The 140,211-nt window shown below is 52.7% G+C and overlaps 6 protein-coding genes across 14 annotated transcripts; 3 read left to right on the plus strand and 3 right to left on the minus strand.

Moving 5' to 3' along the window:
* Positions 1-5,916: 5,916 nt before the first annotated feature.
* Positions 5,917-21,125, minus strand: RNF44 (ring finger protein 44). Of its 6 annotated transcripts, none has more exons than XM_082650916.1 (10): positions 21,068-21,125; positions 9,428-9,617; positions 9,082-9,249; positions 8,501-8,674; positions 8,233-8,394; positions 8,026-8,150; positions 7,622-7,709; positions 7,412-7,533; positions 7,176-7,275; positions 5,917-6,972 (listed from the first exon to the last, which is right to left on the minus strand). In XM_082650916.1, exons 2-10 carry the CDS (start codon positions 9,479-9,481, stop codon positions 6,910-6,912), a joined length of 1,056 nt encoding a protein of 351 aa, XP_082507042.1. In that variant the 5' UTR covers positions 9,482-9,617; positions 21,068-21,125; the 3' UTR covers positions 5,917-6,909. The 6 variants fall into 6 exon arrangements, with proteins under 6 accessions (XP_082507042.1, XP_082507041.1, XP_082507043.1 ...); XM_082650915.1 differs by having other exon boundaries at positions 8,501-8,677; XM_082650917.1 differs by lacking the exon at positions 21,068-21,125 and adding an exon at positions 9,826-9,947.
* A 19,075-nt stretch (positions 21,126-40,200) lies between these two features.
* CDHR2 (cadherin related family member 2) lies at positions 40,201-66,182 on the plus strand (the record flags this gene model as incomplete). Its single annotated transcript, XM_082651027.1, has 31 exons — positions 40,201-40,252; positions 40,529-40,600; positions 44,054-44,193; positions 44,305-44,358; positions 46,342-46,431; positions 48,276-48,365; positions 48,991-49,116; positions 49,193-49,339; positions 49,420-49,495; positions 49,595-49,710; positions 49,832-50,065; positions 50,999-51,154; positions 51,238-51,399; positions 51,686-51,747; positions 52,019-52,262; positions 54,653-54,892; positions 56,623-56,692; positions 56,824-57,429; positions 58,252-58,323; positions 58,731-58,780; positions 60,148-60,299; positions 60,449-60,557; positions 60,649-60,737; positions 61,363-61,431; positions 61,543-61,620; positions 61,715-61,775; positions 61,864-61,988; positions 62,525-62,638; positions 62,720-62,800; positions 63,206-63,263; positions 65,931-66,182. The coding sequence occupies 31 exons, from the start codon at positions 40,201-40,203 to the stop codon at positions 66,069-66,071; spliced, it is 3,936 nt and encodes a 1,311-aa protein (XP_082507153.1). The 3' UTR covers positions 66,072-66,182.
* Positions 66,183-67,189: 1,007 nt separating this feature from the next.
* GPRIN1 (G protein regulated inducer of neurite outgrowth 1) lies at positions 67,190-70,113 on the minus strand (the record flags this gene model as incomplete). Its single annotated transcript, XM_082650964.1, is given in 2 exon segments — positions 67,190-69,921; positions 69,924-70,113. Coding segments are annotated over 2 exon segments (2,808 nt in total). The 5' UTR covers positions 70,000-70,113.
* Positions 70,114-87,168: 17,055 nt separating this feature from the next.
* Positions 87,169-94,838, minus strand: SNCB (synuclein beta; the record flags this gene model as incomplete). Of its 3 annotated transcripts, XM_082651396.1 has the most annotated exons (5): positions 87,169-87,201; positions 87,551-87,640; positions 91,519-91,637; positions 91,848-91,889; positions 94,718-94,838. In XM_082651396.1, 5 exons carry the CDS (start codon positions 94,836-94,838, stop codon positions 87,169-87,171), a joined length of 405 nt encoding a protein of 134 aa, XP_082507522.1. The 3 variants fall into 3 exon arrangements, with proteins under 3 accessions (XP_082507522.1, XP_082507523.1, XP_082507524.1); XM_082651397.1 differs by lacking the exon at positions 91,848-91,889; XM_082651398.1 differs by lacking the exon at positions 87,551-87,640.
* Positions 94,839-105,876: 11,038 nt separating this feature from the next.
* Positions 105,877-109,843, plus strand: EIF4E1B (eukaryotic translation initiation factor 4E family member 1B; the record flags this gene model as incomplete). Its single annotated transcript, XM_082650355.1, is given in 8 exon segments — positions 105,877-105,939; positions 106,773-106,942; positions 107,240-107,335; positions 107,950-107,999; positions 108,002-108,012; positions 108,978-109,091; positions 109,226-109,365; positions 109,729-109,843. Coding segments are annotated over 8 exon segments (759 nt in total).
* A 2,173-nt stretch (positions 109,844-112,016) lies between these two features.
* On the plus strand, positions 112,017-121,506 carry TSPAN17 (tetraspanin 17). Of its 2 annotated transcripts, XM_082651014.1 has the most exons (9): positions 112,017-112,218; positions 116,402-116,452; positions 116,543-116,689; positions 117,483-117,653; positions 119,364-119,489; positions 120,061-120,108; positions 120,584-120,700; positions 120,789-120,850; positions 121,332-121,506. In XM_082651014.1, exons 1-9 carry the CDS (start codon positions 112,132-112,134, stop codon positions 121,366-121,368), a joined length of 846 nt encoding a protein of 281 aa, XP_082507140.1. In that variant the 5' UTR covers positions 112,017-112,131; the 3' UTR covers positions 121,369-121,506. The 2 variants fall into 2 exon arrangements, with proteins under 2 accessions (XP_082507140.1, XP_082507139.1); XM_082651013.1 differs by having other exon boundaries at positions 120,584-120,850; positions 121,332-121,473.
* Positions 121,507-140,211: the final 18,705 nt, after the last annotated feature.

The following is a 140,211-nucleotide window of genomic DNA, read 5'->3' on the forward strand; positions in this document are numbered from 1 at the left end:
TGATCCCTGGTCAGGGAACTAAGATCCCACGTGCTGCGGGGCAACTGAGCTGGCGCGCCCAGAACTAGAGAGAAGCCCGTGTGCTGCAAAAAAAGATCCCACGTGCCCCAACTAAGACCCAACCACTCAAAAATAAATACATACATACATACATACATATTTTTTTTAAAAAAATCATTCATTCCTTTTCACTGCTAAGTGGTATTCCACCATCTGGATGGACTACAGTTTATCCATTTACTCATTGAAGGACAATTTGGGTTGTCCCAGTTTGGGGATATTAAGAATAAAAATGGCTATTGAACTTTTGTGTGTATATTTTTTGTGTAGACACATTTTCATTTTTCTGGGATAAAACGCCCAGGAGTGCAGTTGGTGGGTCATATAGTAAGTGCATGTTCAGTTTTATAAGAAAATGCTGGGCCATTACCATGGTGAAGCTGGGCAAAGTGGCAGAGCAGGGGCTGCAGCAGCTCTTCAAGAGCGGCCAAGTTGCCACTTGCTGGGGGTTTTTATGCCTATCTTGGTTTACCCAGGATTTAAGAGGGGTGCAGATGCTGGGAATGGCCGAGCCAACCTATTTTGAGCTTACTTTGGGGATCAATGACTATTTGGTCATCTGGATTTGGAAGCAATCAATGGACAGGAACAACATGGAAGGTGTGCGCTCTGGCTGGGATGAGCTGGAACAGTGCTCACCAACCAATGGCACACGGCTCTTACTTCACAGATGCATCTCTACTGACTTATTTATGATACACTGCATCAAAATTAATATTTTAAACACAGTTTTAAAATATAAAAAGAACCTGCCAAACTATATTCCAGAGTAGCTGTGCTATTTAACATTCCCACCAAAAATGTATGAGAAATCAAATTTCTCTGTATCCTTGTCAGAATTTGACATTGTCACTATTATTTTAGTTGTTTTAATAGGTGTAATAATCTTATTGTGGTTTAACTTGTGTATCCCTAATGGCTAATGGTGTTGAACGCAATAAATATCCTCTTTGCTAAAATGTATGTTGATGTCTTTTGCCCATGTTTTTTAATTGGATTGATTTTCACTGAGTTTTGTGAGTTGTTTATATATCTGACATGAGTCCTTTGTCAGATATGTGACTTGCAAATTAGGTTTTAATTTTTGATGAAGTTCAAGTTTCAGTTTTTTTCTTTTATGGACTTTTTCTTTTTTTAAACATCTTTATTGGAGTATAATTGCTTTACAATGGTGTGTTAGTTTCTGCTTTATAACGAAGTGAATCAGCTATACATATACATATATCCCCATTACCTCCTCCCTCTCGCGTCTCCCTCCCACCCGCCCTATCCCACCCCTCTAGGTGGGCACAAAGCACCGAGCTGATCTCCCTGTGCTATGCAGCTGCTTCCCACTAGCTATTTTACATTTGGTAGTATATATAAGTCCATGCCACTCTCTCACTTCGTCCCAGCTTACCCTTCCCCCTCCCCGTGTCCTCAAGTCCATTCTCTACGTCTGCGTCTTTATTCCTGTCCTGCCCCTAGGTTCTTCAGAACCATTTTGTTGGGGTTTTTTTAGATTCCATATATATGTGTTAGCATATGGTATTTGATTTTATCTTTCTGACTTAACTTCACTCTGTATGACAGACTATAGGTCCATCCACCTCACTACCAATAACTCAATTTCGTTTCTTTTTATGGCTGAGTAATATTCTATTGTATATATGTGCCACATCTTCTTTATCCATTCATCTGTCGATGGACACTTAGGTTCCTTCCATGTCCTGGCTATTGTAAATAGAGCTGCAATGAACATTGTGGTACATGACTCTGTTTTGAATTATGGTTTACTCAGGGTATATGCCCAGTGGTGGGATTGCTGGGTTGTATGGTAGTTCTATTTTTAGTTTTTAAGGAACCTCCATACTGTTCTCCATAGTGGCTGTATCAATTTACATTCCCACCAACAGTGCAAGAGGGTTCCCTTTTCTCCACACCTGCTCCAGCATTTATTGTTTGTAGATTTTTTGATGACGGCCATTCTGACTGGTGTGAGGTAAATACCTCATTGTAGTTTTGATTTGCATTTCTCTAATGATCAGTGATGTTGAGCATTATGGAGTTTTTGGTATCATACTTAAGAATTCTTCACCTAGCCCTAGATCCCAGTGAAGATTTTCATTTGTTTTCTTCTAAACGTCTTCTAGTTTCATGTTTCACCTTTAAATTTATGATTTTTTTCTTTTTGCTTATGGCTTTCCAATTACTCCAGTATTATTTGCTGAAAAAAACTATTCTTCATTGAATGTTCCAAAATCAGTTGGTTGTACTTGTGTGGGTCTATTTCTGGGTTCTTTATTCTGTTCCGTTGATCTATTTGTCTATCCCTCTCCTGATAAACTGTCTTAATGCATCTCTTCAGTGAAATATTGCAATCAGGCAGTGATTCTTCTCACTTTATTCTTGTTTCTAAAAATTGTCTTAGCTACTCTGGTTTCTTTTGCCTTTTCATGTAAATTTTAAAATAAGCATGGCAATATGTCAAAGAAACCCCACAAAACTTTGCTGGATTTTAATAGGAATTGCATTAAACCTAGAGATTACTTTGGGAAGAAATGACAATTTACTATGCTGAGTCTTCCAATCCAAGAACATGACATGTTTCTCTGTGTAGGTCTTTGCCTTGTTTCATCAGTGTTTTGTAGTTTTCAACATACAAGTCTTATGTTTTGTTAGATTTACATGTTTCTTTTGTCTTTCAAGTGATTGTAAATAGTATCAGCAGGTTTTTAATTTCCATTTCCATGTGTTCATTGCTAGTATGTAGAAATAATACAATTAATTTTTGTATATTGATCTTATATCCTATGACCTGACGAACTCATTTAGTTCTAGTTATTTGTAGATTCCTTGGAATTTTCTACATAGATCTTCATCATATCATCTACAATAGAGTTAGTTTGATTTCTTCCATTTTAATCTGCATTCCTAATTTCATTTCCTTTTTCTTGCCCTGTTGTGCTGGCTAGGACTTCCAGTATGATGTTGAATAGAACTGGTGAAAGCAGATATCCTTGCCTGTCCTGATCTCAGGGCTGGTAAGCACCTAGTCTTTCACATCATTAAGGATGATGTTAGCTGTAGGTTTTTGTATAGATGATCTTGTCAAGTTTTATCATGAATGAATGTTGAATTTTGGCCAAAAAATTTTTTTTGCATCCATTGATACGATCTGTGATTTTCCTTTCCTACAGGCTTTTTGAAATACTGAAAAAAAGCTTAGCGACTTCCCCATCTGACAATTCGCTCAGACTGGGAACTCAGCTCCTACCACTCATCTAGTGCACCATGCCTCAGTGTGTTCCAGAGAATGCAACTTGGCCTGGCATGTGGCCAAAGAAGCCCAATGTAGGAAATGCTGCCCAGAGTGTGTATCCACTGCTAGAGATTTACAAAACACATCAGCATAGCCAAGGCTCAGAAAAGCCCTGCGATATAGGCTGTTACTCTCAACATGGAATTTCCCAAACTTATCTTACCAGAGTCCTTTTTTGCACAAACTCCAGTATGTTCCACGAGACTTTATCTGAAACACACTTAGGGAGCCGCTCAACTGAGTCTGACCCTTAATTTGCCGATGATCCAAAGGTTGAAAGAGAAGTCCCCTGACCAAGGTCACAGATAGTGGCATCACAGGCACAACAGGTCTCCTGCCCCTGACCATGCTGCTTTGACATACTACCAAGTCAGCGGGCAGCCCTGCCATACCACACGCCACCATGGAGAAGAGGAACGTACCCACGTCACCAGTCTGGCCCCTTTAGTGGCTCTCGGGCCCTTCGTCCCCACTGAGCTTGAGGATCAGGGGCTCAAATCCTTATAGGTTCAGTGGGGTCCATGGGTGGGTGGGTATGTAATGCAGGCTGGGCCAGTCATGCTGTTCTAGCTCCCTAACGGTAGCACACGTTTCAGGGATGGGCGTGCAACCTGTTGGTCCAACAAGACTCCAGACCAGGAATTATTAGAATTACTGGGGGGGAAAAACAGTTTTTGCATGGAGATGATGCTAAATTAGAAGAAACTGAGCTAGAGGTACCAGGAAGCACCAGGCAGAACAAAGTTGTAAGATGAAGAGAAACCTGGTTCCTTAGGACATGCCTGAGCCCCATCTGGTCAAGGCTGAAGCAGAACCTCCCTCCAGAACTTAAATGACAGACTAGTTAAGTGCCGTTTCCCTCAAACCAGTTAGATGGAATCCTGTCGGTTGCCAACAGAATCCTAATTTGCCCGTGAAGCAGTGTGGCCCGGAGCAAGCTGTCACTGAACTGGCCCCGTAGATCCCTTTCCATCAGGAGGTATCATTTCCCCCAAGATTCCACAGCGAAGAACAATCTTTTCTGCCCCCCTCCTCCCTGTCCCCTACCCACCCTCAGACCGACATCCCCACGCGCGCTTCCCATCAAAAGGACGAGAACACAGGCGGCCAAAGGCAGCTTGGGCAGTACTCGATATACATCATACATTTATTATTAGTGAATATCCCTCTGAAATCAGCAACAATATTAAAAAAAATAATGATTGCACTACTTGGTCAAGCAGAACTAGCAAGTTTCATTTTAAAAAAAGTACAAATCTGTTAAAAATTTCAATCAGTATACACATATATAATACAACATACTAGTTATGTTAAATGCTACAAACCAATGTGAATCCAATGGAATGGAGAAAACCACACATTTAAGCTTTAAGAACCATTTTTTTCTCTATATATTAGCATTTTCTCAAATACATACATGGGAAAAATGAGGTAACTGTAAAATGTGCAAGGAACAGGGCCCCCCAAATTACATATATTTATATATATATGTAATTTTATATATATATATATAAATATAAATATATATATATATATATATATATATATATATATATATATATATATATATATATATATAAAGACCTTTCTAACACAGAATACAGGCACTGGGCCCAGCCAGGGCTGGGGGACAGCACCCACTGTCATGCCTAGGCCAGAAGTTGGTAAATAAAAGAGTAAACAATGACAAGCCCCCACCACAGGAAATCATTGGTAACATGGCATCTATAGCAAGGTCGGCAAATCACAAACATCCTAAATAATTGTTTTATAAATCTTTTTTTTTAAACTTTTTTTTTTTTTAAATGTTGTGTTTCCCCCCCAATAGCTGCTCGTTGGAATCACTGCTGCAGTCAACACACCATCCGTGAGCCTGTTTCCACCTGCCCCAGGAACCGTTAAGGGTTTCGAAAACCTTTTTTTTGGGGGGTGGGGAAGGGAGGGGGTCGGAGAGGGTAGCTCTCTGTGTAAAACAGGTGGGGTTTCAACACTGCTATAAATATAGAAATGTCACCTGGAGTTATATACAGTAAGACTCTGGGTTCTCCATGGGGTGGGGGCCAGGCTGATGGGGCCCCACGGCAGGCTGGGGGGAGGCGGTGGGCCAGGGCCGCTGCGGGAGAACGAGGGTGGTTGGAGCATCCCTGAGGCAGCAGGCGCCAGGGGCTGCCTGCTAGGATGTGCCGGCCCCACACGCGGTTCGTTCGGGGCAGCAACCCCAGCGGGGGGTGAGGAAGAAACGGAATGGGACCCGGGTGGGTGAGGGTAGGGAGCTCGGCCAGACCCTCCGGGGGCTCCTCCAGGTCTTGGAGGGCAGGGCTCAGGCTGGGAGGGGGCCCCTGGAGGCGGGGTCCACACCCTCCTTGGACCCTGTCCCCCTGGGACTTCCCTGGAGGAGACACGCCCAGGCAGGTGGGAGACAGGCCCTGGCTAGAGAGGGAGAAATGCCCTGAAAAGCGTACGGTCCCGGTAGGCTCTGGGGACGTGTGCAGTACAGTGCATGGCAGTTATCAGCTGAGCACAGACCCCCCCCCACCCCCCCAACCCCACCCATGACCGCCAGCCGCCTGGCCCCGCCCCAGCCGCGCACATGCATGCAGACCAGGCGGCACCACCAGACCATTCCCTGCCCCTGGGCACTTGGTCCTGGTTGGTCCCTATACACCCCCCCGCCCATTAAACCAAAAGAAAAGAAATTGTTTAAAAAATCCACACCCTCAAATCCTACACGCGATTTTGGGCCAAATGAATAAACAAAAACTGCTGCTCCTCACGTTCATGCAAAACGACAGAGAGGGGAGATGGGGCATGGGTCTGGGCCCTGTCACCGCCAGGCAGGGGCAGCCACCAGCAACACAGGAAATCACTCTCCCTGGCCTGGTCCAGGCCCCCTCAGGATACATGCCGTCCCGGGTCAGGGCCTGCCTCCCACCTGCTCGGGAGGTTGGCTCTGATGCCCTCCAGCCTGGGCTTGGGGCAGGAATGTTGTACCCGAGGTGAGGGTCCTCTAGGGAGCCAGCCCCACCCCACAACAACCTGGGTGGGGCTGGCTGCCTGAGTCTGTCTGGGGTCAAGGCAGGAGAACCCACTGGCCTCCTGCCACTGTCTGTCCACGCCTGTCAGTGCCACCTGAGCAGAGCGCACACCACTTCAGTGCAAGAGACCAGGCGACCGAGGACAGCACCCCCTTTGCCCATCCCGGGGCCAAGGATCTCCACCAGCCACATGAGGGTAATGAACCCCTGGCTCCCAGGGCCGGCAAGAAAAGGAGACAGACCCGAGGGCAAACAGGAGAGACTGAGTTAGGGACTCTCAGGCCGCTCCCTGGCGGGCGTCTTTTAGACTGGTGGGCAAACGGGGAGGGAGTCTTTGGAGCTTGGCAAATGCAAGGGCTTATTGCAGGGGCTTCTCTCGGGCTGACCCTGGCACCAGCTCTGGAGATGCAGGCAGGAACGGCAGGGCAGGCCTGGGCCACGCCCTCCTCGGCCTTCCGGGGCCCCCGGAGTTTCCAGAGCTTTGGGCAGGGTTCTCCTGGGTGGCTGTGGACCTCACTCAGCCTCCCTGGGCACCTCGGAAGCGTCGGCCCGACAAATGGGACACGTCCGGTTGGCCTGGGGGGAGCAGCCGCACATCAGGCTCCACTCTCACCGGACCCCCAACCCATCCGGGGCTGTTCTGCTGCCCGGTGGGGACCTGGCTCCCTGAGTGGAGCCGGAACTTCTGGATGCTGAAGAGGACACGAAGGGAAGCCCTCCAGTCCACCCTCCTCCCTCACTACACCAGGAACACCTGGGAGCGGGCGTGGCTACGTTACCTTCAACCACTTGTCGACACACTTGGTGTGGAACTCGTGGTTGCAGGGGAGGACCCGGAGCAGCTGCCGTGCCTCGAAGTCGCTGAAGCAGACGACACACCTGGGAGGAGGGCACAGAGCGTCACCCGCACACTGAAGGCGAGGGCAGGTTCGCGGCAGAGCACGAAGCGCTACCCTGGGAAGACCGCAACGCATCTGTGCTCACAGAGAGACAGGAGGGGGCGCAGGGCACTCACAGCGTCTGCTCTGACTGGTGGCTGTCAGGATGAAAGCGGTACGATGGAAGCTGCTCGATGTCCGCTTTGGTGAGGCCGCGAGGCTTGGCGTCTCCCAGCCGCTCTGCCAGGTTCAGGAGGGCCTGGACGTGTGCAGGAGGGGAGGGTCAGTGGCAGCCAGGGCTGGAAGTCCCCCATGCCCCCACCTCCCAGGACAGGGCTCCACGGGACCTCATAGTTCTCCATCTCCACGTCATCCACATCAAGATCCAGGCTGATGGTGGGCCCCATTGCTGTTGGTGACATTGGCAGCATCGAGCTAGGGGGAGATAGGTACGCGGGCCCGGGGTCAAGGTCAGTAGGCGTAAGGGGCGCAGAGCTGCTCCCGACTCCCGCCATGAAACAAAGCCCAGAACTCTGCACTGTTCACACCAGGGACCCCAGTGTCTGTCCCAAGATGTCGCAGTAGGGCAGGGAGCCCAGCTGGTGAGCGTGAGTGTGCATGTATGGTTTGGCGGGGATGCTAGGTGGCTCGAGAGGCCCCGGGACCCCACGGGGCTGTGTTTGGCTCTAACCACTAGAGGCCCCAGAAGAACAGGGCACCACAGCTCTGGGGCACATGTACAGGTACTTACAGGAAGTAGGGCAGGAAGCTGGGGTAATACGGTGGTGGTGGAGGCGGCGGGGGTGGTGGCGGGAGCGGCTGTTGTAGGCGGTATCTCTGGGTGCTCAGTCTCCGGGGCATCATGTGGGAATATGGCTGCAAGAGGGGGGCCAGGTGCACGTCAGCCATGGGCCTGTCTCCCGGTCACCCTAGATCCTGGGTGGGGAGTGGCACTTACCACACCAAAGGACAGCTCCTGGTGCAGGGTATCGTGGGGCAGGTAGTGCAGGGGCACGGATGGGGACAGAGTTGGGCCCGGGGCAGAGGTGGAGTAGGTGAAGCTCCCCAGGGGGTGCTGATCCCCCCGCAGGTCCACATCACTGTCGAGCCGCTGCAGGGGCTGGAAGAAGCAGGGGTGAGTCAGCAGAGTCAGTGACAAGGAAAGCCCCCACCTCCCTGCCCCACTTGCCATCCCCTCTAGCATCAGACCCATCGCTCAGACTCACCATACGTGGATGCTGGGTCTGCAGCGACACAAACTGCCCAAGAGGCGCCATATGAGCGGGCTGGGGGTGTGGGGCTGGCGGTGGAGGGTGCAGGATATAGTGGTCACTGGAGATAAGGTGGGGGTAGGCCTGATAGGGCACAGGGAGCTGCTGCATGGTACATGCCTGGATCAGCTGCTGAGAAAGGGGGCAGAGGCTGGAGAATGTTCTTCTGGGCTCTGGGCTGGGTCTGCTTGTGGCTGGGCCAGGGGCCATTCCACCCAGCGAGCGGTCCCAATCAAAGGCCTCTGGACCACCCATCCCTGGCCTAGGCCTCCCAGGCAGGACGTCTTGCTCTTAAGACCCACAGTTACCACTCCAAACCATAAAGCAGGCACTGGGAGCAGGGAGGTCCCTGAACTCTGAAGTGCCCTCCCACTGGACGTGAACGCACATATGCCGTTCTGGACAGGGCTGTGGCCTGGAGCCGAGCAGACGCTGACAGCCTGGATGGGCGCTGTAAGCTCAGCTCAGTTCCGACACTGGCCTGTGCCTGGGGCCTTCAGCTGGGGGCAGGGCAGGAGGCCCAGGCGCTCACTCACCGGGGGCGGGAGGCAGCAGAGGGGATAGTGCTGCCCGCTGAACATCACGGAGCATGCTGGGAGCTGCTGGGTGCTGCAGCCAGGGATGTGTTGGCCTGTAGGCAAGGGGAAGCCTTGGGTCGTCACTGTGGTGACTGTGTAGGACAGAGGGACAGGTCCCTGGTGCACCTGCAGGAGGAGAGACCCAGGAACTGTAGGGAGGCCACTCTGCTGCCCCCAGGTGAGAAGCAAAGTCCTGCCGGGCCAGCTCTGGTGAAGGTGAAGTCAGGGCTTGCTCCCTCTGCTCCTCAGACCGGCTCGCCAGAGGCCAGGGGCAGCGGGGCGTGGGCATGGGGGTTCCGCTTACCTGCTCGTGGAGATCAACCATGAACGGGCTCTGCTGGGAGGCTGGGTGCAGCATTCGGGGGCTCCCGCCGGCAGGAGCCGAGGCTCGGCGCTCCTCTACGGGGAGGTATGCTGGTCGGGTCGGCGGCTGCTGGGAGGGTAAGCGCTCATCCTGGGTAGGTGGGCTGGCCAGGGGGCCCTCACGGCCAGGGCTGCACCACAGAGAGGAAGCCCCAGTAGCACTGACGGGGGCCGCTCATTCACAGAGCATGGAGAGAAGCCAAGGTCACTACCCACTGGGGAAGGAAGACAGCTCAGGGCCCTGTGCCCTACCACCCCTGGCCCCTGTGCCCCAGCCCAGGCTGAAAGCTCCAGTACCAGGGGCTCCGGGCTCCACAGGACTGGGAGGTTCCCTCCTACCTTCCCCAGAGCTGGCCTGGGCTGCTGCTGGGTCCTGCAGAGAATCGCCGCTGACCCACAGGGGCAGAGGGCGGCCACCTAGTCACTGCCAGAGCCCATGGCTGCATCAGGGGAGGCAGAGGGGTGGAGGGGCTGGGCCAGGGCTCACAACCCTAGGAAGCAAACCGACAAAGGAACTAAGGTACAGAGAAGTCCAGTCCCTTGCTCCATTAGGGGTCGGGGAGACAGAATCAAACCTCTGCAGCCTGGTTCCAGAGGCCACTGATGCCCACCACACCCTGGGCTCCCCAGGCAGCGCTGCGCTCTGGCACTAGGGTTCAGGCTTGGCCTGCAGGGAGTCCAGGCCTTAGTTTCCTGCGCTGTGAAATGAGATCAGGGTCCGCCTCAGGGTAAGTTCAGAGGGCTGGCCGGCATGCTTCCAGGCCAGGGGGCTCTGGTAAGGCCCCCTCAGGGTGGGGTCTCCAGGAAAACCTGTCCTGGCGTGGGGATCTACAACTCTGACCTCTAGGTAACTGGGGCTCCTGAGGGGACTCCAGCTTCCTCCCTTCTGTCTGGTTGGCTCAAGATGGATTGCAAACAGGCCTGGGGCCTAGTTCTTCCACTAGTAACAGGTGAGAGGTTCTGACTTGGTTCTTGCCCTCGGGGTTCCCAGTCCAAGCCAAGTCAGTACAGTCATTCCTCAGTATCCACGAAGGATTGGTTCTAGGACCCCCACGATACCAAAATCCGAGGATGCTTAAGTCCCTTATATAAAATGGTATAATATTTGCATATAATCTACACACATCCTCCCATGGACTTTAAATCATTTCTACATTACTTATGATACCTAATACAATGTAAATGCTATGTAAATATGATGTAAATGCTATGTAAGTGACAAATTCAAGTTTTGTTTTTTGCAACTTTATGGAATTTTTTTCCCTAAGTATTTTAAATCTGCAATTGGTTACATCCATGGATGTGGAACCCATGGATAGAGAGGGCTGACTGTATACTTTCTTTTCATAATCTGTTCCCACAGTGCCTACCCAAATGGGACTTCACCTACTCTTCAAGTAAGGTACTGTTAGCCTCATTTTGCAGAAGAGAAAACTGAGGCTCAGAGACGAAAGGACTTGCCCAAGGCCTCACAATAAGTGTCAAAGCTGGGAGGTGGGTTGACTACCAGCCTCTTGCTGCACACTGATGCTGATGGGAAGGGGTCCAGCCCAAGGGTTCTGGCAGGACGTGATGAAGGAAGTCAACCTCTGGTGAACTGGTGGGTCTGGCGTGCAGCCAGGCCCTTTGTGTGTGGGGGGAGTGCATGCAAACTAGACCCAACACAGCCCCCAAGTGGGAGGTGGGGCTTGCTGAGAAAAGAGGAAGCAAGAACCTAAACCTAAGGGAGGAAGTTGAGTGAGAATGGGGCGGGGCAGGAGCTAGGGTCCAGGTGGGGAAAGTTGGGGGGACCACTCATTAACTCCAGAGGTTGGAATGAGGCCCTGGCAGGGAAAACTCTGGAAACTGTCAGACCCTGCAATGCTGAAGGGCGCATCCAACAGGACCAGCCTTTGGCTGTTCCTGCCACAGGGAACCCTGCCTCCATCTAACAAAACTCCTATGCTTCCTTCATACCCAGCTTTAAGTGTCACCTCCCTGCTAACACAGCTAGGGAACCGGTGTACTGTCCCCTCAACACCTTGTTCCTTTCCTCTGTGCTGGGCTTTACGTGCATGGGCCCTGACTTTCAAAATGAGCCTGAAAGGGAGGCTCTTCACCTGATAAGACAGCACAGGGCCAAGGCCACAGCCACAGTAGAGCTGAAATTCACATTTCTCCCACCCAACCTGGGCTCCAGCACTTGGCAGAGGGGTGGGCAGGGCCCAGTGACCAGCTTGTGTCCAGCACAGGGCAGGCCCGATGTGGTAAATGCTCACTGGAGAGCCAATTACGTAGGTCTAAGGCCATGTCTGGCAGCAGTGAAGTTAGTGCCAATGATTAAAAACTGGGACATAAAAAAATCTGTCCTTTCAGTGTGTTGTGTGTGTGGCGGGGGGAAGGAAGCAGAATATCTGGTCCCACTGGGCCCTCATTTCTGCTTGACCCACCTCACTCTGGGCATGAGTTTTCTCTCCAGGCCACCCCAGGCCCATTCCTTGCCTGCCCACCACAGGTGACTGGGGTCGTGAGCCCCCAGCGTGGGCCAAGTGCATATCCTTACACTCATGTGTACACACACAGCCTCCTTGATTCCTGCTGATAATCCAGCCGAGCAAACAAAGGCCAAGAGAGACTCAGAGGAAACCCCTAAATAACTTAACAACAGACTCCTGACCCACCCCAGATTTTTGGATCAGAATCTTTGGAGGGTTGGGGAACAAGGGCACCTAGATTTCTACTAAATTCCCCAGCAGTTTCTACAGCAGAGGCAGGTGCTTGAGAACCTCTGTTCTAACTGACCTCTGAGATCCTGGGAGCCCACAGTCCTGCCTATGAGGAGTATACAATACTTCCCATGTGCCATCCTGATAAGTCCTCATAGCAACCTTCAGAAGTAGGCATGCTGAGGCTCAGAGAAGTGAGGCCCAAGGCCAGTCAGTTGGAGCTGTGAGTGCACTGGGACATGGCAGTGGCCTCAACTGCTCCTCTTGTGCCAGGCTGTCTTGAAGTCCGGGCAGTGTCAAGGCTCAGGGGTGCAGAATCACAGAGGCCTAGGCCCATGGGAATCTGCTCTGGCCAGCCTCTTCAAGGACACCCACACCTCAGGAAAGGAAGTGGCAAGGAGCCGAGAAACCCAACCACCAGACAGAAGGCCTCTAGCTGTGACTGACGGTGACAAAGATGACAGTGTTGACCCTTGCATTCTTACACACAATACCCTGACTTCTGGCCAGAGTCTTGGCTGAGGATTGGGCACATCGCCTCCCCTCTCTGAGCCTCAGTTTATTCATCTGTAAAATGGGAATAGCCCAATAATCACCTCCCAAGACTGCTTAAAGGCTGCTGCAGTGATTTGTAAAGTTTAGGTGTGACCGATCACTATCAGAAAATACAACAGGCTGACCTTCACTCCCACCCCCCAAGCAGCTTAAAGATGCTATTTTAAGCTCTGCAGGAGGCAGCTGGGAAACATGCCTCCCTCAGGGAATATCCCCTCCCAGCTGGCAAGGGAGGGGACCCTGGTTCTTGACTGGAGACAGAGATGTCCCATGGGGAACTCACCCACTTCACAGTTGAGGAAACTGAGACCAGGAGAAAGAAAGTAACTTGCTGCAGACCACAAAGCCAAAGAAGGACAGAATTAGTCCTGGCTGGCCCGCTAGGCCCAGATTTCCTCAACCCCTGACTCTCATTACCATCAGTAACCTCAAGAATTACCTAATGCCAATTATCTACTGCAGGCCCTAAAGGAGATCAGGGGAGCTTTCTCTTTCAGGCATCCTGACTAGACCTATTGTGGAAAGAAGCAAGTAAGGCCCAGAGCTGGAGCAGCAACTTGCTCAAGGTCAAACAACAAGGCCACCACCTAACTGCTCTGCCTTTCACCACACCTCCTCTGTGCTGGGCTCTCAGTGAGGTCTCCGTAAAAGGGTCTTGAGGGTCCCTAAATCCAATCTCGCCCAGAAGCAGGGACTGCACCTTGCATCCACCCCCTCGCCCAGGAGGCAGCCAACTCCCTAGTTCCTATCCCCATCCTGGTCTAGGGAGATCCTGACATATCATTTGGGCCTGGGGGCTGTTTGCAGGTACAGGGACTGTTTTGCAGATAAGCTAAGTCAGGCCCTGAGAACAGGAGCAGACTCAGGCAGGCTGAGGAGCCCCCCTCCCACCCCTCAAAAAAGAGGCGGGTTGGGCCCAGCACTGACTGGTGGGCAAGCAGAGCTCCCTAACTGTGGTGCCTGGAGGCAGCTGAGAGCAGGACCACCAGGCTGCGAGTTAAGAGCTGTTGGCCAGCCCAGACTCCCTGGGTGACCTTGGTCAAGGAAATCTTCCCTTCTGTGCGCCTCAGTTGCCACAACTGTAAAATGGGAGTGGAAATCTCTCCTTCCCAGAGCTCCCAAATAAAGCCACAAGAGGCAAGACGCAAAAAACCAGGTGGTCACATTACTGGGGGAGGAAACCAGTGTCCCTGAGGAGCAAGCCCCTCCTCAATGTGGGCCAGGAGCAGGTTGCGGGATTCGGGGAGCTTCCTCAGCCATCCCTCCCTGGGACTGGGGACGTGGGTGGGGAGGACGTGGTACAGATACTCGCCCAGAGAGGGGCCTCCCTCATCCCCCTTTCACTCCTTTGTGCCGGGCTCGGGGGGACATCGGGGGCTGGAGGCCATACGGCGGCGTCGGGGCCAGAGCGCTGTGACTTTAAGAGCCGAGGATCCCGGACCATGTGCTCGGCGTGAGACAAAAGCAACAACAAAGGAAGTGGCGGCGGCAGGGGGAGGGGGCGGCTCCTTCCTCTCCAACCGCAGCGCTCTGCCTCTGTAGAAGGGAGACTCGGCCTGGCCTTGGGGGGCGCTGGGGGTGGGGAGGGGTCCCGGATTCTAGAGGCCTCGCCATCTCCCCTCCGGACTGCCCGTAATTAACTCCTGCAGAGCCAGCTAGATCACAGCCCTCAGTCCCAGGGGAAGGGGGGGGGCAGGAATTCCAGGGATGCGGAAATCGGGAGCTGGGGGCTCTGGCCCCGACTCACCTTCGGCCGCCTGGCCACACGTTGACTCCTTTGTTCCCGATCTAGGACGGCCAAGCTGGGCAAGAGGCGGGGGTGGGGGGGTGGGAGTGTGCTGCCTGGACCCTTTAAGAGCCCCCGCCCTGAGGAACAATGTGCTTCCTTCCCCACCCCCCCGGTCCGGGGGCAGTCCGGCTCCTTCCGGGGCCCTCTTTCTTTGTTGTCCGTCCGCCGGGCGTCTGCCTCGCGAGGCCCACGCGCGGTCAGTCTCTCGGCCCAGGCCCTCTGGGAGCGGGAGGCGGCGCAGGACGCGGCCGGGTTTGCGCAGCTGCCGGCGACTGGCCCTTTAAGAACTGTCCGCGGCGGCAGCGGAATGTAACAAACCCCACATTTGATTCACAACATTCGAAGCGGCGGGGTCGCGCGCCGGGCGGGAGGGGGGCTCGCGGGGGCGCGCCGGGAGATTCCGGCAAACAGTAGCCGACTGCTCCCCGCGAGGGCCCCGCCCCTTGCTAAGAGTTCCGCCCCTCGGGGGCGCCAAGAGCCAATCATTCGCCGAGACTCGGCACGTGATTAGTGGGCCGCCATCTTGGAAGGCAGTTTTTTTTTTTTAAAAACCTCCTCTCGCCCCCACCTCCTCACTTAAAGTGCCCGCAGCCATCACAGGAAAGGGGCGGGGCCCCATGGTCTGACCTAAAGAGGGGAGACCGCGCGGTAAGCAAGACAAATTGGCTGTAACTCTAACTTGCTATGCAAACTCACAAATCACTCATGCTTCTGAGGCTCAGTTTCCCCGCCACAGAAGTGGGTCCCGCCGAGAGAGCCGCAGCCCGGACTTACTGTGTCATGGTCCCCTCCTTGGGACGGCGCCTGGGACACAAGTGCAATGGACCTGACCTTCGACGGGGCAGGAGCGGCTCTTAAGCCAGTCCGAGTGGTTAGGAAGGCTCTAACAGCCCTGGGCCGGCAACCTCCCCGGAGATGACGTCAGCCCCGAAAGCTACTGCGCCGCGATGACATCATGGCCTGGCCTCCTCGCATCTCCTTGTTTATACTGCGCGGTGGCTTTAAAAAGTTGGGAGGGGCTGGATTGCCCAACGAACCAATAATGGGCAACCCATGCAAATAAGCTAACGCTTGTCGGGAAGGATTGGCCCGGCTCACGTTGACGTCACAGAGACATTTAAACACCCCGCCCCCAGCGTGGCCCGGGAAAAGGGCGGGGAACAGTTTGAAGCTGGAGCAGCAGTCGTCCCGCGCTCTAATTGCTCTAGGCGAGGCCTCGGAGAGCTCCCTGCTTAGGGGGATTGGGGAACTAAACCCAATGAAGTCTTTAGCTTTCTACTGTACTCCTCCTAGCAATTATGAGACGCATTACTACAACCTGCCCATTTTACAGATGGGTAGAGAGAATCAAGAGGGGTGTCATTCACCCCAGGTTACAAAGCGAGGAAGAGTGGCCGAGCAGATACTTGAACCCAAGCCAAAGCCCAGCGTCGTTCCCCTTTGCCTCGACGCCTCCCCAGGCAGACGTTATACAAAGTGGGGTATTATCTCTACATCGATAGAAAAAAAAAAAAAGCTGGGAGCTGGGAACAGGTCAAATAAATTATGCATATAATCAATAACTGGACTCCTCTGTATGCAGCTGCACTGACATAGGGTTACCTCCAGCACAGCCCTAAACAAGATACCAGCAAAAAATGTTAAAACATTTGTTAAGCCTGTGTGTTGGGGTTGCTGGGTGTGTGTGTGTGTGATTTTCTATGCTTCTTTGGTATATTTCATAATCCCAAATTTAAAAACTGAAAGAAAGATACTGAACAGAGTATAACAGTATCAATGTTTTTAAAAATTGGATATATACAGTATCTGTATATAGAATATTCCTGGAAGGATATACAGGAGACTGATTAATAACTGTCCTCAGGGAGAACTGGAGGAGAGCACTGGGTCAGGATAGACTTTTTATTGTATACGCTTTTGTACATTTGCTCCTTAAAAACAAAACAAAACAAGAAAAACTCTATACAGTATAACCTACTGAAAATTCTAAAGAAAATTACTGTGAAAGAGTATGTTTTAAATATTTTAAGCCATAAAAAACTTGTGTTCCTTTAGAGTCAGAAATCCCCCTTTGGAAAGGGTATCCAGTGGAAACAATCCAGAAGGAAGCTGGGGAACAGACATGCTTATCCAAGTGTTGTTTAGACCAGCAACAATCTGACACCACAATGTGGATGGCAGCCAGCAACACGATGACTGAAAAGGGTACCTACTCGCTGTTTGCATATCTCTAAGGACAGAAGATCAAGTTCATGATGCAGTGCTACAGATGTTACCTGGAATGCCAAACTCTATCCATCATAGTTAAACTACGTGTGCATGAGAATAAATGGGGTTGCGTTTCTCTAACCATCTCCTTATCAGCAACTCTCCTTTCTCCTAAATCCCTTCCAACCTTTTATTTTTCTCACTCTGTAAAAGCAATCAGAAAATCCTTCCCACATTCAAAGTGCCTACATTGTTAAGACCACCCCCCTGCTTGCCTGTGTAGGGATAGAACCTGCAATGGCTCCCTAATGCCTGGCTTTCAGGGCTCTGTTTAACAAGACAAGCTTCCCTTACCAAACTTTTTTTTTTTTTTTTTGCGGTACGCGGGCCTCTCACTGCTGTGGCCTCTCCCATTGCGGAGCACAGGCTCTGGACGCGCAAGCTCAGCAGCCATGGCTCATGGGCCCAGCCGCTCCGCGGCATGTGGGATCTTCCTGGACCGGGGCACGAACCCACGTCCCCTGCATCGGCAGGCAGACTCTCAACCACTGCGCCACCAGGGAAGCCCCCCTTACCAAACTTTTCAGGCTCACCTCTCCCCAGCCTCTCTCCCATGACCATGGCAGTGCTCCCTCTGGCCTTCCCTGCCTGAGATGCTCTCTCTCTTCCTTTCTACGAATCCATTCCTCTTCTCTGTCCCTTGAGGCTCTGCTCCCATCTCACCTCTTATAGGAAGCTGTGAAGTCTCTAGCTTGTACTGAACTCCTCTGTCTCTGAACTCAGGCCTAGACGCACCCTGACCTTCACTTCATGCCATTTAATTTGCACACAACCCTGTCGTGATTGCTTCGTGTCTCACTCAGTAATCTCCTCCTGGGCTTCCCTGGTGGCACGGTGGTTAAGAATCCGCCTGCCAAAGCAGGGGACACGGGTTCAATCTCTGGTCCGGGAAGATCCCACATGCCGTGGAGCAACGAAGCCCGTGCACCACAACTACTGAGCCTGTGCTCTACACCCCATGCACCACAACTACTGAGCCCGCGTGCCGCAACTAGCAAAGCCGGCGCGCCTAGAGCCTGTGCTCTGCGACAAGAGAAGCCACTGCAACAAGAAGCCCGCGCACCACAACTAAAAGTAGCCCCTGCTCGCCACAACTAGAGAAAGCCCGTGCGGAGCAGCGAAGACCCAACACAGCCAAAAATAAATAAATAAATAAAGAATCTCCTCCTGGCGGAAGAGGATACAGCATTTTTAACTGCACTGACATTCAGCCTTCACTGAGAGGCAGACACCACGGGGTAACCAGTCTCATTTTATGGTTGAGGATCTGAGGCTCAAGGAGGTGAAGTGACTTGCCCGAGGCCACAATGTGAAAATCCTTTACCACTCCCCACCCTCAGAAAGCGACTCCAGTAACTACTCCACAATCCAGTTACTCCTTTGAAGCCAGCAAGCCTCTGACTGTGCCATTCTCTCAGTCTAAAATGTCCTCAACACCCCTACTCACCTCTGGCCAAACCCTGCTCAACCTTCGGGGCTCAGCTCAAAGGCTGCCTCCTCGGAGCCTCTCCTGACCATCTGCTGGCTTCTTCAATATACGGCATGACTATTATCACACCACATCAGGATGGCAGAAGGTATCTCCATGGGACTGCTCTCCCTACCCGCAGCAGGGCCTGGCTCACACTTCCTTGGATGCCCAAGGAAGGGACTCTGTATTGCCCTTCCTTGCCCCTGATGCTTCAGGGCCAGGAAATCCTTGCCCTGTGTTCTCTCATGCATGACCCTCTAGTTTACGCCCCTGGGAGGCCCTCAGTAAATTCCCACAGACCTCTGGGTTCCCCCCAGGACCGGAGGCCAATAACACATCTCCCTCTGAAAAACCTTGCTGGGTGCATGCAGAATCACTCTGGAGCAAGAGGGAGGGAGGCTCAATTTTACCAGATTTCTCAGAGAAGCCAGAAGTCTGGACTTTCCTCTCAGGTTCACTGACAAGTCTTATGCTTTGGAACCCCAACGTGGGCCCAACGGCCTGCATACCTACTCTGTGCCCCATTCTTATCACCCCACCCCCACTCCCTTGAAGGCAGGTTCTGTTACTTTCACCTTACACAGATGAGGAAAGTGGCTAAGGAAATGACTCCCCTTGCCACAGATCCCAGAAGTGTAGCCCAGGTGGGGGTGGCTCACTCTTGCCCAGGCATCTGCCTCGAAGCTCTGTGGAGAAATCAGGGTTCTAGAGTCTTCTGCATGATCTGGGCAAGTCCTACCCTGATCATCTCATTGGTCCTTCCAATGACCTAAGAGCTAGGTACCAGTGTTTGCTCCAAGAAGCTTGGGCAAGAGAGGATATGATTCACCCACCGTCACACAGCCATCAAGGGGCAAACCTGGGATCACATTTTAAACGAAGATTAAGTTTGGTGCATGCAATGCAAATGCCAACACAGGGTCCCCAAGTGTTGCTCAATAATCAAAAGCACAGATGTCCTGGGGCAAGAGACTCTCCAGGTCCCAGAGTGGAAGAGTGGCAGAGAGGGATTTGAATCCTGGTCCCTCGAGTGCAAAGTACTGGATGCTACAATCCAGCTTCCACTCCCAGGCCTCCTCTGCAGGAGATGGGAGGGATTCTGTGCAGGCAAGAAGTAGGTGGGGTCATCGGTTCCTGCTGGAGCCCTCCCCTGCTCCATCTGCCTACCTAAGACCTGGACAGCTGGCTGCCTCCTTCCCTCCATCAGGATCAGAAAGTACTCCACTCCTTTTTTCTAAGACCCCTCAAACTCTCCTCCAGATGCAGGGCCTTCCCAAGTGGAGCTGGCAGAACATAGAGATTGAGGGACCATCCAGGGACACACAACACAGCCTGGTAAAGCCAGCTCAGGACACAGACCTCCCAGCTACCCCAGGGCATCAGACTTGAGCCTCACGCTCCAGGCTGGGGATTGACAGGCCCCCTGCCAAGTCCTCTCTGCTCAGGGCAGGCCTGAACACACCTGAGCCCCAAGCTTTGTCTCCCCTAAAAAGCAGAGGCTGTTTGTGCATATGAGGGAGGGCAGAGTGTCTGTAAAGGTGTTCCCAGGTCTGGGTCCAGGGCTGCAGCACTCTGGCTCCAGCTTTGAGACTTGGTCACTTATGTGGTCTCACTCTTCTTCAGTCTCATCTGTAAAACCAGGATGATGACAACACTAATGACAGATGACATTTACTGAGCACTTAGTGTGTGTAGCACTGCTGTTCATCTCCTATAGGCTACTGAGGGGGCAGGCATACACTGATGGTTAAATACAGAGCCTCTGAAACCAGCCCACCGAGGCTTGGACCCTGGCTCTGCCTTTTATCAGCTTGGTGACCTTGAGGAAGTCACCACCTCTATGAGGCTCACAGTTTGTCCAGGTGTAAAATGGGGGCGATTATACCTACCTCAATGAGTAAATAGTGGCTCTCACTTGTGTGTGCATCTTCGGCGGTACCTGCCTGGCTTTCTGGGTCTGGGTCTGCGCTTGAATGTGTGAGCTTTGAGGGTAGGGCGTTGGGAGGGGCTCCCCTTTCTGACTACCTCCCCGCTGTAGCTCTCACCACTGGAACCCACAGGGTCTGCAGAGGAAGGAGCAGGTACCATCACCACATCATCCGGTGATGAAAATCGGGGGCTGTAAGAGTGGGGGTGCCTGGCAGACCCAGGGAGAGATGAGTCCAGCCGAATTCCCCATTTTCCCTCTATCCAAGGCCAGTTTCCTACACCCACATCTCCTTCCCGCCCCGACACCATCTCGACTCGGGCTTAATAGCCCTCAGGCAACAGAAGGTGTGTGACCTTGGACAAGACACAGACCCTCTGGAGTCCCCGCCTTCCTACGCCCTCAAAGCAGTAACCAAGCCGCTGGCGCGCGGCGGTCTGTTCCCCAGACCCGCAGCCGCCCCAGGGCAGGGCTCGGGTCGCTCTGGATCCCCAGCGACTGGGACAAGGAGCGTTGGTAAAGTGGGGCAGTCGTGACGAGGCCAAAGGACTGCAGCTCTGTCCCGGACGCCTGGGGCCCAGCCGAAGCCGACACTCGCCAGGGGTTGCGATCGGGGCATGAGTGGGGCGCAGGGCACGCTGGGACTCGTAGTTCCCAGGGCCTCCCGTACTGGGGCTCTTAGACCTACCGGGCGGAGCAGCTCTGGCTCCGGGTCCCGGGACAGCGAGCTCCGGCCCTGCGGGCGCAGGCAGCGGCCTCGCTGGATGTCCCTGTGCTACACTGCCAGCCCGCGGCCGCCCCCTATCGCTCCGTCTCTCTGGCCCCGCGCCTGGGGCGCAAGGCGCAGGGTCCAGGCCGGGCGTTACCTGGGGCCGCGGCGGGGCTCCACCCCCACCGGGAGGCCGGCGCGTCGCTCCCGCTGCAGCCGGGGGTCCCGGTCCAGCTGCGGCTCGCGCCGCCTGCCGCGGCCCCCCCTCTGGCCCCAGGCAGTGGAACCGTCCACGAACCTCTTCGCCCGGGCGCGCGCACGCGCGCGCGGGGTCCACTCCGGCTACGCAGCTTCACCCTCCCTCCCGCGGGTGTATGGAAGTACCTGGACTGCACCAAGCGCGCGGGAGCGGAGGGTGGGAGGAGGAGGAGCGTGTTTCGGCCACGCCCACTCAGTGTCCAGCGGCAAAGGGCGCGCAAGGGCAAAGAGTCCGGGGCCTGGCCTTCCAGCCGCCGCCTTACTACTGTGTGCCCTTGGCGAGTGACTAAATAGGAAAGATATTACGACTCCGTGGTCGTTCAAGGAACCTTCCCTTAGCGGACAGTTTGTTCCCCTCCCTCAGCCTCGGAATTGTGTGTGTGTGTGTGTGTCAAGGATCAATATACAAAGATTAAGGACTATGGGGTCAGCAGTTCTTGGTTCCTCCCTTTGTGTCGTTCTCTGAGCTTCAGTTTCTTCGTCTGTGAAATGTGAGCGATGATAACCGCCTTTGGGCGGTAGGGAGACTAGTGATAAGAGAATGCGTATGCCCATGGCTAGAGCTAGCCTGGACCGGAGCGTGGCTGATACCTGCTCAGGCCGGGCATCCCCAGTCCCAGAGGGGATCCCCGCCGCCTGTATCCTTGGGTATAATTAGCCGGCAAGGACTACAACTTCCAGCGCGCCCCGCTCCGGCTGGGTCTTTCCGGGAGTTGTAGTCCCCGAAGTCCTCACCTCTCAGAGGCTGCCCTCAGGAGGCCCCCTTTTCTCAGCCCAGGACTTGGCACCTCTGCAGAGGACTGTTTTAGACCCGCTACCTCGAGGCCGATTTATTTTTTAAAGCTTGCATTTGTTGAGCTCTTCCCACGTGCCAAACAATATTCTAAGTGATTAAAATGAATTAACTTAGTTGGTCCATAAAATCCAGCAATCCAGTGAGGGAATATTATTATTGTCCCTGTTTTATAGATTTGAAACCGAGACATAGCCAGCTAAGGGATTTTGCTAGGAAGCAACAGGGCTCAGGATTTCTGCTCAGGCGGGACATTCAGAGCCTGTTTTCTACCCCACTCTGGTTCATCCTTTAAACAAACAAGTTTATTTGTTTTTTGGGTTTTTTTTGTTTGTGTTTGTGTTTTTTTCTTTTTAAATCAGAACTACATTAAAGCCTAAATTAGGGTATACTTTGTAACTCTACAGTAAAATAAACAAATCTTACGTGTATAGCTTAGTGCATTCTTCATAAATGTATACCTCTGTATAACTAAAGTCCAATCAAGATCTAGAAAATTTCCATCACTCCAGAAAGTTTCCTCTCACCCCCTTCGAGTCAATTTACTCTGGTCATAACTATCGATCTGTTTCCTATCACTATAGATTTGTTTTTCATGTTTAGAACTTCATGTCAATGGAATGGCTGACTGTATAAATACTGCCTTCTTTCATTCTGCATCATGTTTTTTGAGATCCAACCTGTGGTGCGTATCAATAGTCTGTCCTTTTTTTACCCCCAGCTTTATTGAGATCTAAGTGACATATAACATTGTGTAAGTTTAAGGTGTACAATATTATTCGATACATGTATATATTGCAAAATGTTTCCCAAGATAAGGTTAGTTAACACATCCTTCACCTACACAGTTGCCATTTTGTTGTTTTGGTGAGAACATTAAAGGTCAACTCTCATAGCAACTTTCAAGTATAAGATAGATCCAGGGTTTCCCCGGTGGCAGAGAGGTTGAGAATCCACCTGACAATGCAGGGGATACGGGTTTGAGCCCTGGTCCATAAAGATCCCACATGCCGTGGAGCAACTAAGCCCACGTGCCACAACTACTGAAGCTCGTGTGCCTAGAGCTGGTGCTCCACAACAAGAGAGACCACCGCAATGAGAAGCCCGCGCACCATGGCGAAGAGTGCCCCCTGCTTGCCACAACTAGAGAAAGCCCGCGCGCAGAAACGAAGACCCAACACAGCCAAAAATAAATAAATAAAAATAAATAAATTTATTTAAGAAAAAAGATAGATACAGTACTGTTAACTATAGTCACCTTGCTGTACATTAGATCCCCAGAACTTACTCATCTTATAACTGAAAGTTTGTATCTTTTGAGCAACACCTCCCAGTTTCCCACAGCCCACAGCTCCTGGCAAACACCATTCTACAACTGTTTCTATGTATTTGACTTTAAAAAAAAAAAAGGTCTACACATAAGTGAGATCATCCAGTGCTTGTCTTTCTTTATCTGGCTTATTTCACTCAGCAAGGTGCCCTCCAGGACCATCCATATGGTCACAAATGGCAAGATTTCTTTATTTTTTATGGCTGAATAATATTCCATTGTATGTGTGTGTGTGTGTATGTGTATGTGTATATATATATATATATATATATATATATATCACAGTTTCTTTATCCATTCATCCATTGCTGGACACTTAGGTTGTTTTCAAGTCTTGGCTATTGTGAATAATACTGCAATGAGCACAGGTAAGTTTTTTGTTTTAGTTGTGTTGTGTTTGTTTTTTAACTTGCTGGCTAGTAATTCATTGTATGAATGTACAGTAGTTTTTGAAACCCAATCCTTTGAACAAATGACCCCTGAGTTCCAGCCACCTTGGTCTTTCAGTTCCCCCGAGGGCCCGGTTCTTTCCACAGTGGGGTTTGGACACACTGTTCCCTCTGTCTGGGCTTCCCTTTCCTTCCTCTTGGCCTGGACTACTCTGCTCTCATACAGAGTGTCCCTCAGTGGGGGCAGGGATGCTGGTCCCCACCCCACCAGTGCCCACCGCCAAGCACAGTTCCTGGCTAAGGTGAGCAGTAAGCCTCTGTCTGTTGAATGGACACAGAAGTGGCAGGGGACCCCAGGAGGGCCGTGTGACACCAGGTTGCATTCCTAGAGGGCTCAGAGGCCTGTTCAATCTCAGAGCTCCACAAACTGGACTGACAGAAAAAAAGCACATGTTATTTCACTTCCCCCTATTTTCCTGATGTGGAAACTAAGGCTCAGAAATGGAGAGTGGTTTGCCCTAGGGCACACAGCCAGGAAGGGACAGAGCTGGAATGGGAACCCAGGTCTGCCTGGCCGCAATGCGGGCTTGGGATGGTGGTGGTGGGGAGTGATGGGAAGAGCCCGAGGGAAGGCCCTGGGAGAGTTGTTCCAGAGCAGAGTGGGGAAGTGGGGCCTGGTGCTCCCGAAAGTCCAGCCCCGTGGAAGTGGCCAGGCAGCTCTCAACTCAATAAAACAAATACAGTTGTGGCCATGGAGTGGAGGTCATGGGATGAGGTGAGCTCCCCATCACTGGAGGTGTGCAAGCCGTGGCAGAACAGCCCCTTGGAAGTGGTCCTTTAGAGGGACTGTGTGCCCTGGGAAGGGGCTCAGTGGTCTGGGGGGAGGTGACGAGTTGGTCTTATGGGTCTCCAGGTTCTTTCTAAGGTGGGAGGTTATGAGTCTCTGACACCAAGGGGCTCCTCTTGGGCTGGCCCCTCAGCTGTAAGACAGAGCGATGAAAGAAACTTTTACTTTGCAAAGCTGTGTGCAACAGGGAGGGATGACTGGAAGGTTGAGGAGGGATCAGACACATGCACAGAAAAGAGCCACACTCAGCGCAGGCTCTCCAGGTCACCTCTGAAGCTGCACGCTGTGGGGGAGGGGTGGCGCCTCCATGTTGCTGATGAAGAAGTGGCAGCTGAGGTGAGTGAATTGTTGGACATCATACAACTGGTCAGAGGGCAAGTGAGGACTTGATTTCAGCTTGATTAATTTCTGAGCACATAGTGAGTGCACACAATAGGTTGCCAGCAAAGACAAGCAATGAGAAGTTTTTCTGATCAAAACTTTTAAAAACCACACCCCTGAGATAGTGGCTATGAAGGATCCCTGATGTGTGTCTGAATTGCTACCTCAGGTGCACACCTCTTTATCACTTGCCCTGTGCTGGTGCTTTACCATGTTACCTGCTTCATCTTTTTTTTTTTTTTTTTTTGCGATACGCAGGCCTCTCACTGTTGTGGCCTCTCCCGTTGCGGAGCACAGGCTCCGGACGCGCAGGCTCAGCGGCCATGGCTCACGGGCCCAGCCGCTCCGCGGCATGTGGGATCCTCCCAGACCGGGGCACGAATCCATGTCCCCTGCATCAGCAGGCAGACTCTCAACTGCTGCGCCACCAGGGAAGCCCCAGCTTCATCTTTATAACAAACCTATGAGTTGGTTTCTGCTGTTGTGCCCATTTTACAGATGAGGATTTTGAGGGTCAGGGAGATGAACTCCCTTGCCCAAGTCCCCAGCTGGTAAGCAGTAAGGAGATGATTAGGACCCAGGTCATCTGAGTCCACATTCTGGCCTCTTAGCCCTACTGTGTGCCTGGCTGTCTGCCAGTACCCAAAACTGACTCTGGGTCTGGATCTGTGACTCAGACCTGGATCATCACAGCCCAGACCCCAGTGAGCTTTTCAGGCCACCTTGTGGCAGGCAGACAGGTGCCCCTTGAGATGGTTATGGCACCATCTGGCCATACCCGGCTCATCCACACACTGGCCAAAGGTCTGGGCAGGCCAGGACATGCCCTGTGGGGGTCGGAGCAGTGATCCAGAGCTGTTGGCCCCAGCGGTCAGAGCAGGGAGGGATAGCAGGGCCTTAGGTTGGGATCTGCCCTACTTGGTCCTGGGCAGAGAGACTAGGCTAGCTCCCTTGGTCTGCGGTGGGCCTGGAGCCTGGAGCTTTGGGCAGTGTTGCCTACCTCTCCGCCTACCAATTAAGCCACCAATGATCCCACCACACCACTACAAAGCTAATATTCCATGAGCCTTCACTCTGTTAGTCACTGTGCTCGGGACTTTAAGTGCATGAATTCATTTCTTCCTTACCACCACCTTCTGAGGTAGGTTTCATACATAACCCATAATTTACAGATGAGGAAATTGAGGCTTAGAGAGATTCTGTAACTTGCCTCACTACAATTGAACCCAGCCCTGACTCTGAACCTGATCTCTTGACAGCTACGTTATAATAGCCGTGTCAAGTGCCATCCAACCTCCTGCAGCATCCTTTCCTTGGAGACACACAAGAGGAAACACATCTTAGGTATTAGGAATTGCACCATAGCTCCCAGATCCTGGTTCATGATTCCTCTCTCTCTCTCCCACCCCCGGTCTCTGTTGCATGGATGCTGAACTTAATGGATCCCAGATCCTGTTTCCCTCTTTGCCTTGCCTGCTGGGAAGCTCAGAACCCAATTCATGGCCTATCTCTTGACATTTATCCAGAACTTCAAGGTAAATATTTAAATATTTCATGGACTCTACTCAGGCCTAAATTTTCCTCATTTTTCTCATTTGTTTTCCTTTCATCCAGGTTTCTTCACTTTTTAAGCTTGTTGTAGCACATAATTTTTCCAATTTTTAAAAATTGTGGTAAAATATATAACATAAAGTTTACCATCTTAACCATTTTCAAATGTACAGTTCAGTGGTATTAAGTACACTCATATTGCTGTGGAAACATCTCTGCCATCTGTCTCCAGAACTTATTTCATCTTGCAAAACTGAAAGCCTGTATCCATTAAACAATTACTCCCCATTCCTCCCTCCCCCAGCCCCTGGTAACTACCATTTTCCTTTCTATCTATAATTTTGACTACTCTAAGTAGCTCCCATAAGTGGAATCAATTTTTGTCTTTTTATGACTGGCTTGTTTCACTTAGCATAACGAGGTTCATTTATAGCATTTGTAGCATGTGTCAAAATTCCCTTCCTTTTTAAGGTTGACTAATATTCCATTGTGCGTATAGACCACATTTTGCTCATCCATCTGTCAGTGGACATTTGGGTTGCTTCCACATTTTAGCTATTGTGAATAACGCTGCTATGAACACGGGTATACATGCAGCATATATATTTTGATAATCTGTTTTAAAGTTGGAGGTTTAGGAAACAAACATTCTTTTAAAGTGCCTGGCATATTGTGACTACCTGATACATATCTATTGAGTGTAAGTCAGATGTGGCACCTGCCATGAGGAGAGGGCCACCCAGGATGATGAAAAGACAGTGGGCATGTGTCCTGAGCAAGCCATGGATTCAATGCCCTGGGAGCTCAAACAATTGGTGGGTGGGGTCCTTGCTATGTGCCAGTCCCCATGCCAGGAACAGTATCTCAGTGATCTGGTTTTATCCTCACAAGAATCCTGTGAAGTAAGGAATATTATTTTCTCTAAGTTATGAATGAAGATGTCCAATATCATGCTACAGGGAGAAATGGGGACTCCAGGAGGCTTAACAGGGAGATGGCCAAGCCAAGTTCAAACTCTGGCCTCTCTTACCCTAACTCTGTGCCCCATCCTTAGCATCTGGGTGGGGCGGTATAGGGATGGGGAACTTCCTGCCTGAGGGGCATTGTAGTCAGGACAGACTAATTCAACCAGACCTAGCAAAAAAAAAGAAAGTATTGTTTCAATAATGGAAGAGTCTGGTGGTGATGGCTTCAGGCATGGCTACATCTAGGGGCTCACACAAAGTCTTCAGAAGTCCACGTGTCTCCATTTCTCAGCTCTGCTTTACTCAGTCTTGGGTTATTTCTCTGTAGATCTTTACCTCATGGTAGTAAGACAGACAGCTGTTGGAAGTCGCTTTCTCACAGCTTGGACATCCCAGCGGGGAGCAACGAGGTTCTCATTCTCAGCAGTTCCAACAAAAGTCCTTTATTTGAGTCCCACTGGTTCTAACTGACCCAGCTTTGGTCACATGCCCAAACTCAAACCAACAGCTCTGGCCAAGGGGTTGCTGTGCCGGACTGGTCAGGCCTCATCACATGCACCCCATGGGGTAAGGAGAAGGAGGGGTGAAGAAGTTTCCCAAAGGAAAACTGGGTGTTGTTACCAGGGAAGCGAGGAGAGCTGCTAGGTGGCCAGAACGGGAGGTGGGCAGGGGTAAGTGTGGAGGAGGCCCCACTGGGTGAGGAGAAATGGGGAGGGCTGAGGTGAGCGAGGAGGACTCTTTCCTCATTGCAGGGCCTTGGTGCTGCGGTCAGAGTTGGTTCCTGGCTTACGGCCACTTCCCCTCTCTGAGCCCCATGACACTTCTCTGTAGCGTAGGCATGGTTAGAATGGAACCTGCCTCTCCTGGGCAATGTCAGACATCAGAGAGACCATGATGTAAAGCACACCGTAGGTGTTCAGTAAATGCTGATTCCAACTCCACTCAGGAGGCACAAGGACATCCTCCCCTAGGACTTCCCTGGAGCTGAGAGTGTATTTGCATCTCACAATCTCTTTTGGTTGTTCGAGGCCTCACTGAGTGCCCATCCTGGGCTGGGTGTCTCCCTGGCCACCCTCACTTGCCCCTGGTGTGGGAGGACCCAGCGCCCCATGGTCCAGACACAGACAGCATGGCTCAGAGAGGGGCGGTGACTTCCCCAGGCCTCCCAGCCCCAAGAACTTGAGATCCCCTTTCTCCTGTGTCAACATGGGGATGGTTGGGCCTGAGACTGGAGGAGGAGTTGGGGGTTCGGCCTCTGCTGGGAGGCCGTGGGTTCTGGGAAGATATTTAAAGCCAGTCTGAGGGTGGATGAGCTCCTGGTGTGGGGGGGTAGATACCCTCTGAGGGCCTCAAAGGAGGGGAACAATCAAGGTTGCCTTCACTCCTCAGTGAAGACCTCGTGTTTGATTATTACGCTATTTTACTAGTTCCCTTCCCTGACCTATTGCCTTTCTCACCTTCCACACAGGTCCTCTGCCACGGAAGACTCTTGTAGCAAGGAGGGGATGGAGGGCTCACCTTCCTCGCCTGCCGCCTGCCCCAGGGCTGGGCCTGGTTCCCACATTACCTGGGCTCAGTTCTGCCAGACCCTGGCTCCTGTGACCTAGGCCCCCAGGCCTGGGAGCACAGGGACTGTCACCTTGATCCTGCCCTCCTACCCTCTCCTCATCTGTGCTCCGGGCCTCCTGAGGAGTCCTTCCCATCCCAGGAGGTGTGGTCTCTCTCAGGGTTAATGATTGCTCAGGAGAGGCGGAGGTGGTGTCAAAGTCTGCTGGCCGCACCACCGCAGGCCCCAGAAGGTGCCCACCTGTGCTGCAGGGCCCATCATCTGCCTCGGGGGCCCCTTCCGGGGCACAGGTAGGGAGGGCACAGCTCCTCTGCAGCAGGGGCGCGGGGTCTCCTGGCCAGGGGTAGGGACCGAGTGGGATAGTTGGGGCCATGGCGTGCTCTGGGGGTCTCCCCCGCAGCTGGGTGGGAGCGCTGGGAGGAGGGAGCAAGCACTGAGCAGACCTGGAGTGGGTCCCAGCCTGGCCGCAAGGCCTCAGTGTCTCTTGCAGCGTGAGGCTAGTAATACCTATTCTCAAGGTTCTGATGGCTCCCTTCCTTCTAAGGCCTTGGGCGATTTGGATCCAATGAGGTTTCTTCTCAGGACAGAGGGAGGCAGGTGCCCTAGAAAAATGAATTCACATGCCCCAGCCCCTTTCACGGGAAGCCTGAAGTGGGGAAGAGAGGGCGGCTGAGCCAGGGGCTCCAGAGCTCAAAGAGAAAGGACTGGGCTCCAACTCCAGGTGCTTGGGTTCAGATCCCAGCTCCATCCTGACTTTGGGTGGGCTCCATAACTCTTCTGGGCCTCAGTTTCCTCATCTGTAGAATGGGGACGGTAATAGTGCAGGAAAGACGCTGGAGAGCCCCAGAGCAATTTGGCCTGTGGTCGGTAATGAAGTCTGGTGCCTCCTCGGCCCAGACTAGGAAGTGTCTAGCTGGGACTCACTACAGGTGGCCCCCAGCTCTGGCACATTCCCAGGCCCCGACACATCTCTTTGCCCTGGGGTACCAGGTGGAGACTTGGCTGAGAGCTGAGCCGGGCCTGGGCCTCTTCCCTGAGGCAGGGACTGCTGGGTTGGGGCATCAGGCACAAAAGCAGGGGCCTGGGGACACTGAGATCCAACTTATGGAAACAGGCTGTGACCAGTGTGTGGACTCTGGTTCTTATCCACACCCTATTCTCAGGCGGGGGGGGGGGGGTGGCGGGGAAACTGAGGCCAGGAGGATAAGACCTTGCCTGGGGTAAGTGAAATGCGGCAATCCAAACTCCGGATCATTTGACTCCGTGTCTGTTTACCAGGGAAGCAGCCTGGGGATGGGACTGGAGGGGCCCCAGGGCCCTGGTGGCATCAAGTGGAGCCCAGATGGAGGCTGGCCCAGGCGCTCCTGGCTTGGGAGCCAGTCTGGGTCTAACACTCTGCCCCTTCCTCTGGGCCATCCCTCTCTGAGCTTCTCTGAGCCTCAGTTTCTTCACCTGGACCCCAGAATAATAATTCCTACAGCTGGGAAACAACTGTGAAAAGTAAACAAGAAGGCGAGAAAGCGGAAGTGAGAGTTTGTAGTCAGTTGGAAGTGGTGGAGTGGCTGGTGGCTGAGCCTGCCTGCAGGGGCCCCATGGGTGAGGAGGGCCACCTCCCTCTCTGACCCTCCTGGAGGCCCTGAGCAGTCCTAGGGTCCACACTCCCAGTGCCTCCGAATTCTAGAAAGTCTTGGAGCCGTGGGCTGTTGAGAGCTGTGGCTGCCGCAGGGGGTGGGCAAGCCCCTCCCAAAGGGACAGGCCCAAGGGCCTGCATGTCTCATGGGGTGCGGGCCAGAGCCACTCTAATTCACCTCTGCATCCTTTTGTTTTGTTTTGTTCTGGTTTTGTTTTGCGGTACGTGGGCCTCTCACTGTTGTGGCCTCTCCCGTTGCGGAGCACGGGCTCTGGACGCGCAGGCTCAGCGGCCATGGCTCACGGGTCCAGCCGCTCCGCGGCATGTGGGATCTTTCTGGACCGGGCCACGAACCCGTGTCCCCTGCATCGGCAGGCGGACTCTCAACCACTGCGCCACCAGGGAAGCCCTCTGCATCCTTTTTGACCCTTTCCCAAGCACTTTTTGAGGGCTGGGAAAGGGGAAGTGTAGAGAGAGCTTTGGGGATGGGGCTTGGGGGAAAAGAAGCTGTAATTTCTAGAATGTAGGTAGTCTCATTTTTCAGGAGACAAACTGAGAGTCAGAGAGGAGCAAAGCAGAGCCCCAGGGCTCAGCTGTGCAGGGACTGGGGCCTGGAGAAAGCCATGCCTCCTTCACTCCCATGCCTCTGCCTAGGGCTGCCTGGCACGAAGGAGCCCTGGGGAAGGGACTGGCCTGGGCCCTGTCAGGTCCCTTCCCCAGTATAATCCATGGGCAACTCCATTCACTTCTCCTCCCCCTCTCCCTCCCCCTCCCCTCCTCTTCTCTTCTCCTTCTCCTTCTGCTTCTCCTTCTCCTTCTTCTTCTTCTTCTTCTATTTAATAGTATTTTCAATGTTGTTAGTTTCAGGTGTACAGCAAAGTGATTCAGTTATACATATATTCTTTTTTCAGATTTTTTTCCCTTATAGGTTATTACAAAATATTGAGTATAGTTCCCTGTGCTATACATTAGGTCCTTGCTGGTTATCTATTTTACTCCATTCACTTCTTGTTCATTGGTGCTCGCTCTGTCCCTTGCCCCTGCTGGCGTGCCACGAGCTTAGGGGCCAGTGGAGGGGCCACCAATGCCTGAATTTGGCTCCACACCTGACCTGGCCTTGGAGGATAGAGAGAATTTGCACATATGCAGAAGACTAGGGAAGGTGTTCTGGGCAGAGGGGAGGACATATGCAAATGTCTGGAGGCAGGAAAACAGGCTGTGTACTGAGAACAGGAGCATTCAATGCCCATGGGCCACAGGAGGAGAAGAACGGCTTGTGTGGGAAGAGACCCAGCAGCTGTGAGGCCCTAGCTTGCCAAGCAGAGGGACAGGAAGTGGCTTCCACAGCCAGTGGGAGCCATGGCGGAGGTTTGAGCTTGGGAGTGGCCGAGCCTGGTGACGTGGGCAGGCTCACTGGTGGGGCAGGTTCAGCCTGAGCCTTCCCCAGCTCACACAGACTCTGTGCATTTTTCTCAGGTGACCGAATCCAGAGGATGCTCTGACTGTAGAACTTTGGCCTCATTATGATCAAATTAGTGTGCATTTATAAAAGTTTTTGTGACAAGGAGGAGGCAAGATTGCGTGAAACCCAGGGCTGGGGCGAGGCAGTGAGAAAGAGCGCTGGACCGGGAGGCAGCAGGTTGGCGTCCAGGCTCTGCCCTGGGCGTGGCGTGTTGAACAGGAGCCTGAGCTTCCCTGGGACTCAGCCCTCTCTTCCTTCCCCGGGGAATGGTGAGGGCTTGACGCAGGTAAAAGACTCCGTGTGCCTCACACAGAACATCAAAGGTCATCATGCTGCTCTGAGTAAGGGTCACAGGCTTCTTGAGGCCCATGAGAATGGGAGGGGGCAGTCAGAAGAAACTTTGATGAGTGATGGGTAGAGCTGGGTGGGGGAAGGGGGCCTGGAGGCGGAGGCCTCAGGGACCCTGCAGAATGAAGCCTGTGGTTAAGGCTGTTCTGCCCCCATCTCGACCCTGGGGGCTCTGCACGGCCTGTGGGAGAGTCTGGCCAAAGGGGAAGAGAAAACCAGAAGCCTGGCAGGAGAGAGCACAGACATCCTGCTCTGAGTTCTGATCCCATTACTCATTGGGTCGCGTCCCTTCCCATCCAGGGCCACAATGTGCTGAGGAATCAGTGGTAATGGGTGCAAAGTTCCAGCCACAGCACTTGGCCATCGAGCCTGCTCCCTTCCCCTGGGGACTGGATCCCTTCCCTACTGCACTTTGACTTGGTGAGGAGCACGGCTGGCATACCTGAAGCCGCACACTTAAGTGTCCAATAGTCCTATGGCTGCTGATTCACCTCTAAAGGAGGGGAAGCGAGGGAGCAAAAGAGGTGAGGGTGTTAGGTCCAAGATCACACCCCAAGGGGGTGCCAGGGCTAGCTGCATCCGGCCAGTGTTAAGTGTCCCGGATTTTGCTCACACAGTGGATGTCAGCAGTCTATCAGCATCACCGGAGCCCAGCTCCATCGGCATCTCCACTATCAGCCCACCACCACCATCATCATCTCCGCCCCACAACCATCAGCACCACCAGCTCCATCTGCATCCCCACCCGCATCATCACGAACATCACTGTTGTGTCCACCCCCACCTCATCCCCACTGCCATCACCACTTCCATGCCCTCTGCCATCCCTACCCCTAACCAAACTGGTCTCTCTGAACCCCAACTCCATTGCGCCAGCACCTCTCATGGCATCGCCATCCCCACAGCACAGTCGTCATCTCACTGAGGACTGTGGCTCAGCACACGTGATTCTGAGGACTGAGGGCTTTTTTTTTTTTTTTTGCGGTACGTGGGCCTTTCACTGATGTGACCTCTCCCGTTGCGGAGCACAGGCTCTGGACGTGCAGGCCTAGTGGCTACGGCTCACAGGCCCAGACGCTCCGCAGCATGCGGGATCTTCCCGGACCGGGGCACAAACCCACGTCCCCTGCATCGGTAGGCGGACTCTCAACCACTGCGCCACCAGGGAAGCCCCTGAGGGCTTATTAATTCCTCCCAGGAAGCGGGTCCATCTGCACTTCCCAACCTGGCTGAGCATAGCCCTGCTGTCCAGCATGTGGGCTGTCCTCAGCTATCATCTTTGGAGACTTTGGCAAGCCAACAGTTTTCACAGCCGCTTCCCCAGGGGCACTGGCTAGAGTCCCACTGCAGGTGATGACCCAGAAATACAGTCCTTGGTGTCATCCACACACAGCCCTGCCCTGTTCTTGACCTCTACACTCAATCTCAGGGCACGGGCAGGATCATGGGCACAGGGGAGAGACGGCAGCCGTTTCTGTGGTGACCGCACTGGGAGTAGCAGTCATAAAATGAAGATGGCCCCACAAGATGCACAAGGAAGGGATTTGCATTTGCTGAGCACCTACTGTGTGCCAGGCACCGAGCTGGCACATTCTATTCTCATTCGCCGCCTCCCCCCCCTCGGCCCCCAACTTATCACTTATTGGAGGTATCATTCCCATTCTACAGATGAGGAAATAGGCTCAGGGAAGGGCAGTGAATTGCCCGGCGCAGCTCTGCAGCTTCTCATCTCTGTAAACTCAAGCAAGGCTCTTCACCTCTCTGAGCTTTAGTTTCCCCATGTGTAAAGTGGGTATAATGGCTTTTACCCTTAAGTGCTCTTGTGAGTGTTACATAGCACCCGGGCCAGGGTCTGGTACATCGTAGCTGTTCCTTACGTGGCAGCTCTTACTGTTCATCACCACAGTGTTGAATGGCTGCCACACGTTCTGTCAAGGGCTCGGCCACATTTTTCTTAAGCATTTGCTTGTGTTTCATGTTTAGGTTACTTCCATTTTCCAAGGTCAGAAATAATCGCTTGTGATGAACAACCTTCTGCAAAAAGTTTCTTTATTTTAGGTTAGTTAGATTACTGGGTCAAAGAGGGCGCATGTTTTAAAGATTTTGAGTCCACAGCTGAACTGGGTTTTTCCTCTCCTGCTGGAGTCCTGGCGGAAGGTGAGGCTGCACCCTTCCCTCTGTGCATGGGAGAGACCAGGGCCTTGAGCTTGGAGAACTGTGTTTGAATCCCACTCATTTCTAGCTGTGAGATCCTTAGCGGATCAGTTTGAGCCCCAGTTTCCCTGTCTGCAAAAGGAGATTAAATTATGTGAATTCCAAATATCCGGTCTCCAAAATATATCTCTACTCTCGCCTCTTCTCTCCAGCCCTGCTGCCACCATTTCAGCCCACTGGCACACAGCAGCTGGAAAGATCTTTAAGAAAAGTAAATGAATCCCTGTCACTCCCCTGCTTAAAACCCTGAAAGGACATTCTGTTTTTCTTAGAATAAAACTAACCATCCTCACCATGTCTTACAGGGCCCAGCATGATCTGGCCCCAGCCTACTTCTCCAGGCTCATCTCCCACCCCTCTCCCCTCTGTCCCTGTGCTCCAGCCACACAGCCCCTCTTTCAATTCCTGGTTCTTACCTGACCCGGGGCCATCTCTTGTATTGTCCATACAACCTGGAAGGACCCTATAACAGTGCTCGCTCACAGGGCCTGCCCAGATGTCTTAATTGTAAAACCTGTGGGATTTTTATTTATTTATTTTTATTGAGGTATGGTTGCTGTACAATATTATATAAGTTTCAGGTGTACAACATAGTGATTCACAATCTTTAAAGGTTACAATCCGCTTCTAGTTATTATAAAATGTTGGCTATATTCCCTGTGTTGTACAATGTATCTTTTTAGCTTATTTATTTTATACCCAGTAGTTTGTACTTCATCCCCTACCCCTGTCTTGCCCCTTTCTTCCCTGTTCCCACTGGTAACCACTAGTTTGTTCTCTATATCTGTGTCTGTTTCTTTTTTGTGATATTCACTAGTTAGTTTTATTTTTTAGATTCTACATATAAATGATATGATACAGTATGACTTATTTCACTTAGTATAATACCCTCTAGGTCCACCCATGTTGTTGCAAGTGGCAAATTTTTATTCTTTTTTTATGGCTAAGTAGTATTCTACTGTATGTATGTGTGTGTGTGGTGGACACTTAGGTTGCTTCCATATCTAGGCAATTGTAAATGATGCTGCTATGAACATTGGGGTGCATTTATGTTTTTGAATTAGTGTTCATTTTTTTCCAGATACATACATGGGAGTGAAATTGCTGGGTCATATGGTAGTTCTATTTTTAATTTTTTGAGAAACCTCCATGTTGTTTTCATAGTGGCTGTACCAATTTACATTCCCACCAACAGTGTACAAGGGTTCCCTTTTCTCCACATCCTCATCAGTATTTGTTATTTCTGTTCTTTTTGATGATAGCCGTTCTGACAGGTGTGAGGTGATATCTCATTGTGGCTTTGATTTGCATTTCTCTGATGATGCTCAACATCGAGCATCTTTTCATGTGCCTGTTGGCCATCTGTATGTCTTCTTTGGAAAAATATCTATTCACATCTTCTGCCCATTTTTTAATCAGGTTGTTTGTTTTTATTGATGTTGAGTTATATGAACTGTTTATGTATTTTGGATATTGAGCCCTTGTCAGTTTCATCATTTGCAAATATTTTCTCCTACTTGGTAGGTTGTCTTTTCATTTTGTTGATGTTTTCCTTTGCTGTACAAAAGCTTTTAAGTTTAATTAGGTCCCTTTTTTTAGTTTTTGCTTTTATTTCCTTTGATTTAGGAGGCAGATCAAAAAAATATTGCTACAATTTTTGTCAAAAAGTGTTCTGCCTATGTTTTCTACTAGGAGGTTTATGGTTTACCTGTCTTACATTTAGGTCTTTAATCCATTTTGAGTTTATTTTTGTATATGGTATGAGAAAATTTCCTAATTTAATATTTACATATAGCTGTCCAATTTTCCCAGCACCAGTTATTGAAGAGACCATCTTTTCTCCATTGTACATTTTTGTGGGTTTTTTTTTTTTGGCCACATTGCACAGCTTGTGGGATCTTAGTTCCTCAATGAGGGATTGAATCCAGGGCCTTGGCAGTGAAAATGCGGAGTCCTAACCACTGGACTGCCAGGGAATTCCCCAGGATTTTAAATTTATGCAGATGACGTAGTGATGACCTGGAGAGGCTAAAGCCATTGAAGGAAGATTTTATTACTCACAGTTCCCTAGAGGAGGGGGCATGCCACTCCATGCAGGGCCACATGGGGAAGCACCAGGTTTGGTCAGGAGGCAGAAGGAGCGAGGGGAAAGCAGGGCCCAGAGTCTTTACTGCATTTTCCATGGGAAGGAAGGTGGGAAGGAAGCTGCAGGTTAAGCAGCTGAGCAGGCTTAGGATTGGATAGTTTGACTAATTTTGGCAGGTTATAGGAGTCATGCTTAGTCATCCAGTACCTGGTGCTGGGGAGATTTGAGGCAGCAGGAATATTGGTTTGGTGTGTGAGAGTTGATAAAGGTGGCAGCTGGGAATACAGGCTTTGATTTGGTTGGTTTATACATGAGAGGAGTGTTTGCAGACAAATCACTTGTTATCTCTAAGAATTAGCTAGCCCTGATAGGGACAGCCTTTCCCAGACCAGCAAAGCCCCCAAAATGTCAAATCATCATAAAATACAGAAAATAAAAACATGATGAATGCACCAGATTGAAGGGGAGCAATTCTCACATCTTGCTGAGAGGAGTTTTAAAAAGTCTGCAGCCCACTTTATCTGCCAGACTGCCTAAAGTAGTGTCCCTTTACTGTACTCTCGCAATGCCCACATTCTCTTCCTTCATAGCACTTAATGCAGTAAACAATTAGACAGTACTTTCCTTGCTTGTTTAGGGTCTGTCTTATTCACTGAGCATAAATTTGGTGAAGGCAGCACCTTGACTGTTATACCTACTGTTGTATCTCCCCAGTGCTGGGAACAAGGTCTGGCACATAGTGGATCAAGGACACCCAATAAGTATGTGTTAGGGGAATGAATGGATAAATAAGGGTACTCAGCACAGAGTAGGTGCTCAGGAAATGTCAGCAGATATTTAAAATGACCAACCCTCTTGATACCCCAGTAGATCTGGGCAAAGTTGGGCAAAGACAACTCTGAGTTAGAGGGGGAAGACTAAAGCTGGAACTTCAGGACAGGTGGAGGAAAGCCAAGCCCAGAGGATGGTGGCCAGATTGGTGCCAGTGTCCCTCTGGCTATCTAGGGGACATTGACCGAGAGGGGCCTGTGAGGTGACCAAGGCTGGACAGAGCAGAATATGGGGCTCCCAATGATGAGGGGGGCAGAAGACAGACTTTTATCTCCTCCATAATAATAGTTGCTGACATTTTTTTGCTAACATACTTTGAGCCAGGCACTGTGTAAGCCTCACACAGACCCTGTAGTGTAGGTGCTGTTATTATTCCCAATTTACAGATGGTGGAACTGAGGCCTAGAGAGGTTAAGTTACTTGCCCAAGATTACATTGGATTGACACTCAGGCTCTCTAGCCCGCATGTTTACCCCTTGCACCCTGCCCCACCTCTCAGGCTTTCCACGTCAGGCCTCTGGGGTTACAGTGATTCACTGGCACACTCATTTATTCATTTCTGAAATGCCCCCTGAGCTTGCCCTGGGCTCAGCCCTGGGCTCTGTCCTGGGGTCACAGAGATGAATCAGACCTGGACCTTGCCTTCACATCTCTCCTGGTCTGGAGGGAGAGGCTGATCTGCAAAGAGATAATGGGTCCTGAGAGCTACAGAGGTTAGTCTAGGATCTGAGCAGCATCTGGTGAGGTCTCTAGGCCAGCGCAGGAGTCAACTCCTCCTGTGGGAACACTGAAGGAGTGTCTGGACAGAAGATGACCTTGGGGCTGCTCATCAGTTAGCAAGGCAGGGAAAGGCATTCCAGAAAGAGGGAACTGCATATGCAAAATGAGGGAAAACAGAGTGGGTCTGTGGATGTGGGAGGTGTGAGGGAGGGAAGCAGGGCCGGATGGTCTGTTCGAAGCCTTTGTATGCAGTTTGGCAATGGGGAGTCACTGAAAAGTTTGGAGCAGGGGAGAAAGGTGATTAGAGGGAGTGAGGAAGGATAATTTTGGTTGAGAGGACTTGATTAGAGACGGAAGGGAAGGAGACCGTGAGGAGGGCTGAGCCGGGGAGAGAGGAAGCCTGTTGCAGGATGGAGAGAAGTGTAAGAGGTTCAGGGACGGGATTGGATGTGGGACATTCGGGAGAGGGGGAGTCAAGGGTGATGGGAGAAATGGGCGATCCCTGAGGCAGGAACACAGGAGGAGGGGTAGGTGGTGGGAGGGAGAGGAGTTGTGGTTTCTGATGTGTTTCACGGTCAAGGTTCAGCTCTGGAAGCCATTCCGCATCCCCCTCGGAGGGCCTGTCATATGGAGTCTACCGTGGGTGAGGGTCCCTCCTTCTTGGTTCTCTCGTAGCTTTGGAGCCGGGCTCCTCTGGAAAACAGTGCTTGTCTCAGCCGCACTGGGGCAGGAGTGGGAGCTGCCCAGGACCTAGTGAGGGTGCTTAGCAGCAGCTGTGTTCCTTTGTGTGCTTTATAGCTTTAATTTATCTTTGGAAAAGTTAATATATTCACTTAGCACGAAATCCAAAAGGTACAAAAGAGTACGCAATAAAAATCCTGTCTTATGGAATGATTATGTACATGCAAGCATGCAACACATTTTCTTGACAGAGAACAAGAAGCATTTGCGAAATGTATCCTGCTCTCCCTCTTGCTTTGGTAACAATTGTCTTTTGGGATGAAAGAGCCTTGGGGGTTCAGGTATCTCTCGATGACAGTGAATCAAAGTCCCTCTTTTCCCAGATGAAGGATCGCTTGCAATGTAAGATGACCAAGAAGACTGGGCAGGGCAAGGTTTTCCAAGCGTTCCTGCCCAGCTGTCAATCAGCAAGAGGAGCACAAAGCCCTTCCCAAACTGACTTGACCAGGGAACCCTTCTGTTATGGGACATCTTACAGGGCTGTGGTTCCATGGAGTACACTTTGAGAAAGGATGCAAAGGCAGCTATTAATTGTGTCAGCAAGTGGGACAAAGGACCGAGCCCCCCCACAGAGGCTCTGGATGGTCCTGGACAAGTCATAGTCCCTCTCCAGGCCCCTGATTTTGAAGGATGCTATTAGCTTGGACTCTAAACAGGCAGGTTAGTGCAGTGGTTGAGGGAATGAATTCTGGAGTTCAAAAGACCTGTTTTCAGAGCATGGGCTTGCCATTGACTCTCTGAGTGGCCTCAGGCAAGCCCCTTAGCAGCCACCTAGTTGTAAGAATAAAGAGATTATGCACGTAATATACTTGGATCCGTGCCTGCTACACAGTGGGCACTGAACCCTGGGGTCAAGTTCAGGGTCAGTCTCAGGCTGGGGCTCTAGATCAGGCTCAGCTACCCTGCCCCTCCCTGCCATGCCTCCCAACTCTCTATCCCCTGGAACATCTGGCAAATGGGCAGAATTTTTTTTGTGTGATGGAGGTGAGTTGGCCGGGTTCAGACCCGACTGATCAGGGTCCACCAGAGGAGGACCCTTCCATATATACATGGAAGCACACCGACCCCCTCTCTGCCCTTCTAGTCACTCCCTGTCCTTTCTCTCCTGCAGAGGAGGGAGGCCTGGGTTCATGTGCCCCTCCCCTGATGCCTCTTCCCCCAGGTCCCTCCAGACGTGATGGTGTGGCCGTGGCTGTCCTGCTTCTTGCTTCCTGCCCTCATGGTGTCTGGTGGGTACCTCCCCTCCCCCACCAGGGCATCACTAACCTGGGGATCCTCAGCAGAACCCTCCAGAAGGGTGGGATGCTGCTTCATCAGCAAGCACCCAACTCCTATGGCCCAGCCCTGGGCTTGGCTGCTCTGGGGAGGCCTGGAGAGGAATCCAGTCCTGGGCCGGTGAGCTGGACTGAAAGTTGGCCAGTGGGACTGGTGTGGGCTCCCACAGGGGCAGATGGGGGTGTCTTTATGGAGGTGTCCAGATGTTCCAACACTCTGTGTCCCTACAGCGTCAGCCAACATGGCCCCAACATTCCTGTCCAACATGTCATTAGTGACCCTGCCCGAGGACCTACCAGTGGGTGAGTAACTGTCCCTGTGCCCAGACTGCACCAAACGCTCACCCACAAGAGGGCCCCAGGGGCTCCCCTGTGGGCTTGCTTGCCATCCCTGCAGCTCCACGGCTTGTCATGGGGCAAAGGTGGCCTGAAGGAAGTTTTTTCCAGAAGTTTGTTTTCTCCTTTGCAGCTTTTGGGTCGAGGGCCCTCACACAGCACCAAATAATCAAGACTCACCCCAAGAGAACATTCCTCGCATTTCCCATCTCTTTCAGTCTTTCTGATTTCCCAAGAGAGAAAGTATCCATTTGGTACATTATTTCTCTTCTACCTCTCTCACTTGTTCATCTCTCTTCCTCCTCTGCTATTTTTTTTTTTCAGACAGAAAGAGAGCAGGCTTTAGGCTCAGAGCCTTTCATGCACACATCTCACCAGAAATTGATACTTTTGCTGTCTTCGTTTGTAGAGTTACCTTCCCTCTATGGCGAGTGAGATGAGTTTTCTACGTCCAGTAGCCATCTAGTTTGCTTTTAAAATAAATGTATTTACATGAAACAGTAAGTCAGTTAAAAGGAGGGTCATAAAGAATGAGACGTGGATGTGGTAATGATCTTGGCAGTGTACAGGAGTGAATGATGTTCATGAAACATTGTTTTGGATGAAGCCACAGGGACTGGATGCCAAATTCCCAGAAGGCAGGATGGCGGTTGAAGAAGCTGAAATGATAGATGACTGTATTCATTGGGATACAGGGTCAGCTGCACATAACAGACCCCAAATAACAGAGCTGTCAACAAGGTCAAAGTTTCCTATTCTCTTACATAGTCATCTAGAGCAGTGAGCCCAGGGCTGTCAGAGGCTCTGTTCCATCAGGCTGTTCTGTGCCCTATGCTTCTGGCATCAGGCACCCTCCTTCCATTTCCAGGTTCTGCCTCCCCTAGGGCCTGGCCCTCATCCACATGGTCCTAGATGGCTCATGTCACGCCCTATTCCAGTGAGAGCTGGGGGCAAGGAAGGGCCAAGAGGGCCCATTTCTTTCTCCTAGGGACAGGGCTCCAGGTTTTACACATGTTACTTCTGCTCACATCTCATTAGCCAGAACGTAGCCACATGCCCTAGCTGCAAAGGAACTGGAGAAATGAGGTCTTTATTTTATTTAGCCATGTGCACAGCTCAAAATCTGGGGTTCTATTAGTCTGAGAGAAAGGGGGCTGTGAATACTGGGGGACAATTTACAGTCTTTGTTGCAGTGTCAGAATTGGGTCCCCAAATATCTAAATCTACTAGATGAAGCAAGAGACTGCATCAAAGGTGAAATCCAAAGTCTGCCTTGGAATCCAGAAACCCAGGTCTAGGTACGCGAAGAAAGGGTGGGCGATGGGCTTCAGAGCCACGAAAGCCACATCCATTTGCATGTGGTTGCCAGGACAGCAAAATCTACTAAGGGTTATATTAATAAAGGTTTAGATCCCAGGATGAGGGAGGTGATAGTCTCATTACATTCTGAGTTGGCACAATCCTCCCTGGAGGACTGGGCTGAGGTCAAACTATTTGATATCTGTGAATACAACAGACAGGTAGTATATACACGTTAATGATATTTTATGTATATTTTCATAGCTGTTTGGTCGTGGATAAACACACACACACCTTCAAACAAATGTCACAAACATATGTAACCCAAATGTCCTCAAGATCTCCATTCTCTTGGGTGACCCTTTAATGTCAAGTCTGATCTCAGGCAGACCAAATGAGAGTCTTTTCTTCGATAACCACAGGGCCCCTCTCTGGGCTTTCTTAATCCGAAGAGCAATTTCTTCCTTTCTGAGATGAATTGTATGGCTCTCTTTGGATGAGAAAGCATTTTCAGTCAGGTTTTTAAAAAATGTTGTTTAGACCTTTTATTTTGAGGTATAATATATATACATGGAAGCACACCGACCCCCTCTCTGCCCTTCTAGTCACTCCCTGTCCTTTCTCTCCTGCAGAAGACCTGTTTACTTGACACTCACACTGTATAATAGTTTAGTTTTGTCAGGCAGACGTTTTAAAATACGTCAAATTTGAGTTTAAAGACAGACACCTAATATATGTCTTTTATTTCTGTAGCTCTTATTGATTTATTTGTTACAGTTAATTCTTTTTCAGACAGACTTTTAAAAAAGCTTTTTCTCCCTGATCCTTCTTTCTGTGTCCATGAACACATGTTTACAGAGAAGGATTTACACATCCCCACTCACTTCCCATGGGTATGGGTATAAGGGCCATATCAGTTTACATTTTGACATTTTTGAATCAGGATGTGTCTTATATTTGAGATAGTCAGTTAACACAGAGTGACTCCCCACCCCAGCAGTCATTAAATTGACAGTGTGTCTCACAACAGAGGAAACATACTGTAGATACTAACAGCTTTCTAGCCTGATGGTCTTCCTGGAGGAGGGGGCCTGGGTGGGAAGGGACCAAGCTTTCTAAGGAGTTTCTGGAGGAGCCAGAACTATTTGGTCAAAGAAGAGCAGACTCCAGATGTGCTGCCCAGACTGTCCCTGCAAGGCTGTCGTGGGCAAGGGTGGGGGCACGCTGGTTCTCTGAGACTCTCAGGCTGGGTGCTGGGCCCCACCACCATGTCACTGTTCTGGCACTTTTGTTTTTGTAGGCCTCTCCCTCCAGAAAAATACATTCAAAATATACTTTAATATACTGCATTGGCATAAAGACAAATATCCTGAGGGCTAGATTATAATCATTTATTCCTTTTGATTTTTTTTTTTACCGTTTGAAAAAATGAGGTATAATTGACATACAATATTATATTAGTTTCAGGTGTACAACATAATGATATATTTGTATATATTTCAAAATGATCACCACAATAAGTCTAGTTAACATATGTTACCACACATAGTTACAGATGGTTTTTTTTTTCCCTTGGGATGAGAGCTTTTAAGACCTCATCTCTTAATAATTTTCAAATACCCAATACAGTATTGTTAACTCTAGTCACCATGCTGTACATTACATCCCCAGGACTTATTTATTTTATAACTGGATATGTGTACCTTTTGACCCTCTTCACCCATTTCTCAGTCCTCCGCACCCCACCTCTGGCAACCACCAATCTTCTCTGTATCTATGATCTTGGTTTTTTGTTTTTAGATCCCACATGTAAGTGAGATCATACAGTATTTGTTTTCCTTTGACTTATTTCTCTTAGCAGAATTCCCTCTATGTCCATCCATGTTGTCACAAATGGAAAGATTTCATTCTTTTCTCAAGGCTGAAAATATTCCATTGTACATGTATACCACATCTTCTTTACCCATTCATCCATTGATGGACATTTAGGTTGTTTCCATGTCTTGGCCCTTCTAATTTTAAAAGAAGTTTGACATTCTTGTGGGCCTCGTGGGCAGCTTGGCCAGGCCAGCATTGAACTAGGTGGCCGTGGGCCCTGTGCATTCCCTGTCCCGTCTGCAGGTACTGAGGTCTTCTGGCTGATAGCTCAGGACCGGGAAAATGACCCTCTGACCTATAGGATTAGTGGCTCCTATGCCTACTTCTTTAATGTCACCCCGAATACTGGGGAAGTGAAGCTGGCCAACCTTCTGGACTATGAGGTAAAGGGAAGCAATCTGAGAAGGCCTCGTGCGGGATTGGGGAGGTAGGGAGGGCTCTGGTGGGCACCCGAACAGGGCTTACCTTGTTTCCCTTCTCTCTGCCCACTGCAGACACTCTACTGGTTTTCCATCGACATCTCTGTGAGCGACGGTCACAATAATCCAGTGAGTCAGAAGTGGGCCCGGAAGGGAGGTCCAGGGATTAGAGAGCAGGGGACTGAGGGCCCACCGCTAACTGCCCACCGCAAATAAGCAGAGAGAGCCCCAGCTAACAAAAAATGAATTGAATGTTTATTTTTATTGAAATTATACTTCTCCATTTTTCGTCATACAATATTAACCAAGATTTTAGTATTTATTATAATTTATACAAATATATGGTTTATCTTTTGTGTATTTTGTATATCTATTGTATATCATTAATTACATTATTATTTTTTAAAAGATTTATGTACTATTTTTTATTTACTTTTGACTGCGTTGGGTGTTAGTTGCAGCACGCAGGATCTTCACTGAGGCACACGAGCTATTCGTTGTGGCGTGTGGGCTTCTCTCTAGTTGTGGCGCATGGGTTACAGAGCACATGTGCGCTGTAGTTTGCAGCAGGTGGGCTCTAGTTGAGGCGCGAGCTCAGTAGTTGTGGCGCATGGGCTTAGTAGCCCCGTGGCATGCGGGATCTTAGTTCCCTGACCAGGGATTGAACCCACGTCCCCTGCATTGTAAGGTGGATTCTTTACCACTGGACCACCAGGGAAGTCCCAATTACATTATTAACTTGTATTAATATACTTATTAATAAAAAAACAAGTGCCAAATACCTCCCTACCCTCTCTCCACTGAGGTCATCACTTTCAACCCCTTTGGCTGATGGATTGGTCTCAGTGTTCATGTTTCTCAATAACACACTTATGCAGCTGTGTCTTGTGTCTGTGAAAGTTGGGGGTTTTGTCTTTATAACCTATTCCCCAAACCCTATCCGTTAAAAAAATCATTTTAATGACTTGGATATTCATAAATATTTTCTCTTTGTAAACAGTTTTAAAAGTGCAGATAGAGCTCAAGTCCCCTTGGGCAACCCTTCCCAGCCCACTCCCACCTGAAGTGTCTGCCATCACCGTGTTCTTTTCTATCCATCGCTAAACACTGACATGGATATATGCAACCACGGAAGAGAGATGGTAGTTTTGGGTGCGTTTTCTGAAATCCAAGTGGGATCCTACTGCATATATGGTCTTGAACTGCCTTGATGACTTGACAATCAGCTTTGGAAGACTTCCCTGGTGGTCCAGTGGTTAAGACTCTGTGCTTCCGCTACAGGGAGCCCGGGTTCGATCCCTGGTCAGGGATGTTCCGCATGCCACAGGGTGCGGCCAGAAAACAACAATCGGCTTTGGGGTCCCTTCTGTGTCTGCACATGAGTCTCCTGTTTCCTGTATGTCTATAGCCCAGTGTGGGGACTATAAGCTCCATGGTGCTCAGCTGGTCTCCTCAACACTTAGGTTGTTCACAGCTTTACGCTATGGCTAACAAAGCTAAAAGGAACATTCTTGTAATAGGACATTTTAGATTTTTTTTTAATGACCTAATGATTTCCACAACATACTCTCCAAATGGTTCAGTAAATCTGTGGAGAGAAAAACTAAATAAGGGGTAAATCTGGATGAAGAGTATCAGGAATTCTTTGTACCGTACTTGCAACTTTTCTGGCCTTTGAAATGGTATCAGATAAACACAGACGGGAGAGGGGGAAGCTGGGGCAAAGTGAGAGTAGCATCAACATATATACATTACCAAATGTGACATAGATAACTAGTGGGAAGCTGCTGCATAGCACAGGGAGATCAGCTCGGTGCGTTGCGACGACCTAGAAGGGTGGGATAGGGAGGGTGGGAGGGAGGCTCAAGAGAGAGGGGATATGGGGGTATATGTATGCATATGGCTGATTCACTTTGTTGTACAACAGAAACTAACACAGCATTGTGAAGCAATTTTACTTCAATAAAGATGTATTAAAAAAAGTCACCCCAGACACCACCTGATTGTTCTCCTGAGAAGCTATACCAACTTGCACTCCCGTCCTGATACTCCTGAATTTGTTTTCTCAAGCTCCCACGTTTTCTGGGCTCACCTGAGCTTTCTCACTTGCAGGTGCGGAAGGAAATGGTGGTGATCGTGGAGGACAGAAATGACAACGCACCCGTTTTCCAGAACACAGACTACTCCACCAGAATCAATGAGGTAACATCTGCCTTAACGGTGTGTGTGTGTAGGATGCAGACATCCCACAGATCTGCTCAGAGTGGGAAGGACCAGAGATAGACAGCAGGGCATCCAAGATTGGGAAGTGCACCTCCTAGAAAGGGCAGCTTGATGAAGCAAATTCAGGGGGTTGCATGTAACCCCACATACCATAGTTACAGCAACATTTTGCAATCTATCAGACTGGATTGGAATTCTTTAAGTTATGATAGTCAGGGGTGGTGGGGGGAAAGGAATTGATTTTCTCATGTTTCTGAAAAATTTAACAGTATATCTGACTTCAGGCATGGCTGGATCCAGGTACTCAAGCCATGTCATCAAGAAGAGATTTCTCTCTACCTAGAAGCTCTGCTTCTCGTGTTGCCATCATCCTGGGGTGGGGCGAGCAGTTCTCCCTTATGGTGATAAAAGTGTCCCCCAGCAGCTCCAGGCTCACATCCCACCGGCTTTGCAATTGCAACACAGACTGTCTCTTTCTCAATGGTCCCAGCCAAACCCCCAGGACTGACTCTCATTGGCCCATTTTGGGTCAGGTGCCCATCAGTTGAAGAGTATGGAATGCTCCAATTGTCTAGGTCTGCATCATGTGCTTTCCCCTCTAGCAAGAGGAGCAGCCCCACTTGAACTGCATAGGCAGGGAGGAGGTTTCCCAGTGGTTCCAGGGCAGCAAACACAACACCACTCCTGAATCTTCATTACTACGTGGCTTCAAAGTCCTGACAGGTGTGGGTCCCCCTCCCCCAGGCCAGACCTGAGGCTGGTGAGGTTCAGACAGCCCTTCAACAGGCTCTGATTGAGCGCCTACTGTGTGTCTGGCACTGTCCTTGGTGCTGAGGATATCCAGTGAAGACAGACTTGATCGCCACCCTCGCTAGCTCACATTGTAATGAAGAGCACAGACAACAAAACATTTAATCAACAAAACATTAAATAAACAGGATTATTTCAGATGGTGATGAGCTCTATGAAGAGCATAAAACATGACTGGGGAGGGGCCTGCTTTAAGTTGAGCCAGTCAGGAAAATCTTCTCTGGGTAGGTGACATCTGAGCAGAACTAAATGTTGAGGAGCCAGCATGGGCTGCTCCAGGAAAAGGATATTCCAGGCAGGGAACAGCAGCTGCAAAGGCTCTGAGGTGGGAATCAGCCTGGAGTGCTGTAGGCATAGCCAGGAAGCTCATGTGTGTGGGGGGAGGAGGCTGAGGAGAAGGTAAGGTCAGAGAAGTGGGCAGTGGCCTGAACCTGGAGGGCCATGGAGGCAGTCTGGACCGTATTCTGGGCAGAATGCGGGAACCACTTGTTGGTTTTGAGCACGAGACTGATGTGGCCTGGTTCAGGATTTTCAAAGATCTTTCTGGCCACCGTGAAGAAACAGTGAGGGTGTGGACAGGTCCTAGAGGAAAAGCCTCCCAAAAGAACCTTCCAGCTCTGCAAGGTGCTGTGTGGAACCTACCGCTGGACGCTACAGAGAACACACAGGGCTGTTTAAGCAGGGGAGTGGCACAACCTGAGTTCTGGAATGGTCACTCATGGTGGTCCTGAGGGGCGCTGCAAATCAGAAGCCAGCTCAGGTTTCAGGGAGGCTGTGTGGGGAGAGGAGAAGGGGGAACTCTGCTCCCTGCCTCTATCCAGATGCCCCGAGAAGCCCAGCCCAGGTGGGAAGGAAAGGGGGACATCTGTGGAATGCTGCGTTTCAGGTTCTGGAAGGTCCATCGCTATCCCCGTGGTACAGCTGGGGGCACTGAAACTCCAGGAGGGGGCATGATGTGCTTGGGCATGGAGGAGATGTGTTGGAGCTCAGAGGTGACAAAACCCTTGTTACAGGCCCTGCCGGTTGGCTCCCTGGTGTTCTCTGTGCTGGCCAAGGACAAAGACACGGGGGCCGGAGGCGCCGTGGTGTACTCCATAGAGAAGGTAAGTGTGTGCGGGTCCATGTGGGAGTGTGGGCGCCACCTCTCCTCATGGCCGCCAGGGGGCAGCATCTCCCACACAACCTGCAGGGACCTTGCGGAGCAGGGGCTCTGCGACGGCCCAGCCCTGGTCCCCACGCCTTCCTCTGGCCCCCCTCTGGACCTCATTTGGCCCAGCCGCCTAAGGAGGGTGCCTGCTGCAGACCGGACTCTCCTTCCCACCCTCTCGCCTGGGGCACTGTCTGTGTCTTTGCGCGGTTAGCGTCACACCACCTGGTGGCTGCGGCAATCCTGGCTTCAAAGAAGAGGAAATCAAGGCTCAGAGAGGTCCAGGGTCTTGTCCAAGGTCACACAGACAGTGGCGGGTGTGACCCCAGTTTCACGAAGACACATTGGCTAGCCATGGCCCCCATCACTGAGCGCCCACTACATGCCTGGAACCTACCTTAGCTCACTTGACCCTGTTTTCGTCCCACTGAGGCGATATCTAGCCCATTTCCCAGGCTCAGAGAGGTTAAGTGACCTGGTGAGGTCGAGAGCAGAGCCAGGATTCGACCCCAGGTCTCTCAGAGCAGGTCCTGGGGGCAGGGCTGTCCGGGGGAGCCTGGCCTGACTGTGCTCTGCCTCAGGTCATCCCTAGCACGGACAGCAGTGAGTACCTCTTTGGGATCCTGCCCAACGGCTCCATCATCCTCAACGGCAGCCTCAGCTACAACAACAAGAGTGCCTTCTATCAGCTGGAGCTGAAGGCCTGTGTGAGTGCAGGCGCAGGCGGGGTCAGGGGCATCGGGACCCGAAGCCCCGGCTTCATGGAGACCCATCTCCCGGCAGGACTCGGGCGGCGAGTACAACAACAGCATCGTCGTCCAGTGCTCCTCGCCTGTCTTCGTGTCCATCTCTGTAATCGATCAACCAGACCTGGACCCCCAGTTTGTCAGGGAGTTTTACTCGGCCTCTGTGCCTGAGGATGCACCCCAGGTGTGCCAGGGAACTGGAGGGGTCTGGGTGGAGACAAGAGGTGGGGAAAGGGTCTGGCCACTGACCATGCCTTCTTGCAGGGAACCTCGGTGCTGAAGGTGGAGGCCATGGATGGCGACAGAGGCATCAATGACCCTGTGATCTACAGCATCTCCAGTGAGAATGGGGTGTCCCCAGGCTGGGGCTGAGGCAAGGGAAGGGGTGGGGGCTCCGTCAGAGCCACTGGAAGTAGCTGCTCCTGCTGCCTTTTCCCAGACTCCACAAGGCCTGGCTGGTTCGACATTGGGCCAGACGGGGTGATCAGGGTCAACGGTTCCCTGGACAGAGAGCAGCTGCTGGAGGAGGATGAGGAGGTGCAGGTGCAGGTCATGGTGAGTGAGAGGGCCACTGCCCACTTTGTACCCTGACTTTCTAAACTCTGACCTTTGATCTCAGCTCTCTCTGAATTCTGGTTTTCTGATCTCTGGCTCTCGGCCTCTGCTCTGCTCTCAGGCCACCGAGATGCACCCCAACGTCTATGGACAGGAGGCCAAGGTGAGCATATGGGTCAAGCTGAGAGTGACAGACGTCAATGACCACAAACCTGAGTTTTACAACTGCAGCCTCCCAACCTGCACCTTCACCCCCCAAGAGGCTCAAGTCAACTTCACTGGCTACGTGGACGAGCACGCCTCCACCCGCATCCCCATCGATGACCTAACCATGGTGGTCTACGACCCAGACAAGGCAGGGACACCCAGACCATGCGCGGCATGGGTGGAAGTGATGGTTGGGAGATCGTTGGGGGAGGGAAGTGGCGAGTGACCAGCAGAGTGCAGCACCACAGTGCTCGGTGGGGCAGTGGGCAGTGGGCAACAGTGGTGCTGACCATGAGCGGTGGTCGGAGTTGTTGGGTGACACTTGGAACTGCTGAGTGATGTTGAGCTGGCTGGTAGTCTTGTGTTCAGGGTGGTGCTACGTGGCGGGGAACAGAAAGGCAGCACTGAGAGGAGGTTGGTCCTGGATGCTGGGTAATGTTGAGTGGAATGTAAGTTTTGGCGGTGTTGAGTAGAGGGGGTAGTGATGTGTGGATGGTGAAGTTGCGGGGTGCTGGGATAGTACTGGGTATTGGGGGATGTGGACAGTTTTGAGCACAGTGTGGTCTGGGTGGCTGTCAAGTTGGACAGTATTCCTAGGTGGAGGTTGATACTGAGTGGTGGGTGATTTGGGTAGTATTGAATGCTGAATAACCATGGATGGTGTTTGGTAGTATTTGCTGATAATGAGTTGGTACAAAATGTCGACTGGAGGGTGATATTGGGTAGTGGTGGATGGGTGGGTGTGTTGAGATGGTGGTTGGCCTTGACTGGAGAGGGGTGTGGAGTAGAGGGGGTGTGGATAATGGACCGATGTTGGACATTGATGATATTTGGTGTTGGTATGGGTGGTGGAGGGTGGTGCATGGTGGCTGGTACGGAAGACTCAAAGGGAGTGAGGGGTGTGTGTCCAGGCTCTGAAGCCCAGGCTGGGGCCTCGGGGAGGTCTTCTTCTGATGAGCCCACATTGACAGGGACTAGTGACTAGCCTATCCTCCTGGGACCTGTGGCCAGGGATTGGGAGAAAGATGCAGGTGGGTACATTGCAGGAGTGGGGTCCCTAATATACAGCCCACGTCTACAGGGCAGCAACGGCACCTTCCTGCTATCCCTCCGGGGCCCTAATGTTGAAGCCTTCAGCGTCTCCCCGGAGCGGGCGGCGGGCTCAGTGGATGTGCAGGTGCTGGTGAGAGCACCGTCGCTGGTGGACTACGAGACACAAACGGTGATGCTGGTGCAGGTGAGGGGTATTCTGGGGCACCACGGAGAGCGGGCCATGGGGTGCTCCAGTCCCAATGTCGCTGCCTCTTCCCCTGTCCTCAGGTCGTGGCCACTGACTCGGTCAGCAGAAGCTCCTCGGTAGCCTTGGTGACCATCCACCTTAGAGACATTAATGATCACAGGCCCACATTCCCCCACAACCTGTACAACCTCAGTGTCTCCGAGCACAGTGCGGTCGGCTATGTGGTCACCGACAGCATCCAAGTGAGTGATGGGGGACAGGGCTGGACAGGGCTGGGAGAGATGTGGAGATGGGCAGGCCTGGGGCTGTGGCCCTGCTGGAGTCCCTGTATCATCTGATGTCAGCGGGGGCCAGCAGGTGTGTATGCGCGTGCGCATGTATGTGATGTCTATGTGTCAGTCTGAGTGAGTCGGGGGCTTCTCCCTCTGGGTCAGGAAGCAGGACGGCCCTGTCCTCGTCAACTGCACGGTTGACAGAGCAGGTGTGGCTTCTGCTCAGTGTCCCATTATCTATCTCTCTGCCTCACAGGCCTCCGACCCAGACACGGGCGAGGGGGGCCGCATCACCTACAGCTTGCTTCCGGGGAATGGGTAAGTTACCCGGGTGGGCAGCGGGCAGGTGGACGAGGGGGACCCAGGCTCACCTCTCTGCCTCACAGCAGGGCTAGAGGAGTCAGATAAAATATAGGGTACCCAGTTACATTTCAACTTCAGATAAACAATGAATGGGTTTTTTTTTTAGTATAAGTAGGTTGCAAATATTCCATGGGACGTCCTAAAATATTTTTCATTGTTTATCTGAAATGCAAATTGAAGTGGGCATCCTGTATCTTTATTTGCTCCATCTGGCCACCCTGCACAGGGTGGACATCTTTGCGGTGGATCCAGCCTCGGGGACAGTGACGGTGAGAAACAGTGAGCTGCTGGATCAGGAGAAGCAGGCCGTGTACTACCTCACGCTGCTGGCCACGGACGGCGGGAACCTGTCGTCCTCCACCATGCTGCAGATCGTTGTGCTGGACATCAATGACAACAAGCCCGTGGTCAGCGGTTCCTACAACATCTTTGTCCAGGAAGAGGAGGGCAATGTCTCCGTGACCATCCAGGTGTGAGCCGGCCTGTAGCTGATGGGTGGGAGGGGCACACGGCACCAGGCCTGCCTCTGTAGTCCTGCTGGTCCTGGGTTGGAATCTGGGCTCTGCTGTGTAGTCCTGAGAAAGTCACTCAGTCTCTCTGGGCCTCCGTTTCTTCTTTGGAAAATGAAGACAATCTCAGTACTTATTCCCAGGGTCATAACGGATGTAAAGTGCTCGGCACAAGGCCTAGCACAGAACAAGCCCTCAAAAACATATTGCTCTTTTAAATTCAGGCGCCTGCCTCATTCCAAAAAGGATTTGAGGTGGCTTAGATTTAAAAGTGTGATAAAAGAAATAAGGAAAAAGAGAAAATAAGGATGGTATTTTTTTAAAGTGCACAAAGGTAGAAGCCATACAATTGCTAAGAGCGGGCTGAATACTCAGTTCTGAGCTTCCTAATGGCCAAAGCAAAAATGGAAATGAGATCAGTGGTCAGGTTCACAGACTCTGTGAGATAAAAACGCACTACTGGCTCCAGAGGAACACTGGAAAGAAGCTTCTCCTCTGATTCTGAGGCCTTCAGAAGCTTCTCCACTGAGTCACCTGTAAGGGGATCTTGTGAGAATTGAGAAACCAGGTCCTCGGAATGACAATCACATGGCCGTGGAGCCCTCCCGTCTTTCTGGGGCTTGTAGTTTCCAGAGTACATTCCCATCTCTGATCTTTTGACAAACTTATGAAGTAGGTGCTCTAATGCTCCCCATTTCACGGAAGGAGAAAACTGAGGCTCAAAGAGGTTAAGTGACTTTTCTGTGGTTATACAGCCAGTCAGTGGCAGTGCTGAAACCTGGGCCTTCCTTCATGCACCTCAGTGCTCCTCACCCTGGTCTGTGAGCTCTTTGGGGCAGGAGCATTTCAGATCTGCTGCCAGAACCATGGTGCCCAGTGTGAGGCCTGAGAAGTGCTTGGTGAATTAACCGGCCTGAGTTCAGAGTGCCAAGGAATGAACAGACAGAGTTTTTCATTTCATAAACACGATCCCAACAGATCTGAAACAAAAACCTGAAGGTGGCAGTGGGCAGAGAGGAGGGGAAAGAATTGGATCCAAGTGGGACTAGCCTAGCTCTGTATTCAAAGCTATGTTTGCTGAGCACCTACTATGCACCAGGCCCTTTGCTGGGCCCTGGGTCCTCCGAGATGAACCCACCATAATTCCTGCCTTCAGGGAGGGTGGCGGACCATCATCCAAGGGTGTCACTTGTGCTGTACTGAAGGTAGCACAGGGGTTGTGGAGGACCAGGGGAGGCACCAGTCTGACCTGGAGTCAAGCAGACAAGGTGTAGAGGGCATTCATGTGCACGTGCAAAGGCCTGGTGGCAGGGAAGAGCATCTTGTGCTCTCCATGCTGGATCACCCCAAAAGCACACTAAGCATGTGTTCACAACCTTGGTAGGACAGAAACACACACACACACACACACACACACACACACACACAGATTGGATGAAGAATTTCAGCTATTTAAAAAATATAGCACTGAAGTAGTCATCATGGGAAAGTCAGAATCTTGTTGGACTTCACACTTATTTATTTATTTGGCTGTGCCGCATGGCTTGTGGGATTTCATTTCTCCAACCAGGGGTTGAACCCGGGCTACAGCAGTGTAAGCCCAGAATCCTAACCACTAGGCCACCAGGGAATTCCCCCCCCCATTTTTTTTTTTTAATTAAATTTATGGCTGCGTTGGGTCTTCACTGCTGCGTGCAGTTTTTCTGTAATTGCGTTGAGCGGGGGCTACTCTTCGCTGCGATGAGCGAGTGGCTTCTCTTGCTGAGGAGCACAGGCTCTAGGTGCGCGGGCTTCAGTAGTGTGGCTCGCAGGTTCCAGAGCACAAGCTCAGTAGTTGTGGTGCATGGGCTTAGTTGCTCCGCGGCACGTGGGATCTTCCCGGACCGGGGCTCGTACCCGTGTCCCTTGCATTGGCAGGCGGATTCTTAACCACTGCGCCACCAGGGAAGTCCACACACATACACTTATTTTTGTTTATTTTAAACTTCGACTGTCTATATTATACTGCCCCCACTCCTCCCTCCCCACTAGAATATCAGCTCCATAAGGGAACTGTCTTGATCGTGGCTCTATTCCCAGTACCTAGAACAGGGCTGAGCATGTGGTAGGTAAACATTTGTGGGATGAATGAGTGACCTCAATGTTTCAGGCCTCAGAAGCTCTTGAAAGCTGTTGGTCTGGCCCTCTCAGATGTAAGACTGAGACTGGGAGATTGGGGAGCATCCCTCTGGCTTCAGGCCCAGTCACTGCCCTCATGGGCCAGCGCTGGAGGGAGAGTCCAGACTGCAGGGCAGGGGCTGGGGCCGGGGAGCACCTGATGGCTGACGTCCCAACCCTGCTTACCTGCACAGGCTCACGACGATGACCAGCCAGGCACCAACCACAGTCTTCTGCGCTTCAGCCTGCTGAGCAGCCCCTACAGCCACAACTTCTCAGTGGACCCCGACAAAGGGATCCTCAGAAACCTGGGGCCCTTGGACCGAGAGGCCATCAACCCCACCCTGGGGGGCCGCATCGTGCTGACCGTGCGCGTATCTGATTGTGGCGAGCCTGCCCTCTGGACTGACGTTAATGTCACCATCACTGTGGAGGTAAGGTCTGGCTCAGCCGGGGACAGGGTCCAGGATGAGCCCTGCACTGGGGGGCTCCTGAGCAGATGGCCAGCTCCCCATCCTCCCAACTCAAGTCACATTTCTGCCCTTTGCAGTGCGGTGGGTAAAAGAGTTCTGGAGCCCAGCTGATGGGTCAGAATCCTGGCTCATTTGTTGTGTGGTCTTAGGCAATCGCTCAACTTCCCTGTGTTCTCAAGTTCCTCATCTGTAAAATGGGGATGAAAATAATATAAAACGAGTTAAAAAATGGAAAGTGTTTCAAAGAATGCCCGGCCCAGAGAGTACACTCAGTGTATACCTGGTCCTGCAAGGGAGGGATCGTTTAGCACCATTTTATTGATCAAGGGACTAAGACACACAGAGGTTCTGTAGCCTGCCTCGGGTCACAGAATGGGGTTTTGAATCCAGTCTGTCTGGTTCTAAGGCCGCCACTGGGTCACAGGCACCTTCCTCTATGATGTCCACAATGTGGTTGGTGCCCCCTCGGGTTGTGCAGTGCACAGCCTGAACCACCCCACACAGCCGCCCTGTTTCCCACTGGGTTGGGATGTGCCGCTTTCCCACAAGGATCAGAATGAGACCTCAGGGAAAATAGAGAAACAGAAGTCGGATGAGGACTTGCCAGCTGTCCTTGGGGTGGAAGTAGGCCTCAGAGAAGGAAGAAAGCAAAATTGCATTTCCTGAGCGAGAAGAGTCCTTTCACACCCATGAGCTCTGTGAGTAGGGAGGACCACTCCACCTTGCAGATGAAGATATTGAGGCCCAGAGAGGTCAAAGTCACATGTGAGGAAGAGGTGGAGCTGGACTGAACTCAGAGCTGTGCTCTTAGCCTCTCCTGTGAGTTAGGACGACCTTGAGAGTGCAGTTGGCCATGTGCACGGAGGCAGTAATGCCATCTCTGGGAAATTGCCATCACAAATTACATCTGGTTAAGGGGGAGACGGCTCAGTTTTCAAAGATGTTCTCTCTGTCATTATTTAGAAAAAGCTGAAAGCAAAAGCAGACACTTCTGGGCCATCCTGGGGAAGGACTGGGAAAGCCAAGGGCGCCCAGCACGTACCAGCATCAGGGGAGGAAGCACAGGCAGAGTTGGCCTGATGCTGTGACAACAGGGGCAGCACTCTGTCTGGGCGGGGTGACCAGGGCTGGAGAGGGAAGGCGAGAACAGAACACAGCGGACGTCTCAGGACAGAACCAGGTCAAGCCCTGGCAGGTGCCCCCAGCCCAGCCCCACCTGAGCACAGAGTGAGTGTCTTGGGGTTGACCGAGGGCAGGAGGGACAGGAGAAAGGAGGGGACCAGGGAAATCTTGGGCCTTTGTGGGATCATGGTGGTATTGGGGCCAACCCAATAAATCCGAGAGATGGGGAGTCAAGCTGGGCCAGACAGGGACACAGGTGGGGACTCAGAACTATCCCTCCCAAGAGCAGGGTCTAAGACGGCTCTGAGTGGTGCACAGGGAAACAGAGTGTACACCAAACTTCAGAGTACCGCCACAGACCTCTGAGCCCCAGGGGTGGGGTCTGGGCGAGTTCTGTCTGCTTGAAGCCTGTTTCATCATCTAGGAAGCGGGCAGTGCTGTCTGAGGAGACCTGGACAGAGAGTCTGGGCCTCGGGCCAGGGGAAGTATGGGCTTCTCAGACTGGCTCTGGGGATGCTGAACCTGGGGTCTCCTGAGTTCCCTGGGCTCAGAACTGCCTCTGTCTGCAGGACATCAATGATAATCTTCCCATCTTCAACCAGTCCAGCTATTCCTTCTCAGTGAGGGAGAGGGACCCAGGTAAGTCCTCCTTCGGCCAGGCTATACAACCCCTTCGAGGGCAGGCCTGAAGCCCCCAAGGGGAGTGAGGACAGAGGATGCCCCCAGTGGCCATGTCAGGGGTCCCTCCACACTCTGCCCCTCATTCACAGGAGTGCTGGTGGGCGTGGTGGAGGCCTGGGATGCAGACCAGACAGAAGCCAACAACCGCATCAGCTTCAGCCTATCAGGGGGTGGTGCCAACAACTTCTTGATCCGAGGCTTGGTGCTGGGGTCTGGGCTGGCAGAGGGCCACCTCTGGCTGCCCTTGGACGTGAGCCTGGACTATGAGACACAGGACTTCTTCAATCTGACAGTGAGTGCTGAGAGCCCAGACCCCCAGGGGCGTGACGCCACAGCAAAAGTCCTTGTGAATGTGGAGGACGTGAATGACGTGCCACCCACCCTGGACCCAACCTCGCTCCGGGGCATCCGTGTGGCTGAGAATGGCTCGCAGCATGGTATGGTGGCCGAGGTGGTGGCTCAGGACAGGGACACCATGTCCCAGGTGGAGGTACAGCTTGTGAACGTCATCTGTACCAAGGCCAGGGTCGACGTGGGCAGTCTGTGCCATGGCTGGTTCTCTGTGCTGGCCAACGGCTCTGTGTTCATCCATCAGAGTGAGGTCATCGACTATGAGACCTGTGACCTGGTCACGCTGGTTGTGCGGGCCTATGACCTCACAACGGACCCCCGCTTCCAGGCCTACAGTGACAATGGTGAGGCAGCCTGGCCTGCAGGGCTCAGCAGGCTGTAACATAGGGGCTATGGGAAAGAACTGGCACCTGCAAGGTCTGGGTTCAAATTGTGGCTCCAGCCCTTACCAGCTGTTCCACTGGGAAAGTCATGACACCTCCCCAAGCTTTAGTAGCCCCATCTATCAAGTGGAGCTGGGTAGTAGGTTGGCTGTGAAGATTAAATGAGAATATATATGTAAAGCATTTCATGCAGTGTTTGGCACATAGTAAGCACTTAATTAATGCTATTATGTTGTGAGGCAGCGTAAAAGAGCACACTTCAGAGCCAGATGTGCACTCAGATCCCACCTCTGACACCAAGTAGCAATAACAATCATATTAACAGCTAGCGCATATTGAATCCTTACTACAGCCAAGAGCTATGCCAGGTACCTTGCAAGCATTTCTTCATTTTATTCCCACACAATCCATGTGGTAGGTGGTCCCTATCCAATTTTATAGATGAGGAAACTGAGGCAGTTCAATAATCTAGATTACACAGCTAGTAAGTGTCAGAATAATGTTATGGTCAGGTGGGACATACCTGGGTTGGGCTCAGTCTTGGCCCACTGCTCTTGCTGTGTGACTTTGGACAAGTTGCTTCTCCTCTCTGAGGTCTGGGGAGGATGCTCCCTCCTACGAAGGCCAGAGGAGACTGAGTCAGCATCCTGAGTCAGGAGCAGGGGAGGGGACTGAGCATGGGTGATGCATGGGAGGGAGGCTGCTAGGAGCAAGACTGAGGATGAGACTTTCTGGGTCAGGTCTTTGCTTAGACACCAAGGCCGGCCAACATTTCCCCCCTAGGAAGCCTCCCCATCACCATCGAGGATGTGAATGACAATGCACCCTACTTTCTGCCTGAGAATAAGACTTTTGGTAAGCAGCAAGGCCCTCCCTCCCCACCCACACTGTACTCTGCCAGGACTACCTTTGGGCAACTCCCAGGTGTGCACTTAGAAAGGGAAGAAGGCCTCCAACCCTGCCTCTCCCTCAGGGTTTCAACAGGAGGGGAGACCTGAGTTTTCACCCCAGCTCTGTCCCAACTCACATCTGACCCTGGGCCAGGCCCTCCTTCTCTGGGCCTCAGTTTCCCCATCTTCACAATGAGAGGTGGAGGACCTGCTAACTAACGGCTTAGGGGTAGCTGTAATGGGGGGTCTCTGGTGGTAGAGAGGTTAAGGGCAGGTTTGGTGGGGTGAGCCCTGAGCTGGGCTTACGGTCGGCACTTGGCCAATTGGGCACTGGTCCTGACCCCACTGACCTCTTCCTGTCCACACCTGTAGTGATCATCCCAGAACTTGTGATACCCAACCAGCAGGTGGCTTCTGTCCAGGTAAGTCCTTGGCTCCAAACGTTGTCTTTCACATTAGCTCCAGGAGACACAGGGCCTAGGCCTTTAGGTCCTTCAGCTGCCCCCAGAATGTTTTAACACTAGAAAGAAAATCTATTGGCTCTGACGTATGAAAAGAAAACCTCAGAATGGAAATGAACACCTGCTTAATTGATATGATTAAACTCCATTAACTGTTAAATGTAGTATTCATAAAAATTTCATGACCGTAAAAATCACTTGCAGTGGTTTTCTCACTGCACCAGAATTCTGGAGTATTACAGAGAAACCATAGTAACTGTAAATTAAACAAGTTCCTCGTATTAAATAATTTTCAGAGCAAAGTTGTAAAAATACTTTCAATTTTTATGGCATTGTATGTGTTTATTAGAGGGTGGCAGCTATGCCATGCAGGGGGGGCGGGTAGTGTGGCCTCCCACACAGCCCTGGGGCCTGGGCCTGGCTGGGCCTCTTACTGAGCTGGGGAGCTGCCACACCTTTCTGGAACTCACTTTCCCTCCTGGACAAGGAGCTGTCAGTTCTTTGCAGTAACTCCTTAGGGTTAAGAGATGGGTTATATGTGGGCGTCACGCCCTGTGCTGTGGAAAGGGCACAGGTGTGGAGATGGATGGGCCTGGCCCTCCCCACTTCAAGCTGTGTGTGCCTGTGGGCAGGACAGGGTCTCTCTCAGAACCCCAGCGTTCTCCCATAAAAGGGGGATAGTGATTCCCCCTCTCTAGGTTCTTTCTAGGCTTAAACATTCAGTTTTCCAGTCTTCAGCCAATTGCATTCTAATGTCATGAGTCTGGCCACGGCTTTGAACAATTTTCTTTAAATTGACTCCTTTTTGAAACATAAACACCAGCTTTGGCCTCATCCTGAAAAGTGACGTCAGTGGACTCACAGCTCTGTGTGTTGGTTATATTCTTCTCTAAAAGGCACTAGAATGAATAAAATTGCTTGTGCCCTTTCCCCCCATCATTTTGTGGTCCACTAGGGGAATTCGTACTCATGTTAGCAAGCACTGAAACGAGGGATCTAAGGGAAGGTGACTGGCACACAGTAGGTGCCCAGGAAATCTGAGTGTCCCTGAGCTTGTGTGTGTGTGTGGCAATGGTGGGGGTGGGGGAGAGCAGGGTGGGATTTCCACACGGGGGGGACTTTGGGCAATGACCTGTTGAGCTGGGGCGCCAGAAGCAGGGACTTGTTCAAACACTGTTTGTTTAAAGCATTTGGTCAGTGGCCTGGGGTAGGCTGATAGAGGTCATGGGGACCAGCCTCCCAGGCCACCCTAACCTCAGACTCCTGCTGGGGATGGAGGGGTGCCTGGCCTGGCCTGGTCCGCAGTTGTTGTTCGCCCTTGCTCCTAGGCCAGAGACAAGGACTCAGGGAACAATGGGGCCATCCTGTTCTCCATCCTCCAAGTGGATTTCATCGCTAAGGATGGGGCCGTGATCCCTTTCCAGGGCTTCTTCCATGTCTCCACTTCCTTGGAGGCCAGCGTGTTCATTGGCAACATTGAGTAACTGTGGGCAGCCCCTGGATGGGGTGGGGGGAGCCAAGCAGGGCCTCAAGGCAGTGAGTTCCTCGTCCTGGGAGGTGTACCAGGAGGTTCCAAGGAGACTTCAGCTTGGGTTTCAGGACTGAGCTCTGCTCTCCTACCTTCCATAGGCTGGTGACCAACCTTGATTCCACTCTCCAAGGAACTTACCAAGTGACGGTCAAGGCCCAGGACAGGCCATCTGAGGGTCCTGCCCAGGAAGCCAAAATCACCCTAAATGTGAGTGTCGGGTTCTGCCTTCAGTTCCTAGTGCCCTCTGCCAACCCCTGGGGCCCTTGTGCCTCACCTTCCCCCTACTCTCTTTCTGTAGCTCTTCACTGTGGACCAGAGTTACCGTGTGAGGCTGCAGTTCTCCATGAGCAAGGAGGAGGTGGGCGCCAACACGGAAGAGATTAAGGCGTAGGTCTGGGGAGCTGGGAGGGGCCTGTAGGGTAAAACACGGCCTGGGAGCCTGGTCCCTGACAGAAACCTGGATGGCATATCTCTTAACCCTGTCCCTGACCCACACTTGACCTTGTCCTTGTCTTTTTTTAAAATTAATTTTTATTGGAGTATGGTTGCTTTACAATGTTGTGTTAGCCTCCACTGCACAACAAAATGAATCAGCCATACACATACAGATATCCCCTCCCTTTTGGACTTCGCTCTCATTTAGGTTACCACAGTACATTAGGTAGTGTCCTTGTCTTTGACCCTGTACCTGTACCTGTACTTGCACTTCCTTTCTGCCTGTCCCCAGAAGCCTATGGTTGCCTGGGCAAAGACAGGCCTAAATAGGGCTGCCATGTACAGTTGCAAAGGCTGTGCATTGCACAAGGGCACTCTGCTTGCTAAACTGGAAACCCAGTCCCAGAGGAAGGGGCATCCTTGTCTAATTTGCACAGAAGTGCAACTTGCTTAGCCAATGGAGCTGTCCAGAGGTGGTGCCCCTCACACAATCCCTAATTCCACTGGCAGAGCCCTGGCCACAGGCCTGGGCTAAGGCCCCTACCCCAGCCCTCTGTGACACCTGCCCCCTTTGCAGGGCTCTTGTCCAGGCGACCAGGACTACTGTCTACATTGTGAACATTCAGGACATAGAATCCATGGCTCGGTGAGTGCCCACAGGACCGGTGGTTGGGGCGAAGAAGAGAGGACCAGCAGTAGGAGGGGCCTGCCTGTCTGGTGGTTCTGCGCTGCTGGCTTCACCTCTGCCCCATTCCAGGGCCCGAGCCCGTTCCTACCTCGATGCCTACTTTGTCTTCTCAAATGGGTCAGCCTTGACCCTTGATCAGCTGAGTGTGTGAGTGGGGCTGCCCTTGGGGTGGGCAGGAGGGTGAGCAGGAAGCCTGGGGGATGCCAACGTCCCTCGGGCCTGAGCGGGGCTCTGTGGCCAGGACGATCCGGAATGACAAGGACTCCCTGACCGAGCTGCTGCAGCTGGGGCTGGTGGTGCTGGTGAGTATCGGCAGGGTGGAGGTAACGGGGGGGTGAGGAGGGGGGTGTTGACCCTACATCCTCCCCCATCACAATCCTTCTTCTTCAGGGCACCCAGGAGAGCCAGGAGTCAGAGTTGCCGGACACGCTCCATAACGCCATCATAGGATTGGGAGTGGCTTTGCTGCTGGTCATCGTGATCATGACCACGGTCCTCGTGTGTACCCAGAAGAGGTGCTGCTCCCATCACCCCCTGTGTCTTCAACCTCGCCTCTCCCACCACCCAAGATATCTGAGGGGTAGAAAGACCTGGGGTTTAGGTGTCAGGTATATCTGTATTCAATCCCAGGTGACCCGTTATGACCTCTTGGGTACGTTAAACTCCCCTCCCCAAGCCTCAGTTTCCTCATTTGCAGAATGGGCATGACACTAGATTCCTCAAAGCATTCAAGGGAACCATGCGCATCTCATACCGAGCAGGCTGTCTGGCACATACTATACATTTAATAAATGCTGCTTCTTTTTACCTTTCCAATACATATGAAGCCAGTAGCCACATCTGGGTTTGATTCTAGGCTTTGCCACTGGTCAGCTGCGTGTTCTTCAGCAAATAATTTCCCTTCTCTGGTTCTTCCTTGTACCCTCTGTAAAATGGAGCCAACACTCCCACCTGCCAGGGTTGTTGTGAAGTCACACTCTCAGGGCCTGCACTGGGCACACAGTAGGTGTGCAGGGAAAATAGTGATGCCCCCCCGCCATGTTCCCCCCAGCTACCACCGGAAACTTCGGGCTATGAAGGCTTCCAAGGAGGCCCGGAAGACAGCGGCGGGGGTGATGCCCCCAGTCTCTGCCATCCCCGGGACTAACGTGTACAACACTGAGCGGTAAGTGGGGGTCGAAGGATGGGTAAGAGGCCCCATGGGGTGGTTGAGGCCCATGGTCGCTTGACTGGGCCTTCTTTCCAGTGCCAATCCCGTGCTGAACCTCCCCACCAAGGACCTGGGCTTCGAGTCCCAGTCTTCCTCCAGTGACTTGGACCACGTCAGGTGAGCAGTGCTGGTTGTAGTGGTAGTCATGGTGGTGGTAATGGTGATGGTGACAGTGATGGTGGTGATGGTGATGGCGATGGTGCTGATGGTGATGGTGGTAGTGGTGATGGTGATGGTGGTGGTGGTGATGATGGTGGTGATGGCAGTGGTGGTAATGGTGATGGTGGTGGTGATGGTGGTGGTGGTGGTGGTAGTGGTGACAGTGATGGTGGTGGTAATGGTGGTGGTGGTGATGATGGTGGTGATGGCAATGGTGGTAATGGTGGTGGTGATGGTAGTGGTGGTGAGGTGGTAGTCGAGGTAGTGATGGTGATGGTGGTGGTGATGGCAGGGGTAGCTGTTGGCCAGAGACAGGGAGGGCTGGGCCTGCCAACTCTCTGAGCTCCATTATCTCCCTTTCAGCCTCAACTCCCTGGATGACAACTCTGTGGATCTGGAAAATAGCAGGCAGGAAATCAAGGCAAGATGGGGGATGAGCTGGTGCCTGGGGCTTCTGACTTGGGGCTCTTCTCTGAAGGGGTGGGTTTCAGGACAGAGCTCGAGGGACCTCCTGCTGCCATGGGTGTGTCTGCATCTGGCCCTGGGAAACCCCACGGCTTTGGAATAGGGCCCGATCCTTGCTCCTCTACTCATTAACTGTGACCCTGGGTGGGTGAATTCTTCCCTCTGGTTCTCAGTTTTCTCATCTATAAATGGGGATCAGAACACCAAATATGCAGGACTCCTGTGAGGATGAAATAAGAGTGGGTATGAAAACGATCTGGCATAAAATGAGTGGTCAGGAATCTGGTTCCCTCCCTTTATATCCTTTATATAAAAGCTGGTGGGGCGGGGGGAGGAGATCCAGAGATGAACATAATCTAGCCAGGGAGCAAAGGTAGGCTCAGATGAACAACAATACCATCATTTATTCAATAGGTTAGTTGGTTCAGTTAGACCAAGCATTTGTGCAGCCTGGGCTGCTGACTGAAATCACGTGGGGAGCTCTTTAGACCTGAGGATGCCAGGTCACAGCTCAGAGATTCTGATCAGATAGCTGGGGTGGGCCTGGGCAGGAAGGTGCTGCTAAAGCTTCTGGGGTTCTAATGTGCAGGCAGGAGTGAGAACCACGAAAGTAGGAGAGTAGATCAGAGGGCTGAATGGGGGATGGGACGCCAGAACCAGAAGGAACTACCCTCTCCTTCCCACTCTGAAAACCACCACTGGAGTAGAAGCTCTAAGACCCACTGAGCTTTTATAGTCTGCGGTTCTGTGTGTGTGTGTGTGTGTGTGTGTGTGCGCGCGCGCACGCGCGCGCGCATGCGTGCGTAGGGGTGGATATCCACCCACCATTCACCTTATCCACCCTACTTTGGGTCCTGCCCTCAGCCGGGCCCTGCCCTTCCAGGGGGTCCCTTGCTGTTCCTCATGAGTCAGGACTTATTTTCCCTTGAGGACCCCTTACTTGGAAAGATTTGGTCAACCAAAGCCTCTCGTGGGTGTTAAAATATCAGAATGCTGCCCAGGGACCTGGCTGTAACATGGAGGCCTCCAAATGGACCCCCAAGGATGGGGGTCATCAATGGTGGTCCAGGCTGCCAGGCAGTGCAGGAGGCCTCTGGGTGGATGGCTCATCTCTGGTTCAAGATGATTTGGGGCAAAAACTCCAATAAACATATCTGGGGGGAACTGAGGCAGAAGGGAACAGTCTTGTGGGCTGGAGCTTGTGACCCAGCAGGTAGGCCCTGGTGGAGGCCAAAGCTGACCCCCAGAGGGGAGTGGGGTCAGAAACCCCAGCAGTGGGGCTGGACCTGTGGGCTGAGGAGGTTCAGGGAGCTCTGAGAGTCTGGAAAGGGAGAGGGGGCCAGGCCGCTAAGAGTCTTCAAAGCCAAGAAAGAGCCAATCCTGCAATGGCAGGGGGTTGTTCAGTTTCTGAGAAGCTGCCCGAGGCTCCACCCCAACTCCTGCAGTGGAAGGTGGGCCTTGGGGTCTCTGGGTGGGGAACGCAGGTGGGGCTTCCTTCCACAGATCCCTTGGTGCCCTGACTCACCTAAGACTTCCGTAAATGTTTGTGTGGAAGGTCTGTGAGATCTGAGGGCCCATCCAATCCAAACTTTTCAAGCAACCAAGGCCAGGGAGGGGTGCTGAGCTGCCCAAGGTCAGAAAGCTTGCAAGGCCAGGGCAGCCCAGAACCCAGGTATCCTGTCTCCCGGGCCAGGCTGCACTTCCTGGGCTGTACTGCGCCAACTGCTCCCACTGGGGATCTGTGTAGAGGGCTCTGGGAAGCTCAGGCACAACGTTTAGTCCCTCCTGGGGCCCCTCATGTGTTCCACTGTTTACCAGGGACTGGAACAGTCCCAGTCTGGAAAAAGCCCTTAGTGTGCCCTGGGGAGGGTGGAGGTGGTGGAGGCTCTGTCCCCGTGGGTGTCTACGTGGTGGAGTAGCTGAGTCTTGGGGCCTGGCTGGTCCACAGGAGGGATTCTTGTGAGGGTGTGACACATCACATGGGGAGGGGTAAGAGGAAAGGCAGGAGACGAGAGAGTGTGTGCCATGATGGCCTGCAGGCGGGATCCTGGGTGTGACATGTCCCTCTGGGGTGGCAGAAGGACCTGCCAAACTCAACCAGGAGCAGCGCTGAGCCATGGACAGGCTTTAGAGCCAGCAAGACCAGCGGTCCAAACACCGCTCTGTCCCTTCCTGGCCAGAGAGCGCTCCGAGCCTCAATTTCCACATCTGTAAAGTGGAGGACATGATCCCTCCCTTGGGGGTCCTGTGGGTACCTCAGGTGATGGATGGTTGTGCCCAGCACGGTGCCTGCCGTGAGGTACAGGTGACAGGAACTGTGCTGGACTGACTCCTTGGCACAGGACACAGGGCCTGGCATCGTTCAGGACTGGGCAGAACACCCAAATGCCACCATGTCCATGGGTGGGCAAAGGCCAGAGTAGACCCCCTAGGCCCTCCCCTTCACCTGAGCCTATCTGTACCGCCAGTATCCATGGCCCCTTCTGGGACAGAGTCAGGAAACTGAGGCCCCAGCCAAGGAGCCATCTGGTCGTGGGCTTGGAGGGCCACCCACTCTCCTAAGGACTGGGGAGATCACCCCATCTTGGCCCTGGCCTCACACCTCCCCTCCCTCTTCCCACAGAATGAGCCCCTGCACAGTCTGATGGGGCCGGATCCAGAGCCCCTGAACAGAGTGCTGTCAGGAATGAAGGTGGGCACACGTGGACAGCAGAAGGAGGAGCTGGCCTTCACCAACACTGGCCTGAATACCACAGACGTGTGATGGGGGCCCTGCCACAGGACCCTGGCCACAGAGCCCCACATGGGCCCCCACTCTTCTGGGTCACCTTGGAAGAGCCTTGTTACCTCCAAATTATACCTACCCCTCCCTGAACATAATAAGATATCATGTTGCTCCACCCCCGTCTGCTTGTAGCCAATCACAGCTGACAAGAGTTGGGGGAGTATTTTATTACCAATGTATATATTGTGACAGTTTGTAGCCAAAAACCGCGGCTGGAGGGGTGGGACACGGGAACTGAGTTGTCACAAGGGACTTGTGGGGCTCACAGCACTGGGGGACCGAGGGCTGGAGAGGGTGGTCTTTCAGGGACTACTGTGGTTGTAGAATGAGCTCTCCATCCTGCCCCCAATACCCAAGACCAGTTGTCACCCAGGCTGTCTGTGAGCCTCTGACTCTGATCCCCGGACCTGTCTGAGCCCTCTCCCCTTTCTGTGACTCAGCTGCGCCCCCAGGGCACTCCTGCAGCTGCCTTTGGCCTGTCTGCGAATTGTGGACCAGTGTCCAGTGGGGGTGGGGATAGGGTTGCGGATTGGGCCAGGTGAGGGGGAGACAGGAACTGGGGACAACTACCAGCATGCAAGAGATGCCCAGGCCATGGGGCCAGCCCGCTGCATGGACATGCTCTCGCATACACCCGGGGCCTTGCACATCGGGGGGTCTCACATGTCAATCCTCGCACACTTGGGGTTTTTGTACACAGTCTCTCCCGTTCTGGGGACCTGGCCGCCGCTGGAGACCACAGTGCACCAGTCTGGACATCTCAGGAGCCTGCCTCAGCTCTCAGGGCTGGGAGCGTGGGTGCTGAGCGGGTCCCCAGAGGTTGCCCAGTGTGACCGGGAGGGGGTGGAACTGAGGGCTGTGAGGGGACAGTGGGGTGTCAGGGCTGGGTTCGTGGGCTCATGACCACGAGGGAGCCGGGTAGAGGGCGTTCATTTGTGTGTTTAGGAGGGGAGGGGGCTGGAAAGACAAGATAAGACCCTAGAGGCTGCCCGCCCCTCGGAGGCCTGTCACGCGTCGAGGGGATCCCTTCTAGGGGTCTGGGGTCAAGAAGGGAGCCTGAGAAGGTTGGAAACCCGGGCGTACAAAAGGGGAGCAGATCACTCGGCCGTGGGTCCGGCCCGTGAGCAGCACCGCGGCCGGCGCACACTCTGCAGCAGCGCGCGGAAGAGGCCGGGTGGGCGCTTCGCTGCGCCCTCTGGGGGCGCGGTGCGCACGGAGCCCGCACGGCCCGGGCCCTGACGCGCAGCGGGCGGCGGCGCGGGCGCCCCTTGGCGGCCGTGCTCCTCGATCTGTCGCTCCAGATGCTTCTGGATGGCCATGCCCAGTACCTCCACCTCCATGGCGGCGCCGTACACCTCCCACGTCATGCCCTTTTCGTCCCAGCTCACGTCGCGCACCGGCTCAGCGGCCTCTGGGGGCGCCACGGCGGCTGCCAGTGCGGAACCCGGCCGCACCCGCACTTCGGGGAAGGCGGGCGGCGCGGCGGCCTGCGGCGTCATGGGCTCCGTGGCCACGGAGCGCGTCTCAGCGGCGCCCAGTGACACCTGTAGGCCCGCGTCCCGGCGAGAGGGCGGCCTGGGCGCGGGGCTGGGTGCGCGCGGCGCCGCCTGGAAGCTGAAGGCCGAGCCGCCCCCGCCGTCCTGCGGAGACATGGGGCTCACGGCCACCGACACACAGGCCTGCGAGCCCGCCTGCGTGCCCGCGTCCTCGCGTGGCGGCGTGGCGCTCGCCTCCCACGACGGCGCCTTGGTGAAGTTGTCGCGAGTTCGCGGCCCCGGCGACGGCGCTACGGCCTCCAGGCCCGGGTTTCTCTCGGCCCTAGTGGCCGCCGGGTCCTTCTGGCCAAGGCTGCAGGCCTCGGAGCTGGGCAGTGGCGCTGGCTCCACGCGACCCCCGCTATCCGCGGGGTAAGAAGCGGAGCCGCAGGGTTTGTCATCTGCCTGCCTGGAGGAGGAGGCCTCCGCCTTCTCCAGGGTCAGGTGGGCCTGCTTCCCCGAGGATGGGGGTTCCCCTTTTCCCTGAGGCGCAGAGTCAGTCTTCCCCAGGGCTACAGGCTCCAACTTCCCAGAGACAATAGAGGATCCAGGATCCCCCTTCTCCGAGGTCAGCGGCTTCTCCTGCAAAGATTTAGCCTCTGCTTTTCCTGATGAGGCGGTGCCCTCCTGCCCAGGGGGCCTTGTTTCTGCTTTGCCCTCAGACTTGGGTTCTGCTTTCCCTGAAGCCCCGGGATCCACCTTCGTGGAGTTCATAGGATTGCCCTTCTCTAGAGGCAGAGGATCCACCTTTCCCTCTGGGACAGCTTCTGCTTTTCCCGAGGATGCCTGGACTGTTTTTCCTAGGGTCGTGGGGGCCACCTTTCCTGCAGACTCAGAGTTCATGTCTCCAGGGGGAACAGTTTCTGCCTTTCCCTTGCACACAGGGTCCACTTTACCCAAGGTCGGGGGATCAGCCTTCCCTGAGGCCATGAGACCCACCTTTCCAGGGGCCACAGGACCTGACGTTTCTGAAGACAGTGGATCTGCTTTTCCTCCAGTCACTGTCTCAGTTTTTACAGAGGATGGGGGACCCGCTGGGCCTGAGGACACAGGGTCTATCTTTCCTGATGATTCAGGATTCACTTTTCCAGAAGATGATGTTTTTGTATTTCCCACAGAAATGGGATCCCCCTTTCTGGAGGACACTGGGTCCTCCTTTCTTGAGGATGCAGTTTCTGTCTTTCCCACAGACATCAGTTCTGCCTGTCCAGGAGAAAAGGGCTCTGGCTTTCCTGAGGACACAGGATCCACTTTTCCCAAAGAAACTGGACCCGTCTTGCCTGAAGACACAGGGTCCATGTTTTTCAAAGATGTAGGATCCATCTTTCCTGAAAACATGGTATCCACCTGTCCAGTAGACATGGTTTTTGTCATTCTCATAGACATGGACTCTTGCTTTCCTGAGGAGGCAGGATCCATCTTTCCCAGGAACTGAGGGTCCTCTTTTGTAGAGGACACGGTTTCTGCATTAACCACGGTTTCTGCAGGCTCTGTCATCCCTAAGTGAGTAGGATCCACCCTTCCAGATGACCCCAGAGCCACTGTTCCAGGGGATACAGGCTTGATTTTGCCTGATGACCCTGGAGTCAGCATACCCAAGGACCCGGGATCTGTCTTTCCTACAGATGCAGAATCCGTGTTTTCCAAGGACACGGGATCCACCTTTTCAGATAGCTCAGGATCTCTCTTTCCCAAGGATACAAGATCTGTCTTTCCTGCAGATGCAGGACCCACCTCTTCTGAGGACACTTGAAGGTCTTTTCCTGAATACCTGGGCTCCTCCTTTTTTGGGAATGCAGGATCCACTTTGCCCAAGGATACAGGATACTCCTTCCTTGCAGACATTGTATCCACCTTGCTGGAGCACTCAGGATCTACCTTTCCCAATGATCCAGGATCCTCCTTTTCTGGGGTCACAGGATCCATCCTTCCAGAAGCCACAGGCTCCGTCTTTCCTGTAAACATGGGATCTGCCTTCCTCAAGGACCCGGCATCTTCTTTTCCTATGGAAATGGAATCTGCCTGCTTTGAAGACTTGGAATCCATCTTCTGTAATAACATAGGATTTCTGTTTTCTGAGGGTGAAGGGTCAGTTTTCACTGAGGACACAGGCTCTGGCTTCCCAGAGAAGGTGGTTTCTGGTGTCCCTGAGATCAAGGCTCCATGTGTCCCTAATGTCTCCTTGGCGGCTGCCTCTTGGGGAGGGATGCAGGTCAGGGAGGGGAAGGCCAAACTCCTGCCAGGGCCCTCAGAGCACGATGCCCTTTCCCCAGCCCCAGTGGGGTTGCTGTGTCCATGCCTGGGCTTTGGGCAGGGGTGTGCCTTGGGGGCGCAGGGCTGGCCTTTTGCTGGGAGGGGCAGCAGTCCCTCATGGCCGGGCTCCCAGCCCCCAGGCTCCCATCCTGTGGGCAGCAGAGGGCTGTGGGCTGGGGTCCTGGGGGGCTGGAGTCCTTTCGAAGCAGCTGGAGCCAGGCTGGGTCTTCAGCGCTGCCCAACTGCCCTCATGACCATGCTTGGGCCCCAGGTTTCTGTCTGGTTCTGAAACACAGAGAGAGCAGACTCAGACTCAGAGGGGATCCAGTGGGGAGGAGCCTCCATCTGGCCCTCCTCCTTCTCACTCTCTTTCTAGCAGGTGGGGCTTCTCACCACGTTCTCTGCCTTTGTCTGGTCCCCTCCTGCCCATAGGGTCTGGGCTAAAAACATGAACCCAACTATGTCATTCCCCTGCTTCACTGCTCCCAGTGGCCCTCTGGATAAAGGTCAGGCTTCCTAAAATGGCATTCAAGGCCCTTCACAACTTGGCCACAGTCTAACTTTTCCACTCCATCTACCATCACCCCTCCCTTATCAGCCCACCCCATGCAACATGCTACCTAGAAGTTATGCTTTTCTCCTTTAGGCCATGGGTCACAAATTCTGATGCCATAGGAGCCAGGTAGGTAATTTGATTGAGGGAAACAGACTGGGTACAGAACAGTAGGGAGTGGTGGGGACTAAGGCAAAGTGGAGAGCACATGCCCTGTCTAAAGGGGGAGCCATACTCCATCAGCCAAGTACTGCCCTGGAGAAATGCATCTTAGTAGTATCAGTCAGAAGTGGGAAATATAGAAGTTTACTGTAAAATGTCCCAATTAATTCAAGATTAAAAAAAAAAACCAGTATGTGGCCCAAACAAAATATGTCTGCAGATCACCAGTTTATGTCTGTGTAGGCCCTGGGGAGATGGGAATGGTTTACAGTCAAGGAAAGGACACAGTCTGAAATGTGTGTTTTCAAAGGTTGCTCAGGGATGGTGTGGAGGCTGGAGGGGAGGGGCTGCCCAATCATTTATTCAATCTCTCATTCATCTAATTCTTCATTCGTTTACCCAGCCCCTTCTCTGCAACAGTCTAGATGAGAGATGGTACAGCGAAGGTTGTGGGAATGAAGAGTTGGCAGGATTGAGAGGTCTGAGGGAAACTAACAGGAACCAGCTGGCGGTAAGAGGTGATGGTGGGGGTGGCCTGCAGGATGCTGGCTAGGGTGGCGGGTGCTGGACGACAGATCCGGGAAAAGGGGGAGTTGCATTTTGGACAAGCTGAGTGTGTGGTGCCTGGGGGATATCAGGGAGAGGGTCTGGCAGGCAGCTGGATCTGCATGCAACTCTGTTTTATTATACACTCAGCGGCCAAAGCAAGCAGAGTTCCCAATTCCCCCCAGACCTATTCCTCCTGCCATCTTCTCCAAAGCCATATTGCTGGTGCTCAGGCCAATATCCCTTGACTTTTTCTCACACCCGGCATCCCATCATCAGCAAAACATAATGGATCTACCTTCAAAATATATCGAGAATTTGGCCACTACCTGAGCCAAACCTGCACTTTCTCCCACCTGGATTATCCTTGCTTTTTCCTTCACCCCATATAGTTTTTTCTCAACACAGGAATCAGAGGGATCTTAGTAAAACTCAAGGTAGATCATGTCCCTCCTTTGCCCAGAACCATGCAATGTCTCGCCATCTCATACAATGTAGAAGTAAACTCCTTACCATAGCCCACAAGTTCCTGCATTTTCTGGCCCCGTCACCGCTCTTGGCCTTGTCTCCTACTGCTCTCCTGTGATTACCCTGCTTCAGTCACCCTGGCTGCCCCGCTGATCCTTGAACCCACTGCCTTGGGGCCTTTGCACTCGCTGTCTCCTCTGCCTGAAATGCTTTCCTTCCCAACATCTGCATCTCCCTGAAGCTTTCCGTGACCCAACCTGTGTAAAATAGCCTCCTTCACAACACTGGCTGACGCTTTCCATCCCCCTTGCCCCGATCAGTTTTTCTTCATGGTACCTGTCTCCAGCCACCATATTGCATATGTTTGTTTATTGCTCGTGATTTGTCTCTACCATCAGAATGTCGTCTCCAGAAGTGTGGGGACTTTGCTGTGTTTACTGATGTGGTCTCAGGGTTGAGAACAATGACTGGCACATAGTAAGCAAGTGGCTCCCAATAAATATTCGTTAAATGAATGACTGAATGACCTGTCTTATGATGTTAGTCCAACCATGCCACTCCTTGGCTCAAAACCCTCCTTGCTTTTTCGGGGGAAGTAAATTGGTTGTAATGTTTTTGGAAGGACATTTATCAATTCATATCAGTTTACAATGCATACAGCATTTGGGCCAGCAAGCCCACCTCTGGGGTGGTCTTGAAGACAGACAAATGGTGCATTGAGAACATGGCTGGTGATGAGAAGAAAACCAGGAAGTGGGTTTGTAAAATGTGGGACAAGCACAGAGGACCTCCCCTCCCCCACAGCTGTTAGAATGTGTGGAGTGATGAGGAAAGATGCCTAAGATAAATTAAGTGAAAAAAAGCCAGAGGATAGCATGGCTAGTGGGATCCCATGCGGGTAGGCAAGGACAAGGACAAATACACATCTGTAGGTTTATTTATAAAGAGAAAATTTCTGGAAGGAAACCCATGAAACTTTTAGCAGTGATTGCCTTTGAAGCGAGACCAGGGATCTGGAGGTGGAAGGGATTTTTTTTGAATGCCCCTTTGCGACACTTGAATTTTGGTTGTGTGCACATATTTTTTTAAAAACAGGAAAAAAAAAAAAAACTTTTAATGACTCCCTGTTACTTATAGGGTCAAGTTCCAACTCTTCAATGTGCTTCTAAGCCCCTGTGTATTTACTCACCTGCTGGGCTTTATCTTTCATTATGCACTCCATCCCCCAAAGCATGTGTACACACACACACACACACACACACACACAAAACCTTTTTGGGTTCAACCATGGGTTCACATTCTTTCCAATCTTGGCCTCTACACACCTTCCCGCTTGGCTTTTATTAAACCTTCAGTCCTCAGTTTAAATGCCTCCTCCTCCAGTGAGCCTTCTTTGCCTACCAGCTTCCTCAGGGTCCCTGTGGCCTCTTGTTCTGCCCCTAACCAGACTCTTGTCATTCTGCTTGTAGCCCTTTACACCTCTGGGTCCCCGCCTAGCTCTCAGGTCCCTGGATGGGGACTCAGCTGGTATTGTTCACGACTGGGTCCCCCAAGCTTTGGGCATATGAGACTTGGGGGGATAAGGGTTATCACCAAAATGGGGGCATGGGGGGAGGGGCAGTTTGCAGAGGATGGTGCGGGACTGGGTTATGGGAAGTTGAACTGCGGTACCTGGGGGACTTATAGGGGAGATAGCCAGGAGGCTGCTGGGAGACAGGTTTGAAACACAGGAGAGGTCTGCTGCAATTCCTCGGATCTGGTTTTCACCAGCATAAAAATGGCAGGTGTATGGGGAGCTTGGGCTGGAACTGGAAGGAGTCACCAAGGGCTATAGGAGGTGTGCTCTGAGTCTTCACCACCCTTCCTTTCACCCCTGGTAGCTCAGCCCTGGGGTCCTCTCACACCAGCCCCTCCAACAGGCTCCCTACCCCTGGGTGAGGCATGGGTAGTAAGTTGGGACAGCTCCCTGATTTACCAGCTCTGTGACCTCAGGCCAGTCCCATCTCCTCACTGGGGACCCTAACAAACCTACCCCCTGCTCCCACAGGGCTGCAGGGAGAATTAAAGATGAGGGGTGTGCACGTCTCTGCTACTTTAGGTCTGGGCTGTGTACATGCAAGGCCTGTTTTTATCTACTCAGCCTGTCAGAGCCCAGCTGTGGTCCCAGGAGGGGGCAGGGGAGGGAGGGCCAGCAGCACAGGCACAAACTGGCAAAACCTCACCCTTAGACATGCTTAACTCAGAGTGCTTAAAAAATTTTTTTAAGGAATTTAGTCATCAACATTTAAAAATTAGAAGGTTTCATGTAAAAATCAGATTTCTAGCTTCTCTTGGAAAACTAAAACTTGGCAATCTGAGCATGCTTCCTGCATGGCAGCAGTCAGCTGGAGCCAAGCAGTGGCTACTTCCTTAGTTGGGGGTACACTCTCCAATTAGCCACCATCTCTACCCCTCCCAGTGGTGTCCTGGACACTGAGGTTGACTGCCCGCTGCCACTGATCACTGATTTGCACCATCATTCTTCTTATAGCAGCCCTTCATGCATGCTGCCCACCTGGCCGGTAGTCACCTGAGTTTTGACCCTTGACCTAGATGCCAAGAAAGGTGGGAGGTGACCTCAAGCCCTTACTATGCTTATTATGTGCAGATCCCATACACTTTCCAGGCAGATGTTGTGTTCTTATTTTCCAGAGAAGGAAACTGAGGTTCCAAGAGGCAGGCATGGCCCAGCTGGTAACATACCCTTTCCAAAAGTCCTCCTGGAAGAGGCTGGCTTCTTAGTTCTCAGCTCACAATTCTCTGATACGGGATAAGGTCCCGGATTGGGACAGAGAGCCTGGCCAGGGAGTTAGAAAGATGTGGGGTCAAGCCCCAGCTTAGTCATTGACTTCCTACATGACTTTGGGTGAGTTTTTCCACACCCTGAACCTCCATTTCCCAATCTGTGAAATGGGGGAGAGGATGTAGCTATATTTAGTAGAGCTGGCTGAGCCCTGGGTTTAAGATCTGCCAAGATACCATTCCCAGAGGCTCTGCTGCTCACAGTTCTGCTAGACTTTTCCTGGTTCTCAAAGAAGCCTCGGTATCGGCCAGCCTCTTCTCCAAAAGGCAACTCAGGCCTGGGGCCCTACCTCCTCACCTCCCATCTCCCACTGGAACCCAGCCCCATCACTCTCCCACTGTGCGCTCAGCCCTGGACGCAGCATTCTCAGGCTCATTTTAGCACCTGGACTCCACAACAATCTCACGAGGGGGGCATTATCATCCCATTTCACAGATGACACTGAGGTCAGAGGGAGAAAAGACTTGACCAAGGGCACACAGCTGGGATGGGGGGCTCTAATTCAAAGCCTGTTTTGTCTGAATCCAAAGCCTGGTTCTTCCCACTCATATCAGCTGAGATCCTGGACACTGATGCTTGGCTCTTAAGACCCCTTTCTGCTCTTCAGGGTCATGCCAAGGGTCCTCCCAATCCCCTGGACCTAACAGGCAACAGTGTGAGGGAACGTCTAGGAAAGGAAGCAAGAGTGTCCTCCGTGCGGGAACCCGCCTTTGGGAACACGCTATGAGCAGATAAGCCTGCGCACTTCTCCCGCCCGGTTGAGGTAAAAGATTGAAATGACCCCCGGTTGTATGGGCTGGCTCACCCAGCATGCAGGAGAGCACCTAGGTGGCTTGTGGACATCTGCACCAGCTTAGGCCAGCCTGGGGAGCCAGGGCCTGGCTCCTACCTTCTGCTCAATAACTTGGTGTGCACATGTGCAGAATGCCCTGTGTCTCATGGTGGCCACTTGGACCCTGTGGGTATGCACATGTGTGGCCACATGGCCTCAGAGCCTCACTCATTGGAGGGATGGCCTGGGTATGTGCACAAGTGATTGTGCCCTGCCCCCAGGCAGAGAAGCCCCTGTGAATGCTCACTCAGGCCCAGAGACCTGACCAGCCAGTTATTTTCCCTTCAGGATTTCTTCCCTAATTGGAGCCAGGGCGCCAGGCACCTGCAAACACCTCCTCCCATGGTGATAAGACTGACAAAGGCTTGTGGTACTTCAGCAGGTGTGTGAGAAAGAGTGTGTGTGTGTGTTACAATCCTGGTGTGCTGTACTTCACTCTCTCATCCGCTTGTCTCCTACAACCCTCAGAGCAGCAAAGCTTCCTCCCTGGGGCTGGAGGGGAGATGGAGTCTAGCAAAGGGTGATAACCAGTCTTCCTTCCAGAAATGGCCTCCAGACCATCCGTCCGTCTATCCACAGGAGAGCAAGACTAGACATGCAGGAGTGGGTGTGTGTGTGTGGAGAGCAAGCTAAAAGTGTGTGACGGAGTGTGTGACACGCCTGCTCCGGGGTCCGGGGGTACATGAGGGATACCATGACGTGAATAGGCGCAAGCAGGCCAGAGCAGGATGGCTGCGAGTGCTTTGTGATCGGGGAGTATTGCTGAGTGTGCTGTGATAGGCAATGGCTGGTGTGAGTGTGTAGCTATGCCTGGGTGTGTACCAAAGGTGTACGGGGTGGGTGCACAGGTGACCATGTGTATGAGTCTGATGGAATGATCAAGGGACACAGTGGGTGTAGACCTGTGGCCTCGAGCGGTGAGTGTGTGACAGTGTGTGTGATGGAGCCCCAGCGTGTAGTCCACACTGAGCGTGCGACAGCGAATGTGCTCCATGGTGCCAATAGAACCACTCGAGCGCCGAGCTCGCTCCAGGGGGAAAATGAATCAACGCGGGCGGACCCCTCCCCGCGGTGGCGGGAAGCGTCCCCTCCCGCACCACCGCGCCAAACAAAGCGGCAGTCAGCGGCGAGGCCAGGAGCGGGGCCGGGGTCTTACAGTGTGGGCTGGCCCGCAGGGCCCCTCGGGTGCTCGGCCAGGACTGCGGACCCACCCCCGCCCCGCCCCTGAGTGGAACCTGGAAATGGACACCCGCCGCCCCGGCCGCGCGCGTATATTCACCCGGGCGCACGCCAGACACACGCTGCGCACGGTGTCCAAACCCCGCCACCCAGGAGGTTCGAGGACCCTGGACAGCGGCTCTGGGGCGGCCGCGAGCCGAAGAAGGCGGTCGACACCGCCCACCTGGAGCGGGCAGCAGGTGCAGGCGCGGCGCTTACCCGGCTGTGCCGCCGTTCCGTCTCCCCGGCGCGCTGCGCTCCGACTCCCGTCACCGCCACCGCTACCGCCACCGCCGCCGCCCAAGCTGCCTCGGCTGCCTCCGGCAGGGCTGGCGGGCGGACCCGCGGACTCCGCTACGCCGTCCTCCGCGCCGGCTACGCGCTCCAGCCCCGCGCCCCGCCCCGGGCATGCGCACTGGCCGACTCGCGGCCTCAGAACCCGGGAGGGGGCGGTGCCCGCAGGGAAGCAGGGGCCCAAAGGAGGGAGGGGCGCCCCTCGCCTGCCGCCCCTCACCACAGCCGCTGGGCTCCTGGGTTCCCCGCCCTCCTCGACCTGGTACCCATTTCACAGACAGGAGACTAAGGGGTGGAGAGGCTGCCTATTTGCTTCGCCCCTGTTGAGGGAGGGGCGCGCTATCAGATCTCACTCAATCCAGCCCGGTGAACGCTGTCTGCTTGTTTCACCGAGGAGGAAATTGGGGCCCAGAGAGGGGAAGCCGCTTGTCCGCGGATACTCGGCCCCTGGAGCGGGACCCAGGTCTGCGCGATCTCCGAGCTCCCCCTGCGCGGAATTTCCCGCCTCCGCCTTGGCCGTACTTCCGGCCTTCTCCCCCTCACCTCGCCCCGCCTCCGCCCCCTTTGTCTCGCCTCCACCCACGCTCCCGGGAGTGGAGGGACCTGCGTGGTCGGGGGAGCGCCTTCGATTTCCCCGCTACCGGCCTCCCTAGCCGGGGTGCCCGCCCACCTTCTAGTCTATGCAAGCCGGGTTCTCCTCCTCCTGGGTACCCTCAAGCAAATCATTTCACCTCTCCGAGTCTCAATTTCCCGATCTGTAAGGTGGGACTAACATTAATCACCTCACAGTAAGTGGTCTCGGAAGGATGAAGGAGCCTGAAGTAGGTGTTAAGGGCCTTCCAGCTGAATCTGAATTGCCAAGGACAGGAGGACTTGCTGCCCACCCTGCCTTAACTTTTCTCAGCAGAGAAATTGTCCCCTCCCCTTTGACTTCCCAGAGAAGAAAAAATGTCTGTAATGGCCAAGAGGTGATAAAGCCCTCTCGCTTGTACTGTGAAACCACCTACTAAAAATGGTAACAACTAACGTTAATATAATGCTTATTTAGGGGCAGTGTTTTTATGGTAAAGCCCGCAAGTTAACCTAACAACTAACGTTACCTTAATTTTGTTTTCCGGTTTCATCTAATTTCAATTTCCAATCACTTATAAGCAAGTTAATATTAATGTATTATATCCCCGTTTTTCAGATAAGAAAACTGAGATACTGATGATAAATCAGTTGTCTGCGTTAGTAGTGAAGTTAACTCCTGAAACTTCAAGCTTCACCCTTACTTTCTATTCCTCTCACTTACCTGGTGAACCATAAGTCACCGTGATCGTTAAAAAAAATTTCTTTTTTTTTTTTTTTTAAATCTAGATGGCAAATGAAGAAGAAGAAAAAAAAAAAATCTAACGGATGACGTCTTTAGCCAGCATCCCAGGGAAGCCAATAACGGGAGCACAGAACCAATTTTCAGCACCACGGACAACACTCATGCAAGGGCGGCTTCCCCACGTCTCTGGCCCTGAAAATTGCTCATTCATTGCCACAATGGCACTTCGCTTCACAGTTTACAAACCCTTTTCTACGCTCATCGTTTCATTTTACTTTCCCTACAGTCCTTCAAGGTAAACATCATCGGCTCCATGATACAGATGAAGACATCGAGGCTTGGGCAGGTTCACAAGACATGAAAAGTAGCAAGAACGTGGCTGTGATCTAAAAAGCCCCCCACACCCCCACCCCGGGGCAGGGCAAGTGCGGATGGGAGCAGGATCAGGGCATGAGTGAGGAGGCCGTAGCAGCTGCCCAGGTGAGAGGTAATGATGCCTGAACCATTGGGATGGAGAGGAGGGGCCAGATCTGATAACTATTTAGGGGTAAAGTCAACATGTCTACATCATGGGGTGGATGTGAGTGTGAGTGGAGAGAGGATTCTGCTGCCCCTCTGAGGTTCTGCCTTGGGGAGCCAAATGGTTGGAGGACAGATACCTGATGAACCCTGGGGAAAGAAGGGACTTGTGAAACAGCCACACTGAGACATCCGAGTCCAAAACTGAGCTCTGAAGTGGCGAGGCCTGGCGACAGACCAGGGAGCTGGTGATGGAGGTCAGGAGAGGTGTGTTGGTACATGAGGGGAGAGTATAGGCCAAAATAGGGTGAGACAAGGGCCCATCCTGAGGAACATCAACATTAAGGGAAAAGGAGGCTGCAAAAGAAGAATGAGAAAAAGTGGTCTGAGAAACCAGAAGAAACCCAGGAGAGTGTGATGTCTCAGAAGCCAAGGGGAGAGAACATTCCAGAAGGAGGTCAGGGTAAACTGCATCAGGAAGGCAAGATACAGCCTGAGAGTTGTCCTCTGGACTTGAAAAAAAGATAATGGAAATTTGATGAAAGCATGGTTACTGAAGTGGTGGGGGTGGAAGCCAGACTGGGGTGGGGTGGGGCAGGGACTGATGAGTTAATGGGAGCAAGGAGGTGGAGAGGGCAAGTAGATGACTCTCAAGTTTGGGCTTGGAGGGAGAAAGGGGATCTGGTAATCTCTACAGGGGCATTGGAGGCATTCAAGTCCTGATGGGAGGGGGACAGTAGAGAGGGAAAGGGAGATGCCAAGAAAGGAGATCATAATGCCTGGGCCCAGATGCTCAGTGTGGAAGGATAGGATGGGATCCAGCACCCTGGGGCAGCTCACAGACCCTGAAATGAAGATTCAGGGAATATGGTTTATTTGGGAGGTGCAGGGACACCAGCAGGGGAGTGGGAAGGTGACCCAGGAAGGGAAGGCATCCAATAAGAGGTGGTTATCAAGCCAGCTACCACAGTGGGTGAGTGAGGCTTAATCCTGCAGGAAGTCTTGGGAAAGGGGGTAAATGCACATCTCAGAATTCCCCTGGCTGAGGGCAAGGGAGCTGGTGTATTTATATCCCAGCATCTGGCAGACATTGGTGAAGAGCCAGCCCATGGGGCTGTGTGTTAATTCCCAAGCACTTCTAGCCCACAGTGCATGTGGACAAAGTGGGTTCCATAGCCCGAGGACAGCTCTTCGATAATGATGCGGGTACTGGCTGTTGGGAGTCCTACTGGTGGGCACAGAAATAGTATGGTCATCTGAGGGGATGTAGTCAGAGCTCTGGCCATGTCTGCTACATGTGCACAGTCAGGGCCTTTTTCCATCGGTGCCCTTTGCCACACTCCAACCACTCTTGTTCCACGGTGACTTGTTGATAAAAAACACGTTTAAAAATGAAAATTTTCAGACAACAAAACAAAACACCTGCCAAGGCGGAGCAGGAGCTCAAAAAGGGCACGGAGGTAGGCAGCGTGGGTTCACATTCTGACTTTGGCAGTTGCTAGCTGTGTGGCCTTGACTGAGGTCTCTCTAGGCCTCAACTTCATCATTTGTAATTCTTAGCTCTCGGAGCTCTGAGGAGGATGCAGGGAGAAAAAAATCCCCAGGAACCAAGCATAGTGTAACACTTGTGGTGGATGCCAGGGTATGGCAAGCCCAGCACTGTGTACCCTTGTCTGACCACAGGACCTCCATTTTCCTTGAGGAACCGCGTCCTCACTCCAGTCCATGTGGTGGAGTGGGATGGACCCACTGCCATTTCTAGGGATGGGCAGTGACCCAGGCCTGGCCAATCACTGTGCAGTGATTAGTTCCAGGGGTAGAAGTAGAGCAAAGGACCACAGCCAGGGCAACTGGCTCTCCCCCTTCCTTGGAGCCTTAGGGGGTGCTAAATTGGTGGTGTGTCTGCCTGGAGCTGCTGAGGGTCATCTTTGTCCCCACGTGGAGCGAGTCTGCCTGGGCCCGGACCGTGGCTCATCGGGTTCAGGCTCATACTGTGACAACCAACATGACTGCCCGCACCAGTGTGAGTGTGTGTGCGTGCATATCTCTGGTTGGTCTGCCTCCGTGAAGCCATATACACTCATACACACCAGAAGATAAACAAATGCCTGCAGCTCCTTTGCTGGCGCCCAGGCTGGGGGTGGAATAAACAATCCCAGTGACTTTCTGAAAAGCAAGCGTGTGTGGCAACAGGCACCATGGAGACAAGCAGACTGTACCAGAGCAGAGACAGCAGCCACCCCCCAGTGCCACCCCAGCCCCACCGCCACACACATGCAAATACACACGCACATCTCATGTTCATATCTACACATGGTTCCGCTTTCAAATCCAGGCACATCACCCTTGGGATCTGGCCCCCATTCCAGCTTTGCTTGAGACTAAAGGCCTTTGAGAAGGTCTGAGATTTCCAGTACAGTGGCATTCACAGTTCCTCACCCCTTGCGTGGACACTGGTCCTGGTCTAGGCCAAATTTCAGTAAATCACAGCTTCTAGGAAAGGTGTGTGTATGTGTGTGTGTGTGTGTGTGAGAGAGAGAGAGAGAGACAGAGAGGAGAGAGAGAGAGAAGGGGAGAGAGAGAGGGAGGGAGAGAAGGAGAAAGAGGTGGGAGGGTGGGCAGGATCACATGGCAGGCAATGCCATATAAACCCAACTTTCTGGAAAGTTCTCTTTGCTTCAGAGGTGCACACACAACACACATTCATCTGCTTCTTCAAGAAACACTCACCCAGACCCCTCACCCCCTGAGGCTTGTATGGACACAGCCCTGGATACACTCAGATATGTATCCATCCTCATGCATGCAGGGCATAACCCAGTATCCCCTAGATGGTGGTGGTGGTGGTGGTGGTGTACCATTTACTGACTGCCCAAGTGTTTTACAGTCATCTCTTTATATTTAACCCTTAAGAAAAACCACCTGAGATTGATATTATTATTATTCCCATTTCACAGATAAGGCAACAAAAGTTCATAGAGGTTAAGTAACTTGCCAGGGTCACACAGAAAGTGACAAAGCTGGCAGCCAAACTCCTGCCCACACTATTAGCCCCTCTTCATTTAGTCAGATATACATGCAACAGCCATGCGTGCACAGGTGTGCGTGTGTACACAAACACACACACACAAACCCTGCCTCCTCCGTCAGTGCAGGTAACTGATGTCCATGGAGTCATTTTCCTCACCCTGACCTCCTCATATGCACCACTCCCAGACCCACAACAGCACTGCCCTGATATTCATGAGAGCCCCTCGTCCAGGCACCTATGAGCACAGCCTGCTGCCCACAAAGGTCCCCTCCCCACAGCAGCTGTAGGCTCAGCTGCTGCCCAGCTGGGGGCCACCCTGGCATTTGGATGGGTGACTCAGGCTGAATCATGGCCCAGCTGCTCCTTGGCAGCCCTCTCCCCCACTCTGCCCAGAAAGCCTATTTTGAAGGCAGAGATGGGCCTTGGGTAGCGGACAGGGAGCGGGGCAGTCGGGGATGGGAACAGGGAGCATGGGCACTTGAGCAGGAGGGTCTCTGTGCCCTCCTCTACTCCTCAGTGGTCTGCAGGTGCTCTCAGGCAGCCCCCGACCACGCCCCTCATTCTGCCAGGGAAGTGGACGCTTCTGCCTGGGCACAGGTAAGGGGCTCCCTCTCTGATCCCAGGGCCCACTTTGGCTCCCCTGCCCCACCTTTTGGCCCTAATAACAACAATAATAACAATATTTACTATTCTAATTGATCACTCACATGTTACAGTATTCTACAGTTTCAAAGCACTTTCTCATCAGTATTGCATTTAATTCTCTTATTAGTCCTCGAGTGGGCTAATAGCATACTTAGGAGTGGCTATCATCCTTACGTTTGAGCTGAAGAAACGGAAGCTCAAAGAGATTATATGAACTATCTAAGGTCACACAGTCGAAGTGACAGAGCCAGGAACCAAACTTAGGCTTCTTGGTCCAATCTGTGGAAGGTAAGCATTAGGGCTGGAGTTAAGCTGCAGTTGGGCACGGCAGGGCCATGGTGGGGCCACGGTTGGGGCACTGGAAGTGGCATGGGGGAGTGGCAAGGTAGGGGGCCTGCCTAGTGGCTTGGTGTGTGGCAGGATCATGACAAAATTTTTCTCTTTACCCTTCTACAACTAACAGATTATGGAATCATTTATGCTTTTAAATCTTCTTTTCCATGTTTCAGGCCAATGTCCTATGGCTAACAAGTGCAGAGCCATGGAGTTTCTACTGAGAAGTCTTGACCCAGAGGACCTTTGCTTTCCAAAGCCTTAGTTTCCTCATCTGAAAAAATGGGCCTGGGCCTCCAGTGGGGCAGGGTGTTGAGAGGCGTGAGTGCAATCATGTGCATCATGCCCTTTAGAAGCCATGAAGGACTTCACAAAAAAGGCTGTTGTTCACATTTTGTTTTATCTTTAAAAAACACCTGTGGGTACTGGGCAGAGGGCAGGTGGGCTTCTGGGAACCTGGGGGCAGTACCGAGAAGGGGAGTGGGTGACAGGTCTTCCTTCCCCCTGCCTGGGCTCGGCCTGGCCTTCCCCCACCCTCAGCCCAGAGCTGGTTTCTAGGCAACAGGATGGATGCAGGGATGGTTCGGAGGGGAGAGAGCTATAAATAGGGAAGGGAGAAAACAAAAATAAAGTTCCAGAGAAGGCTGTGGAGCCACATTACTAAGGGTGGGGTTGGGAAGACAGGGAGGGAGATGGGTGAATGGTGGGGCACAGGGACAGCCCCCATCCCTTCATCAGGAGAGAGGGCAGTTTCAGGTTACCCAGCCGGCAAAGGTCCACAGAATGCTGACATGTGTGAGGAGGGGGTCTCCGTGTGCACAGCTGAGAGGATGGGGGTGACAAGGAGGAGTCAGTTCTGGTTAGAGAACTAGGGGAAGCTCAGAAGAGGGAAGGATTTCAACAGGCAGAGTTGCAGGCAGATGTCCAGGTGAAGGAAAGAAGCAGGCTAAGGAAAGGAAGGTGTGAACCAGGTGGGGTGGGGACCCACAGATCTCAGAGGCCTGGCCAGGCGTGGCCTCGCCAACCACACACACCGTGTCCACAAAGACGCAGCAGGGCTCTTCCTGTGCTGTGATGCTCGCCCTCCCCAAATTTCCCAGGCCACTTCCTTTTCATTCAGGTTTCAGCTCTACCTCGCCTCCTTAGACGCTTGACCTGACCACGCAATTGAATGCTGGTCACCACCCTTACTGTGTCACATTCTATCACATTGCTCTGTTTTTTTGTTTGTTTTTTTTTTTTGCGGTACGCGGGCCTCTCACCGCCGTGGCCTCTCCCGTTGCGGAGCACAGGCTCTGGACGCGCAGGCTCAGCGGCCATGGCCCACGGGCCCAGCCGCTCCGCGGCACGTGGGATCCTCCAGGACCAGGGCACGAACCCGCCTCCCCCGCATCGGCAGGCGGACTCTCAACCACTGCACCACCAGGGAAGCCCTGCTCTGTTTTATGTTCTCCATAAAACCCAAAATTATCTTGATCCATATATTTGCTGATCCATGGACATGAGTTCTGCCAGGGCAGTGACCTGCAGGGCTGTTCCCTGCAGCCCCTTACTTCTAAGAACAGAGCAGGTGAGCAACACACACTGTCGAATGACTAAATGCACACAACGTGTGGGCAACCTCCATGTACACGTGTGAACAGAGATACACCTGCATCCATATGTTAGTGTGCACACTCAACACCCCCCCCCACACACACAATCTCACTTGCAGTCTCCATGAAATTGCGCAAGCATCTGTTATCTACACTCTGCTGCCTCCACATTTTCCTGTTGTTGGTGGGTTTTGTCTCTCTCTCCTCAGAGCAAGTCCCTTTTGGAAAATTCCAAAGGAACTGGGCTTCGGAGTCAGGCTCGGGTCTGGATGTGGCCTTTGCCACTTCCCAGCAATGTGACCTAGGGCAGGTAACTCTGCCTCTCTGGCCTCCATTCTCTCATCCATAAATTGGGGCTAATAAGGAATCCTTGAGGACAGTTTCAAGTGAAATGAATGGAGGCAAGTGCTGGATGCCTGGGAGATACTGGGCACTGGGGAAATGGCTCTGTCCCTGTCCTGAGGGTGGAGCCCATGAGCTGTGTGTGCTCACACAGGCACTCACAGTCAGGAATTCGGTCTGACACAGGGCTGGCATCTTCCGTTGTCACTTCTGGGCTTGTGCCTGGAATGCATTTAAAGTGACCTCTGCAGATGAGAATACTGGTCTCTGAGCAGAAAATCAAGCTCAGAAAACCAGGTGTGTGGCTTGGCACCCGGGAACGAGGAATAAACCTCTTCACAAGCCAGATGGTGAACCTGGTTTGGGCATCTAAAAATGGATATCAGGTGCTGGTAGCTGGCAAGGGGTTGGCAAACTCAAATTCCTCAGAAGTCAGGCAGTTCATGAAAATGAGTGAAGTGGATGGGAGGCACACAACAGGGAGGGAAAGGGACTGTCGCCAACTGGAATCAAATGAAAAATATTTAAACCTTGTGCTAGAAAGTTAAACATCTCTACAGGCCAAATTCAACCTAAGGGCCACGAGTTTGCAATCCCTGCAGACTGTGGGTTGTAAATAATGTCTTAATTCAGCCAAAAAGGATCTGGCCATCCTGGAACCCGCACGTTGAGCCAGAGAATTGGAGCCCACCGGTTTGTTCTCCCTACACACACGTCTGTCATAAGCCTCCTACTTCCAGAAGTAAAGGCTCGTACACTGCAGGCCAAGGTGACCCGAGTGGACCCCGGTCTCCCCCAGCGTGCAAGGCCTTCTCGAGCCAGGCACCACCCCCCGCCCCGAACAACTCAGGGAAGGAGGGGGCGCTGAACACCTGGCGGTTGACTGAATACAGTAAGCTCCTTCCAGCCCTTGGGGCTGGAGGGGCGAAGCAAGGTTTGAGTGGGAAAGGAGGTCGGACCTGGCAGAGAAGGGGCTGGGTCTTCCTCAGGCAAGAATGGGGGTTATTGCGGCAAAGCAGAGCCGGGCTTCCGCATGGGTGAGTCAAGTTAGCCCGCGGCTGCGGCAAAAGACAGCAAGAGCACTGCATCGTCGGGGGCGGGGCCTATCACAGGTTGGGGCGGGGGAACTTCTGTGCCAATCAGAGCAGTGCCTTCGCCTTGATGGAGGCGGGGCCTCTGCGCAGCAAAGCTGCATCTCCGCCCCCCTACTTCCCTGCACCGCGGCGGTGTTGGGGGCCCTCTAGTGCCAATACTCATCCGCTCAAGGCGCCTGGTCGGCTTCCCAAGATTTCTGCATACCCTTGCTCACCTCAGCCGAGGTCGCAAACTTTCGGACTCCTTTCCGGGAAGGGTGGAGCACTGGTTGCCCGAACTCTGCTTTTTTCCGTGGCAACTGCCCATTTCCCCTCCCCTGGGATGAGTTTTTCTGCGGTGAGCAGGTGTGCGCAGTGGTATGTGCGTATCAGCGTTCTCGCGGGGAAAGGTTTGAGCGAAGCAGCTTCTTCCAGTGACCGCGCTGCTGTTTTCCCAGAGCTTCATCGCGGCGCTTGTGCAACTCTGAGTGCGCGCGCTGGTCTGCACGTGTCGGCCAGCGTGCGTGGACGCTGGTCCGCGCGTGCGTGATCATCGAGGCGCCTGCGCTGCATGCGCCTTGAGCCCGCCGGCCTTGCGCCTTGGCTGCAGCGGACTTCCCTCCGCCCAGCACGCCCAGTAGGAGCTTTACTGTCCAGTAGGTGGCGCCCGAGGCCGCCTTCCCGCCTCCCAGCCCACAGCGTGGCCCAACCTGGGGGGAACCCCTCCATCCAGGTCGTCCCCCGGGGGTGCGGGGCGGGTAGGAGCTGAGGCCAGATGTGGTCAGTCTTGTACCTGGGCTGAGTGTGCCGGGCCCCAAAGAGGGGCGTGGGGCAGGCTGGGACGTGGAAGCCTGTCGGTCGTCCCCATCCGGCGCCCAGTCCAGCCCAGCCCAGCCCTGCCCGTGCGGCGCCTGCTACAGACAGATTGGCTTTATTCATGGACACCCGGGGGGCGGCCGGGCCCGCCCGCCCGGGACACGCTCACACGGGGGTGGGGGACTCTCCATGCCACAATCACGACACACGACGCCCGCGCTCGGACCGGGCCGGCTGGGGGAGGGGCATGGCACAGCCTGGCTCCTGGTTTTGGTTAAAAAAAAAAGGTTCTTGGGGTCGATGTGGGAATGCGGGTGTGGGGGGGTTCTGGGGCTGCCCGGGGCCCCTCAGAGAGCCTCTGTCGGGGGTGGCGGGGAGCCGCTGCTTTCCGACTCGTTTAAAAACACATCGAACATGCTACATCCGCGCAGACACTGGATGGGATGGGATGGGGTGGGGAGGGGGCAACATAGGTGGGGCGAGGCTACCAGCCGTGGCCGCAGCCCCGGCCCTGTCCACGCCCCAGGGTTGGTCGCGGGCAGGTGAGACAGACAGACTCTAACACAGGCTCCGAGGGGGCGCCTCGGAGCGAAGGAAGATCTCGTGTTTTAAGGGGAAGGGGTAGAAGGACAACCCTGGCTCTGGGAGGCGGGGCACAGGACAGGGAAGGGATTGTGCTGCTGATGGGGGGCCGTCCTGGGCCCTTACGCCTCTGGCTCATACTCCCGATACTCCTCCTGCATCAGAGGGATGGGGGTGGAGTGGAGAAGAGCAAAAGAGGAAGGGGTTGGAGACCAAGTGGCCAGGCCCGGCCCAGAGACCCCTACCCCTCAAGGAGGAATAGTGCATGTCCCTCTCCCTGGGCAGAAGAGAAACCTGGAAGTTGGGGACATCTGGGATGTTCTGGGCAGGGGTGCCTGGCGCCCAGTGCTAGGCCCCATCTGTCCTCCCTCCCTGTTGCCACCTCTGGTGTCTGGGTTCTAGAAAAGGGGGGCTTGAAGCTCCCAGGCCTAACCTTATCCTGCCAGGAACCTCCCACCCCAGCTGGGGATGCCCAAAGCCCCACCCAGCCTTGACACCCCTCACCTGGGGCGGTTCCTCATAACTCTCCCCTTCTGGCTCCATCAGGGGCTCAATCAGCGGCTCCTCTGCAGCTTCCTGGGCCACTTCCTCTGGCTGCAGGCAGAGAAGAGACAGTGCCCATGAGGCCAGCTGGTGATGCCCCTCAAATTCCTACCTTGGGAAGCTTTTGGTTGTTGGGGGAAGGCTAGGTTTTGTTGGCAATGCAACCAGAATTTTTAATTAAATTGTTTATTTGGAGTGCCTTGGAAGTGGGATGGAGGAGTGAAATTCCTCCAATTATGGCTTGAAGCTGGGGGTGGCGAGGGGGAGAGGGCTCTCCATACCCCTCTCCCCAGCACGTGGCAGCCTCCTGTGCTCCCATCATATGGACTGGGTGGGATGGGGAGATAGATGGCACACTCAGTCACCCATTTATCCCTACCCTCTTTGTGTCAGCTCTGTGAGGAGGTGCATATCAGGTCCCCAGAGATAACCCTGGAGGGAGATGGAGGCTCAGGGACAGGGCTGAGCAGGGGCTCTGAGCCATTCCCCTGCCACTTTCCACCCATCCCTCCCCCAGGGCCCTGTGTGGCCTGGTTTCTTCAGCTGTTGCTATTTTAAGATAAGCTGGAAGCGACAGCTCATGGTGTTGCTTGGATGTGTGAGCTAAGACTCTCCCCTCCCCACTGCATCTGCTGTCCAGACCGGTGCAGACCAGCAGGCACGCAAATAGGGGGCTGCCAGACACATGGCCAGTCCCCTGTGGGCGAGCACATGTATGTGCACAAACATGGGACTGAGCTGACTGCACACGTGGGCACTCACAGTAACCTGAGGTCCAGGCACGGCTGCACAAGGCCACGTGTGGGGGAACCTGTAGGCAAGGGGCACCCCACCTCCCCCACTTCCACATGTAACCACTGTCCCTCCCTACTGGACAGAGGTGAGAATCTTGGGACCCTGGAGGGCTGGCACCTCTACACTCCAGTTGCTCCGGCTCCATCCAGGTAGCTTCAGCTCCTTCACATTACCTGTCATGGGCCCTGTGGGCACATGAGTTTACACTCCTGGCCTGGCTCACTCCCCAGTTACAGGTGGGTCCATCAAGGCCCAGGAGGGGGGAAGTGTTAGTTTGCCCAAAGTCACCCAGCTATGACCAGAACCCAGGAAAGAAACAGACTATTAAGAATCCTAGCTCTGCACATTATTGGGAAACAAATGTCCAACAATGGTAGAATGGATGTGTGCTCTGTCATCCTATCACACAGTGGTTACTTCACCTCAAGGATGGGGAACCACAGTGCACACCACAGCATGGTTGACTCTCACACTTACTGATGAATGAAAGAAGCCAGGTACAGAAGAGCATGTGCTCTAGGATAACATTTCTGTGAAGCTGAAAAACACCCAACTTATTTGTGGTGATAGAAGTCAGGAAGCAATTAGCTGTGTGGGGGGAGACAGGGCCAGGACAAAGGTGAGGAGAGTCAGGTGCCTGGGGTACAAAGGAGACCCTGGAATAAGCATCCTCCCTTAAATTTTGTGCCCCAGATACCTCACTTCTCTCACCCTACTCTTGGCCCCGGGAGTAGGGACTGGGAGGAGGTGTAAGGGAGGCTTCCAAGGGGCTGACGTTCTGTGTCTTGATCTGGGTGCTGGTTACTTGGGGAGAGTTGAATTTGTGAAAATTTCATGGAGCTGCGTGCTTTCTGCATGAATGCTGTACTTCAATAAAAAGTTCACTTAAAAACCATCCTAGCCTGGCCATTCACTACCTCTTTGGCATTAGGTAAGTCGTTTTACCTCTGATCTCAGCTGCCTCGGGTGGGAAATGGGATGGTGTCTCTGCTTTGTATGCATATGGGGAGGCTTCTATGATAACGTATGTGAGCAGACTGGGAGGTAGAGACAGAAACTTGCGCCCCCAGCTTGCATGGGCTCTCCATGGGCCAGTGGCCCCAAAGGCCTGGCTTTGGATTGTAAGTCTATGATCTTGAGCTCCCTTGAGAGAGGAGGCTTGAAGTGTCAACAAGTGCTGGTAAGAGGAAGGCAGCCTGAGAGAAATGGTTCTGTGCAAGGCCCCCACCAAGCCTTGAGCTGAGAGCTCAGGCCCAGACCTGCCTTCTCTGCATCCCAGCTCTCAGCGCTGGGCCTGGCCCCATGTTGGCACCAAGGGATTACAGTGACATGAACCTGAGCTTATCCTCCCAACCACCTTCTCAGGGGGGCAGTCAGGATTTGTGATCTTGGGCAAGTCATTTTACCTCTCTGAGCCTCAGTTCCTTCATCTGTAAAATGGGCTAATTGTGATGCCTTCTTTACAGGGATGTTGTGAAGATTCAATGAGTGACTCCACGTACAATATCTAGAACAGTGCCTACCCACACAAGAGATCAGTGAATGGGAGCAATCACTGGAAACATAAGGATAAGAAATGGGAAGTCACACAGCTGATAAAGTGCAGAGACAGGACTTGAACCAGAGCTTGAGTCAAGTCCCAGCTTTCAGACAGGGGAAGGAACCAACTGTGCAAAATGTCTGGAGTGGAGGGTGCTGTGGGATCTCCTCAGCATGGATACCCTCATGCTGAATGCACACTGATCTCCTGATCACGCTGAAGAAAGCCCCACCCCCACAGAGGTGGAGTCTGCACTTACACGTGGACAACACAGAGCACCCCATGGGAGGCGTGTCTCTACAGACATCATATAGACCCACAGAGTGCACTGTCCTAGCACACCTATGGCGACACAAGACCTTGGGGGTGCACACAGGCTGACCATGTGATCGTGGGGCCATCATCTCTTACTGAGCACTCACTATGCCATCCAGCGTTTTTACATCAGTAGTTCTCAAAGTGTGATCCCTGGACCTGCAGCATCAATATCACCCAGGTACTTGTTAAACATGCAAATTCTCGAGCCCCACAGACCTGCTGAATCAGAAATTCTAGGGATGGGACCAACAGTCTGTATTTTAACCTGGCCTCCTGGTGATCTAATACACACTTAAGTTTTTGAGAACCTCTGAGCTACATTATCTCTAATCTACCTAAAAGTCCTCTTGTGCTCATCTCCCGTCTTAGAGGCAAAGAATCAGGCTCAGAGACATGATGGGACCTGCTCAGGGTCACACAGGAAGTAGTGGAGTTAGGATTCAGATCCAGCTCTGTGGCGCTCCAGAGCTCACAGCTCTCACCCTACAGCGTGTCCTAATGAGGTATCTGACTTCCTGCACACGTGGGTAGCTGCCACCACTTGCCTGGGGTAACATGTCTGCACAAATGTGTGACACACAGTTCACCCCTCCCCATGGCCCACTTCTGCTTATGCCTGCCTCAGGGCCTTTGCACGTGTTCTTCCTACTGCCTGAAATATACTTTCCACATGGCTTGCCTCATCCCTTGGGTGTCAGCTCTAAGGTCACCTCCTCAGAGAAGCCTTCCCAACTTAAAGTAGCCCCCTCACCCCTTGACTGTCTATCTCCTCACCCTTGTCTTTTCTTCATAGCACATACCCCTGTCTGAAACCATCTTGCTTACTGGTTAGCTTTTTACTGTATCTTCTCCCACTAGAGTGTCAGCTCCATGAATGTGGAGAATAGGAACCTATTCTGTCGTAACCCCTAGAACAATCCCTCTCTAGCATGAATACTTGTTGACTGAAAAGACATGAGTGAACAATCAGTGACATATGTGGATGAGGCCAAAAGTAGTCCAGATGACTGTCACAATCAGGATACATGTATCCAGCCAGATCTGGGTCACAGTCACGGGGAGTGCCATGCCTGTACACAGCTTCATGCAGACTCATTCTGAGCTGCGTCTAGCAGGGCCCTGCAGAACGTGAGGCAAGGTGGCTTGTGCCCCAGGCTGGCTGGGGGAGCAGGGAGCCTGGTGGCAGGTTTATGGGTGTGCCTGGCACGTGTGTGTGTGTGTGTGTGTGTGTGTGTGTGTGTGTGTGTTGTGTGTGTGTGTTGGAAGGATAGCTCACCTTCAGATCGGTGGGAAATTCCTCCTTCTTCACCAGGCCTGTGGCTGCTGCGATATTCCCAGCCCCAGAGAACACAGCTCCTCCCAGATGAGATGCCTGCTCCTTGGTTTTCTCAGCCACTGCGTCAGGGAGGGGGTTGGGGGCCAGGGTGAAGCAGGCATAGATGCCACCCTCCTCCATAGTGTCCCAGGGCCTGCCTTCCCATGGAGCACACCCCCAGGAAACCTTAGGGGTGCCCTCTTCCACCACCCCTCCCCCGCAGTCTCTGGGGGCCAGCCAGATCCCAGGCCAGGGTGAGGACACAGGGCTGAGCAGGGCTGGGCCGGTACCTGAGGCCACTCCTTGTACAACCCCCTCTCGGGTCTTGCTTCCTATGGGGACAAAAATGAGCACACATAAGGGCTCTGAGCCAAGGGAACAGACTCCAGCAAGCACAGCGGTTACAGAGTGGGCAGAGGGACCCAGTCAGCAGTGGGCATCCTGGCCGTTCACTGCCTCCTTGGGCTCCCAAATCCCACAAGTGTCCCCCATGCCTATATCCTCAGGACTTCCAGTTCTCCCCACTCTCTGTCCCCTACCACCCCCACCTGATATGATACCCACACCTCTGGTGGATGTTGCCTGAGCGCCAGCACTGGGAAAGCACTCTACCTGCGCCGGTTCATTTAATCCTCTGCCCAGGATGGGAGCAGATGGGGGTGGAAGGGGGGTGGAACTGGGGGCGGGGAAAAAAGGCTCTGTATTTGGAAAGGTGCCCCTGGTGCCCCTGATGCATAACTGCCCACTTCCTACCCGAGGACACTCACATCCCAACATTCCTCGCTCCATTTCTTCTAAAGACCCTGTTCTAACTAGAGTGCAAATCCCTCCTTCTGGCCAAAGTTGGGAGAGTCTTAGATGCAGAATGGGTGTATAAGGGTGACGTGAAGATGGTGACTGACACCCATGGCATTGGCTGGGTCTTTCCAGGAGGGTAGCGACTGGGAAAGGCAAGACATCCTAACCTGAGGTGGTGGGGGGTGGATGCCCTCAGGGGAGTGGGCTGTCTCCCATCCTGAGGATTTGGCAACCCAGACAACAACTGACGGAGCCGGAAATGGGTGTCTGGGCCAGCTGAGGCTGGCAGGAGGAGGGTGCAAGAAGACAGGATTCTCAGGGCTAAGTCCAGTTAGACCCAGAGACGGGCAGGGGCCAGGGGTTGTGCATGCACATCCATTTATTCCTCCCACAAATGCTTGTTGGCACCTGCTCTGATTCAGGTTCCAGGCCAATGGCTCACTGTCAGATGGAGGAAAGAGAAGAGCAGAGTTGGTGCCCTGGACCTCAAGCAGTGGGGAGAGGACTTCCAGCCTCCAGGGGGTGCGTGATGGGGGAGGGGGCACTGCCTGGGTCTTGACAAATGGGGAGCAGGTGGATATGCAGAAAGGAGGCTGAGGAGGGTGTTCCAGGCACAGGGAACCATGTGGGCAAGGCATAGAGAGGTGTGTTTTCAGGACCTGAGCGGAGCACATCGACGGGGTCTGTGTGCTCGAAGCAATGGAAACTGAGGCAGGGCCACAAAGCACATTGAATGCTAGGCTACAGGGAGCTGAGGCTTTGATGAGTAAGAACTGGGGGTCATCAGGAGTTCCTGGTCAGGGGGAGGAGTAGGAGGTGCCCATCTAAGCGGAAAGGGAGGGGCCGAGTCTGTTAGCAAGGACAAAGTGTCAGGGGTGCCAGGGGTCCACAGGAGTGAAAGGGCTGAGGGAGAAGGGAGGAGGGAAGAGGGAGGCCAGAGCTGGGGTCCAGCAGGTGTGGGCTCAAGCCTTCTCCCAGTCTCCATCACCTCTGCCCTAGCTCCAACCACCCTCATCTGGCAACTATGTTACCACCCAGCGGGCCTCCCTGCAATTTGTTCTGTCCCCAGAGGACTGAGGGACTTTCCATACTGAAGTCAGATCCTGTCGGTCTCTGGCTTACAGTCTATCATGGCAATTATAATAATGCTTTGCCCGGGCCTGCAGGGGCCACTCATGAACTGGCTCTTGCCCACCTTTCGATCTCATTTCCTACCACTTCCTTCTGCCCTCTGCTCTCGAATCCAGTATCCTTCAGCCCATTCCAGGGCCTTTGCACCTGCTTTTCTGCACCCCCTTCCCAACCTCCTTATTCTTCGGGCTCAGCTCAGATGTTACCCTCTTTGTTTACCCTACCAAAGTGGCCCCCACCCCAGCCACTGGATGTCAAATCCCACTACTGGAATACTTGGCATCACTATCAGGAGAGCCGGCACCTACCAGCACATAGTAGGTGGTCAATAAGTATTTTTCGAATTATCACAACTCCAAGTCTGCCAAAACCCTGGGCAAGTTAACCAGCCCTCTACAGCCTGAATAGGAGATAATTCTACGGACCGCACAAGTTAAGCCCTGAATCAGCAGACAGAATTCAATCAGTTTCTTGCCTCCCTTTATGCAAATGATCCTGCAGGCTCCCTCTTTTTTCCCACTTAGGGTGAGACATTTTAACCACTTGGCCTTTCTCCTGATGACAGCTGTCAGCTGCAAGGAGGGTGCACCCAGAGGAGAGATGCCAGTGGTGGAACTGCTGGGAGGAGGGAGACCCAGAGAGCGATTCAGAGGTGGAAGTAGCTGGAGAGGAGGGCTGGGAGGGAGCCCCAACAATACTGGGGGGAGCACAGCAAGGGGAGGGGGCATTTTGGAGCCCATAAAACTTGGCTCAAACTCCAGCTTCGCGTTTTATCAGCTGTGACCTTGACCAAGATAGTTAAACCTCTGGGAAGCCCCAGTTTCCCCGGTCTGTGGATGGGCAGGGAGCATTAAATGAGGTAATAGATGTTATGGATGTATTTCACAGGGTACTTGGCAGAGAGTAAGGGCTCAGCACCAGGTAACTATTAATAATGGGAAGAATAAGGAAAAGAAGGCTGTCTCCTTTGATCCCCGCATTGGTCCCTGGACTTTCAGCTGAACCCCACCCTCACCAATCTTTCCCCCATTCCCCCTCCGGTCAGTCTCATCACTGGCCCAGGTTCCATCACTGGCTATGCCTTCAGTGACCCCTGCTGACCCGGCCCCATCTGCTGACTCATATTCTCCTGCCCAGACCCCCCACTCCCTCCTTCTAAGGACCTCGGCTCCACTCCCTGCACCAAAGGACACCAAACCCCTGCACCCCGGAAGCCCCGCCCCTCGCCCACCAACGTAGAGGACACCCTCCTTGGTCTTCTCCGCGGCCTCGGTGACCCCCTGCTTGGTTTTCTCCGCGGCGGCCACGACGCCCTCCTTGGCCATGGACAGGCCCTTCATGAACACGTCCATCCTGGCGGCCTGAGGAGGGCGAACACACGGGCACGGATGTGCTGGCCCCGCATTCTCATCCCAGCCCTTCCGGAGGGACGCTGGTGTCCCCTCCCCTCCCTCCTGAGACCGAAGGCGCCCTTCCGGGTCCGGAACCCCCTCCCGCCTTACCCCCTCCCCAGCGCTAGGCCACAGGGCCGCAGCGAGTCCTAGCGTCCTTGAAACCGGGGACGCAGGAGAGGCCACCGCCTCGGTTATCCGGGGCCCTGCAACCTGCAGCCCCGCGGAACCGGAGTGCTGGGCAAGGCGCGAAGCCCCGGGGTCTGTCTGTACACACACGACAGAGTCACACGGCCATGCACACAAACATACTCCATGGACACGCTCACGTGCACACACAGGACATGCAGGCGTTCAAAAGCGCACGGACACTCTGACACACAGGGGGCACACGGCCGCGGACGCACGTCCACACGGCCACCCAGGCAGTTGCAGACACCGAGCAACAGAGACACATATCCCGGGGCGCACACTGACACGCATCCACCGGCGTCCTCTTTCCATTCTCCAGCCCCTTCCCCATCCCATCCAGTTCCCTCTCCATTCCCAGCCCTTTCCTCAGCCCGGGTGCCCGGAGCGCGGCCGCCTCACCTGGATGCGGGTTCCGGTCTGGGGATGGAGCTGTGGTTGCGGCTGCGGCTGCAGCAGCGGCAGGCGGATGCAGGGGCTCGGCTAGGATGGGCTGGGGTGGGCTCGGGGCCGATGCGGGATCGGGCCGTGGCCAGGCGCTCAGTTTGGTCTGCAGCAGGCGGGGCGTGAGCCCTGAGCCGGGGCGCAGTAGTGCCCTGGCCTTGGGTGCGTCGCCAGCCACCGCTCGCTCCTAGCGCCCTGCTCGCTCGCGCGCTTCTGCTCTGGCTGGGGCGCTGCGGCAGCTCTGAGCAGCGCCCCCACTGGCGGCCGCGCCACCCCTCGGCCTGACTGACAGGGGGCGGGGAGGGTGACATCTCCGCGGAGCCCGCTAGCCTCACGGGGCGGGCCCGGGACACGCCGCTGGGGAACCCGGAGCGTCGTCAGACTCAAGTCCTGCTCCCAAGAGTCTAGTCTGGTGAGGGAGAAAATGCGGCATGCTGAGTAGGGACGTGCAGTTGGTTTTAGAGTTCAGACCTGTTTGGATCTCAGCTGTGGTTTTATTAACTGTGGGACCTTGGGCTACTCAGCTCTCCTTTCTGAATGTCAATTTCCTCTTCTGTAAAATACGGATGGTTCATTCAATGAACGATTATTGAGCGCTTAGGTGCCAGGCAGGTTTGAGGCTGGAGACAGTGGAAAAGGAAAACAAGGTCCCTTGCTCTTCGAAGTTTACAGTGGTGAGTTTCTGCGTGTGTAGAGATGGGTCACAGGACAGAAAATAAACGTCAACACTTAAACCAAACAAGGTTATTTCAGCTTCTGAGAAGTGTCATGAAGATGATGAAATGGAGATGAACCAGAGTTACTAGAGGAGGGGCACTTGAGACCAACTGGTCAGGGGAGGCCTTTGTGAGAAGGTGAATGGGAGCAGAGACCCCAGAGAGGCGCCAAGGCCAGGATGCTTGAGAGCAAGATCCATAGAGAGGGAACTGCAAGTGCAAAGGCCCTGAGGCAGGACTGTGCTTGGGAACAGATAAAAGACTGAAGAACCAGGAGGGAGGGAGAAGGAGGTGGACATGATCCTTTTTAGTGTGGTTATGGTCTGGATTGTCAAAATGGCCATAGAGTGCCAGGCACACATAGGTCCTTAGTTGGTATATGACAGAATTATGCCCAAAAAGCTGTGGTATCCCAGAGGAAGGGGACTCTGACAGCTCAAGGGAGTCAGGGAAGGCTGTACAGAGGAGGTGACATCAGAGCTGGGCCTTGTTTGATTTCATCTGGCAGACAAGGGAGGAAGGGAATATTAGGCTGTGGACATAGCATGGGCAAAGGCACTGTGGTTGGAAATGCAGGGTGTGTTAGAGGGCAATCAGGAACCAGACTACGCAGGGCCTGGAAAAAAAAATGTTCCCAGATTGCCGGTAGAGCTGCAAATTGTCACATGCTTTTTGGAAGGTGATTTGGAAACATTTACCAAAGACATAAATGCATGCTCCTTTGGAGCCAACAGTTCCTCTTCCAGGAATTCATCCCTTGGATCTCTACTCATACAAGCACACAAAGACATTTGTGCAAGGATGTTCACTGTAGCCTGGTTTATTGTAGCAAAAAACTGAAAATAATCTAAATGTCCCTCTGTAGAGGACTGGCTAGTTAATTGTGATTCATCCACTCAGTGTGACTCTGTACTGCCATTAGAAAGGATGGGCTAGACCCATGTGTACTGATATAGGAGTGTGACAAGACATGGTGTGAGGTAAGAGAAGCAAGGTGCCAAACTGTAATGTGTGGAGCTAGGCAATTAAAAAAAAATTATTTTATTGAAGTATAGTTGATTTACAATGTGTTAATTTCCATTGCACAGCAAAGTGATTCAGTTATACATATATATATATATATACACATTCTTCTTCATATTCTTTTTCATCATGGTTTATCACAGGATATTGAATATAGTTCCCTGTGCTATACAGTAGGACCTTGTTGTTTATCCATTCTATATATAATAGTTTGCATCTGCTAACCCTAAACTCCCAATCCATCCCTCCCTCACCCCCTGCCCCCTTGGCAACCACAAGTCTGTTCTCTATGTCTGTGAGTCTGTTTCTTTTTCATAGATAAGTTCATTTGTGTTATATTTTAGATTCTACACGTGAGTGATATCATATGGTATTTGTCTTTCTCTTTCTGACTTTACTTCGTATGATAATCTCCTGGTCCATCCATGTTGCTGCAAACAGCACTATTTCATTCTTTTTTATGGCTGAGTAATATTCCACTGTATACATGTACTACATCTTCTTTGTCCATTCATCTGTCAATGGACATTTAGGTTGTTTCCATGTCTTGGATATTGTAAATAGTGCTGCTATGAACATTGGGGTGCATGTATCTTTTCGAATTATAGTTTTCTCCCACTATATGCCTAGGAATGGAATTGCTGGATCATATGGCAACTCTATTTTTAGTTTTTTGAGGAAGATCCATACTGTTTTCCAGAGTGGCTGCACCAGTTTACATTCCCACTGACAGTGTAGGAGGGTTCCCTTTTCTTGTGGAGCTAGTCAATTTTGATACAAGGAAAATACATACATTCACACAGTTATATATAGACACCTTATATATAAATATAGACATCTGGATATACAAAGAACACACCTGCAAGGACTTCCAAAACACTGTTAACAGTAGTTGCCCCTGGCAAATGGAATTGAGAGAACTCAGGGAGAGAAGCTTGTACATTTCATTACCTTCCTTCTTGTGCTGTTTGATTACTTTTCCTTGAATAGTATTTTACTTGTGTAATTTTAAAAGCTGGCATGGGGAACAGCATGGCCTCTCATCACTGAAACTGTCTCCTTCTTATGTCTGGGGGATCCCGCACCTTATGAGGCAGAGCCCATCTCCCCACTCCAGGAGCTGACGATGCTTTCCCAGCTTTCCTTGCTGCCAGGACATGTGACCTCAGCCCCAGACTTGGAACCTGAACCTAGTGCCAGGAAGAAGCAGGGAAGGAGGAGAGTGCTCTGGTGAAGACAGGTGGTGGTGATGGTGGTGGCAGTTCCTGCCAGGGACCAGGGGCAGCACTGCTTTTGGAAGCATCAGTCACCAATAGGGCAAGCTGTACTGTCTGTACTCAGCTGTAGCATCTGGGGAGTCTTCCTGGGACTGCTTGACAATGTGATTTGGCCATCATTCCAGGCTGCATGGTCTCCAAGTGGACTCTGGCTTTCCAGGAGAGTTTCTGAGCTTCCCACTAATGGATAATAAACTCCTTATCTGTTTAAATAAGCCAGAAGTGATGTTTATGACTCTTGACTAAGATCCCCTGAATGTCAGATGAGGAAGGACCAAACAGTAGGGAGGAGAGAGGAAGAAGAGAGAAAGAAGACCATACGAAGGGTGTCTGTACCCCCTACTTTAGGAATTGGGAAGTCACTGAAGGATTTTAAGTACAAAAGAGACCTAAATGAGACTTGCATTTTATGGGGCCCAAATGGAGGTGGGTTGGAGGGGGACACTGCTAGAATCAGCAAGAGCAGTGAGGAGGCTGGGTCAGAATCCACTGGAGGAATGATGAAGCCTGAACCAGGGAAGCCTCGGTGAGGCTGGAACAGGACTGGAGGGGAGATATGAGCATCACTGAGGACATAACTTATTAGATGTTGGGGAGGAGGGAGTGAGATGAGTTCAGGAAGATTGCCAGGTTTCTGGCTTGGACAATGGGGTGAGTGATGCTGCTGCAAAATGAAATAGACATTGAGGGGGTGGGGCAGCTTTGGGGGGTGATGGTGAGTTTGTCTGGGGCACACCGAATGTGCAGGACGAGGAGTCCAGCTGAGAGTTGGACATCTGAGCCCGGAGCTCAGGAAGTCACTCCAGGCTGGCTTCAGGTATCGATTTGGGCCATGGTATAGTGGGAAATCTTTAATACATGGCTTTCCAAGCAGGGAAGCCCCTTGATTTGTAGAGTTTGCCCATACCCGTGGTGTAAATTCTCCTGCTGTGGTTGATTTCAAGCTGTCACTGTGATGTCTCTGAGCATTTCCACCATTCAGATAAAATAGATAAAAAATAATCTTAAAAGCATAGATAATAGTAAAATAACTAGGAAGTTATGTTTTGAGTGTTTATTATCTTTGTTTTGAACATATTTATATAATCATAAATTTATATAACTTAATTTTTAATAATGGCCTTAACACCTGGCTCACAAAATTCCTGAAACTTTGTTCTCAGGAGCTGGTCCAAGCCAGCCCAGTACACCATTGGATTTGTAGTCATCTGCATAGAGGTGGTGGCTGGAGGATGCAATTGCCCAGGAGAACAGGTAGAGTGAAAAGAATGGAGGGGCCAGAACAGAATCCTGATTTACTGCAAACTTCCTGAGTTCCAGAGCCCAGGGAAAGCCTGAGAAGGAGCAGCACAGAGAGGAGGAGAAACTGGAGAGAGCGGTGACAGGGAAGCCAAGGGATTAGAGGACAAAATGTTACAGGGAAGCCAAAGCAATGAGCAGTAAAGAATCCTCGAATGGTCAGCAAGCAGTCTGTGGGGGAGTTTAACAGAAGCAATAGGAGGTGCTGGGAGTCCACGAGGGAAGAGGTACCTAGGGAAAGCCTCCAGAAGAAAGTGACATTCAAGCTGGGTTTTGAAAGATGAGAAAGACCTTACAAGTGGTGGTGAGCTTTCCCAGCAGATGATCCAGCAGGTGGAAAAGTCCAGAGTGTAGAGGGAACAGAAAACAGGTTGAAATCTGAATCAGGTAGGAAGTTCATTTGGCTGCTAATCAGAAGCTTAGGCAAAGCAGGTGTTTATTCTTTCACTTAAAGAAGTCGTACTACTGCAGTAGGCAGTCCATAGTTGGTGTGATGACTTCACAGTCCTCAGGGACCCAGAATCCTACCTTCCTGTTCTACCATTCTTAGTACCTGGATTCCACCTTCAAGGCCCCTTCAACGCCCAGGGTGGCTGCTTCAGTTCCAGCCATCATGTCTATGTAGAAAGCAGGAGGAAGGGAAGTAGGCTAAAAAGAGTACCTGCCAGTTTTCTGTCTCTTTCTTGAGTTTTCCTAGAAGCCAACAATTTCTGTCTACTTCTCATTGGCTACACCTAGCTGCAGGGAGGCTGGAAAACTCTGGTCATCTTGCTGGGCTTATGACTTCCTAGAATCAAAGTATGAGAAGGGGAGAATGGTCACTGGTGAGCCACTAGCAGCTCTGTCCCCCCTCCCAAAGTTTTGCCCTCAACTTATTATTTTTAAAAACTTCAAACATAGAGAAAAGTTGCAAACATAATACAATGAGCAAAAACTTCAGAAAAGTTGCAATATTAGCACAATGAATACCCAAATATCCTCACCTACATTTGCCACATCTTTGTTTCTCTCTCTCCATATGTGCTGTCTCCAGAAGAAGGTGGCATGGTTACTGGGCCACTACTTTCTAGCACAATGGATTCTTTACCCCATGTCACATGACCAGCCCCCCTTTAGGGCATAGGATGGCAGAGCACAGGCCCCTGCGTCTCCTTCTGGCCAGGCCCTAAACCTGTGAGTTCTCGGGGCCCTCTCTTTGTTTCTGTTCTCTCTCCCCACTGGAAAATGGGCCGCTCCACTCCTCTCTTTTCTCTCCCCTTCTTAAGAGTGTACCAAGGAGCATAGCTATTGAAGCTTCTGGAGAGGAAAGGCTGGGAGAGTGTGAAGAAGGGTTTGGGAGAAAATCCCAGCTGGAGCAGCAGGTGCTCTCTTAAGAGAATCCTAGGGATCCTAGCTTTGCCTGGGTTCTGCAAAAATCCAGAAGTGTCTTTGTAACTCTGAGCGTGGTGCCTGACAGTGTGATTGAACATTTACCAACATTATTGCTGTCCGGGCCTCAGGATGGGGAGGAAGACAGGCAGGCGGGATTAGGGTGCTAAGAACAGAGCGGGGGTGGGTGGGTGATACTGAGTGAACACCTGTGTGCCAGGCACTACATCATTAAGCCCTAAAATCAATCCCTTAAAGCAGGCACTTTCATTCCCACTTTACTGATGAAAGAACTGACACCCAGAGAGGGAAAGTCATGTAACTGGTCATTGGCCTCTATTCTTTTCAGTCGGTTTTTCCTGAGTGCCTACTCTGTTCCAGGTACTGTTCTAGGTACTGGAGATTCAGCAGAAAACAAGATGCATGAAGTCCTTGCTCTTCTAGAACTTACTATTCTAGAAGGAGGCAGCAGACAATTAACAAATGAACTAGTGACCAAATAAAATGCCTTAGATTGTGTCCCTTTTGTCAAAATCAGTGACATTCACCTCGCTGAATCTAATGGTCAATTCTCCCACGTGACTCTGATTTCTGGGTACTTGCTCTGAGCCAGGCCCTGCTCCAGGAACTGGAGAACAGAGTCGTGAGTAAAAGAGGCCCTGGGGACCTTATATTCTAGTACCAGAAAGCAGATGATGAGTAAAATAAATAAGTAAAATATAGGGTGTGTCAGGAGGTGATAAGTGCTTGGAGGGAAAGCGAAGAAGAGAAAGAGCATGGGGGTGCTGGGGTGAGGCTGAGGGTTTGACCAGTTAAATGCAGTGGGCAGGGAAGGCCTGGCTTGAGGTAGGAATTGAGGGAGTGGCCAGAGTAAAGTCCTAAGGCAGGCGTGGGCCTGGCACGTTTGAAGACCTGCAAGGTGGCCAGTGTGGTGGAGTGAGTGAGGGGTGGAGAGTAGCGGGGAGGGAAGGTTGAGAGCTGGTGGGACCTTACAGACCCTTGTAGTGTGAGCTCAGGAGTGATGTGATCTAACTTTCCTTTTTAAAGATTGCTGTGTAGGGAGTAGATTGTTCTTGGGCCAGGGTGGAAGCTGGGACCGGTTTGGATGCCATCACCATAGTACAGGGAAGGTGACAGTCCACTTGGGCTAGGGTGGTGGCAATGGAGATGGAGAGAAGCAGCTGGATCCTGGATGTTTTGAAGGTAGAGCTGAAAATGGGTTACAAGAGAGGAGTCAGGACCAGTCCAGAATTTTTGTCTGAGCAGGTGGAAGGATGGAGAAGATTGTGGGAGGAGCAGGTCTGGGGACAGGGGAAAGTCAGGAATTCAGCTTTGGATGCAATAAGCCTGAGCCAGATGCACATTAGATGCCCAGGTGGAGCTGTGAGCAGGCAGCTGGATGTGCTCTTTGGGATTTCAGATTGGGGCCACAGGTGTACCATACTCGTCACATTCAATGCCCGAGACTGGGTGAGACCGTGAAACAGCAAGTGTTGACAGATCAACACTCTGTCAACACTTAGTCCTGGGGCCTTCCAAAGCAAAGAGGAGGAACCATCAGCTTTGTTCACATCTTTAGCCCCCATCGCCTAAAACAGTGCCTGGCACAAAGTAACTGCTAGGTCAGTATTTTTTGAATGAATGAATGAATGAGTGGTGCTAAGTGCTAAGAAGGAAATAAAATGGATGCTGAGTTAAAGAGTATATGGGGGACTTCCCTGGTGGCGCAGTGGTTAAGAATCCACCTGCCAGTGCAGCGGACATGGGTTCGATCCCTGGTCCAGAAGATCCCACATACCATGGAGCAACTAAGCCCATGCGCCACAACTACTAAGCCTGCGCTCTACAGCCTGTGAGTCACAACTACTGAAGCCCGCGTGCCCTAAAGCCCGTGCGCAACTACTGAGCCCATGTGCCGCAACTACTGAAGCTCGCGCGCCTAGAACCCACGCTCCGCAACAAGAGAAGCCACCACAATGAGAAGCCTGTGCGCCACAACAAAGAGTAGTCCCCGCTCGCCACAACTAGAGAAAGCCTGCACACAGCAATGAAGACTCAATGCAGCCAAAAAAAAAAATAAAATAAAGTACATGGGGGAGAGTGGTCTACTTTAGATAGAGTGGTCAGGGAAGATTTCTTTGAGAAGGTGGAATGAGTCAAGCCCTGAAGGACAGGGAGAAGTCAGTCATATAAAGAGTTGGGGAGAGATGTCAAGGGCAACGTCCCTGAGGCAGGAACTAGACTGGCCTCTTGGAGGATCAGCCCTGTAAGCCTGGATCGTGCAGGAACTTGCAGTCCCAGAACCTAGACTTTGGATCACATCCTGGGTATCCTGGAGAGGTTTAAAGAGAGGAGTTAAGTGATCAGACTGATTGTTTAAATAATCCCTCTGAGCCACGTGGAGGATGTTTTGTAGGGAGGCAGGAGTGGAAGCAAGGAGAGTGTTAGGAGAGAAAAGGCAGTGGCCCAGGCCAGAGATGGCGATGCTTGCTGAGGTGAGGGAGGGAGAGTAATGGGCAGATTCGAGATATTTTAGGAACAGAATGGCAGGATTGGGATTCAAGAGCCTCTACTTGTTCAACCCCACTGTGAAAATGTCCTCCACAGACAGACTTGGGAGGGCCTGGGGTAGGGACCAGAACCCCATAGGGCTGGGGGGGTTTCCTCCTGGGGTCTCTTCATAGTCACCCAACCCCAGACTCCAGGGGCTGCCCCACGCTGGAAGACATGGAGGATGGTGGGAAGGGCTGCTGTGGCTGCTAGGATCATCCCATGCCAGGCTCTGGGCCAGGACTCTAAGGCAGCTAAAACCATGTCTGGCACTTGGAGAGGGTCCTTTCCCCCTTTTTCTCCATCAGATCTGGATTCGTGATCTCTCCCCAAGCCTGGCCCTCCTCCAATGCTTCTCCTGTCCAAAATTCTTCAACATTCCTCCCATTGAGAGGTGGGATTATGTCCCTGTTGTTGAATGTGGGCCCTGGGACTCAAAAAGAGTACACTGGACATAAAGCTGTGCCAGGTTTCAGGCTGAGGCCTTAAGAAACTGGCAGCTTCTGCCTCTCATCTCTTGGGACATTGGTTATGAGAACCCAGCCACAATGCTGTGAGGAAGCCAAGTGGTCACATGGAGAGGCTGCATAGAACTGTCCCAGCTGACACCCCAGTTGAGGTTCCATCTGTCAGCCAGCAAAGACCGCCCCACTGTGAGTGAGAAGATAGCCCCAGCCCCAGCCTGTAAGCCACTCCAATCGATAGGGCTTTGGAGTAGAGATGGGCCGTCCCTATCGAGTGCTACCCAAATTGCAGTTCTGTGAGCAAAATAAATGATTATTGTAGTTTTAGGCCACTCTGTTTGGGGTGGTTTGTTATGCAGCAACAGGGAGCTGGGACTTCATGCCCACCTCTCCAGAGCCTATCCACAACCAAGCACTACTGAGTCTTCCTTCTAAATACATGTTCTCTTCATCTTCCCTGCCACCCCATTTGTGACCTGGACAGCTACGTCAGCATCCAAGTAGATCTCCTCCCACTCGCTCTTAATTGCACAGGGCCTGTTTCCTGCACAGCAGCCAGAGAACTTGCTAGAAAGCCCATCTGATTACCTCCGCAGCCCCTCTGTACCCACTTGAAGCACCCAATGGCTCTCCACTCTCCTAAGATCAAGACTCACCCCCCTTGCCCCCTTTAGGCCTCAGCGACAGTGGTGGTCTTTCTTCTCTTCCTCCAGTACCTCACGGGCCCTTTGCTCCAGAGCCTCTGCACGTGCTGCTTCCACTCCCCGAGATGCCCTCCTCCACCTACCTAGTTAATGCTTGCTCAAATGTCACCTCTTCTGTGAACTGCCTCTGAGTCGGTGGTTCTTGAAACGGGATCTCTGACCAGCATCATCAGGGAACTTGTTAGAAATGTCAATTCTCAGGCCCAAGCCCTGTGCTAAGGCATCAGAAATTGGGAGGCAGGGCCCAGTGGTCCGTGTTTAACAAGCCCTGCAGGTGATTCTGATCCATGCTCTTGAGAAGTGCTGCTCTAAAGCCCTCAGCGCAGGTCATGGATTTTGTCTTCTCCCATCTGTGAATTCCTCTCCTCCAGAGGTCTGCATTTATGATGACACAGGTCTTTGTGAGATTACCTGATGCCTGGCTCCCCTGATAGACCAGAGCACAGGGGACACTCATCTTCTGCTCCTCACTGCCTCCTAGGCCTAGGCCTGGCACACCCTGGAGCTTAGGGATGTGGGTTGAACAGATATTAACTGTCGGCCTCCAGGTGGTCATGGGCTTCTCTGGCTGTGGGGTAGGGGAAGGGACTGGTCCCTTACAGAGCTGGGACCCTCAAAGTGGACAAGGGGAGGGTGAAAAACCTTAAGAAGTTTGGGGAGCGTTCAGCCCCTGCAGAAAAGGCTGCTGTTCAGAAGGCAGGGAAAGGGTCTCCCCAGCCAGAGCTTTCCCTCCCTCCCTCACCTCCCCAGTCCCTCCTCCACCCTGGGGTAGCCCTCAGCTGACTGCTATTGACCACTGAGCCAGGCCTTGTTTTGTGGGCTTTACGTGTTTTATATCATTTAATACCTAAGCTTCTGCGTTGTGTGTCATTAACATTCCCATTTTATAGAGAGGGAAACTGAGACTCAGTGAGGTTCAGGTACTTGGCTGAGGTCAGGGCAGGGAGGACTTGAACCCAGGCTGTATGACAGGTGCACTGGCCCTCGCCATCCATGCCCAGGTGGAGAACACTCAGATGGCCCAGGAGGTAGGAAGCAGGAGTGCAGTGGGCCGGCAGGCCTGTGTGGAACCTTACTTGCTCTTCCCTAAGGCAGCGTCCGCTGTAGCAGATTGGGAGAAGGAGGCCTCAGTGTTGCCAGACCTCTCTAAAATTTCAAGAGCAACCAAAAATGTGGATTTTTTATATCCTCCTTGTTTCTAAATAATCACATTAGAAAGAAAACCCTTAGGTGCTTCCAGAGACCAGATAAATGCCTGTGTCAGATGACATTGATGGCGAAATCGAGGGGGTGAATGACAGCAGAGCCAAAAAGGAGACACCACAATGTGTGTATAAGATCTCGGACCTGGCCCCACCCTGCCCCCCTCCCCCATTTCAGAGTCACAGCTTCTGCCATGTCTGGGACGGTCCTCTTTAAATTCAGTGTCCACCCTTGGCGGAATGCGGTTTCACTAAGGGCAGACCCCTAATACTGACACTTACCATTGTATCTCAGCCCCCAAATGGCCAGCACCATGTGGGCGGAGGCTAGGTCTGTCTGGTCACAGCTGTATTCCCAGCCCCCGGGCTGCAGTGCTCACTAAATGCTTGCTGATGGAAGTAATAGTGTAAGCCCTTCCCGCTCTGAACACCCCACTCCCCCACCCCTACGCTGGCTCCTCCCAGTCCCCTGTCCTGGGTGAGCGGGGCGGGGCGATGGTGGGTTAAAGGCCGGCAGCTGGGGACCCCCTCGGATGCTGGGTGCCCGTGGAGTCCAGGCTGTAGCATGGCTACCGCGCACTCTGTAAGTCCACCCGCCCGCCCCCTTGGGCAGCGAAGGCTGGGGCTCACCGCCCACCTTGACTTCTTTCTTTGGTCAGGCCAAAGAGGCTGAGGGTGGAATCCAAAAGTGGAAGAAAGAGAAGGAGGAGAAAGAGAAAGAGGAAGAGGAGGCAGCAGCGGGAGTGTGGGTGGGTGAGGAGGCTCTGAGGAAGGCCCGGGCCGAGGGCCCCGTGGAGAGCAAGCTGGAGCTGTACCCACTGCTGAACAGGTAGGCCCTACTCTTGGCCTTGGAATCACTTCCTCATCTGGGAACGGCCAGAGCTGGCCTAAGACTTGGGCTCTGGTGGCCCTTCCAGCCTTGACCCAGCTGAGATTCTGGGTTAAAGGCCCTCACTTATCCCCTGGCCCTTCAGGATAACTGGCTCCAGTCACCTTGGGCGGCCTGTGCCCCAAATCCTATCTCCCTGTTTGCCCTTGGAGGGACAGGGCTTCCCTGCCAACCTAGCTGCTGCTGGGGGCGGGCAGGTGGGTGCACTCTGCTTCCTCCTGGCCCGCCCTCCTCCAGGTGGGCTCTGTGGTTCTTCAAGAATGACTGCAGCAGGGCCTGGCAGGACAACCTGCATCTGGTCATCAAGTTTGACACCGTGGAGGACTTCTGGGCATGAGTGTCTGTCCCTCATGGAGGAGGCTGGGGCCATGGGGTTCTGAGCTGGGGATCCTTCGCAGACCCCACCCCTCCAGGGAGCTGCTTTCTACACAGCTTTCCCAGTCTTCCCTGGGGCCTTGCAGCATCTGCTGAGGACTGGGGCTTGGTGGGTTCTGCAAGGAGGTGGAGGGGGGATTGGGCTGGGGCACATCCCCCCCGAAGCCTCCTTGGGACCCAGGGAGAGAGCCTGGGAAGTGGGAGAAACAAGGAGTTGACCCTGACTCTGCTGCTCCATGCTTTGTGACCCTGGGCAAGTTCCTGCCCCTCTCTGAGCTTGTCTCAGCCACAAACTGAGTTTTAAGGCTGTCTCAGTGTCTGTGGTGATCCAGTGAGGAGATCTGAAAGGTGCTTCACAAACCCTAGAGGTGGGTGAGAAGGTAGGATTCGAAGGTCTGGGCAAGTGGGGATGGAATTCCTGGCAGGGGGCACCGGTATGAGCAAAGGCTTGGAGGCTGGAAGGTGGGTGGAAAGCAGTGGGGTCTGGTAAGAGATTGAGGGGGTCTGAGGCCAGTTGGAACCAGGCTCTAAAAAGCCTGGACTTTCAGCCTGGGGTGGGGGCCTCTCTCCAGGATGTACAATAACATCCAGCTGGCCAGTAAGCTCTCTTCTGGCTGTGACTACGCCTGTTCAAGGTAAGCCCTGCTTCCCCACCCCCACCCTGTCCCCAGGGCACAGGGGGGCTGATTCTTCCCAGCTTCCTCCCTCACAGGCGTTTGGGGGTGGGGTGCCGAGGACAGCCTCCCTCAGAGTCAAGTATAATTTCAGATCAGAGGACCGCTCGGCAGAAGCATGGACAGAGTGTCAGACCTGAGCTGTACCTTGAAGGACAGGGGAGGGGGATGAAGGGGGAACAAGGAAGGAGTCTAGGTTTCTGGCCTGGCTCCTTAACTAGGGAGGTGCATCAGAATTGCCTCAGGACACTCATCAATGTCCAGGCCTGTCCCTGGAGGTGCTGTGCCGTGGGGCCCTGACATCAGCATTTAAAGATTTTCCTTAGGTGATTTGTTTCCAGCAGCTGAGCCTGGAATGTCTGCCTTTGGCCACACTGGGGTTGCCCCAGATGCTTTCTTTTTTTCTTTTTTTTTCTTTTGCGGTACGCGGGCCTCTCACCGTTGTGGTCTCTCCCGTTGCGGAGCACAGGCTCCGGACGCGCAGGCTCAGCAGCCATGGCTCACGGGCCCAGCTGCTCCGTGGCATGTGGGATCTTCCCAGACCAGGGCACGAACCCGTGTCCCCTGCATCGGCAGGCGGACTCTCAATCACTGCGCCACCAGGGAAGCCCCTCCCCAGATGCTTTCTTAATCACCTCCATTTGAACTCTCATATCAAGGAACTTGGTTCAGTACGGGAGATAAACACACACCCACGCAAGGCTATGTGAGGTGACAGATGTTGAGGCTTAGGGGCCCATGGGAACTCACAGGAGGGTCTGGGGGGCTGAATGGCTGGTAGAACCTGCTTGTACAGGAGGGATGAAGGCAGAAAGGTCCTGGCCTGTGGAGGCCTACTGAGGGGCTAGAGCAGGACCTGGGGAGGTGTCCAGGCCCTCACTTTCCTCTGAACAAAGGGGTGGTTGATCTGCAAGCCTGCCTCCCAGGATGGCATTGAGCCCATGTGGGAAGACAGCAGGAATAGGCGGGGTGGCCGCTGGCTGGTCAGCCTCTCCAAGCAGCAGAGCCACAGTGAGCTGGACCACCTATGGCTGGAGACGGTGAGTGGGGGACTGGGCGGGGAGGCTTCCCAAGGGAAGGGGCTGGGCTGGTGTGTAGCGGTGGTCTCAGGGTGGTGGGGGCAGACTCTGTGCCCACCAGGAAGCCTCATCCTCCTCCTTTTTTTTGGCTCCAGCTGCTGTGTTTGATCGGGGAGAGCTTTGAGGAGCACAGCCGGGAGGTGTGTGGGGCCGTCATCAACATCCGAACCAAGGGGGACAAGATTGCCGTATGGACGAGGGAGACAGAGAACCAGGAGGGCGTGCTGCGCATTGGGTGAGGGGTATCTCTGGCACAGGGTGGGGGCTGGGTCTCTTCTAGGAGAGAAGGGGAAAGTGGTGGAAGGGGCATGGTTGGCCTGCAAGGGAGACCTCTGGAACTCTGCATGCTGTCTCTCCCTTCTTTCTTCACCACTTGTGTAAAGGGTGTGGCATCTCAATTTCAAACTGTTTCTTAACAGACCTCTTCTCCTTTGCACTAGGCACATTTTGGGTTTCCACATGGGTAAGACAAATACAACAGGAGTTACTGTGGTTGGAACCAGGGTAGGAGCTCTGAGCAAAGGACCCAGGGTCCCACGTTATCTCCAGGACCCGCTGCTGACTGCCTGTCTCCTTTCCTCTCCCACTTACCTCCCAGGCATGTCTACAAAGAGCGCCTGGGACTCTCCACAAAGACCATCATTGGGTACCAGGCCCACGCAGACACGGCCGCCAAGAGCAGCTCCCTAGCCAAGAACAAATTTGTGGTGTGAGGGGACCCTGGCACCACTGCCCATTTGGCTGCCCCTGAGCCTCCCACTGCTGTGTGTGTGTGTGTGTGTGTGTGTGTGTGTGTGTGTAAAAGGGGCTGGGCTGGGGGCAGATGGCATGGTTCTCACCTATTCTGGAGTGAATACGAACACTCTTTAATGTGAATTGGGGCCCAGGACAAGGGGCAGTTCTGGTGGGGGACCCAATGTGAGGGACCAGGGCAACGGAAAGGTGGAGGAAAGCCTGGGCTTGTTTCACCCTGGGGGTTGGGTTGGGTAGAGTGGGGTGAGGTGAGTTATTGGTGGGAGGAGGGCTCAGCTGCAGGTGGAAAGATAACAGGAGAGAATCCTAGGATCCAGGACTTACTCCGTGCTCCCTACCTCAGGGAAAGAGGCTAGGTAGCCTGAGGGCCAGGCTCTTCCATTTTGGGGGAGGGGGCTCAAGGCCGCTGACCCAGAGCTGGACCTCAGGGACAGGAGTGGGGGGCTCTCTCGATTGATCACTCTGCTTTAAAAACTTTTATGGATTGCCTCTCATCAGATTTGTAGCCTTGGAGCCTGCCCTGTATCCCACACCTCCCCTCGGCCAGCTGTGTGTGGGTCCCTAGAGGGGCGGGAGCGGGGGAGGGGGCGACTGATGAGGCCCTGGCCCAGGAGAGGTGGTCAGGCCTTACTATGGTTCTGCTAGACGATGATTAACTGGAAGGTGGTGAAGCTTAAGCCCCTTTCTGTTTCCTAAATAAATACTTTTAAACAAAACCAGAATTATTTTTAAAGAGGACTCTAAAATTGAGTAAAATTCAGGCCCCCCAAACCTTGATCTGCTCTAGTCCTGCCTTGAGAGGGCTCATGTGAGACACCCCAGGTACCAAGGAGCCTGATCAGGGTGGAAGCTGGTAGGGGGGAGAGGGGTTAGATGGTGGGCGGGGGGCTTTAACCGCCAAAGGGGCTTGAGCCAGGGGATGCAGTATATGCCCCTGGCAAAACGGAAGGGGCAGGGAGCAGCAGGAGTGGCCCTCACAAGACCCAGGTGTCATCCACTCTGAGTTTGAACGAGTAGAGGTAGAACTGAATTTCTGGGGCTTCCCTGGTGGCACAGTGGTTAAGAATCTGCCTGCCAATGCAGGGGACATGGGTTCGAGCCCTGGTCTGGGAAGATCCCACATGCACGCAGAGCAGCTAAGTCCGCGAGCTACAACTACTGAGCCTGCACTCTAGAGCTGGTGAGCCACAACTACTGAAGCTCGCTCCGCATCAAGAAAAGCCAGCCCGATGAGAAGCCCACGCACGGCAACTAGAGAAAGCCCGCGCGCTGCAACGAAGACCCAACGCAGCCATAAAAAAATTTAAAAAAAAAGAATTTCCATCCAGTGATGAGCGCTTTTTTAAAAAATTTATTTTTATTGGAGCATAGCTGCTTTACAATGTTGTGTTAGTTTCTACTGTACAGCAAAGTGAATCAGCTATAGGTATACAAATATCCCTCTTTTTTGTATTTCCTTCCCATTTAGGTCACCACAGAGCATTGAGTAGGGTTCCCTGAGCTATACAGTAGGTTCTCATTAGTTATCTATTTTATACATAGTATCAAGTGTTTATATGTCAATCCCAATCTCCCAATTCATCCCAGCACCCAAAAAGCGCTTCTGATTGGACTCCACTGTAATAAAACGTCCTGCACGTGTGCTAAACACCATCCATATAACCATCCTCCTCTCGCTCACCAGCTCAGTAGTTACTCCTCTCTAGGGATGGGAACAGACGGCAAGGCCGGGGATTGGGGTGGCGCTGGTCCTGAGCTTTGCGGTGTGGGGGGAACTAGGGGTCTTTCGTGTCTGCGACTTGCGGCGCCCTCAGCATCTCAGGTTGGTCTGAAGGACGCTGCAGCGGCCAGCGCATAGGGAGGAGTCAGGCCTAGAGGCTAGCCTCCGAGAGGGCTGAGTCGGGCTGTGGGGAGGGGCCTGTATGGGGGTGGGGTCCGGAGGGGACAGTCGGGAGACTGGGCTCCAAAGGGGAGTAAGGCTGGGGGCGGAGCCTATGGAGGGGGCGGAGTCAGGCCTAGAGGTGGGGCTCTGAGGGGGACCAAGCAGGGGGCGGTCCGGGAGCCTAGGGCGGTCCCTGCGGGGCGGACCCTGGGGGGCGGGCGGGGCCCGACGGGCGTTCTGGGTGGCCGCAGCCATGAAGCCGCAGCCGCCGGGCTAGGCCCCGGGCGGCTCCAGCCCCGGGCAGCCCGCGGAGGGCTGGGCCCAGCCCCCGGCTCCGGTTCCCGGGCCGGCGGGCGGCCGCTCACCATGACCGGCAAGCACCAGCACTTCCAGGAACCCGAGGTCGGCTGCTGCGGGAAATACTTCCTGTTTGGCTTCAACATCGTCTTCTGGGTGAGAGCGGGGTGGGTTCTGGGCCCTGTGCTGGGGATGGCGGGAGAAGGAGGCTCAGTCCCCTACTAGGGGGAGACACTCTCTGCCACAAGGGCTTGGGACCGTCCCCCCACTCCTTCCTCCCATTCGCACCTCCACGCCCACCCCCAGGACCACCCAGGGGAACTACGAAGAGGCCCGGATTGCAGGGGACGGGTCCCAGCCACTGCGGTAGTGGCGGGGGGAGGGGCGGGGACAGTCTTCCGGGGTCTTCCCGAGGCCCGGCGGAGAAATGGGAGGTGTTTCCGTGAAGACCCCACGGGCACGCTTAGTGCGGGCGCCCCCTCTCCCTCCCAGCCCCTTTGCTACCCGGGGGTGTCAGGGATACGCGGAGCCCCACCCCTGGTTTTACCCGTAGGGATGAGAGCCTCCTCGAAGGACGGGAGCCCGTCTCCTGCCCCTTTACCTCTCCAGTACCTGGGCCTGCTGCCTCGCCTTAAGCTCCTACAAAGGGGGAGGGTAGGTCAAAGGTCGAAGCCCCACCCCCACCCCAAAGAGGCTTGCGGGCAGGGAGGGCCAATCGCCCTAGTTCTCGGCCGGGGACAGGGGATATTTCCTGATGAGAGGCCAGGAGAGCTGGCCCTGGGGAACAGAATTCAACATCCACAGCTGACCAAACCGAGGCTCCAGGGCAGGGCTGCCCCTGCCTGGAGAAGGGAGCTGCTGGTGCCCCTCCCAGGGTGGCATCTATAGCCCTGGGCCCTGCCAAGTCATCTTTCCCTTCTCCCTCTTCATCCCATATCTCCAAGGCTACTTGCTGCCTCTGCAGTCTCTGCTTCTGACGTCTTGGGTCAGAATGCCAGACCCATTCAGTTTTGTTTATCAGGACTCAGTGGCACTGCCCTTTACCCACATGCTGCTCATGCAATGTGGGTGTCCTTTGGCCCCAGCAGTGCCCAGCCTCGAGGGTGTGAGCCATGTGCAGAGAGCACTAGTCAGGGAAGTCTGGGGCTCTGGGTGAAGCAGGCCTAGCTGTGAGACAGTGGGCAAGTCACTTCTCTCTGGGCCTTAGCTTCCCTGGCAGCGAGTGGGTGATAATGAAGCCTGCCCCTCAGGACTGTTACGTAGATTAAATGAATTATAACTTACTGTATTCTTGCAGCTACTTTATTATCTACATTTTACAGGTGAAGGAACAGGCACAGAGAGGTTAAATCTTTTAACCCAGAGTCACACAGCCAGTAAGTGCAGAGTCAAGGTGACAGCTCAGTGGGCAGTAGATGGAGGTGAGGCAGAGCATTAAGCAGAGGGAACCCCCCTCAGATGTCAAGGGGCGAGAGGCATGAGAGACCCAGGCTTGTTCCAGGGTCCTCCAGGATGGGGAGCCCGAGTGTGAAAGGCCCCAGATCTGGGGCAGAGAGTTTGAGTTTTATGTTGAGGGCAGAGGGTAGCACTCAAGGCTTCAGTGCTGGGTGATGGGTATGTTCTAGCTTCTGTTTTGGAGGCAGATCTGCCTGGCTGACATGGGGAGGGTGAGTGAGGGGCAGGGTTTGGAGGTAGGGAGACCAGGGAGGAGGGCTGGGGCAAAGTTGGGGTGGTGGCAGGTGGGAAAGGTGAGGAAGGCTCCAGGGTAAGTTATGAGGCTGAACTGACAGGACTGGGCCACTTGGGAGTTTGGTTTTGGGTCAAGGTGGCCTGAAGGAGGTACCTGTGAAACAGGCCCAGAGATTTTTTTATTTTAATGGAAAGCAGACCCTTATGTTACCCTGCTCAGAACCTTCCAGTTTTTTCTCACTAGAATACAGTCCAGACTCCTCCCCGTGGCCCACAGCACCCTGTGGTGTCTGGCCTTGCTGCCCTTCAGTTTGTCCCTTGCACCGCCAAACATGATCTTACCTCTGGGCCTTTGCCAGTACTTCCGCCTAGAATTCTCTTCTCTTCAGTGCACCTTTTCATCATTCAAACCTCAGCTAAAATGTCACCATGCTCCCTAACTGAAACATGCCCCCACTACCCTATTAACTCCCCATTTCATCACCCTGTTTGATTTTCTTTAAAGGCTCTGTTGGTATCTGAAATTACCTTGTTTGCTCACTGTGGATTTCCCCCACTGGAGTGTAAACTCCATGAGGGCTGAGAGCTCATGTGTCCTATTCCCTGATGTATTTCTGGTGCATGGAATGGATCCTGGGACATGGAGGCGTTTGCAGCAGGCAGGTGGACTAAGGGCTCTAGAGCCGGGGAGAGGTTTGGGTGGAGATCAGGAGATGCCAGTGTCACGATGGGGTGAAAGATGAGTGTGAGAAGAAGAAGGGTAGAAGGCTGAGGTTGGAACCTGGTGGGGGAGGGGGGTAGCCATGTGCATGGCGCAGGTGAAGCAGAGCACTGTAGGAGGGAGGCTGAGAAAGGGCAGGAGGAGGAACGGCGTTGCGTTAACCATGGAGAGTTTTGGGAGAGAGAAAGTACTGATCATTCACCTAAAGGCCACGGGCGGGTCAAGTGGGATGAGGCAGGAGAAGTGATGTTTGGTTTCACATCCCAGATCCAGTGTGGGGGAGGGAAGGAAAAATATTTCTAGAAAAGAGTACAGCAGTGGGAGGAGCCTGGGGTTGGAGAGGGGAAGGTGCTAAAGGTGGCAGGTCAGGGGTGGAGCTGACTGAGGCTCTGTGCTGAGGGGAAGGAGCCTGTAGAGAAAGCAGGTGGGAGAGGGAGGTCTGAAGAGGTGGGGTCGCAGCCTTGGGCTTGGGCCAGAGGGGCACTCTCCCTCTGAGACTAGATGTCCTGCCCGGGTTCAGGCAGCTGCCCTCGATATCCAGGGGTCTTCCTAGTACGGAAATGAGGTGGGATACTGGGTGGTGTTTAGAAGGCCTAGGCTGGTGCCACTCTGCTGATACGGGGCTGAATTGGGATTCCCTGTCATTTAGGGGTCTTTGGCTGTGAACTACAAACGTACTCTGCCAGATAGAGGTTGAAAGGGTGGGACGGGAGTGAGGTGGCAGTCACAGAGTTGCAGGGCAGCAAGAGGACCAGACTTGGGAGGGGGCAGAGAGGATGCCAGGAGCCTGGAACCCTAACATAGGCCTGGGGTGAGAACAGAGGCTCAGGAAACAGCTGCTGCCACTTGGTGGGACTGTTTTGGCCATCCTCTGCTCCAATTCTGAGTTCCAAGAAGGGGCCCGCCTTCGTCCGTCTTAGGGCTGGGGACGGTTCAGTCTTCCAAGCTGTGTCCTGTGGGAAGAAACACTGAGATGCATTCTTGGGAAGATTGAAAGGACCCTGAATGTAAATTGATATAGCCACTATGGAGAACAGTATGGAGGTTCCTTAAAAAATTAAAAATAGAACTACCATATGACCCAGCAATTTCACTACTGGGCATATACCCTGAGAAAACCATAATTCAAAAAGAGTCATGTACCAAAATGTTCATTGCAGCTCTATTTACAATAGCCAGGACATGGAATCAACCTAAGTGTCCATCAACAGATGAATGGATAAAGAAGATATGGCCCATATATACAATGGAATATTACTCAGCCATAAAAAGGAACAAAACTGAGTTATTTGTAGTGAGGTGGATGGACCTAGAGACTGTCATACAGAGTGAAGTAAATCAGAAAGCGAAAAACAAATACCATATGCTAACACATATATATGGAATCTAAAAAAAAGAAAAGAAAAAAATGGTCAGAAGAACCTAGGGGCAAGACGGGAATAAAGATGCAGACCTACTAGAGAATGGACTTGAGGATACGGGGACGGGGAAGGGTAAGCTGGGACAAAGTGAGAGAGTGACATGGACATATATACACTACCAAACGTAAAATAGATAGCTAGTGGGAAGCAGCCGCATAGCAGAGGGAGATCAGCTCGGTGCTTTGTGACCACCTAGAGGGGTGGGATGCAGAGGGTGGGAGGGAGACACAAGAGGGAAGAGATATGGGGACATATGTATATGTATACCTGATTTACTTTGTTATAAAGCAGAAACTAACACACCATTGTAAAGCAATTATACTCCAATAAAGATGTTAAAAAAAAAAAGAAGAAAGGACCCTGGATCCCATTTACAGCCCTTTCCCCTCTTTCTCTCTTTCCCCCTGGCTTCCTGAAGACCCTGAGCAGTAGTGGGGAGGGGGCTCTGCTGGGGGTGGGAAAGGATGCTGGTGCCCCAGCCCTCAGCTCTTTGCTGCTGCTCCTGCAGGTGCTGGGAGCCCTGTTCCTGGCCATTGGTCTCTGGGCCTGGGGTGAGAAGGTAAGGCGGTGGGGTAGGGTGTGGGGCTGCTCTGGGTCAAGATGGTGGGAGGGCCAGCTCCCCCCATTTGCCTCTGCTCGCCCTTCACAGGGTGTTCTCTCCAACATCTCGGCGCTGACAGATCTGGGAGGCCTTGACCCTGTGTGGCTGTTTGTAGTGGTAGGAGGCATCATGTCGGTGCTGGGCTTTGCCGGCTGCATTGGGGCCCTCCGGGAGAACACCTTCCTGCTCAAGTTTGTGAGTGCCCTCCCACTGGGGACCCCAACCTCCTCCCACCCACTTCTTGCATAGTTCATGCTTAATAATGATAGTTTTATTATTATGTTATTGTAACAATAATCACTAGATTTGTATTCTCCACGTTTATAGTATCCTTTCTGTTGTACGGGACCGAAACCTAGTGGCCTAAGCTAAAAGGGCCACTAAGAAAGCCCAAGGGCGTGTTAGCTGCCAGCGCATTTGGATCCAGCAGCCACCACAGTGTCACTTGTCCTAGTCGCTCTGTTTCTCAGCTCTGTCCCTCTGGGTTGGCTCCAGTCCTCTTGGGGTGGAAAGATGTCCGGGAATGGGTGGGTGCTGGCTTCAAGCTGCCCTCCCAGGAACTCCTGCTGGAGGCTGAGTGAGGCTCTCCCTTCCCAACCATTCTGCCCAAGTACTTCAACTGCATCTCCTTAGTCCTGATTGGCTGCCTCTGGACCAATCCCTGTGGTCCCAGGGGAGGTAATGCTCTGATTGGTGGGATCTTGACGCATGCCCAGTCCTCTGTGTGGGAGTGGGAATGGGGAAAGAGGTGGAGGTGGCTGCTGTGTAGCAGCAGAAACTGAATGTGTGTGTGGAGAGTGGTTTCTCAAAGACAACAGGGTAGGTAAGAACAGCACTATCTTTTTTCATCATAAAACAATACTAACATGATAGAAGGTGGGGACTCTGGGCTGTCTTGGGTCAGGGTGCAGGAGGTTGGAGCCCCACCCAGTGGCAACCCCAGACCCTGTATCTCTGACCCCCACTGTCTGTGTGCCCCCAACCCCAGTTCTCCGTGTTCCTTGGCCTCATCTTCTTCCTGGAGTTGGCAACAGGGATCCTGGCCTTCGTCTTCAAGGACTGGATTCGAGACCAGCTCAACCTCTTCATCAACAACAATGTCAAGGCCTATCGGGATGACATTGACCTCCAGAACCTCATTGACTTTGCTCAGGAATACGTAAGTCCAACATCCATCTCTGACCACATGCAGGAGGCACGTGCTGGACAGATGAATGAGGGAGAAAGCTCCCTGTGTGCTGGGTCTGTTCCCTCGCCCACCAGGCCAGGCAGGCCCCAAGGAAGCGAGCCAGGAGGGCCCCTGTCTGAGAGGAAGCCAGCCACTCGTGATCTCCATGTGCCTAGCCCTGCATGGTCACAACATTGGGGAACAGAGGCCAGAGGATCCAAACTGGCAGCTCCTAGGCCAGGCTTACAGAACACTTAAAGGAGGAAACGTGGCATAAAAATATAGATTTCTTCTTCTACTAAACTGGGCCCACAGTATGGGCTGGTGCTACATTGCCACTGCCCCCTTTGCTGGTAGAGGGACTGTTTGCCCCGTCCCCGTCACTCTATTTTATTATACCTGTCGGCCCTCTTCCCTCATTTATATTATTCGTTTGGCCTCTGAACATATTCGAGTTTGAGACCTGCCCCCCAGAAGCTCTGCCCTCAAGCTTGCAAACCTAACCCCTGTGAAGAAGCAGTCAGTGAACAGTTCACAAAATCCTAGACACCTCCCGCCTGCACATTCTCACCCACTCACACGCGTAGTCACACACACTCAGAGTCATACTCCTTTGGTGCCATCCACCCCAAGAACTGCTCTGGGATCCAGAGGTGAACCAGAGCCGGTGCCTGCTTTGAGGAGCTCTCAACCCAGGGCAGAAGTAAACAGAGAGGCAGGTGGTTAGGATGTGATTTATTTGTTCATTCAACACAGAATTGTTATGGACCTATTCTGTGCCAGGCTCTGGGCTAGGGGCTGGGGATTCAGAGGTGAAAAAAGCTGGGACCTGTGTTTGTGGGGATGGTAGTCTGGGGGAAGAGACAGATGATAAAAGAGCAAAACAAACAAACGTGTGTGTGTGTGCGTGTGTGTGTGCGTGTGTGTGTAGAATTATAAACTGTGGTAAGGGCTGAAATGGGGAAGCTCGGAGAAGCCGAAGGCCTCTTGGGGGCAGCCTTGGGAGAGGAGAAGGCCTCTCAAGACCAGCCTTGAGCTGGTCCCTTGAGGGCCAGCTTTTTAGCAGCCTGTGCCATGTCAGTGAGTTAAGGCTGTGTGCTCCTGTCTCCCCACTAGATCACGAGCTCCCTGCTTCATTGCAGCCCCACGATGTGCTGGGTAGGGGTAATGGTGATACAGGTGCTGACAGCAGCATCTGTAAAGTGGAGTGGGATCATTGTGAGGGTGGCAGGATTGCCCTCCTGTCCCGGCAGAGAGGAAGAGAGAAGGTCTTCTGTAAAAATCGCTGGGGCAAGTGTGGGGAGACGGGTCACAGATGTGGGGTTCAGTGGTGCCTTTCCCCACAGGGTTTGTTGAAACTCGAACCCCTCAAGGTGGCCTGGAGGAAGCCACAGTCCTTGGGCCACCATCCCTGCCCCCTCCCTTCCTTTTCTCAGCCTCTCTTGGACTAGGGGACAAGCTCAGGAGCCCCTTCCTACTCCACCCAGCCCCCACCAACCCAGGCAGGAGCCTCAAGCTGCTCTGGTGGCCCTGGGCCCAGGCCTGGCCTATCTGTGGCGGAGCTACCCGCCTGCCTGGCTGCCTCTAGGCCCCCTCCCGGCCAGCCCAGCCCTGTCTTCCTGCAGCCTGGGCCTGTCCCCAAACAGGATGGGGCTCCTGGGCTGGGCCTGGCTCACCTGGGGTTCTTCTCCCACCCACTAGTGGTCTTGCTGCGGAGCCCGAGGGCCCAACGACTGGAACCTCAATATCTACTTCAACTGCACTGATGTGAACCCTAGCCGGGAGCGCTGCGGGGTGCCCTTCTCCTGCTGCGTCAGGGACCCTGTGGTGAGTGGGGCCTGGTGAGGAGGGGTGGGCCTTGCAGTTCGCAGGCCCAGTCTGGGAAGAGCCCATCCCCGGGCTGGCTTGACTCCACCCTGCTCTGGGGGCTGTGGATGTGGATGTCGGGGGAGGTCAGCTTACATAGGAGTAGCCCTGTGGGCTGGGGAGTTTGTGTCCATGGGCAGTGCTGAGGCCTGTTGGATAGGGACTGCTCCTCTTGGGCCACCATGCTGGGGTGGCAGGGTTGGTTGGGGGTTCTGACCCTTTTATGGCTTTCTTTAGAGCAGAAGCTTCTCTCGGTGACACCCCTCCAGTCACAGTGCACAGGGACAACGAGGGCCAGGTTTCTTCCCATTCTTATAAAACTCGAGCAGTCAGGGTTCCTAAAACTGAAGCAGTTCAAGCTGGTGTTGTGGCCATGCGCCCTGGCATCAGGGAAAGAGGTGCACGGGTCCCAGCCAGCCTAGCTTAAGGAGCGGTGGACGCAGCAGAATCCACGGTTCCATCTGCTTCCCCTGAGACCCCATGGATGCCCCCCCCCCCCCACTGAGTTGCTCACTGGCCTGTTTCTTCTCAGGAAGATGTCCTCAACACTCAGTGTGGCTACGATGTTCGGCTCAAACTGGTGAGAGGGGAGGGGACAGGGCTGGGGGCAGCTGGGGGCACTGGGATCGGAAGGGGGGGTCCCCTCTAGGCTCTAAAAGGCCTCAGGGATTCGGGGGAGGGGATGCTGAGTCCTAGGAGGCACGCGGGGCTTGGTACTGCCAAACACAAGGCAGTGGACTCCACTAGAGGGAGAAAACAGTAAGACATGGATAAAGAAATACGAACAATAATGTGACAATTTCAGCTAAGCACTTGGAAGAAAATAAAATCAGAGAAGTGATGGGATTGGGGCAGGGCAGTCAGGGAAGGCCTCTCGGAGGAGAAGGCATCTGTGCTGAGACCCTGATGAGGAGAAGGCCCTGTGGTGGAGCTCCAGGCTGCAGGCACTAAGGTGTAAGGTCCTGGGCGGGGCTGAGCTTAGCAAACTGGACTGAGATGGGGCCTGCAGTGGTGGTGGGTGGGCTGAGCCGAGCCTGGTGCCCATCTGTCCCCAGGAGCTGGAGCAGCAGGGCTTCATCCACACCAAAGGCTGCGTGGGCCAGTTTGAAAAGTGGCTGCAGGACAACCTGATCATTGTGGCTGGGATCTTTGTTGGCATCGCCCTCCTCCAGGTACCACTGTGGCCCTGCATGCCCTCACTCTGCCCTGGACAACCTGCCCTGCCAGTGGCCTCTCCCTCACCTGCTCTCCGTCTTACAGATCTTTGGTATCTGCCTGGCCCAGAACCTCGTGAGTGACATCAAGGCAGTGAAGGCCAACTGGTGAGGCTGCCTCGCTGGCCATGGCCACTCGCCTGGCTGACCCAGGGACCCCCCCCCCGCAACTCTCCCCATGATGGGCAAGGCTGCAGGAGGTGTTTCTGCTTGGACCTGAACCCCACATGGGGCTTGCGTGCCTCTGGGCTGTGCACCCATGGAGAGAGCTGCATGGCTCTGCCCGGGCTGCCTGTCCTGTAGCTGTGTGCACGGAGGGTGGGTGTGGCCAGTGGGTGTGCACAGGGAGCCGCCGTCTCAGCTGTTGTTGGGTGGTTGGCTCTCCAGGGGACTAGGAAGGGCACAGCTAAGAGGGGGCAGGCCAGGTTGGGTGGGCTTGGGGCCTGCTGTTGCGTGGGACACAGCCTCATGTATCTCAGAGCTCTCTCCACTAGCTGTGACCTTGACCCTGCCAGGAGCCCACTTCAGCCTCAATGTCTCAGACTCTAAAATGGGTCCAAGAATTTTCTCTCCCTTGCTTGCCTCTCAGGATCAAACATGATGATGGCTACAGACTACTCAAATAAACAAAACCTTGAAAACCACTGGCTTCCGCCCGGCATCTTGAAGGTTCTGTCAGCTGCAGGTTCTCAGCAGAGCTCTCCATCTTGGGCCCCAGCCTGGAGCCATCCGCCAATGTGTTTTCTTGGCCTGGGTAGTATATACATTTGAGCCAACCTGTAAAACTTGGTGTATTTCACATAAAAGTCCAAATCCCCAGCTTCTTGTGAAGATTGGCCATCTGACCACAGCAGCTCTTGGGACATCGTCTCCTGGGACATGTGCTTCCTGTTCTCTGAGGGACCCACCTGGCCTGTGCTGCTCACCCTGTAGGTTGGGGTTGGCCTCCCCACTGCTGTAGGGTTTTTCCCTGCAAACACTGCGAGGCTGCCGTGGGCTAAGCCTGGGGCGAGGCACCAGGATGTGAAGAATGGGGAGGCTGGACCCTGCCGTGAAGAGGCCACACAGCCTAGGAGGAGTCCAGCCACACTGGAGACTGAGATGGGTGCCCAGGAGAGAGGCTGAGGGGTGGAATGGAGATCAGGAATGTTTGGGGAAGGAATTAGTTGGAAGTTGAAAACTTGGCACACATGGGGTTGGGGGGAGCCTGCTTTGGGAACCATGGTGGTTGACACGGGCTCACTTGGAATCAAATCGAAACTCTTCATGGAGGCCTGCAGAGCTGCCTCATGGCCACCAGAGGGCGCACCAGCAAGCTTTGCCTGGGTCTGGCTGCTTCGTCCACAACCTCACTCTGGTACAGCCAAGTGCCTGGTGTGTCCACCCAGCTTACCAGTGCTTTGGGTTCAGGGAATTTGAGAACTTCGAAAGGAGCAACTGGCTCAGACTTGTGAAGTCTGCTGCTCTCAGCTCTGCCTCTTAGCTGCATGAAGGGGTGTGTGTAGAGTGACTGCCGCACCCATCCCTAGGGTGCCCTTTGTGGATAAAAGGGGGGATTTGGGCTGGTTCACAGATCTCTTACTCAGATGCTCTTAAGGTTGTATAAATGAATGAAGTAGGCCTTTGACTTGTGAGGTCTTTGCAGTGCAACTGACTTTCCTACTGTTCCTGAAGACTACACAGAGAGACATTGCTTTATGATGAAAAATATTTGGACCATCAAGTTGATAATGGCAGCTGACCTTGAGGTACAATAGAGTGGTGGGGACTGGCAAAGCACAGGTCCCCATCTGAAGTTGGTGGTTGTCATTTAGTTGTGGCTAATTGCTATAAAGTGGGAATGCAGGTCTAATGTCAGAAATCTGGAGAAGCCAGAGATCCAGGCTTTTATGTGAAATATTCCTATTTTTAAGGTGTTGACAACTAATGAAAAAAAAAATGCAAGCCCAACAAAAGAGGAGGGAGCCAGCTTTGGCCCCTGTGTCACTACGGTTCCCTCTGGGATAATCACCCATTGGGGTCCTGGCTGCTGTGCCATTCAGGGGTGCTGGGAGCTGCTGCCAGGAGGGGAGGGTGTGGGGTATGCAACCAGCATTGTAGCTCCCAGACACAGGCTGGACAGTGTCCTGGGGTCCCTGACAGGTACCAGTGGAGTACAATAAATGCAGCTCACAATATTGTGCACGTCTTGAAATTTTTAATTTCACAAGCTTTTACTTTTCATTTTCCCCCTCAAACCTCACAACCCCCTTGTGAGGTGGAGACTCTTTTCCTGATGAAGAAACTGGGCTCAGAGAGGGGAGCGAGTTGCCCACCACACAGCTGGAGGAGGCACCCAGATCTGAGCCTTCTCGCCGGAGTTCTGCACCAGACCCGTCCTGCCTTTCTGATGCATTTGGGTGACACCTGCACACTTGAAGTGTGAACCAGTAAGGGACAGCAAGGGATCGTTCCCCAATCATGAGTTGAGCTTCCACACAGGTGCCGGGGATGTAGAGGAGAGAGAAGGGCAAAGTCCCAGCCCTCGTGCTGCATTCTCGGGGAGACGCAAGTAGGCAAATAAGCATTTTTGTTAGTAATATAATCTATGAAGAAAATAAGAGTGATGAGCTAGACAGTGATGGCTGGAATGCCTGTGAGAAGGGACCCCTTGCTGGGGTGGTGGAAGAAGTCCCATATCTGGGAAGCTCCAGGGGAACAGTGTTTCAGGTTTTGGTACCAGCTGCCCTAGAGGCCCTGAAGCTGGGTAGGCTTGGCATAAGGGAGGCTGGGGTGCTGGAGAGGTGCGAGTGAGTGAGGGGCAGAGGGCACGGACAGAGGGAAGTGGTGGAACCAGGATATATTTGGAAATAGGACTGATGAGATGCATGGGCATGACTGGAAGGAGTGGTCGTGAGCTTGGCTGCGGACCCAGAGTTCTCCAAAGCTCAGTTCTGCTACAGGACATCCATCCATCCATCCATCCACTCAGGTAGGCCCTGGCTGGAGGCTGGGGTTGCTGAGGCAGCTCAGACTTGCCCTTCCCCTCCCAGAGCCCATGGTTTCCTGGTAGAGGTAGTGGTGCAATGTGCATGTGGTGACGAGCACATGATGATCACTGCACGTGGCGTTTCATGCTGGTGAGAGACAAATCTTCTGTCCCCAAAGTAGAACTTGGAGCAGTTATTTTCCTTGGACTGAGGAGCCCTTACCCAGATGGGACCTCTCCGGATGTGTAGAAAACACAAGGAAGCTTATAAGCTACCTACTGCCCATCACACTAGGATCCCTGGGACATGGGGACCAAGGTCACCCTCCCACCCACCGTCAGGGACACTGGAGGTGACAGGGGTGGGCATTGTCTTGCAGCCTGGGAGACCCTCAGGAGCCATGGGCCTACCTAGTCTAACCAGAGGAGAGGCTGCCAGCAGCTCCCCTATCATCTTGGCAGGAGGGCATCTTCTGATATCAAGCTACCTTGTGCGTGGGGGGAGGGCGGGGGAAGAACTGGAAGGGACAGATTGAGCCGGACCATTGAGCCCTTGGATCTCTGGACGAGGAGGTCAGATGGGCTATGGAGTCCGGGGCCAGGGTTCACTTCCAGAGGGTGGCTGGCGCATGCCTTGGAAAGAGACACTCCTGGCGGCCACTAGAGGGCACCAAAGCGCAGCCCACGCAGGCAGCAGAGTCAGCTGTGGGCAGAGAGGGGCTGTGGGTCGTTGGAGGGAGGTCCGCGTGGCTAAGCAAAGACATGCCACCTTCCAGAGACCTGGGGGCCCACCCTGTTGGTACCAAATCCAGACCTTGCCACCCTCTGCTTTATTCTCCGAGGACTTAGAGCAAATGACACTGCCTGCCCCACAGATGCCTCTCCCAGTGCAGTGCTCAGGGAGACCTGAGCCCACCTTCCCATCCCTGAAGGCGGTGATGTCTGCCAGACGGAGCTGGGAAGGGGGTCACTTTCTCCAGGAGGTTGAAGCGACATGCTCCAACGCATACACCTCCATTCGCTCATTCAGCCAGATTTACTGAGCACCTAACTGTGTGCCAGACGCTGTGGTGGGCACTCAGGATACATAAGGGAACAAAACGAGACCCCCATCCCTGTGGTGCTTACAGTCCAGATCAGGGTAGGCAACCTTTGTCTGCAAAGGGCCAAATAAATATTTTAGGCTTTCAGGTCATACAACCACTCAACTCTGCCTTTATAGCAGAAAGCATCTCTTGACAAGACGAACGAATGGGCTTGGCCATGTTCAAATAACATTATCTGGACACTGAAATTTGAATTTCATATAATTTCCATGTGTCACAAAATACTATCCCTCTTTTGATTTTCAACAATTAAAAAACATAAAACCATTCTTTTATATATAGCTCTGGAGCTGTGTAAAAACAGGCAGTGGGCCAGATTGGCCTCACACACAAGCTGGTATAGCCATCCCCCACTGCCCCCTCCCCCCAGGAAGGGAGAAGACCAGGCACAGTGAGCCTCACTGCTGTGGAAATATGAGTGAGCAAGGGGCCTTGGGAGTGTAGGGGCTAGGTCAGGCCTCGGCACTAAAGAGGGTGGTCAGAGGGAGCCTTGATGAGACAGCAAGATAGAGCAATGACTTTTTATATTAACTTTAAATCATTTTGGTAGCACAGGTAAAAATAGGAACCCAGTCTACTTAAAAAATGGATGACTCTAAGGTCCCCTTACTGCCCTATTCTATTCCCCTCTCCTCTCCCTGTGATGTTGAAGCTGTGAGCTATAGATCCCTCTGGACCACTTACATTTTAAAAATTTCCTCCTCATATTATGCACTCAGAGACAGTGTTCAGCATCGTGTGTATGTGTGTTAAGTGGCGGGATACTGTCCGCATCTTGCTGGGCTAGCTTTCCCCCCACCGCTCCCCACACACACACCAGTGATGTGTTTTGAAGACAGAGTCACATTTGTGCATGTAAAGCTGCTTCATTTCTCCACTTCGGGGGTGTTCCCTGCGGGGATAAGCCATGTTTTACCTCTTCATCCCTTTCCTTGACTGTCCATGGATAGTGGACAGTCAAGCTCTTCCCACTTTGGGGCTCTTCCGCCACAAGGCTCTGGTGAGAGACACAGCCGGGCCTCCTCTCCTGGGGTTCCAGCTGGAGCAGCCACTGTTCACTGCACAGGACGAGGGCTACAAGGGAGGGTGGCTCGAAGTCGGGGCTGATGGCAGAGGTGGGCCCAGCAGGTCCCTTCCTGTGCCTAGGGGCATCATTTCTGCTCCTCAGCCCAGGCACCGGCCTGGTAGGCTGCATTACCACAGATCTGGGACCTGGAACTCAGCCCATCAGAAGTGTGAAAGCCACACAATTAGTCCCTTGGCACTGTGAAGGCTGTTGCCACGGTAATGCCTCCCTGGTCCCTCGTACAGCCATGCAGATAGATGGGGACATCAGCCTCCTGCATACAGAGGGGCCTGCGCTGTGGCCTGAGAGAGGGTCCTGCCCTTGATCGAGGCTGTTATCTTAGGCTCCTGGAGGCCTGGATGCACCTGGACACCTGGGTCCTGCTTCCAGGAATGATCCTCTAGGAAGTAGCTTTTGAGGTCTGCCTCCCACTAAGGCCAAATGCTCCCCAGGCTGCTCCAGCATGCCCCATCCCTAATCTGTGGGCATCTCCTGGGAATCATGCCTTGCGGGGGAGTCCCAGCAGAGGGACCACATGGAATTCCAGCCAGCTCACCCATCAGCCAACATTTGCCAGGTACCTTTGTGTGCCAGGCTGGGAATTCTGCAGTGGCTCCAACACAGTGTCTGCCCTCAGGGGGCTCATGGTCTGGTGGGAGATGCAGACAGGTGAATCACCAGTCTTCATGAGTGATTTATTTGTTTGAATAGATGGTGCAGGCATGTGGTTAAAAACTGCAAACTGCGTGGAAGTCTCTGTGCAAATCTTCCTCTCGCCCCTGTCTCCCGGTCTCCTGCCCCTCCCCAGAGACAGCCACTGCTGTCAGCCCTGTCCACTTCCCTGGAGATGGTCTATGCATTCAAAAGCAGATCTCCTCAAGAAACAAAGCCAGCCAGAACCCAATCCACATCCTGCACCACTGGCGGCCTCTGTCTGCATTTTTCACTGACCAGCATTTCTGGGAGATAATTACATATCAATATGTACAGATCCACCCAATGCTTTTCAACAACAGCAAACCCATAATAATAGCAAGAACTTATACTTACTCTGTGCTGGACGCTCCTCTAAGCACTTTATTTATATTAACTGATTGACTCCCCGCAATAGCTTGGAGATGGGTGCTCTGCTTATCTCACTCCACGGGCAGGGGGTTGGGGATGCCTATTGTGTGACGTGGCCTGAGTGACTCTCACCACCCTCTTGATGGACAATGTGGAGGACATTTCCAGGCAGTGAGCACTCTGGTACTTTTATCTTTGGGCACTTGTATCTCAGACGATGAATGCTTGGAAGTGAATGGCTAGGTCAAAGGGCAGGTACATTTTAAATTTACATAGCTATTGTCAAATTACCCTCTGAAGAGGTCACACTCGGTTACTAAGGTGGCACCTGCCCCTCCTGCTCCGGCAGCGAGGGCTAGCACTGCCTTTATCCACCTTTTCTATCTTTGCCAATCTGATAGAAGAAAACCATCTCTTCTCATGGTTTTCCTTTGCATTGCTCTTATGAGAGAGGCTGAGTGTCTTTTCAAACAGATCAGTACAATCTGGTAGAGTCAGAATTACACAGAGCGAGGTCCAAAGGGGCTAGGAGCCAAGAGGCTGGAGTGGTTTTTCTGTCAGGGATAAGGGTAGAGGTGGTCCAGGAGCGTTGCTGGTGATGACATCTGAACTGGCCCTTGGGATATGGGGTAGACACAGGGAGGGCATTCTTGGTAGAGGGGAGGGTCTGAGCAAAGGCTCAGAGGGCTGGGCAGCAGGGACACCCGAACAGGCCAAGCCTGAGAATGCACCTCTTCTCATCAGTGTCACCCCTACTCCCTGAGTCCCGAATCCCCAGCCAGGCTGTTTCTTCTGCTCCCACACACAGCTTGAGCTAAACCATGGTTCCTGGGGTCTCTGCCCCAAGGGAGCATCTTCCAGGGACCCTAGAGGGGACCTGCCCCACCAAGCACTTAGTAAGTAGCCTCCCCTGCCCCTCCCACCCATGCCCACCACCAGCTGGGTGTGCGTACATCCTCATTAGCACGGTTCAGTGGCCAGCACTGGTAATTGATCTCCCTCCAGCCCAGTGTGGACAGTAGCTAATGGGGATGATTGGGGAGGGAGTTGCCGCTGAGGGACGCTTACTCGGAGGCCTGCACATGGTGGAGAGGCAGGCAGGAGATGGAGATGCAAGGCCTTCAAGTCAGCTGGGAAGTCTGCAGCTGCCTCTGCCCACCCCTCCAGGCTGCCATCCGACCCTCAACCTGACCCTGGGGCAGGATTAGCACACAGGTGGGCAGAGGGGCTCTGGAATTCAGCTGCCTGCTGGGGTGGAGCCAGGGGCCAGTTTTGGAGGTGGGATTGGAGTTCTGGGAGGGCATCCTAGGAAAGCTATGAGTGCTGGGGCCCAACGTAAGGCAGGGTCCCCAGTTAGTCGTGTGTGGAGGAGGGACCAAGACACTCCAAAACCGCATTGGCCAGCCATAGATTCCATTGTACAGTCAGTCAACAAATATTTATTAAGTGGTTACGGCGTGCCAGGCACTGGGTAGCTGCAAAGTGACCAGAACAGTCAGGATCTTCTTCATGGGCGGGGAGATGGACAGTAACTAGGAAAATACTTCATGTGGTAATAAATGGTGATGACTGCAGAAGAAAATAAACAGGGATACATGACAGGGATGCAGGATGGAGTGCTACTTTAGGAAGAGGGCTGGGGAGGCAACATGTGAACTGAAACCTGAATGGTGACAAAGAAAAGCACTCCAGGGCTTCCCTGGTGGTGCAGTGGTTAAGAATCCGCCTGCCAGTGCAGGGGACACGGGTTCGAGCCTTGGTCTGGGAAGATCCCACATTCCACAACTAAGCCCATGCGCCACAACTACTGAGCCTGTGCTTTAGAGACCGTGAACCACAACTACTGAAGCCCGAGAGCCTAGAGCCCGTGCTCCGCAACAAGAGAAGCCACCACAATGAGAAGCCCGCGCACCTCAACCAAGAGTAGCCCCCACTCGCTGCAACTAGAGAAAGCCTGAGCACAGCAATGAAGACCCAACGCAGTCAAAAATAAAATAAATAAAAATAAATTTATAAAATATAAGTAAAATAAAATAAAGTGAGGTGCATTTAAACAAAAAAAATCAAAAGAAAGAAAAGAAAAGCACTCTAGGCAAAGGGAACAGGCAGTGCAAAGGTTCTGAGGCAGAAATGAACTTTGGGTGTTTGAGAAAGAAGATGGAACCAGTGTGACTGGAGCAAGTCCAGTGAGGAGGAGATGAGCTGAGAAATCGGTGGCAATAAAGTAAGGACGATCATGGTCAAGGCCAGAAGCCCAGTTGCCAGGTGTGTGGGGTCATGGTGAATGGGTCTCCTTTCCTGGTGGTGTTGGCCACATGCAAAGACAGAGAGAAAGGTCTGCCCTGGGGTCAGCATGGCCAAGGAAGTCGGGCTTGGGAAGACCCCTGTCACTCTCTGGTCATGTGCCTGCAGACTGGGGAGGGGCAGACTTTCAGTGGTGTCAGGGCCAGCCTCAGCCTGACTTAGAGGAGGCACAGAAGCCTCGCTGGCCATTCTGGGACAAGGTATACCGTCTCTGCTGCGTGTACGGCACAATGACATTCTGCATCATCTAACTTCTGGCTGACTTGAGCTACAACTCAGGTAACCCTTCCAGCAACTAACAAATATATTAATGAGTGTAAATGTTAAAGGATAAAGCTTAATAAACTCCCAGAAGCAGGTTGGAGTCAGCCTGGCAGGCAAGCAGGAGCACTCTAGAATTCTTACAGAGTTTTAGACATAAAACCCATGTATGTTTTTTATAGGCAATGTAAGCAGTTTCCATGGGTTAATCTTGACTGTTCTCTTGATTTTTGCCATGAGTGCCGACTTCACTGTAGAATGCCCAAGTTACTGTTCCTGTGGGGTTGAGGCATGTCCTGGACCCACAGTGGGCAGGTGTTTGCAAACCAGGAGAGGGGATTTCACATGAAAGAACCACTCAGACTAGTACTCATTCTCTAAAGGCATGTTCACACGCCCATATCCTTGCTGAGATTGTCCCCGCAGCCTACAATGCCATTCCCCTCATTGAGGCTGGTCAGTTTCTCACATCCTTGAAGGAACTACTCAAATGCTCCTTTAGCCCCTGCCTCCCCTCTCCTAGAGCTTAGTGTAGTATAGCTTTTGGATTACAGAAAATATGATCTAGAAAAAGCATTTGATAAATTTTAAATCAATTTATGCTTATTTTTAAAATCACAATTTCTTAGCAACTAGAAATAAAAGAGTTTCTTTAACCTGATAAAGGGCATCTACCAGACATATAAGACAACTGTTATACTTAATGATGAAACATTAGTAGCAGGAATTGGACAAGGATGCCTAGTATTGGCATTGTAGTGGAGTCGTAGCCAATGCAATAACACAAGAAAATAAATAAATGTAAAGAATAGAAAGCAAGAAGGACTTCCCTGGTGGTCCAGTGGTTAAGACTTCGCCTTCCAATGCAGGGGGTATGGGTTCAATCCCCAGTCGGGAAGCTAAGATCCCACATGCCTTGGGGCCAAAAAACCAAAACATAAAACAGAAGCAATACTGTAACAAATTCAATGAAGACTTTAAAAATGGTCCACATCAAAAATCTTAAAAAAAAAAAAAAAGAATAGAAAGGAAGAGACAGGGGAGGGACCATCTCTTTCATCTTGCTTCCAATTAAGCAGATACTTAATAAATGTTTGTTAAATTGAAGAAAAATTCAGTGTGTTCTCAAAGAAGTTTCTTGAAGGAGGCAGGAGCAGAACTGATCCTCTAATAGCAAGAGTCAGAGAAAATTCACTGGTGCTCATGAAGTTCCATCATCATGGTGCTGCCAGAAAGATAGAAGTATGATGTTTCCCTGAGACCAGAAGTGAGTGAGAGAGCTCTTGGGATGCCAGGAAAAGACTTAGTTATGTCCAGGAAAAGTAGCTCTGGCTTAAGGCAAATTGGGTGTTGGGTACCTACTGTCTCTGCCTGGTCCCTGTCTCTTCCCCCATCTTCTGGAAATAGCACCTGAGTTATCTTTTGGGGAGAAATCTCCCCCACCCTCAGTCCGTGTTCTTCAAGGGGAGTAGGAACAGAACCCAGGCCTGACCAGTCAGCATGTTCCATCCCTTTGGCTGTGGAGGGTTGGCAAAGGACATCTGTTCCTGAATGTTTGCTGATAACAGAGATACTCCCTCTCCTTGGTGTTCTGGGTCTACTGGTGACCACCTTCCTGCCCATGGTCCCAGAGTGAAGCTGACACAGAGAGAGTCAAGAGAGGGAGATCAGTCTTGACCTGGTGACCATACTTGATCCCTAGATCTAGTCATGTCTGATGGCAGAGCTTTCCTGCTCTTTCCAATGACACGAACAAATAGCACCCCGACTTTTTTTTTCAATTTTTAAAACAGTTTTATTGAGGTAATGTTGACTTCAATAAAGTACATATTTAAAGTGTGCAATCTGACCAATTTTAACATGTATACACCCACGAAATCATCATCATAATCAATAAATGAACACCCCAAATCATCATCCCCAAAGTTTTCTCAGGATTATTTGGAATTCTTTTCTCCTGTCCTTCTCTTCACCCACAAGAAATCACTGATCTACTTTTCCTCATTATAGATTAGTTTACATTTTCTAGAACTTCATATAAATAGAATCATACAGTATGTCTGGCTTCTTTCATGCAGCATAATTATTTTGAGATTTATTCATGTTGTTACATGTATCAATAGTTTATTCCATTTTATTGCTAAGTAATATTTCATAGTGCGGATATACTATTCACCTGTTGTTTCCAGTTTTTGGCTACTTCAAATAAAGCTGCTATGAGGGACTTCCCTGGTGGCGCAGTGGTTGAGAGTCCGCCTGCCGATGCAGGGGACATGGGTTCGTGCCCCGGTCTGGGAAGATCCCACATGCGACAGAGCATCTGGGCCCGTGGGCCATGGCGGCTGAGCCTGCGCGTCCGGAGCCTGTGCTCCGCAACGGGAGAGGCCACAACAGTGAGATGCCCGCGTACCGCCAAAAAAAAAAAAAAAAAGCTGCTATGAAAATTTGTGTATAAGTCTTTTTTTTAATTGAAGTATAGTTGATTTACAATGTTTCAGGTGTACAGCAAAGTGATTCAGTTTTATATATATATATATATATATATATATATATATATATATATACACACATATATATGTGTATATATAGATACATATAGTCTTTTCCAGATTCTTTTCCTATAGGTTATTACAAGATATTGAATATAGTTCCCTGTGCTGTCCTTGTTTTTTTTATCTATTTTATATACATTAGTGTGTACCTGTTAATCCCTCTCCTCCCTTTCCCCTTTGGTAACCATAAGTTTGTTTTCTATGTCCTCCCCTGCCCCACTGCTCTGCTTTTTGTCTAAGCTGATTTGAGTTGGGTTTCTGTCACCAGCAACCAAAAGAGTTCTGACTGACACAATGGGAATGAGAATGTCTGGGTGGGAGAAGCTGAAGGTCTGCATCATACATGCTGTCTCACAGGGGTGAGGTTTGGGGGGGGCAGTGCAAACAGCTTCCAAATGGAGCCCAAGTCAGCATCCCTGCCTCTTCCTTTATTCTGTGCTGACCCTTCCAAGGGGACTGGCCCCAAGATCCCAAGAAGAATGGAAGAATGATCAGATATCATTTTTGGTAAGTCGTTTTTATAAACTCAACTTCATTGAAGTAAAACTTACAAACAATAAAATGCACTCATTTTAAGTGTATATTTCAATGAGTTTTACAAATGCATTGCCCTGTGTAACCCCCATAACAATTAAAATACAGAACATTGTCATCACCCAGAAGGTGCCCCCTGGTCCTTCCTGGCCAGTCTCTGCTCTTCCCCCAACCAGACAACTACTGACCTACTTTCTGTCACTGCAGGTTAGATTTTTTTCATATACAGTCAGTCCTCAGTATTTGCAGATTCCATATTTGAGAACTCACCTACTTGCTAAAATTTATTTGTAACCCCCAAATCAACTCTCGTGGTGCTTTCGTGGTCATTTGTAGACACACGCAGAGGGGTGAAAAATTTAATTCATGTGACGCCATTCCCAGCTGAGACTGAAGAAAGCAAGGCTCTGCTTTTTGCTTCAGTTCCCACTGTAAACAAGCGTTCTCTTTGCAGGTTATTTAGTGCTGCGATTTTTGCATTTGTTTTTGTTTGTTTGTTTTTGGTGGTGGTTTTGCTGTTTAAAATGGCCCCAAATGTAGTGCTGAAGTGCTGTCCATTGTTCCTCAGTGTGAGAAGGCTGTGATGTGCCTGATGGAAAAAATACGTGTGTTAGATAAGCTTCCTAGAGACGTGAGTTACAGTGCCTCTGGCCGTGAGTTCAATGTTAATGATTCAACTATATGTATTAAATAAAGTGTCTTTAAACAGAAACACACACACAACAAAGTTATGTATTGATTGGCTGACGCACATGTGACCAGAGGCTTGCAGGAACCTAACCCTGTGCGTATTCTCCCAGGAGCGATGGTTCAGACTCACAAATTCAGTGTTTGCAGTGACTTTATAGAAGAATGAACCTCTGTGTTTGAGATCACACAGAGGCAGCCTTTTGAGTCTGGCTCTGCCACTCAGCATAATGCTCTGGAGATGCATCCACTTCGTTGTGCGTATCCATAGTTGTCCCTTTACTGCTGTGTAGTATTCCATCATGTGGACACACAGTTTCTTTATTCATTCACCAGTTGATGGAGCATCTGGATCGTGTCCAGATTTTGGCAATTATGAATAAAGCTGCTATGAACTGTATGAACGTACAACTCTTTGCGTGGACATATGTTTTTATTTCTATTCCAAGTATTTTCACATGAGCAAATCAATGTCATAGTTGCCTAATCCTTACAATAACCCTGACAAGCAGCCTCATTTTATACACAGGAGGATAGGAGCTTAGAGCTTGGTGGCCTGCCACAGGTCACACAGCTCACAGCTCCTGCCCCCAGCCAGGCTGCCTCTTCCCTGGTGGAGACCTGAGGGTCCCTAGTCAGTGTTGGCCCCATGCTGGGGTTGGAGGGATCTTGGCTCTGTCACTGTCTCTCCATGGGCCTTGGGCTCCCCAGCTACAAAATGTGCAGTTTCAGTCCCCTCCAAGGAGCCCTCGCTCTCCAAGTCTGTGATCTTTACCCTGTGGGGAATCTGAACAACTGGGCCGGGCCCAAAGCAGCCCTTGGGAGGCCAAGCCAGGCAGGAACCAGAAATTCAGAGTCTGGGTGGCTTGGCTTATTCGCTTACGGTACTTGAGCTGCCCGAGTCCACGCCTCTTGCTAGAAGTAACAGTTCCAGTTTTTTCTCTTGGGGATTCTCCTCCTCCATCACACGCAGCCTAGTGGGGACTGTCCTTCAAGGCCTTACCCTGGCCAAAGGAGGATTACCTGCCCGTCTCTGTGCCAGGGCTTTGAGTCCCGAGCAGAGGGAGGCCTGACACAGGGACGGATAAGTGGCCTGAGCAGGCTCTGAGCTGCTGTTGATTCAGTAAGCTGCCTGACAACTTCCCAGGGCAACCCGGGAACTTTCTGTTGCCTGTAATCAGTGAGCCCTGCACACCATGATTGCTATTCCCCTCCCTCATGAACCTGCAGCCTTAGTGCGGGCTTGGCTCTCAGGAGACGCTTCCTCTGGGTTTCCCTTGGCTTGAGGAAACCCAGGAGAGGGCGTCACGTATTTGGGAGCGAATGGCAGAGGAGGGGTCCCAGGCTTGGGGAGAACTGCCAGACTTGGGTCCTGACTTGTCACTCTCTCTCTGGGGCTCATCATCCTTATCTCTAAAAAGGGCACCCCTACCCCTGTTTCATTCATTGTCAGCAACCCACTTCCTACGTGCAGGCGCTGTCCCTGGTGCTGGAGAGATAGGGTGAGGAGATGACTCAGACAGGCCCCTGCCCTAAGAGGGGACAGACAATGAGATGTCACAGTTGGGAGAGATGATGGAGCAAGTCCCAGTGCCTTGGAAGTCAGCTTGGGGCTTTGTCCAGACCTTGGTCAGTCTTTGGACCAGAAACTGACCTTGGCTACCTTGAGCAAGGGGATTTGGAAGGAAAGGACAGAAATCAGGGCAGCACAGCGGATCTAAGCAGTGAGACCTTCAGGTAAAGTCTCTTCAGGGGGTGGCCATCAGAATGAAAAATTCTGCTGAAGAGTCAAAATCACAGATAGGGGTCTGCCTAGCTTCACGGGCCTGTGTCAGTACCCACCAGGGTCTCTTGATTGACAGCCGCCAGGACTCCCTGTGGTGGAGAAGGGCTGAGTCCTCAGGAGCTGCTCCCTGCAAAGTGGGGGAGACACAGGGAAGGCAAAAACCACCAGTGTCCCCTGGTTGTCAGGCAAGGGCTCATAAGAGGCACCGAAAGTGCCGGGGGAGCTGAACTGTAAGCACGTAAGGGTTTGGTATGTCAGGCCTCACCTGCCCCCACCTACGGAGTGACCGCCCTTGGGCAGGGCTTCCCGTCTGAACCTGGGAGGGCTCCATGCGTGTTTGGTAAATGCAGGTGGAATGAATGAAACTCTGCGCACGTGCCTAGGTCGAGAGGGTGCTGCAAAGCCAGACCCACGTGGCCCCTGCCTCCCAGGATTGAGTCCAGCAGTGGAGACAGATGTGCCCTGGACTAGAGATAGAACAAGACATGGTCACTGAGGCGTGTGGCGAGTGCCAAGGGAGTGTCCGGCATGGGTGCTCAGACTAGAGAGGAGGTCAGGGGCTCCCAGAAGAGGTCTGCGTGGGAAAGCTGAGAAGGTGGTTGGAAGACTGTGGCAGAGAGGGAGCGCATTCCTGGGGGACCCTAGTGTTTTGTTCTGGGGCCTGGCTCTGCCCTGTGGGCCTTAGAGGGAGTTGGGGGTATGGGCAGACAGGTGCAAAACTGTCCAGTGGGTGAGCTGGGTGGGCGGGGCAGGGGAAGGAGGTTGGGGGTGGGAGCATGGGAAGCCTCGGATTGGGGGAGAGGCGCGAGGAGACGGGGGCTGCAGTTCCCTGCCGGCTGCAGAGGACACCCCAAGGTTACCTTGGCCTGTGGCTCCACGGCTCGAGCCACTGCCAGCGGTGACAACGGCGAACGAGCAGCCTCTCGGAGTTTTATTATCATTCAAATGAGGACGTGGATAGGTATTTCATTTGATTGGTAGAATAATAGGAGCCATTTATCTACCTCCTCTCAACCTTTCATATCTGTTTCACTATTTTATGGGATCGCATACATCATAGTAAAGGCAAAAATGTATTTTTTTCCCCCTGACTTGGGTCTGGGGGGGGGGCAGCAGGGATGGGAAGGCGGCTCTCAGAGTGGCTGGCAGGAACTCAAAGAAATGAAATCGAAAAAGACTATTACCGGTGACAGACAGTTACATCGGAAAGGGAATAAGAAACTCCCCAGTGCGGGCGTGGATGAGGAGTTTTAAATGGAAGATGTAACAGCCTCCAGCTCCGGGTCCAGCTAGAGGGTGGGACTGCAGGAAAGCCTTAGGGATGGGGGCAGGCGGGGAGCCAGGAGGGAGGCTGGCACAGGGGGCATGTGGCCCAGCTCTTGGAATTCTTTGTCTCTCTTCAGCTATGATAAATTACACATGTCATATAAGGATCAATTCTCCTTTTGAAAAAATTAGAACATTCCAGGTAAAATCCGCTGTGACCACCGGTCCCAACCCCACCCCTTCCTCCCCTTCCCCAGAGGCAACTACTAAGAATTTTTTTCCTCTTGAGTTTACAAATATACAAAGATACCTTAAAAGAGGTAGTACTCTTTTGTGGATTTGTTTTCTTAAGTGGTATCGTACTGCATCATGCAGCTTCTTGTGTTTTACACTCAATATGTTTTCAAGCTCCGTGTGAGTAGACCCATGTGGGTCTCGATCCTTCCTGGAATTGCCAGGTCGTTCTCCCTTCCATGACTAGCCTGTCTTTTAGCCACCCAGTGACCCCTTGACGAACACTTGGGTGGCTCCCAGCTTTTCACAATTACTAACCACGTTGCAAAGTTCCTGGCACCTGGGCCAGTTTCTTGAGGGCAGGTGAGCAGTGAGCTCACTGGTGGAGAGAGGCATGCTTTTTCAGGTGGAGGACGTCGGATGGATCACTGCCCAAAGTGTCCCCACTGTGGGGCTCCAGCCGACTGCCCCCAACAGCCCCCACCTCCTGGGTGACGGCGAGTGAAAGTGCACGGAGGGTCATGTCTTGGCTAGAGGTGGGCGACAGAGCAGGGAGCATCAAAGACCTGGATGGACTGGGCATCAGGGTGGAAGGGAGGAAGCTGACCCCAGAGCTCCAGGTGTGACCCCACAACGTAGGGGCTGGATTCCAGGCAGGCACGCAAAAGGCCATCAGGGTTGATGCTGGACATGATGGTGGGGCCACAGGCAAGTGCTGGAGGGTGGGTAAGGGTGGAAATCAGAGGGCACTGGGTGGCTGGCAGGGTAGCTGGCCAGCAGGGCCAAGGAGAACAGCTAAGGCGAAGCCAGAGTCTGTGGACAGTACCAAAACACAAGGCAGGGGGTGGGCAGCACAGGCATAGAGGGGTGCTCCAGGGACCCTGGCTCCCTGTGGGCAGCACAGAGACACAAGTGTCCACGGAAATGTAGGAGACCTTAGCTCAGACCCATGGATGTGGGCTGAGGCTCCCTGCTTGGGCCCCGTCCATAGGACAGCATTTGGGGCCCCGCCCTCAGGGATGTGGGAGGGGCAGTTAGGGGAATGGGGGCAGCAGCCTGGTGAGAACTAGGCTCTCTATCCTGGGAGAAAGACTCAGGTTCCAGAACTCTATGGAGTCCAGTTGCAAAGATTACAAGGGAGAGTTGCTCTAAAAAAAAAAAAAAAAGACACAGCTTTTTGAGGTATAATTCACATACCTCATACTTCACCCATTTAAAGTATACTATTCTGTGGTTTTTAGTATATTCACAGATACATGCAACTATCATCACAATCAACTGAGAACATTTTCATCATCTCCAAAAGAAGCCTTTTAGCTATCATCCCCATGTCCCCCCAGCCCTAAGCAACGAGTAATCTACTTACCATCTCTGTAGATCCTCCCGTTCTGGACATTTCGTATGAATGGAATCACACACTATGCGGCCTTTTATGTCTGGCTTAATTCATTTAGCATAATGGTTCATTCATGCTGTGACATGTGTCAGAACATTCTTTTTATGGCTGAATAATATTTCATCGTATAGAATGACCACATTTGGTTTATCCATTAGTCAGTTGATGGACATTTAATCGTTTCATCCCACGTTTTTTTGGATTATTATGAATAATGCTATAAACAGTTGTGTACATGTTTCAGCATGGACACACGTTTTCATTTCTCTTGGGTACACACCTAGGCGTGGAATTGCTGGGTCATGAGGTCATTCTGTGTATAGGAGCTGCTAGACAGTTTTCCAAAGAGGCTGCACCACTTTACATTGCCACCCGCAGTGGGTGAGGGTTCCGATTTCTCCACATTTCTTGCCAACGCTTGTTATTGTCTAATTTTTGGATTCTATCCATCCTAGTGGGAGGAATTGCCTTTTGAGGCAACTTCAGAAGCTGGTGGCACGAGCTTGGTGCACCTCTGGGCTCCAGGACCCTCCAGAGATTCCCCAGCTCTCTCCTGGGTTGGCTTCACCTCAAGCAGACCCTGGCAGCATAAGACAGGTTCAAGCCACTTCCTGAGCTGACCTTGGAGCCTCCTTCCCTCAAAGGCTCCAGAAAGGCTCTATAAGTCAAGGTTCTCCAGAGAACAGAACAAATAGGATGTATATAAATAGATATAATTTGCATATTTATTATAAGGAAATGGCTCATGTGATTATGGAGGCTGACATGTCCCAAGATCTGCAGGGTGAGTTGCCAAGCTGGAGACCGAGGTGGAGTTCCACTAGTCTGAAGGCTGGCAAGCTCAAGACCCAGGAGGGGCTGATGTTTCAATTCAAGTCTGCAGGAAGGAAAAGGCTGGTGTCCCAATGCAAAAGCAGTCAGACAGGAGGAATTCTCTCTTCCTCGGAGGAGAGACAGCCTTTTTGTTTTTTCAGGCCATCAACTGATTCGACAAGGCTCACCCACACCGGGGAGTGCAATCTGCTTTACTCGTCTACTAATTCAAAAGTGAATCTCAATCGTAGGGAAGATGGTGGAAGAGTAAGATGCGGAGATCACCTTCCTCCCCACAGACACACCAGAAATACATCTACACGTGAAACAACTCCTACAGGACACCTACTGAACGCTGGCAGAAGACCTCAGACCTCCCAAAAGGCAAGAAAGTCCCCATGTACCTGGGTAGGGCAAAAGAAAAAAGAATAAACAGAGACAAAAGGATAGGGACGGGACCTGGACCAGTGGGAGGGATCTGTGAAGGAGGAAAGGTTTCCACACACTAGGAAGCCCCTTCGCGGGTGGAGACTGCGGGTGGCGGAGGGGGAACGCTTCGGAGCTGCTGAGGAGAGCACAGCAACAGGGGTGTGGAGGGCAAAGCGGAGAGATTCCCGCACAGAGGATCAGTGCTGACCGGCACTCACCAGCCCGAGAGGCTTGTCTGCTCACCCGCCGGGGCGGGCAGGGCAGGGAGCTGAGGCTCGGGCTTCGGTCGGAGCGCAGGGAGAGGACTGGGGTTGGCGGCGTGAACACAGCCAGCAGGGGGTTAGTGCACCACGGCTAGCCGGGAGCGAGTCTGGGGAAAAGTCTGGACCTGCCGAAGAGGCAAGAGACTTTTTCTTCCCTCTTTGTTTCCTAGTGCATGAGGAGAGGGGATTAAGAGCGCTGCTTAAAGGAGCTCCAGAGACGGGCGCGAGCCGCCGCTAAAAGCGCGAACCCCAGAGACGGGCATGAGACGCTAAGGCTGCTGCAGCTGCCACCAAGAAGCCTGTGTGTGAGCACAGGTCACTATCCACACCTCCCTTCCGGAGAGCCTGTGCAGCCCACCACTGCCGGGTTCCCGGGATCCAGGGACAACTTCCCCGGGAGAACGCACGGTGCGCCTCAGGCTGGTGCAACGTCACGCCGGCCTCTGCTGCCGCAGGCTCGCCCCCCACTCTGTACCGCTCCCTTCCCCCGGCCTGAGTGAGCCAGAGCCCCCGAAGCATCTGCTCCTTTAACCCCTTCCTGTCTGAGCGAAGAACAGACGCCCTCCTGCGACCTACACGCAGAGGCAGGGCCAAATCCAAAGCTGAGCCCCGGGAGCTGTGCGAACAAAGAAGAGAAAGGGAAATCTCTCCCAGCAGCCCCAGAAGCAGCGATTTAAAGCGCCACAATCAACTTGACGTACCCTGCATCTGTGGAATACATGAATAGACAACGAATCAT

This window comes from Grampus griseus (genome assembly GCF_964374135.1).
Source record: "Grampus griseus genome assembly, chromosome: 3".
NCBI lineage: Eukaryota > Metazoa > Chordata > Mammalia > Artiodactyla > Delphinidae > Grampus > Grampus griseus.

Excerpts from the sequence above, each read along its gene's own strand:
- RNF44 (XM_082650917.1), bottom strand. The coding sequence starts at position 9,932 with ATGCAGCCATGGGCTCTGGCAGTGACTAGGTGGCCGCCCTCTGCCCCT. Across the intron at positions 9,250-9,427 it reads TGGTTGATCTCCACGAGCAG|GTGCACCAGGGACCTGTCCC; the intron begins GTAAGCGGAACC and ends CTCCTCCTGCAG. Across the intron at positions 7,534-7,621 it reads TGGAGATGGAGAACTATGAG|GCCCTCCTGAACCTGGCAGA; the intron begins GTCCCGTGGAGC and ends GCACACGTCCAG.
- TSPAN17 (XM_082651013.1), top strand. The coding sequence starts at position 112,132 with ATGACCGGCAAGCACCAGCACTTCCAGGAACCCGAGGTCGGCTGCTGC. Across the intron at positions 112,219-116,401 it reads GCTTCAACATCGTCTTCTGG|GTGCTGGGAGCCCTGTTCCT; the intron begins GTGAGAGCGGGG and ends CTGCTCCTGCAG. Across the intron at positions 120,109-120,583 it reads ACGATGTTCGGCTCAAACTG|GAGCTGGAGCAGCAGGGCTT; the intron begins GTGAGAGGGGAG and ends ATCTGTCCCCAG.